Below are 144179 nucleotides of genomic sequence, written 5' to 3' on the forward strand. Positions count from 1 at the left end.
CTCATAATTTAAATGAATTATAGCCAAGTTTTAATTATGGTCCACTTTCGACCGGATGACCACTAGTTTAAAAGTAATGGTGGTCTTACCACTATTTAGCTTAAAGTTTAATATTGTAGGTATTTTGTAAATTTTCGAGAGATTTACGAAATATAGGTATAGTACGAAAGGTCAATTTGTCTTTAATTTAATATTTTTAGTTACTTTAACATTCACTCAATCACAAAAAACAAAATCAAGAAAAAGTGAAAGTTATTGAAACTTCATTCAATCCTTTTCTTCGGATGATGAGCTAAAATCGTCAGTTGAGCTATCGTCATCTTTAAATATAATTATTCCATTTTTAATTATATCGTCAATATTGACGTCTCTGTAATAATCTTTCTTTATTTCGAAGAGTGTTTGAGTCAAATATATCAATCCCATTAAACCAATCAATCGATCAAACAATCAATCAAATGTTTTAATACCTGTTACAGGCACGACTTTATACACAGATCGTGCAACTACAGTAGTAGAGGTACATCGGCTTAATGGTTTACGGCCACCAGAGGTATGCGATGACGATCGATGGATGTGCTGTGCAATGAAGATAGAATAGCATTCTGTCTCTTTTCCTATCACACGTAATGCATTTATGTTTTAAAATTTAACCAATTACAATGAAACGTTACTCAATTTAACCAATATACCGGAGTACCAGTACAGCGGAGTTGACGCGAACGAAAAGCTATGACATTATCGTACTAATCTGTCACCATTGAAATTGGGTTTAGTTTCATGACCTGTATATAAGACCGTGGTTACAGCCTTACTTTTCTTTCTCCTTTTAGGTGTACATAAACATTTTCTTCAGCACCGGAAGCCCGATACTTTTCCTTCAAGATGGTTCGAATATTTTTTTTGTCGATTCCATCCAAGTGCTTCTGCGACGCGATCTTACATTGGCGTTACGGGCAGTTAAGGTAAAAAGTATCGCGTTCGAAGTATATCGGCTAACTTCACAACCGATTCGAGTGGTTAGCTATTGATTGTACGACCTATTATCGATATGTTGAAACAGAGTTCGTACGATGAAACAACAAACACCAAAATCGAGTCCAAATCACTATGTTTGAATCAATGTCCAAAATAGAAGAAGGTCGACGTGATCGTAAAGAAATAGTCCAAAAGCAAAGCCGAGTAGAAAAAAATCAAACATAAACGGGCGCACGGTCAACTTACAAGTTGACGAACGAAACGCAGTACGCACGTGGACTCACGTTTAAACGAGAAAACAAAATGGCGGGTGATGCAAGAAAAAAAATTAAAAAAAAATGTGACCGGTTATTCAAGCCCTGAATATGACTCAGCAGCAATGTAACTCTTTCCGAGTTCAATCTAATCATATGAAACCTAGAAAATCATTGCAATCGATTAAATGCAACATAAATCAACATATTTGTAGCTTGGTTTTAAGCTATTTGAAGTTCGTTTAAAGGAAAGAGTTGAAAGCCGTGAATCTGAAACTAATTACTCATCAAGAATCAATCTCTAAGTAGAAACTAATCTATTTCAAGATAACCTTGCCGCGATATAATGCGCTGTGGGAGCGCCGCCTGAGTTACCTTTGCTGCGGGATTACGACCACGCTAGTGCTCTATTGAGGATACCTATGATGGCGCCCCCTACAGGATCTATAGCTCGAACCGGTGAGTCGATAACGTTTCATTTCGATTCTCTAAGGAGCTAAGAGCGTATCAGTTATCAATTCTAAGCAAAAAAAAATAACACGTTTAAGATTTTGGTAATAACGATATATTTTCTTTGATTATCCAACTGTTTGCTACTTGATGTCTGACGGTAGTTAGAATAACGGTCTTTGCCTTATAAAATAATATAGGAGTATAAACTAATCATAGCAATTGAAAAACTACTATTATTTACTCGTTATTTTTAACACAAACAGCTGAGAAGGTGTACAGAGTAAAATTATTCACATTAAAATTATAATACTAAATATAAAAATACCAATTAAAATTATATCAATAACTGTGTTTGCTCGTAAACGAAAAATAACCGTCTACAATTCACATCTACTAGTGACACAGCGTAATAAGTCGATAAAATACTCAAATACGCGTGTGTCAACTCCGACGCACGACTGGAGTTTACTCCTTCAGATCAACTGTCTAAATAGGCACAAAAAGACTTACGACGAGTCGTTTTATGTGCCTATAAGAAAAAGAATACCATATCAAATGGTAAATAAACTAATCAAATAACGCCATCTATCTATTTAAGATGGCGTTATTAGAAAACATCGTTACGCAATTAATCGGAGCTCTAGTTAGGGTTATATATATGGGTTTTGATAGATGGCGTGACGAGCAACGTAACGAGGTTATTCGTTCAATAAATTTTACTCCTCATATTTTTTTCATCCTTATATGAAAATCGATTATTCGGAGTAAACTCCGAAAAAGAATTATCAAAATCGGAACACTACCCAGTACACATTATTAGATAATATAACTGGGATATACATAACAAAATACACGAAAAAAAAATATACGAACCTACTCTTAGTTATAGTATTAGTATATTATATATAAAAAAAACACGCGAAAATCAAATATTCTTTCCAAGTCCGTCCCCCCGCAGTTTCTATCAAAATCACGAGGTATTATGTTTCGAGCAAATTGCTTACATTTGATACAACGTTGCGATTCGCATTAAATGTACTTTTATTTACTACACACTGTCTGAACGATACGACGGTAAACTTTAATATCTCTTTCGAATTCGGAATTGATTTATTTTGGAATATGTTTAATAGCTTGAAAATGTTCTGACCGCCATTCACCTAATTATTATTGAGAAGTATTCTTCATTTATTGATATATGCACGCTAAAAATACCTCAACCTTACAGATGAGCTAAATAATGCTGTTCATAAATAAGTAGTGTTGTGTTCCTGTGTGAGCACTATTTAACATATTCTGGACCTGAATCCCCTGATGGAACGTTTACGTTAAGTCATGCTCGACAGTGAGTGATCGTGGCAGGCGGCGGTCTCCTTCTGCGAAGAGGTAATGACGCAGAAGGAGACCGCGGAGCGGATCAGGGAGGAAGACGCCTCTGCTGATCCACTCTGGTGCAGACGTACGGGGGCAAGAAGGAGGCGGTTTGCCCACCTCCTTTTCCCCCGTAATAGTGGGGTCGCGTCGTAGCCCGACGACGTGACCCCACACATTTGAGGGGTGACCTCGTCGTGAGCGAGGCCCCCTGACCTTTGTGCCGAGGCCCGAAGGTTTCGTTCGGGCCTACCGCCGGGGCGAGGTAGTGAATACTAGCGCGACCTCATCTCACCCTACCCAGGCGAGTGACTGCTCACACGTAGAGGTTTTTGTTCAGTAAAAGGCTGAAATAACCGCCCCGGTGCCCCCGCGCTGAAGGGATATCCATGAAGATTTATCCCACATAAATTTTAGCAATATATTATTATTTTTTTGTAGCAATGTATGTATTGTTGCTGTGGTCTTTTGTAAGGTTGAGGTACTACCCCAGTTGGGCTAATCCATATAAGGTAGGGCATAGCAAGAATTTTCCTACTATACCCTACCTTAGTTAAGATGTCAGTAAATGCGTTTTGAGAAAATGTCTTCATTGGACGGTTATTATAAATCTTTTAAAATGTTATATTCGTATATCATTAGCGATAAAGTATTAAACAAATAAGGTTTTCCTCTTCATAACATAAATAGAGCTAAGTTTTCATTCCCCTTTGTTTACCGTAGCACTTTATACCGGGTCCAGTTACTCGTTAGAACTTGTCTCCAAATTGATACATGATATTTGTAAATATGCAACGTTAGGGCCGGTGTCACCAGTTGTGGTGAACGCTAAAACGCTAACGCTATTTGACGGATGACGATACAAATAGACTTTGACAGCGGGAAGTAGAATAGACAAGTAGGCCCTGTTTCTCCCCAATTAATGAACTAAAAGTTTAAGATTAATATATGCGAATAGAAATATCTCATAAATATAGTAGAATTCGATGGTAAATAATTGTGTTTGCTCGTAAACGAAAAAAAAAACCGACTTCAATTACATTGACGAGTAATAACAACGTAGATCGACGAAAAAATACTCAAGTAACTGCGCGTTATCAAAGATTACTCAAAAAGTAGTTATCAGATCTCAATAAAATTTATATGTGACCACATGACAAACATCAGCTCTCGATTAAATTAAAAATTATTAAAATCGGTACACCCAGTAAAAAGTTATTGCGGATTTTCAAGAAGTTCCCTCGATTTCGCTGGGATCCCATCGTCAGATCCTGGTTTCCTTATCATGGTACTAAACTAAGGATATCTTCTTTCCAACAAAAAGGAATTATCAAAATCGGTACATCCAGTAGAAATTTATGCGGTATAATACAACGTAGGTCGACGAAAAAAGCGCCAAGTAAAAACGCATTATTAGATATAGCTCGAAAAGTAGTTGTTAGATCTCAAATAAATTTAAATGGGACCAATTGGCACACACCACCCTTTGATCAGTATTTATTTAAAGTTTGCTTGATAGCATTTTTTTCTATTGTATTATCTGTTGCATACTACAAATCAATTATCTAATAACTTTTTTATTTATTTATATATAATAATATTGTAAACATTACAGATCTTAATAATATAATGCGTTTACAAAATTTCGGTTATATCAAATCCCTAGTCTCAATATACTGTTTTACTGCTCTGCGAAACAAAGCAGGCGTTGAAAAAAATAAGTCTAGAATTGGATCCCACGTCAGCGCACCATTAAGCAGAGCCAGTGCTCGAATTAAAGGTAACTCTCGCATTAACCTCGAATTGCATCCCATCATGGCAAAAAGAGTACGCCGCCGAACGTGGTTATACTTTGGTATCATTACATCATTACAGCCTATACAGTCCACTGCTGGACATAGGCCTCCACAAGTTTACGCCAAAAATAACGTGAACTCATGTGTTTTGCCCATACTTTGGTATGCATAGAGGTATTAAAACTTGACACGCTGCTTTGGAAATTTTACCAGTAGTTAAATTATAAAAATATATTGTTAAGAAAAATATCTTCGTCAAGAGAATCATATTCTAGCATCCTCTGCAACAATAAAGAGGAATATACGCAAGGATAGCCTACAAAATGCCCATATTTCTTAAAGTGAATCCAAATCCCAAAAAATTTCTTTTGTAGTTTTTCCAACATATACTTGTTTTGCCTCATGTCGATCCAGATAACTGCGTTGTTTTCTAGATCTCTTCTTACGAAGCTATCGTATAATATTTTCACAGCCGCGGCACTTTCAAGGTCACAAGATTACCTCAAAATAAATCCTAATGATTTGTAGGCTTTTGTAGCAACATTTGTAATAGGATCGGCAAAACCTAGATGCATTAAAATTCCCAAGTCACTTATTTTAATTTTTGTATTTAATGTACACTCGTCTAACCGATAATCGTATACAATCGGGCGGTATGCGCACGTAAATGACATTACAGAACACTTGCTTGTCTTAAATGTTAGTTCATTCCGGGCACACCATTCCATGACGTTTACAATGACCCGCTGAACCAACTCACAATCCAAGAAACTATCAACTGGCAAGAATAATTTCAAATCATCTGAAAATAACGGACAGCGAGCCACGCTGGCTATATCAAGCAAATCATTTATAAATAATAAAAGTGAAGGTGAAAGAAATGAAAGGTCCAAGGTCCGATCCCTGGCTTATACCGGAAAATGCCGGAAATACCGGAAAATAATACGGTCTTAATAGATACTGCACGCACTGCCTCCGATTACGGACCTCCGTACCTTACAGGAAAAGAACTTTAAAAAAGACGGACTTAACCCAACAGTTGCAAACTTTCGGAGAAGCAAATCATTGTTGACTCTATCAACCACTATCCATTGTCTGAGCGGTGTATGTGTAAGAATGTTAACACGTTAGTAGTTGTAGACCGACAAGTCCGAAAGCCGTGCTGAGCATGCGATAGTTGGCTCTCTAACTGAACACTGTCTCAAATAACTTACCAAACGCCGTAATAATATACAGTTGTCTTATAAATAAGACGAAGTAATTGTGTCATTGCGTTCATCCCTACCGTATATTTATAGTTTATCTTCTACCAGTTCTACCTAAGGTTGCCTGGAAGAAATCGCTGTTTCAGTTATAATACCGCCTAAAATAAAAAGTTAGTAGGTTACAAATTACAGGATTAGCTATTAGTGTTTGCGGACTCAACCTACGATGTTTATTTTTAGTACAGGCTATACAGTTTTTTTTATGATTTTTTTTGGTGTTTTTGTGTTTTTTTAGTGCGACAAGAGCTAGTGTCTCAGATATTTCAATAAACACAAATAAATATTTATTTCTGGTCTTGTTCTCTATACCGTGATTTGCATAACTCGTGAAGCCGTCCTTTTGTAATCATGGACGATTCATAGCAAAATTTACTTAGGGTAGAAAAATTTTCTGCCAGCCCGCAAGTGGTGCGAGTGTAGTGGATTAAGCCTTCAAGCTTTTTCGATACGAAATTTGGGGATTATAATAAATATAGTTTTAAAAATACTACAAAAATTATCAATATTTAGTTTAAATTATATATAAGATATTTATTTATTACTAGCTGCCGGACAGACTTCGTTCTGAAAGTTCTTCGTTTGTGAAATCGTTAATAGTGAAAATTATTTTTTTTTAAATTTTTTTTTAGTACATAAATATAAATTAACCGAATTGGTCGACCCATTCTCGAGTTTTATTTTACCGATTTTTATTTATACAAATTTATTTATTTAATTATCCTTGTCCAAAGTTCTGTACTTTGGATTAAAAGATCAATTCTAGAAGGAAAAATAAATATCAAGGGTACCCTCTAATTCTCTTCTATTCTGTTCCCATTTTTTTCCCGATTTCAAAATAAATACAATATATCAGTACTAAGAATCAAAACAGAAGAGTAGACGTTTAAACCAGAACTATAAAGAAGATCATAATGCAAACTAGTACTAAATTCCTCAACAATATTTTCACCCTTTACGAACCTAAAAACCGCCATATTGAACAAAGTTCACTGAACTCGGAACCGGAAAGATAAAAGATGAAAGACGCAACAGATAAGATAGATTCCTGCGACTGACAGCTACACAATGGGATCAGTTCGCTTGGTTATTTTTATTTTATTTGTCTTCTTTAAATTACATTTTTGTGAGTTTTTTGTTTATATTTGTATTGAGATATGTTGGTTTGAGTTAGAGTTATACATACGTGTTTAATCGCTTATATGTATATACTACCCGCCCGGTTTCGCACGGGTGCAATAATGATACTAAATATAAAATATAAAACAAATATTTGCAATGTAAGCGCAAAAAATGTGTTTATTTACGTCATCACATTAGAAACCTCTAAAACTATCGGTGTTTCCCTACTATATTATGCACGTATTATACATATAAACTTTCCTCTGGAATCACTCTATTTACTTAAAAAACCGCATCAAAATCCGTTGTGTAATTTTATAGATCTAAGCGTACAGAAAGCGGGAGACGACTTTGTATTAAACTAGGTAGCAGAGGCGGCTCATTCTAAGGAGCACTGGTGCAGTGCACTCCAACTAAAATTACATAGGTTATATTAAATCTATATTTCTTTATAATACATACTATCCTTACATTAAATTATTACTATTATATTATGCCTATACAATAATCTGTTATATTACCAATACCTACGCGTACATTTGACGTCAAAATGTAACGAATAGAGCGCTAGTGATTGCGCTACTACAAAACGAAGTTTAGTAGGATTCCTAACACTGTATTCAATGAGTGCGAAAGAGAAGTCGATACTCGAGCCGGCGCGTGAAACAAGATTTCGTATGAAAATTAGCCTAATCTGTTAATAATACTATTCATCTTATAAATCAAGATCTAATGCGTATACACAACTGGTCATTGAATCATGGTATAGCTGTCAATGTCGCCAAGTGCCAAGCGTTCGTGCCAATTATTGATAATTCCCTTTCCTGGTCCGATCAAGTGAATGAAGTTTCGCGTAAATTCTACTCAACATTGCATCCCTCACTACACTTTAAGCATTTCTTACCAACTAAGGCCAAGCTCCACTTGGTGAATATCTTACTTTTGCCCATAATCGACTACGGCGATGTGTGTTGTCTGGACCTCAATCAAGTCCATTTGAACAAACTCGATCGATTGCTCAACGCCTGCATTCGTTTCGTTTTCGGCTTGCGGAAGTGTGATCATATTTCCCATTACAGATCTCTCCTTAAATGGCTACCTATCCGTGAGCGTAGGAACTTGAGAATTCTTTGTTTACTCTTCACTATTCTATCCCATCCTACTACCCCTTCTTACCTTAAATGTAAGTTCACTTTCCTTTCCGAATCTCATGAAAGATCTCTCCGCTCTTCAAATAATCTATGTCTTTCTACTCCTATTCATCGGTCTGGGTTTTTGTCTGATTCAATCGCTATTTCTGCTGTTCGTTTCTGGAACATGTTACCTGAGTCCATCCGTAAAGCTCCTTCACGTGACTTATTTAAGAGGCAAGTTAAAAGGTTCTTCTTAGCCAAAATTTAACCGAATTTGGTGAACTCAATAAACACTGTAATTGTGTTTTGATTATTATTGTCGTCAGCTTAATAAGTATTTTGTATGTATGTATGTATGTTTGTGTGTATGTATGTTTGTATTTTTATGGTATTTATATATGAATTATTTGCTCATGTATATACTAAACCACTAACGTTATTCTATGTTTCTTCCCTTTTTTTTTCTTTATTTGAATTTTACTGGTAATCGATTTTGCACACCTACAAACGTCTGCTCTTGTACGTCCTGAGGTTGGCTGGAAGAGAATGCTTTTAGCATTAAGCCCGCCTTTTGTACAATTCTATAGTATATTGTGCAATAAAGTATTAATAAATAAATAAATCTGGAGCGCCGCTCACGCGCGACCTTGCAAAACCGCGATTTCGGCCGCTAAGATCTAACTTTTTCGTTAAGTTTTTTGTGAACTCTATATAATTTTATTTTGAAAGCCAACTCCAAGCCGAGTGATACTTGAAATCTTTTTGGGGCACAACACTTAGCTGCGGGTGAAAATTTTATATAGGTAGGTACATAATTATTGTCATTCTTTTTGTTTATGTGTTTTTCTTTATAGGATTGTGTTTTTTTATCTATATTACGAATTATTAGAAGAACTCCTTATTATTTTTATTATATTTAATTTTATTGACTATTTATCTTTATATTTAAAAACTGTCTGCTATTTTTGTGAAGCACCGAATAAAAGTGTTTCTTTCTTTCTTTCAAATACTAGAAAACACGTGACTTCGTTCGTGTCGATGTTAATGGCTACTTTTTCATTCCTATTTGTCGCAGCGTAATTTTATTTTAGTGTAGGTACTTCTATTAGCTAATTTATTACTGTAATTAGTCAATATGAAGCATTTATATCAGTTGCGGCAGTGGTCGCGGCAGTAGTTGCGACAGTAGTGACGGTAGCGGTAGCAGTAGCGATAGTAATAACGATAATAGGGATGATAGCCGTATTTGTGTTAGTAGCGATAGTAATAAGGCTGGCGATGATGACACCGATATCAGTATCATCGTAATAGCGTTAGTAGTACCAGTAGCGGTAACGTTAGCCACAATAGTAGCCATAGCAATCATAATACTAGTAGTAGACTTGAGAACTTGGAAAATCTACAACTACATACCTACGCCTGACACTCTACAGCCGCGGCCCTAGAGCCTTAGAGATAACACAACTATCATGTGAAGAATAAGTAGTAATTTTTTTATTTATTTATACTTTATTGTACACCACAACTACATTTTACACATTAAACACATTTTAAGACAGTTAGTGACTATAAAGTATAATGGGCGAATTTATGGCTGTTTAGCCATTTCTTCCAGACAATTATAGAATAAATTAGAATCAATAAGGATATCCTTAAAGAAAAACTAGTTTACAAATTACTACTAACATGTAAAATCTCCATATATTGTGGATAATTTCACAAATTCATATCTGTGTAAATACGAAACGTTCGATTTTCAAACTTTAAAAAAAACCCCTCGTGTTGCCAGTTACCAAATCAAATTGATTTAAATGAAGGAAGCGTGTGCCTGACCGCGCCTCGGGCCACGTCAATCTATTCGAAATTCGAATTTCGAAGCTCGCTAATTGTTTCTGTTACGGATGGCGGGAAAATGTTTTGTTTTGTAAATAGTTTGTATACTCCGTACACATGTTGAATGCCTATTATTATGTAGGTTGATTATGAAGGAATTTTTCTATTTATTTTTACTTTTTGATCATAAATTTCAGTTAAGTACCTATGAATATCCACCCCATATTATTAAAAGACGGACCGTTATGAACACAGTTCTTGTGCAGTGATGCGAGAAGTCGCCTTACCACCAACGATTGGGTTAACTTTGGCTTTGATTCCCGCTCGAGGCAGATATAAATAATATAAACACAACAGATGTTTGTGCCAGTTTGTTCTGGTAGTTTGTTTCCGGTCTGGATGTGTGATATTTTTGTCCTTTCCAAAGCTATGGGTTGTTCGCCATCATGCCTCTGAGAGCACGTTAAACGTAATTTTACGTTGTTCAGAGGAATTAATTTTATCACATCTACTGCAGTGCAGTGGACCAGCGTGATAGGTGAAGCCTATGCCCAGCGGTGACACGTTAACATACTAATACATACCTACTATTCTGTAATAAATGTTAGTGTATATATATATTTATAACCACTTTCACGAAAATGATTCTTGTAATTTCAATGAAATTTGTAAAATAGGTACGGGTTTATAAAAACTAAAAATCCCTATTGTTTTTGTATTAAGAAAATAGTGAAACATTGTTGTCACTTAGCTTAGCCACACGCCTTGACCAATTATTACTTTGCAGTCCACTGTTGGCCACAGCCTCCACAAGTTCGCACTAAACATCCCGTTTTCCGCAATGCTCATCCAGCTTCCATCGACAATCTTACGTAGATCGTCGGTCCAGCGGGTCAAAGGGCTCTTACACTGCGTTTGTCAACACACCGTCTCCACTCCAGGACGCGTCTGCGCTACCGGTAATCGATCCTGCGACAAAGGTGGCCAGGCCACTGCCACTTGAACTTGCCTATTCTGTAGGCTATGTCGGTTACTTTCGTTCTCTTGCGAATAGTCTCATTTCTGATCCCACCTTTGAGAGAGACCCCAAGCATAGCCCGTTCCATTTCATTCCAGTACCCTATATCAAAAAAAGGTAGGACGCATTATTTGAAGATTTTTGTCTAAGCATTGCGGAATCTTTGAAGTGAAGACTCGACGAAGCCTGCCAAACACTGCCCAGCACAACCGAATCCTCCTGTCGGGTTCCTTCATGAAGATGTTTCGGCCTAGGTAGGCGAAATTATGCAAAACTTCGAGAAAGTTGTCATCATCGACCGATAACTGTTTCGGTGTGACTTGGTTTTTAACATAACTATCGTTTTGTTCAAATTCATACAGAGACCAACTCATCGAGAGGAATCATTTAGGACGTGAGAAATATCTAGCCGTAATATATTTATTACTAGGAACAAAGGAAACACACGTTAGCACTTGATTGACCGTTTATTGCGACTCCAAAAAGCAAGTTCGACATACCCCCTATTTATACAAATAGAAAATGTGTTTCTACCTGAAATCTACATACATTACACCTCCCCACTTAAACTACAACTATAAATAATTACAAGTACATATTAGACTTAATACCTAAATAATAAAACACAAATACAATCAATGAACAATTCAATCAAAAACACAATCATTGAACTTAAACATCTATTCCGTATCTAATAACAGGTTTTCTTTGGCGCTTAGGACGGTTCAGCGGTGACTGGGGTGAACAACCATTAGATGAACAAGGTTCATTTAGTGCAAGGTCATCTACCTGCTTATCAGCCCTACCGTTATCATCCTCCCCACCGATACAATTTTCTGGTATTCCATTATTTAATTCCAGGTTATCTTTATCATCTGGTTGTGCGACGACCTCCCCCTCACCTGCCGAGCTCAACCTTCCCGAATAACGGGATTTGCGCTTTATTTGATCAATATGTCTATGGAACTTCTGACCGTTACCGCTTTCGACAATGTACCTTTGGGACCCCTCTCTACTTATTATCGTACCGTCTAGCCATTTATCATTACCGCCATAGCCCCTAGCCATAACTTGGTCTCCTACGTGTAAGTTACGTGGCACACCCCCCGCATATTGTACTTGGCGCGCCTGTGCGTCCCGCACGCTGTCCTCACGGGCACGTTTGCCTCTTAGGAGATCCAACCGAGAACGAAGAATACGCTTTTGAAGCAACATGGAAGGGCTTTCACCGGTACTACTATGCACGCTATTTCGATATGACAGCAGAAAGGTTTGAAGAGCAGCGTCTACATCGACTGCCTCCCGCATGGCCTTTTTAATCACCCGCTTGCAAAGCTTCACTGCATTTTCCGCGGCCCCATTGGATGAAGGGTGATAAACCGGTGAAAACGATTGACGGACACCATTTCTTACTAAGAAGTCTCTGAACTCGTGACTCGTAAAAGGTGGCCCACGGTCCGACACGACCTCGGTCGGTAAGCCGAAACGTGCAAACGTTGCCCTTACCATTTTTATAACCGATGTAGCGTTCATTCGAGGCATTTCAAATATTTCCAGCCATTTACTACTGGAATCGATTAATATTAACACGTTGGACGCCATGACGGACACCATATGTCCGACAGCATACTTTCGCCTGGGGCCACACCAATAAATCGAGAATCGTCAAAAAATTGTTAAGGTGTTTTTCTGCAAATATTGTCAGCGAAAACCTCAAAAATAATGGGCGACTGACGGAAACAGTTATTTACCCATTATTTTCCAAGATCTCAAGTGGCAGACACCAGCTATAACATTTTTGGAAACAATTTGTTAAAAAGCCTATAAATTCAAAGTGTTTTCGATTTTTTTTTTTGTGCTATGTGGCCTTATTGCACTGTGAGGCCGCGCGGGTCACTTGCCTTAGTAAAAACAGTCGAAACACTGTCTGTCGGCTCCCTAGAGGCTTCTGAAGTGATCGAGGGCATGCGGACACATGGTGTCCGACACGGCCTCTTGGACCCAATATAATGGCAGTCACATGGTGTCCGTCGCGGCCCACTGGACTAAACATGGTTTTTGGTCTGGCGTTCAACGTGTTAAAAATGTTTTACCCCCTAAAGGGCCTAGGAAATCTAAATGAATTCTACTCCACGGACGCAAATCGTAAGTCCAAGGACTTGGAGGAGCGCGTGGAGGTGCCTGGGCCTCTGCCGCGCACGTTTCGCATTGCCTGCACACGGTTTTCACATCGACATCTATGTTCGGCCACCATACGTAACTCCGCGCTATACCCTTAGTTTTAACTATACCCATGTGACTAGCGTGAAGTTGCTTCAATACTACACTACGTAACGCTGCTGGTACTATAACCCTATAGCCCCACATTAAACATCCTCGATCTATATATATTTCATTACGCTTATTATAATATGGCTTGTATTCTTCACCCTCCGGGCAGGTCCAAGGCCATCCAGAATGAACGTAATAAACTATTTTACTAAGTAATGCGTCCCTGCTAGTAGCCGTTCTTATATCGTCATTAGTCACGGGCAAGAATGTTTCCACAAAATTTAAGTACGTACTTTCTTTGATCTTTTTATCCGTGACACCGCACTGCGGCAGCCTGGACAACGCATCCGCACAGTTTTTTTGTGACGACACGTACTCTATCTCATAATTATATCCCGCCAACAACACCGCCCATCTCTGCAACCGCGAAGCAGCCATGATCGGAATGCCTGTTTTATTACCAAAAATATAAGTAAGTGGCTTATGGTCTGTTCTTGATGTGAAACGCCGACCATACAGATATTGATGAAATTTTCTGATTCCATATACTATTCCTAAAGCTTCCCTATCAATCTGTGAGTACGCCCGTTCGGCTGCCGTTAATGAGCGCGATGCATAAGCTATAGGCCGTTCGCCCTCGGGAGTACTGTGTGAGATGACGGCCCCTACCCCTACACCGCTCGCGTCCGCCGTCAGTATTAGCGGCAAGTCGCTTGAGTAATGCACCAATACTTCGCTAGAACTTAGTTTTTCCTTTATACAATGAAAGGCCCTTTCACATTCCTTAGTCCATATGAATTTGACATTAGCTCGCAGTAAATTGTATAGCGGTGCTAAAATAGTACTAACATTTTTTATAAACTTAGCGTAATACATGACCATACCTATGAAAGACCTAAGCTCAGATACAGTGGTGGGTGCGGGAGTGTTAACAATAGCCTTAACCTTTTCAGGGTTAGTATGTATACCTCGTTTATTAATAACATGTCCCAAGTAACAAATTGACTCTTGGAAGAATTCACATTTATCTTTCTTTACCTTGAGACCGCTAACTTTTAAACGCTCAAATACTTTATGTAAATTCTCAACATGTTCTTGATTATTCCGTCCCGTTATTATAATATCATCTAAAAATACTCCTACGTATGGTAAATCAGAAAATAATTGCTCCAACCGTTTTTGAAAAATGCCTGGGCTAGACGATAACCCGAACACTAAACGATTAAACATAAAAAGTCCCTTGTGCGTATTAATTACTGTATATTTCTTACTATCATCTAATTCAATCTGAGCGTAGGCCTGTGAAAGGTCTATCTTAGTAAACAACTCGCCCCCGTGTAACCGTGCGAGCAAGTCTTCCGTACGAGGTAGCGGGTAACGGTCAATCTCGATTACCTTATTGAGAGTTAATTTGTAATCAGCGCAAATCCGTACATTACCGTCTTTCTTCATAACTGGCACTATCGGCGTGGCCCAGTCCGAGCGCTCGACAGGTGTGAGGATGCCATCGCGCACCATCTGCTCAAGCGCGCGCTCCACCGGCTCGCGCTGCGCGTACGCCAGCGGGCGCGCACGCATGAACACCGGCCGCGCTCCCTCGCGTATGTGAATACTCGCCGCGCCACCGGTGAACCGTCCGAGGCCCTCCGCAAATACTTCACAATATTTGGAACTGAAATCATTCATATTAAAATTATTATTTGTTATATAATTCACTGCATCAATTTTTAGTTTAGGTAATTTTATATTTAATTCTAACAACCATTGCCTCCCCAATAAAGCAGACTTAGCATCACGTACCACATATAGGTCCAAATATTTTTCCTGCTCGCGGTATTTAACCAGAGGTCTAATGACCCCGACCGGGCGCACCGTCTCCCCCGTATAGTATTTTAAAATAAATTTACAATCGTTTAATTTTAAATCATATAAATATTTTTTATAAAATTCACTACTTATACATGACACTGCACTACCCGTATCACATTCCATGGAAATGGCTTTATTTTGAACATTCAAGGTCACCATGAATGGTTTACATTGTTCTAAAGCTAATTGGTTTAGTTCAACTACTATTACCTCATCACTCTCTTCGCTATCTGTAGACGTTGCCGCTTTCATCGTATTTCCCGTCTCGATGTTATAAGCGCCCGTCACATTAGGACAGACCCGCTGCAGGTGCCCTTGCTGCTTGCACGCCCTGCACACATAGCGCGTAAACCTGCACGGTAACCCGCCGTGCCGACCGCCACAGGCGCGACAGCGCGCCCCGGCCGCCGCCTGCCACCGCGACGACTCCGCCACCGCCGCTGTCCGCTCCGCGCGCCGGCCGAGCTCTCCGCTCGTGGCCGACGGTCTCGCCGCCGCTGTCCGCTCCGCGCGCCGGCCGAGCGCACCGCTCGTGGCCGATGGTCTCGCTGCGGCCGCTACTGCCGCCCGACACACTGCCGTCACCGCCGGCACTCCGCCCGACGCCACAGCCTGACTCTCCACTGCCGCTGCATCCTTCTCAGCTGCCTCCATGCTGACGGCCAAACGATACGCTTTCGAAAAATCGAGATGATCCTCTTGAAATAAACGCTGCCGTATCGCTTCACACTGTATACCGCATACAAATTGATCCCTCAGGCTTTCTTCCAACCACGTCCCGAACTCACAGGTTTTAGACAGTTTTTTTAACACAGCTACATATTCCGCTAACGATTCACCGCTCACTTGCTTCCTATGTCGAAACTTAAAACGTTCTGCTAAAACACTCGGCTTGGGTTGCAAGTGTTTTTCTAGAATTTTAGTCAACTGTTCGAAAGTTTTAGATGACGGTTTGTCTGGGGTACACAAATCTACCAATAATTCGTAGCACTCTAATCCGACTACGGTGATTAGCGTTGGTACTTTTAGCTCGCTCGCTATCTTATTAACAATAAAATACTGTTCTAGACGCTCCACATATAACCGCCAATTGTCCGACCGCACATTAAATTCCGCGATTTTACCGATCGACATTTTTATATTATAACACTAATATGTAATAATTTTATAAGATGCGTAAGTCCACTCGTCGCCACTGAGAAATATCTAGCCGTAATATATTTATTACTAGGAACAAAGGAAACACACGTTAGCACTTGATTGACCGTTTATTGCGACTCCAAAAAGCAAGTTCGACATACCCCCTTGTTGCGGACTATCGCAACACCTCGAGCGCGGTGCGCGGCGAGGGACGGAGGGACAGCCCCACCATCGGATCGGAGAGAGGACATCGGCGGCTCGACCTACGACACGGCAGCGACCTTTTGGTTCTACGCCTAAGACTGTCTATATCATATTGTTGCATTCACATTTTGTTCCCGAAACGGCTAATAAACCAGATATATATACAGTCCACTTACTATTAATTTAACGTTCACCAGAACACTAACAATGGTCCTTTAGGATCGCCGTTTCGGACTGTGTGGACTTCAGCAGCGCTTCAAAAAGAACAAAGAAACGATCATCATCGTTACGTTTGGATGGATTAAGCTTGTGAGTTCGTTCCAATTAATCCTTTATCATCCTATATTTTTCCCTTTTTTTTCTTAAAAACTACCTTTACTGAGTGCCAAGTAAGACGAATTATTGAGATTTTTTGTTACATAATTTCAATGGAATAAAATTTAAATTCCTTATTTAATCGATTAAAAAGCAAAATATTACTGCACATTTTATACATTTATAAAGTTTGTGTCGATCGGCTCGCAGTCGTACGCTCACCTATTGTTCGCAGTTCTCTCAGTTACGTAATCGACTCAGTTCATCAGTTTATTATAGTTGAATATTGTTATTTGTTTATTTTTTCAATTTATTAAACTTTACTATTCGATCGCATTTTTAACGCTATGGCCGAAACAAAGATGGAAAAGTTAATTAAAAAGCGTGCTGGTATTAAAGCAAAATTAACCATCTTCTCTAATTTTATTAATAATATACTACCTTCAAAGGAACTAAGCAGTGTACAATTGTTAGATTTAGAAGGAAGACTTAGTAAATTCGATACTTTATATACTGTTTTCGACCAGTTACAGTGTGACATTGAAATGTTATCGGATAATTTGGAGAATGAGTGCCAGGAACGCGAATACTTTGAAAATCAGTATCACGAGCTTATTGCTAAGGCCCGTGGTTTACTTGGTGAGCAGCCCTCTCATCGGCGCGAGCTTCAGGATGGTTCCGTGGCGAGTTTCGAGGATGTAAAGGCAGGTGGTTCCAAATTTAACTGTGTTAGATTACCAAAAATTTCAATACCCACTTTTCATGGTCACTATCAACACTGGCTGGAATATAGGGACACATTTATATCTTTAATCCACTCAAGGTCTGATATAGATGACATTAATAAATTGCATTATCTGCGTGCGTCTTTAAAAGATAGTGCTTTATTGGTTATTGATAGTTTAGATGTAAAAGGCGATAATTATGCGAACGCTTGGAAATTATTATGTAGTAGGTATGACAACAAAAGATTACTTGTAAACAATCATGTACAGGCTTTATTTAACGTAGAACAAATACAAAAAGAATCTTCTCAGTCTATTCGTCACCTCATAGACATCACAAATAAAAATTTACGTGCTCTGTCAACATTAGACCAGCCCACTCAGTATTGGGACACCTTAATCATTCATATGATGGCTGATAAGCTCGATACAACTACTCGTAGGGAATGGGAAACACATAGAAATTCCCTGAATAATCCACCGCCACTTGATATTTTTATGACATTCCTTAGCAATAGAGCAGATTTATTAGAAACATTACAAGAAAGCAAAATTATAAAATCACAAAAATACGATTACAATAAATCTAACACAAATTTCCTTGCAGATATAAAACATAATCAAAATTCAAATTATAATATAAATAAAGCACAAAACGTTTATAAAAAAGTAGTAAATTGTCCTATGTGTAATCAAAGTCATTTCTTATTTAACTGTGAGACATTCAAATCTCTTTCTATTGAAGATCGTATAAAAAAGGCTAAGGATGTTAAGGTATGTCTTAATTGCTTACGGCCAGGGCACATGGAAAACAGATGTAATCTTGTTTCATGTAAATATTGTAAAAAAAGGCATAATACGCTTTTGCACTTACACACAACGGAGCCTACTAAGCCTATTGTTTCAGTAAATAACTTTGCTAATTCGACTAATTTAAAACAGTTAACTACTCCTCCACTCGTCTTGCTTTCCACAGCGCGAGTGAAGGTGGACGACAGCAAGGGCGTCGAGCACTTAGCCAGAGTATTGCTAGATAATGGCAGCACTGCTAACTTCGTTACGACTTCTTTCTGCGGTAAGCTGGGTTTGTCTCGACGTAACGAGAGCGCCACGGTGACAGGTATTAACAATAATATTTCAAAAAGTACACAGTCTTGTAGTCTTACTATAAAGTCTCTCTATAACGACTATAGTGCTACTATCGAGTGTCACATTTTACCTCAAATTACCGAAGCTTTACCATCTTCTTTTATCAATATTAAGGATATTCCAATTCCTTCAGGAATAAATTTAGCTGACTCATCCTTTAATAAGCCTGCAACTATAGATATACTAGTTGGGGCCGACGTTTTCTGGTCAGTCTTAGGAAAAAATTCTATTGATTTAGGTAAACATTTACCTAAACTTTATGAAACGAAACTGGGTTGGTTGGTGTCAGGCTATGTTGCTCGTCCTAAATCACACTCTTCTCCTTTTATTTGTAATTTTTTAAATGAAAGCTTAAATCCAGACTTGTCTCGTTTCTGGGAATTAGATTCGGTAACAACTGTGCACTCCATGTCTCCGGAGGAACGTGCCTGTGAACAGCATTTTTTTGAAAACACTACACGGAAGAATGATGGCCGTTTTGTAGTCTCAATGCCACTGAAAAAACATCCTTCAGTCTTAGGCGAATCTTATCAAAAGGCAAAATATCGTTTCTTATCATTAGAACGTAAGTTTCAAAGAGATCCTATTTTTAAGAATAGATATATTGAGTTCATGAAAGAATATGAACGTCTTGGTCACATGACAGAAAATAAGGAGTCTTTACACAGTTGTCTTCAACCAATTAGTTATTTTTTACCTCACCACGGTGTCATCCGTGAGTCGAGCCTTACTACAAAACTTCGAACAGTTTTCGACGCTTCAGCGGCCACCTCTTCAGGCGTGTCACTTAATGACATCCAGATGGTCGGTCCAACTGTACAAGAAGATCTTTACTCCATTTTGATACGTTTCCGTCAACATAAGTATGTCGTGACTGGAGATATTGAAAAAATGTATAGAGCGATTGAACTCAATCCGTCACAACGCTCTCTTCAACAGATAATTTTTCGTTATAATTCTAATGAACCATTAAAAACTTATACTCTTAATACGGTGACCTATGGCACGGCATCTGCGCCATACTTAGCCACTAAATGTTTGGTTACATTAGCATCTAATGTCCTTGATGATGATGTGAAACAGTCTATACAAAAAGATTTTTATATGGATGACTATATAGGGGGGTCTTCTACTATTGCCAATACCGTAACACTTTGCAAGGGCGTAATATCTACCTTAGAATCAGCTAAATTTAATTTAAGAAAATTAAGGTCTAATAATCTATCAATTTTAAAACAAATATCTCCTTGTTCTGATAAAACGAATAATATTTTAAAATTTTCAGAAACTAATTCTAATGTTGCTTCAAAAACTTTAGGTCTCAGCTGGATATGTGATTCTGATATACTGTCATTTTCAATTAATATTGAACTTCATAAAAAAGTAACTAAACGTCACATTCTTAGTGTCATCAGTCAAATTTATGACCCACTAGGCCTTGTAGGCCTCTGCGTTGTTGAGGCTAAAATTATAATGCAGAGGTTATGGATTGAGCAATATTCATGGGATGATGAAGTGTGTTCTGAAGTTAAAAATCGTTGGTTAGCTTTTGCGAGTCGGTTGTCTTCCCTTAATGAATTAAAAATTCCCCGTTGGGTTCTAAGTGATGCTTTTAATATTTTAGAAATTCATGTTTTTTCAGACGCTTCAGAACGAGCATACGGTGCTTGTTTGTATATTCGTTCTGTGCATAAATCAGGGCTAGTGACTGTGCACCTCTTGACCTCTAAGAATAGAGTAGCGCCGATAAAGCCAACGACAATGCCTCGTCTTGAGCTTTGCGGAGCCTTGCTTGCTGCAAGGTTGTGCGCTAAGGTACTAGCCTCTTTAACTCTAAATATAAGTAAATGTCGGTTTTGGTGTGATTCAACTATCGTCTTAGGATGGTTGAAGACATCACCTCTTCAAATGAAAAGTTTCATACGAAACCGTGTTCATGAAATTCAAGAAATTACCGAGGGTCACACGTGGTGCTACGTACCGTCAACAGACAACCCGGCGGATCTTGTTTCTCGGGGGGTGAAGGCTGATTCCATCAGTAGTTCTTCGTTGTGGTGGCACGGCCCCACGTTCTTATTAAAACATGAAAACGAGTGGCCACAAATGCCTAGATTTAACGAGAAACAGGATCTACCTGAGTTACTTTCTTATTCTCTTTTGGTTAATAATACTCCTAATATAGATCTTATTTCTAGTCTAATTAATAAAACATCAAATTTTACCTATTTACAAAGATCGATAGCTTATTTACAAAGATTTATTTACAACTGTCGAAACAAAACTAAATTGAAAGGATATTTATCGGTAACAGAGCTTCAAAATTCATTAAATTTAATAATACAAAAGGTTCAATTAGAAATGTTTCCCGATGAATATGTTATTTTAAAATCTGCTAAAAAGCTACCTATAAAGAATAGACTTTCTAATTTATCTCCATTCTTGGACACAAATAATATCATTAGAGTTGGTGGCAGGCTTAATAATGCTCCATACAGTTATGATACCAAACATCCTATTTTAATTTGTAGTAAACATCATTTTAGTAAAACTTTATTTAATTATTTTCATTTAAAATATTTACACGCTGGTCCACAATTACTTTTAGCGAATATAAGACAGACTTATTGGCCTTTAGGTGGCAGAAACTTATCAAAAGGGATTGTCAATAAGTGTGTTCGGTGTCGCAGATATAAGGGCGAAACCATTCAGCCTGTAATGGGGCAGTTACCTGCATCACGAACTCAATTAGAATTTCCTTTCTTACACTGTTCCGTGGACTATGCTGGACCGGTGTTGGTAGCAGACCGAAAAGGCAGAGGTTGTAAGCTTATTAAATGTTATTTGGCAATTTTTATTTGTAATTCTGTAAAGGCATGTCATATCGAACTCGTTACGGCACTATCGACAGAAGCATATATTGCCGCGTTAAATCGCTTCGTGTCACGACGCGGTAAACCTTCAAGTATCACTTCTGATAACGGTAAAAACTTTGTGGGTACCTTTAATGAATTATCTAAATTTTTAGCACAGTCAGATCTTGAAGGTCATTTTGCTGGACAAGGTATTGAATTTAAATTTGTGCCTCCATATAGTCCACATTTCAACGGCTTAGCTGAAGCAGCAGTTCGTTGTACTAAACATCACCTTCGTAGGTTACTTCAAATCACTCATTTCACTTATGAAGAGATGTCTACTTGCCTCACTCAAGTAGAGGCAGTTTTGAACTCCCGTCCCCTAACCCCGTTCTCCTCTGATCCTTGTGATTTTTCCGCTTTGACTCCTGCCCATTTTTTAATTGGACGACCATTAATGTTTATTCCACAGCGAGAGGTATCAGCTGTTAACATCAATGCTCTTGAACGCTTTAAAAGGATACAACTTATAAGGCAACATTTTTGGGGTCGTTTCTCATTGGAATACATCTCGTTACTTCAGGCCAAGACAAAGTGGAAGTCCTCAAGATCGGAGCTTAAGCCTGGGTCTCTTGTCCTCATAAAAGAAAAAGCTCTTCCGCCTCTTCTTTGGTGTTTGGGAAGGGTAATCAAGACATATCCGGGCAGCGATGGGATTTCTAGAGTGGCTGAAATCCGGACCAAGGGTGGCACCATTAGAAGGGCATTTAATAATATATGTCCACTTCTAGATCTTGAAGCCTCCAGCTCTCAAGCCGGGGAGCATGTTGCGGACTAACGCAACACCTCGAGCGCGGTGCGCGGCGAGGGACGGAGGGACAGCCCCACCATCGGATCGGAGAGAGGACATCGGCGGCTCGACCTACGACACGGCAGCGACCTTTTGGTTCTACGCCTAAGACTGTCTATATCATATTGTTGCATTCACATTTTGTTCCCGAAACGGCTAATAAACCAGATATATATACAGTCCACTTACTATTAATTTAACGTTCACCAGAACACTAACACCCCTATTTATACAAATAGAAAATGTGTTTCTACCTGAAATCTACATACATTACAGGACGCTCAGCATTTCGCTTACCCCTACGAAACGACCAACGGCCTTGACCAATTTAATCGTAGTAAATTAGAATAACGTATTTAAATCGACCAGTTAAAGAAAGCCATTCAGATAAGAGTGACTTAGCTAAGTACGCGATGACTCACTTTTTTTGTTTGTTTTATTTATTTGTGCCTAAGACAATTCCTTTCCTCTGTTTAACACGAGCAAACCTCAGTATCACAAATTCTTATCATATAATCATATTTGCGCATTAAAAGATCTCACCGTGTAAAATACGTTTCTATGTAACCGTTTGCGGACGTGTTGTGTGGCGCCATCTATTTATACAAGTACTAACTAACTTTTCTCCTTTTAACTTCTAGGGACAATTTCCGAATTAAAAACTATAGTATTAACAATAGTTGACTATTTTTTCACGAACTAAATCAAAAAGAACTGTAACTGTACTAAATATTTTTTTTTTTTATTTACCAATACCTTTTCTAGTATTTTTGTGTTATTACATGGTATAAAACAAAGTCACTGCCGCTGTCTGAATGCTTATGCTTATCTTTAAAACTACGCAACGGACTTTGATGGGGTTTTCTTTAGTAAGAGTGATTCCAGAGGAAGACTTATATGTATAATAAATGCATAATATAATAGAGGAACACTGATAGCTCTTGCATCCGTGCGAAGCCGGGGTGGGTCGCTAGTTTAAATATATCCATTACTTGTGTAATTTTATAACAACTGCCTTATCTATTGTAAGTAGGTAGGCCTGTACCTAATCTCATTGACCATAATACCCTCTGCAGCTCAATTGCCATGTAAGTACCACATAATTGTATTTTTTCTCAAAAAAACCGATTTCAATTCATCATTCACCATGTAGACGGATTGGAGCAAGTTTGCAATATATCCACATACTCTACTATGAGTAACGATAGCTATCAGGTGTAATATGAAGGTATAATATTAAAACAAAAAGAAACACTTTGGTAAGAGGCATTTAATTACAAAAAAGAACAAAAAATTTATTTAACAATACAAATATCACTAAAAATCTTAAATTACACACTTAAATATTACAAAATGTGATGTCTTACATTAGGTACAAAAATCTCGTGGTAACGCTAATCTATTACGGGAATACCATCACAGCCTATAGTCGTTATTATTACAACAACCTCATCGTTTCAGAGAAGTTTTAAAAAATTTATTATATAGTAAAAAAATCGTATTTAATATAATTGTAAAAAAAATTATAATCATTATAAGGGTTTATTATTATTTTTATTTGAGGCGTTTATTTATTTATTTCATAAGTAAATTTTGAGCCTGTCTCCTTTTGAAGATTCAAAACGATATATCATGTGACAATTTTGGTATTCTGCTAATTCGATGGTGTCATAATGTAATCATGGGAAAAAATTGATCTAGATTACCAACACAATTGTAACCTAGTGAACACATAACATCAATTTACGTAAATGTGACATAAATATAGGTACATAAGTACATATTAAAGAAAAAAAAAAAAAAACAAAATCAGCAGCGTAGCGAGAGGCGTAGCCATTGGTCTGTAAAACAAAAAATTGCGGTTTTCGAACGAGGAGGGCGCTAAAAAGGTGTTGTGCCCCGGGCGCGAATTAATCTCGCTACGTCACTGTATAAAATAAAGTTGTGACAGGAGTATTGAGATTATAGATAGTAGAGTAAAAATGAATGACAAAACGAATAGTTTTATGATTATAGGAACTGAGCTTTAATAGATAGAGCACCGCAAAAGTGTTTAATTTTAATTTACTTCTTTGCGCCTAACATTGAAGTGAAGTGTCGTAGCTACATAATTACGAGAATAAATATTGGCTTCAGCCTATTCAAGTCCACTGCTGGACGGAATTAAGCGTCCTCAAGTTCACGCCAAACAATTATGAAAGAAATATTACAATACATTAATTCTGTGATGCTTTGTCGCAGTAGTTGACTTATTCTAGTCTTCACAAACATGATTCTCGGTCATGACAATGTTTCTTTAGGGCTTAAGCATATTTATCAATGTCAATCAATATTTGTTTGTATTGTGTTGATAAACTTGTAGCAGACATTGCCCCACTGGGGGCAAATATGTGAGCAGCGCATGTGATGTTGAACGTGTAGTGTTTTATGACGCAAATATTTGTTTTAATATAAAGTAAGGATGCCTAATACGAATTGAGTTTTTCTAGCACAGATGACTTTAAAGTCTCTTCTGATCATCGTCATTGCTTCTGCTGTGTGGTTACGGCCGTAAAGAATATTATAACCATAGGTGGTAATTCATCTATTGTAGTGGTTTATCGCAGTCCACTGCTGGATATAGGCCTACACAAGTTCACGCCAAAAATATCGTAAACTCACGTGTGTTGCCCATAGTCACTACGCTGGGCAGGCGGGTTGGTTACCGCAGGGCTGGCTTTGTCGCCCCGAAAACGCTGCTGTCCGTCTTCGGCCTGTGTATCTCAAACCCAGCAGTTGGATGGTTATCCCGCTATCGGTCGGCTTTTTAAGTTCCAAGGAGGTAGTGGAACTCTGGTTATCCCTTAGTCGCTTCCTACGGACCACCACGGGACGAGAGGGGGTGGCTATATTCTTTCCTGCCGTAACAACACAACATCACGCATTTATGTTTTAAAATATAACCAATTACAATGAAAGGTCGCTCAATATAACCAACTACAAACAAGCGTCACTCAACCGGCGTGCGCAGTGCGCACCGCGCCTTATGATGACGTGACCGCACACCGATAGCAGTGACGTACAGCGGAGTTGACGCGAACGAAAAGTTATGACATTATCGTACTAATCTCTCACCGTTGAAATTGTGTTTAGTTTCCTGTCATGTATATAAGACCGTGCTGAAAACAATAACAGTTTAGCGAAAAATTCATGTATCATCATCATCTTCTTCTTCTTCTTCAGGTTAAAATGGCTTTCGATAATTCTTCTGACAACTCATAATTAGTGTTAACAGATAAAAAACAATACCAGTAATTAAAAAAAAAAAAAAAAATCTACCGAAATTCTATTAACTTTTTATGTATATATATGTAGCTGTGCCCGCAAGTTCGTCGTGGAATTTAACGAAAAGTTATTGTTCAGTTTGCAGAGTTATAAAATAAATAAATTTCTAAAACAAAAGTAGCCTAAGTTACTCCTTTTACACCAGCTATCTGCCAGTGAAAATCGGTCCAGCCGTTTCAGAGATTAGCCGGATCAAACAAACAGACAGACAGACAGACAGACAGACAAAAATTGTAAAAAAATGTAATTTTGCTATAAGTACAGAGTATACGTTCATATGCATTTAGTAAAACACGGTTTATTTTAATATTACAAACAGACACTTCAATTTTATTTATTTGTATAGGTATATAATATTATGATGTGTAATCTGTTTGTGTGAGTGTTGTAAATGCTCTGATATAAGGTGTCGGATGGTCTCCGGTTGAATGTGGTAGTTGCGGCATCTATAGTTTGATATTTAGGGGTCTTTGCTTATGAAATTTATGTAGTTTTTGGTGTTGACTATTTATTTGGTTCTGTATATATATTATAAATCCTTCGGTCTCTGGGAATAATTTTACTATTTTAAGACATTTGTTTGAGGCGGCGGTGTTTATGTGGGGTTGTCCTACATCATGAGGATGCCGGCCGTGTAATGCTTTTCGCTTCCAGCTATTTAGTTTTTGTATTTGAGGATCATTACTTTAGGTATTTTGATAGCTAATGTCTTCATGTAAATTTAGTGGAGTATAGTTAAGATCATTTTGAACTATGGTTTTATATCTTTCGCTGATCTGTGATTTTAAGTGGAAAAAAGTTTTTAAATTGCGGACTTGTTTTTGACAGAGATGATTCAAATCAATAAGACTTCATACTCTTTTATGATAGTCTTTCTATTGCAGATTTTGGTTGTAGATTATTGTGTTTAGTGAGTGTGGTGCGTATCGTCTGCTTTATTTGTTCTATGTCTGTTTTCGTCAATTTTATTTTAGCAAATGAGAATGTTAGGCTCAAGTTATGATGATGATGAAATGAGGATGTAAGAATTGGATTAGCGTATGTTTTTAAGGACTTAATAAGATGTTTGCCTGTTAATTGAGTTTACTTAAATAATATAGGTATTATTATTAATATTTTGTCATAATAATAATATATTATTATTATCAATACATATAATAAAAAGTAATGGATCCCTGTCTGTACATAGAATCACCTTTATCAATTTTTGTCTGTGCGTTTGTGCACGCTATTCACAGAAACGGGTTATCTGATTAGGATGTGGTTTCAATAATATATCGTCGGTTAATTCGAAAAATGACATGTGTGGAAAGAGTCTGTTAATAACATTATTTTTTTTTTTATATGGACAAAAGACCCTTTATAAAATTACAGGTCAAGCTCACTAGATGACACCAGTGTCATTTCGGTATTCTGCGGTCAACGCCATATTGATTCTAGAAAAACGTCGCTCTGCCATTTTTTATAAATTTTTTTATTTTTTAAAAATAACAACGATATCTTAATTTTAATATAAATACTTTTAAAATTATATATAACACTTACATGTAAATACAAAAATTATAAGGAAAAATTAATTTTAATAAAAGTAAAAACTTTAACAACTTTTTTACAAATTGTCACTTTTCTAATTTAACCGACGATACTGTGGCAAGTTTCACTTAACACTTAATGTTTGTTTCATGTCAATTGGTTCATAAATAATAAGGTTAGACCAATACAAAAAAAAAAAAAAACACGTTGAACGTGTAATTACCCAAAAATCTTCGTAGAGTTAATTAAATATAAATAAATGGCTATAATTTAACAATCTATGTATCGTTTTTTTACTTGCTACTACTTACTAACCTTGCCTTTGATATTTGGTACGTTGATTTTCTTATGAGGCGTGTCAAACACGTATAGTTTAAAATATTGTCCTTAAATTTCCGAAATTTTTAATTTTTTTATTTAAAGTTGCATGAACTTTCTATTAAATATTATATATATTGTTTAAATTGTGGTGTTTTGTGCGTTGCTTGTGGATTGTTTTCAGACACAGCGAACACACAGGACTTTCTACTAATCCTATTGAAGACCGTCAGTTTTGACGTTAGAGTTTAATAAATAGTAAATAGTATCATAATTTGTGGAAATTCTACCCTTAAAGGGACAAAATAGTGACTTTGTTTGAGAATACTAATTAAAAATGAACAAATATGTGTTTCAGCGATATGGAAATCATACACTAAAAGGGGTGCAATAGGGGTTAAAAGTTTGTATGGAAAGTCCGTCACTTTTGACGTTCGACATAAAACTTTGTTTTTGGGGATGTTTGAAAACTAACATAGATCTCATATTGACATCCTTACCCTATCATTTGTGGAATTAGAACTTTGTCAACATCAGCCTCAATATTCTATACTTTTTTAGAAAAACTTGAGCTTATCATATACATCTTACAAAATATTATATTAAGAAAAAGTTAGACCAGATAAGGTAATAATTAGGAGTTAGTCCTCAAAAAAACATTTGAATTATGCATTTTTGATGTCTTAAGGACTTTAAATGTATATATGTATTGATTTGTAAGTTTTTTTTTTTAAATTATTATGCTGCTGTTAAAATTAAACTGTTTTTTTTAATCGTAGTTTTAAAGCACTTTTTGTCGGCACCATTTTAAAAATTAATTTAAAAACAGATTAGAACATTTGACTAGCTAAACATTTCAGACTAAAAATTTCAGTTCCGAATTTTGGTTTGTTTATCTATATATTGAATAGTTATCATATTGCCTAATTTCACAGATTAAATATTTTTGTCATTAGACTACAAAGAAAAAAAATTGTATTCTATGGAATCCTGTTTCCAACAATTCAAACAAACGTGACACAAAGATAATGACTAAATTACACCCAATGAAAAAAAAAAATAAAAAGAGAGCATTAAAAATAAGTACAAAGACACATTCACACTGTCGTCAAAATTCATTAATCTACATAGCAAAAATAAAAATTTGCATCATTCTGTACTTACACGGAACCACTTATACCCTCACAATAATCACATTAATGTTATGTCTGCGACGGTAACGTTTCCAACACTTTATCTGGTAACGTTTCCAATACTTTATCCGTTACAAAATCGGGCTTTTTAACACTTAAGTTTTGTATACTATCACTTTCTTTCATTAAATTCAAACTGCCGGCGTTATCACTTTTTAAATCACCATGTTTAAATTGCAAATGCTTTTCTAAACTTGATTTTTGCACACATCGATAGGAACAATGCTCACACTTTATCGATCTCTGTCTAGGTTTATATGGCTTAACTTGAGAAGTAGTTCCTGGATCATGTACGAATTTATCACCGTCTTTTTCATTTATATGCCTTTGTTTGTGCTTAATTAGATTCGTCTTTTGAACGCATCTATAATTGCACAGGTCACAGCTAAACGGCTTTTGATCAGTGTGAAGGTACATATGCTTCACTAGGTTCGGTTTCTGGACTGTTCGATATTCACAGTACGGGCAAGCAAAGGGTTTGAAACCCGTGTGGGTTCTTTCATGTACTACTAAGTTATTTTTTTGAGCGCAACGGTAATCACAGTACTGGCATTCGAAAGGCTTTTGCTTCATATGGACTAGCATATGTTTGGCTACGTTATTCTTTTGTCCAGACTTATAATCACAGAACGAACAAGCGTACGGCTTTTCACCGGTATGGGTGCGTTCGTGTATCTTCAAAATCGCTGGCGACTGACATCTATAAGAACATTGACTACAGCAGAATTTGCCTAACTTCTCCAACTCAGTATTTTCTCCGTTTTCACATGTCCTTGCATGCTGTTTCAACAAACGTTTCGAAGGAAACGCCTCATTGCACTTGTAGCAACTGTACTCGCCTTTTATATTCAAAACAGGATCATCTACGGCCTTAGTATTACTATTCGAATCGTTTTCATTCTTTTCAGGAACATTAAATTCATTGTATTCATAAAAGTTTTTATTCTGATTCGGCGGTTTCATGTTTTCTTTTGGATCCTCATTTTTTAAATCTTTTTTTACGTCGCCATCTTGTCTTAACTTTTTATAATGTTCATTATAGGGACTATGATGCTCATATTGTCTTTGTACAACTAAATTTTGTGGATTTTCTCGTGCCATGTCTGTCATGTAGTTTTGTATGTAGGACTGTTGTCTGGAGTACAAATCTATAGTATTTAAAGCTGGTATTGGAATCTGATTGTTATATAATGAGTATATTTGGTCCTGATGTATATTCGTCGTCTGACTGCTCTCCGTGTGTTGAGGAATCTCACCTGAAATTAGCGAAAAGATTTATTTATTAATTTTTGAATGCAAATAAACAGATAACTCAACACGAAATTGCTGGTAGCAAGAGAAATAACAATTATATTGTATTTTATTATTAAATTTATCAAAATTGGTGAGGCAAATTTGTGAATCGGAGACGCTCCAAAGCCTATTTAACTAAATATTATATGCATTATATTTATCATTTAATACAACAAAAATAATAGTTATGTCACTTAAGGTAAAGAGCTCCATATCTATGTTTTACATAATATACCTACTTTTTATTGACACTGACATAAAAATAATTACACATTACAAAAATTGCCTCAAAAGTCGTGTCAAGACATCATACAATTAAAATGTCTTTAATTCAATCTTCGAACTTAGGACTTAGGTAGAGGTATACCGTCATTTACTGCTTATACTGCATTTACTTTTTATCAAATTTTGATGACATTACATTTCTTTCGTGATTACGAATAGGTATAAAATATATAATTAAAACTATGTTATTGTCATAGCATCATTACAGCCTATACAGTCCACTGCTGGACATAGGCCTCCACAAGTTTACGCAAAAAATAACGTGAACTCATGTGTTTTGCCCATAGTCACCACGCTGGGCAGGCGGGTTGGTGACCGCAGTATTGGCTTTGTCGCACCGAAGACGCTGCTGCCCGTCTTCGGCCTGTGTATTTCAAAGCCAGCAGTTGTATGGTTATCCCGCCATCGGTCGGCTTCTTAAGTTCCAAGATGGTTGTGGAACCTTGTTATCCCTTAGTCGCCTCTTAAGACACCCACAGGAAGAGAGGGGGTGACTAAATTCTTTAGTGCCGTAGCCACACAGCACTATTGTCATATAAAACCATTTATTTACTTCAAATAAATACAAAACTGATTAAATCTCGGAATACGATATTTATACTTGACTGCCTTTTCTGCCACAGCAGTAACATATAAAATAAAATAAAAATAACTAAAAGTCATTTATTTATAGTTACACAAAAATAAATAAGACCAGAGACATATTGAAATGTTATATACTTCTTTTTATTTCCATTTACAAGCAATACTTATATTATTTATATTTCACAAAGGTCAAGTCTGTCTTTTAATGTCACGTTTAATTGGAGATTATTGTTTATTTTTCATTTTGTATGTTTATTATTTACATACATATGTGAATATAAGCGAGGGGCATTGTTAGCTATAAATTAATAATTATTTAATAAACGTATTTATTTAAATATATAAACGTTATATTTAATAACCCCCAGTAGGATTTTCTCCAGTGTTGGAGGTACGGAAACACATACAATACACAAATACAACGCCCAGACCACGACTAACATCTATATGGTCGATACAAATGTCTGTCGTGAGCGGGAATCGAACCCGCGACCGCCAGCGCAACAGCCAGTGCTATTACCGCTGCGCTAACGCGTCGTCAATATATAATAATATTATAATTGTGTTTGCTCGCAAACGAAAAAAAACCGACTTCAATTACATCGACGAGTAATACAACGTAGATCGACGAAAAAATAGTCAAGTAACAACGCTTTATCAAAGATTACTCAAAAAGTTGTGCTGTGTGGCTACGGCACTCAAGAATTTAGCCACCCCCTCTCTTCCCGTGAGTGTCGTAAGAGGCGACTAAGGGATAACAAGGTTCCACAACCACCTTGGAACTTAAGAAGCCGACCGATGGCGGAATAACCATCCAACTGCTGGCTTTGAAATACTCAGGCCGAAGACGGGCAGCAGCGTCTTCGGTGCGATAAAGCCAGTACTGCGGTCACCAACCCGCCTGCCCAGCGTGGTGAGTATGGGCAAAACACATGAGTTCACGTTATTTTTGGCGTTAACTTGTGGAGGCCTATGTCCAGCAGTGGACTGTATAGGCTGTAATAATAAAAAATAAAAAAAAAAACTCAAAAAGTAGTTATCAGATCTCAATAAAATTTATATGAGACCACATGACAAACATCAGCTTTCGATTAAATTAAAAATTATTAAAATCGGTACACCTAATAAAAAGTTATTGCGGATTTTCAAGAAGTTCCCTCGATTTCTCCGGGATCCCATCATCAGATCCTGGTTTCCTTATCATGGTACTAAACTTGGGATATCTCCTTTCCAACAAAAAAAGAATTATCAAAATCGGTACATCCAGTAGAAATTTATGCGGTATAATACAACGTAGGTCGACGAAAAAAGCGTCAAGTAAAAACGCATTATTAGATATAGCTCAAAAAGTTGTTGTTAGATCTCAAATAAATTTAAATGGGACCAATTGGCACACCCCGCCATCCGATTAAAAGAAAATTTGTCGAAATCGCTCCACCCAGTCAAAAGTTCTGATGTAACATACATATATAAAAAAAAAATACAGTCGAATTGAGAACCTCCTCCTTTTTTGGAAGTCGGTTAATAAAGAGGAAAGATTTTATTGTTTGTTTTCATAGAATAGGCTCCGAAACTACTGAACAGATTTGAAAAATTCTTTCACTGTTCGGGAGCTACACTATCCGCGGGTGACATAGTTCATATTATATTTTCAAAAAAATTAGGGTTTTTTTTAAATATTGTTAAATACCCGTACGAATTGAATGCTGTGTGGCTACGGCACTAAAGAATTTAGCCACCCCCTCTCTTCCCGTGGGTGTCGTAAGAGGCGACAACACCAACAACAAACAACAAGGAACAAGGTTCCACAACCACCTTGGAACTTAAGAAGCCGACCGATGGCGGGATAACCATCCAACTGCTGGCTTTGAAATACACAGGCCGAAGACGGGCAGCAGCGTCTTCGGTGCGACAAAGCCAGTACTGCGGTCACCAACCCGCCTGCCCAGCGTGGTGACTATGGGCAAAACACACGAGTTCACGTTATTTTTGGCGTAAACTTGTGGAGGCCTATGTCCAGCAGTGGACTGTATAGGCTGTAATGATGACCCGTACGAAGCCGGGGCGGGATTCTAGTAAGCTATATACAAAATACCTGTCAAATAGAAGGTGTAGTTTAAGTTCAGTTAGAAACATATCTTTTTGTGTATATTTTTTCAACATGAAAATCCAATCTAGCACTTTATTTAAGGCTATAATAGCACTTTTAAATCATTGTACGACAATACTTAATAGCAATTGCACTTAATGATGTTTACATCTTATGTTTTATAGTGTAACAAGTCCTTTGGCTTTTATATTACAGATGTTTTTTTTTTATTCTCTTTAGCTTTTTTTTTTTTTTTTTTTTTTTTCTTTAAATGTAACTAACTTTTTTAATCATATTTTTCGCCGTTCAATGTTTTCTGTGTAAATATTTTGAAATAAATAATATAAGGTTGTAAATAAATCATGTGTCTGAACTAGTATAATAGTTAATTTGTGGGTACTAAAATTACTATTGACGCCCTATATAATGTATCTATGTCGATTGATATAATTAGTTTGTAGGTTGTGTTGTCTGTGCCTTTGTTGTACTCTGTGTAAATAAAAATTAATTTTAAAAAATCACTTCCGTGTGTCAGCTCATGTGAAGCACGTTTATTTCAAACCTTTTTTCTAACAGGTTATGGGCTCAGGTACCCAGGTAGTTCCTGGCTGTACAACTAGTTCTTTCGACAGTGTATTATCTGGACATTGATAATTCACTTCAGCCTGTAATATCCCACTACTGGGCATAGGCCTCTTTCCCCATGTAGGAGAAGGATCAGAGCTTAATCCACCACGCTGCTCCAATGCGGGTTGGCGGATATATTCCCTGACATTGATAATAGTTGCAGTAAGAGGACAGAGTTGTGTTTGGGGGAGTAGATTATTTGTGCTGAAAAAAGAATCGATTTTTAATATGATATTAAAAAATGTTTAAAATTTCCTAATGTGTGGGTACCATCATCATCATCATCATCATCATTGGCCTTAGTCCGTCTATTGCAGACGATTTAGACAGTGTCAGACAAACACTGTGTCGCCTAGGATACTCTTCAGGAAAACGCAGAGTTGCCTAAGTTCGCGCCACCCTCTCGACCTCACTGGCTAGGCCCACAGGAACGACGAGTCGATACGTGAGGAGCCAGTTCGGCTGCAGGAGTCTTCTATCGCATTTTAGAGCTATGCCATGAATACTTGACGGAGACCCCATTCCGAGTTTCAAATGAAGTTTTCCTTCTCCAGCACCCTGATGATTTTGAGGCAGGTTTATCCCTCGGTCGCCTTTTACGACCCCCACGGGAACATAGGGGGTGGTGCTATTCTACTCGGCCGACACGACACGGCAAATTTATGTGGGTAACACAAAAATAAAATCGTACAAAATTAAAAAAAAAAAATTATGGCGTCGTCGGTGAACGTACCTAAACTCAAAGGACGAGAAAATTATAATGAGTGGTGCCTTGCAGCCGAGTCCCCTCTAACACGTCTTAGTGTTAGAGGGGACGCTAAAATGCATCAAGCCCGAGCAGGGACAAGAGCCAATTGGAGCAGTGAATGACGCTTAAATTGATTGCCAAAATTAAGCCAAATTGATTGTAACAATAGATCCCTCACTTTATGTTCATATCAAAGAGGTGAAATCTCCGAAACAACTATGGAATAAATTGAGGTCGCTTTATGATGATTCTAGTTTAACTAGAAGAATAGGCTTATTGAGAAATTTAATATCAATACGGCTACAAGATAGTGATTCTATGAATTCGTACGTGACTCAATTAGTGGAAACGAGATAGAAATTGACTGGAACTGGTTTTAATATAAACGACGAATGAATTCGCTCATTCCTGTTGGCAGGATTGCCTGATAAATTTTCGCCGACGATAATGGCGATCGAGGACTCCGGAATTAATATCACAACGGCTTCGATCAAATCAAAATTATTGGATATGGAGTCGGTATTTCGAGTAATCAACGGTGCCTTTGCTACATTTCATAGTAAAAATCAATGGAACCAACATAAGAAAAAAGTTAAACCAATAGACAAAGACAGAAGCGGCGGCAAAGATGACGATCAGTTGTCGAAATCGAAAGTGAAATATTTCCGATGTAAGCAAATAGGACATTATCAGAATCAGTGTCCAAATGCAAGTAATTCCAAAGAAATGGAGCGGAAATAAACGAACGCATTGAGTGCCGTGTTTATATTGGTGGATTTTATAGCAAATCTGATTTGTACGTAGACTCTGGTCGAGTGTACATTTAACAACAAACGAACATTGAATTATAAATCCGTCTTACGAACAATGTATGAAGAAAATCGTTGTTGGGTACAAAAATAAAGTTACAGTTAAATGTTCCGGCAATGTACAAATAACTACTTGTATTTTTTTTTTTATGTCACTAGGTCGGCATACAAGCGTACGGCTCACCTGATGGTAAGCGATTACCGTAGCTTATAGATGCCTGCAACACCAGAAGCATCGCAAGCGCGTTGCCGACCCAATCCCCAATCCCCCCAGGAGATCTGGTCACCTTACTCACCCAACAGGAACACAATACTGCTTGAAAACAGTATTATTTTGCTGTGATCTTCTGTAAGGTCGAGGGATAGTAACCCCAGTCGGGCTGCTCGATATTTTGAGCAGGAAATTCCTGCTGTGCCCTACCTCAGTTAAATTATACTGATGAATGTAACTTTTAGACAGTATTAGAAGTTATGTATGTTCCAAGTCTCACAACAAACCGCCTGTCAGAGAATCAACTTATAAAAAAATGGCAATAAAGTGAACTTTAGAGCTGGTGGTTATGATATTTATGACAGCAAGGGAGTTTTGGTTGGGGTAGCTACTTTAGTCAACGGTGTATACAGACCCAATATGCCCGTGCATCTGCCAATTGCAGCGGTGGTGTCCAGTGAAATGTGGTATCGCAGGCAGGCAGGGACATATGTCAATAGTTCCTGCCTAAATTAACTGCAGGATGCTATGGAAGGTTCAAAAACGGAGCAGAAGACGGTGACAAGTAAAAGTTGCTTTTCCAAGCAGTGGCAATAGAAGCACTCAGTTGCTAGAGATTATCCATACTGATGTGTGTGAAATCATCTCTCTAGGAGAATCAAAGTATTTTATTATCTTTGTTGATGATTATAGTTGCATACTCACATTTACTTCATGAAAAACAAGATTATTTAGCCAATGCAGAGAATGCACAGAGTAAAAAGATTAAAATCCTCTCAATCCTCCGCAGTGACAATGGTCGAGAACTGGCTTAAGTGAGCGCATGAATAGAACCATTGTTGAAAAGGCTCAGGTTTATTGTTTGATGCTGGTTTGAAGAAAAAGTTCTGGGCAGAGGCTGTGTTTTTGCAAAACCAGACAGTATCAGTGGCTTAAAAAATAAAACTCTATGAATCGTGGACTAATAAGAAACCTGATATTAGTTACCTTAGAGTGTGTGTGATTACTGTTATGGTGCATGTTCAGAAAAAAAAAATTACATAACAGCAATGTGACAGCTACTGTAGAAAACTTAAACTTGAACACACCTCACTTAGATGAGAAAAAAAACTTCAGATTCAGTGGGGACAGTTGTCAGTAAAATGAATCATTTGTCTCATTTGCAGTTAGAGTAATGTTCTACTAACATTTGTTGTTTTGTGCACTAACATTTGCTGTTTAGGTGGAGCAACAGTTCCTCTCAATATTGGTAAAAAAAAAAACTTTTCTTTTTATTTAGCTTGTACTTCCACAAATCTTGATAAATAACAAAGTCAGTGTTGTCAATTTCTTAACTGAACTACAGACACTCACCGAACATTGAAGCATCTACTCTGATACTGGAAATTCCACAAGGGTGCTAAAGCCAAAGAAGAAGAAGAATTTGCAGATAACCCAAAAGATCCTTCTTTTGTGCAGAGTGAGACTGAAGAGTCAGACAGTTCTGCAGGGAGTACTGCAAGTGCATGTAATACGGGTATTACCTACTAGACAAAGGAGTAAACCAGATAGGTAGGAATTCTCAAATATGTGTACAGACAGTTCCAGTGCAGTAGATGTGTGTGCGTGTTAACTTTGGAGGAATCTCTGCTAGGTCCGGAGAGGGAAAATTGGTTACATGCTGTTAAAGAAGAGTTACAGTGTTTCTATGATAATAGTGCGTGGGATGCTTGTAGATGCTCGAAAAGTTGAGACTATTGTGACGTGCAAATAGGTGCTCAAGGAAAAACGTGAAAAAAAGACGTTATCGTGCTAGACTAGTTAGCAAGATTAGTCATTTAGATTTAGGTTAAGACTTGGTTAGAATTGGAGGAGGCTATATATATGGAAAAACCAGATAGTTTTGAATGTTCTAATGTTGATAAAAATAAAGTCCGAAAACTAAATCAAGCTATATATGGTCTCAAACAATCCTCACATGCTTGGCATAAAAAAAGTTGATAATGTAAAATCAAAGGTAGGGCCATGTTTATATACCAAGATTGTTAATGAGCTCAGAGCAGTAGTAACTTTGTATGTTGATGATTTTTTTTTTTACTCAAATGATCCTTTTCATCATAAAAAGATATTGTTAAAGAAATGATATTTTTAAAAGAAACTAAGTAGAAAATTTAAAATTAAAGATTTAGGTGAAATTAAACAATGTCTAGGTATGACTGTGAACCATGATAAAATAAGTAACGTCATTACATTGAGTCAAGCAGACTATGTAGATCAGCTGTTGCATTTACATGATTGATCGTAAGGCTAGTGATACCCACATGGAGGCCAAATTAAATATTATTAAAAATGAGTGTCAGAAAAGTGATAATCCTTGTCAGCAGCTTATAGGTAGCTTCGTGTATATTGTTGTTCTTACTAGGCCAGATATTGCCTATTCTATTGGATACTCGAGTCAATTTAATAATTGTCAGAGTAGTGAACATTGGTATTATCCTAAAAGAGTTTTGAAATATTTAAATGGGTCTAAAAATATGGATTTAAAATACTGTAAAGATGGAAATGTTGATATTCAGGGCTATGTTGATAACGATTGGGGAAATCATTTTATGTATAGAAAATCTTATTCAGGCTTCTGTTTCATGTTGTCGGGCTCTGTCATTTCATGGGATTGTCCAAAACAAAAAACAGTAGCGCTCTCAAGTACTGAGGCAGAGTACACGGCACTCGCAGAAGGTAGGGAAGCAGTGTCTTCAAAATTTACAAAATGAGATAACTAAGCGATTTTCTGTTGTATTGTATAGTGATAAACAAAGTGCTAAAATGTTATCTGAAAATCGTGTGTTTCATAACAGAACCAAGAACATTGATATCCATTAGACTATTGCAGAGAAGTTATTTCTAAGAAGATAGTTAAAGTTAATTATTTAAGATAGTTAAAGTTGATAATTTACCTACCGGCAATATGCCAGCAGACATGTTTACAAAAAGTTTGGTTTTAGTTATGCACTGTGCTTAGTTATGAATATGTTGTGTATTCATCATTATCATCATCATTACAGCCTATACAGTCCACTGCTGGACATAGGCCTCCACAAGTTTACGCCAAAAATAGGGTTAACTCATGTGTATTGTAAATGTTTTATAAGTTATGTATTGTAATTTGAGAATTTGTTGCAATTTGAGAGTGGGGTTGTTAATTAGTGAGTACTCAAATTACTACTGACGCCAATTGTTGGAAACTTTGTTGAATTGTTTAATTTGCTGTATTATTGTACTCTATATGTCTTTCTTAATAAAATAAATAAATCTATACTGTATCTATGTCGATTGATATCATTATTCTGTAGGTTTTGTTTAGTCTGTGCCTTCGTTGTACTCTGTATGTAACTAAAAATTTATTTTAAAAAATCACTTTGATTTATGTCAGCACAAGTGAAGCACGTGTATTTTCAATCTTTTTTCTAACAAATTAGTTTGTAATAATATAGTTACTAACAGCTGTAGTCTTAATTTAACATTAAATGTTTGTGTTGTTTTAGGGTAAGGTGTAATATTGATAATCTGACTAATTTGCACTGTTTTTAAAATTAAATTGAGACTATTATCTCAACTGTACCGACAAAAAACAGAACAATCTCCTTCGTGTGTTCTATACTCTACGTGACATTGACAGAATCAACCTTAGAGAGAGAGAGAGAGAAAGACAGAGAGAGAAAAACAGAGAGAGGGGAGAGAGGGGGGAGGAGGGGGAGGAGAGAGAGGAGAGATAGGAGAGAGAGGAGAGAGAGGAGAGAGAGGAGAAAGAGGAGAGAGAGGAGAAAGATGGGAGGGGAGAGAGGGGAAAGAGGAGAGAGTGAGAGAGAGAGAGAGAGATTAGCTGGATTGGAGCTGGAGAGGATTTTCATAATCGTCGGTACCTACTGTATTACAATTTACAAAAGTATGTCCATATATACATTATTCGTTTATTCCTAATTTTTACTCGTATATTCCTTATTTTTAATCCACCACACTGCTACAATGCTGGTTGGCAGATATATTCCCTACTATGAGTAACGATCGATATCAGGTGTCTATGATAACAGCCGGACCGACGAATTAATGTGCTCTCTGAGGTACGGTGGGGAGACGCACAAGGACGGTCAGCAATTATGTACATAAAACTAATATAATTAGAATAAGTAAAATAACATTTCAAAAATGGCTTTTAAGCTACAAATAGGCTTATTTGACTTTTTTCCCATGTATATGTCAACTGCTACCTAAATCAAATGACTGTGTGTAAGTTTTAAAATAAACAGACCATACAAATAAAAATAGATATAATGATGGATGTTTCTTACCTTTTCTCACAAAAACCATTGAACCGAATGAAATAAAACTAGGTATGTAGATAACTAAAGATCTACTTCTTTACTGAAATTGCTATGGGATCGGTAGTTACTAGGGATGAAAACGGCGCGAAAAATGTCGACTTTTGACTTTAGAATTGACTTGGAATTTTTCGATTTTTAAAGTCGATTAATCATTGCTAAAATTCGTCGATTTAAAAGTTTTAATGATACTTTTCGACTCTCACGTCGACGTTTAACAATAACTATGTACACAATGGTTAAAACATATCTTTAGTCCCCACACTAATGCTGCAGCTTCTTTATCTAACTGGCTGTAACCTTTCGCTGCCTTTGTAAGAGATCTTGAGGCGAAAGCTTCTGACTTATCTGGCATAATATGTGACAACACAGCTCCATATACCGTTGGTGATGCATCGGTGGCTACTACGACAGATAAGTTTTCATGGAATGGTGTAAGCACTTTACACAATGCTTGTCCACACGATGTCGAACAAGTAAATTTTGTATCTTTTTGTAATAATTTGTATAAAAGATTTAGTTTTGTGTGCATAAATATTTGCCCCCACTCAGTTTTGAAATATTTTTTCAACATGAGGTGTAGGGTGGTTGTCATTATCCAGATTTCTATTTAACTAATTCGTTAGTCAGCACATAAGTGTAATTTTCCATTTTGCTTCAAGACAGGAACAATATTGGTGTACCGTATGTAACCTTTTCTAATATTCCTTCTTTTTCTAATCTGTCAATTTCTGCTTCCACTTGATCCTTCAAAGCGAATGGTACTGGACATGGCTTTCAGACTGAAGACTGGAACTGCACATTCTATCAATTGAAATACTGCTTGATAATCTTTTATTTCTCCTATTTCTTCAGAAACAAAATCTGATATACAAAATACACATACTTTGCACTCTAATTGTAGCATTTGCGACACCTTTCAAAGTAATATAATTCTTTGTAAATACGATGAAAATGATTCGTTGTTTTCATCATAAGGTTGCAATGTGATACCACTAACCGTTTTATCACTGGTTTGTAAGGTTTGTTGCAATTGTACTTGCTGTATTTGCTTTCCTCGCATGGTTTCTATCATTTGAGACAAAACTTGCCCTAGTTGTTGTTCCATTGTAGCGTATTATGTGCATACGTATGTTAGGGAAAAAGGAATGTGTGAAGCGGGTTATCATCACAGGACTTGAAACCCTTGGAACAAGGAAAACGTGTGTAAAGGAGCACGTGGTATTGTCCGCTGCTTGCGAGGTTATTCTTTCACTTCTCTTCTCTTCACTTTTAGCAATCTTCGTCGTCAATCTGTTATCCTTGTCGCCAATCTGTTATGTATCTAACGTATAAATAATAGATAATCCAATGTACTAATATTTTATTATCAAGCACGGTCTTATACACAGGTCGGGCAACTACAGTGGTGGGGGTACGTCGGCTTAATGGTTTACAGCCATCAGAGGCATGACGATCGCTGGATGTGCTGCGCGACAAAGACAGAATAGCATTCTTTTTTTTTTTTCTATCACACGTCACGCATATATGTTTTAAAATATAACCAATTAGAATGAAACGTCGCTCAATATAACCAATTACAATGAAGCGTCACTCCGGCTCCGTCAACCGGCGTGCACATTGCCATCCGCACCACGCGACCGCACACACCGATAGCAGTGACGTACAGCGGCGTTGACGCGAACGAAAAGTTATGACATAAACGTATTAATCTCTCACCATTAAAATTGGGCTTAGTGTTCTGACCTGTATATAAGACCGAGATAGCATATCATTTGACGTAAGCAAGCAACGTCTATATCCGTTGCCCTAAGTTTGGAAAATCGTACTGAAAAGTGATGCCTAACAATGGTGTGGTATTATGATTTATATAGATATTAAATTAAAATAGATATTTTTGAAGCTAGAAATAGTAATTTTTTTAGTTTATTGGTTTATTTTTTAAGGAATAATCACATTTTATGCCGATTGTAGCCATGTATGCGTGTCATACTTAGAGAGATATAATGTTTTTAAGCAAATTGCAACAGACGTTTTCATGTGTTTTACTAAAAACTATAATTTAGCTTTTTACCGCTCTTGGACAGAATTTTAGTTTACAAAGATTTATTCTATCAAATCAAATGCGTTTGTTTGTTGAAGTACAGTAATACATAGACTACTTTTGCAGATATTTATGTAAAATCGGAAATTACGCAAGTAAAACTGTGAGATGGGGCTAGTCATATGTATATATATTATAGTGTAGAGTTTTTTCACACATTTTTTCTTTATGCACTTTCATTTAAACTAACAATATAAAACTATAACGGGATGACGGATTCTCTGTAATCTTGTAATCGGCTGTCCCGACCGTTTTTTTCAAAAAGTAATTTAATTATTTAAAAAAAAATCACTCCTAATGAAACTTTAGCCTCGAAACTTTACGAGCCCATTGTTTTTAGAACCATAACTATTTTAATTTTTTTTCTAGACGTGATAGCAGATCTAAAAATACAGTCCCCAGGCTGTCCCCATCCGTGTATTTCCGCCTAGAAACGAGATTTACGAAAAAGTTATTGAAACTACGTACATTTGGCAGTTAATATGATAAGAAGAATAACAAAATTAATATTATTTTCTTAAAACAAGGTCTCGTTACGCATTTTATTATATTAGTAAACACCTGTAAACTTTGTCCCCAGAATTTTCAAACAGTCCCCTGCCAAAAATTTAAATCCATAATTAAAAAAAACATCAATATTTACAAACGTTTTTTAGAGATAAACGAAAGGCAATTATTGTTAAGTTGGACGCCTTGCCGAATGCGGCGACAAAACGTCATTTCGTTTAGCGTCAGAGCGGCATTTGTGGTATGAACTTGCGTTTGATCCGCTACCGCACACAGTCCTCTGGTAAGTAATAATATTTGTATGTTAATTACTTTAATTATTGCTTTATCGTTCATTGTTTTATTATCTATGTCTAAATTGATCAGTAGATTCTTAGAAAACTATTTTACATCAGTTTTGTAAATATTGTCAAATTTAACCTTAATTCACAGTCCCCTGGCAACAGTCCTCTGTCTGAAGATGCAGCAGGGGACTTTTTACACAACAGGGAACTGTGTATTTTGCGTATTGGTTATTATTTTTATGTATTGTTTGTGTTTTATTATCCACTAGTATATTTTATTAATGTGAGAATCATCAAAGTATCATTGCTTCGCATTATTTTCCTTTATAAACTTATATTATTTTACACAGGTCTATCGAAAACACATACACTATGGTTCCTAAAAAGAAAAAGTTATCCCGAGAGGAATTACTACAGAAAAAGAGATAAGCAGAGAGACTACGATACGAAATAAAAAAATACCCTGAAAAGAGAGAACAAATGAGAAAAAAAGGAGAAGTTGAAGGAGCAAAAGAAGAAAGAAAAAGGGTTGCGAAAATTAGTAAAGGACATAACACCTCGTGACCACAGAGCTGCCTTAAAGAAGTGGAAAGAACATTGTACTGTATACCGAGCCAAAAGACTAAGACTGAAAAGCGTCACTAATAACTTTATACGAGAAAAAACGCCGATCCTGAAGCAGATACTCTTCTACAAGACCATCTACTCCAGTTCAAGATCAAATATCTCCAGCTCAAAGCCCAGTAGTCTCCAGTGCTGTTTAAATCAAAGAAAAAAAGTATCCACAAAGCGACGAATGAAGTTTAACAGAAAAAGAAATGAAAATATCGCAAGCTTAGAGAAAAAACTTGAGAAGTACAAAAGAAGATTAGCGATTATTGAAAATTTTAGAGGAGCGTGATCAAAGAAAAGAAGTAGTCAAGAAAGCATTGTTGGCGACGTCATTAGTAAGCAGTTGAAAGAAAATTATTCCACATTGAAACGTACAAAAGAGAGACAATTTTTTAAGAAAGTTGTTACTGGCTTGTGTAGAAGTACAGTCACTCGATACCTAAAGAAATGAAGTTGATGTCTAGACCTGGAAAAAATCTAATCTCAATGGTTTAGATGTACCTGTAGCTAAACGATGTAAAATACCTCATAGTCTTATAAAAGGATTCGGAATTTATGTAACAGTACTGGAGATTACGCCGTTGTAAAATATCCAGCTAAAAATGTAGAATATCGTTATGCTGCCGTAATTAATGAGATTAATGACGATGAAGTACGTAGTTACGTGTTACTTTCCTCAAGATTTGTAACCAAAAAGTGCAGATCTATAGAATCAATGATAATCCTAACTTGATTTTGAAGGGAAATAGAATATTTTATCAGTTTCCTACTCAAATAAACGTTTTCGAGCGCTAACTTTTTTAAATGTTAAGTTCATTTTGATTAAACTTTTTATGTGCCATATTTGATTTCGAAAAATCCTTAGGATTTGATTGGAGGTCTCAGTTAAAATATCATATATTTGAGAGAAAAGACTCTTCTAATCATTATATTAATAATAGTAAATATTTTAATGAATATTGCATAAAGCATTTAATGATTGATATTATTAAGACTCTGTTGATCTCAGTGAATGAATGTTTAGATTTAAATAATTACATTAATAATAGTAAGTATTTCATTTAATAAATAGTATTATTAAATGAAATACTTACTATTATTAATGTAATTATTTAATATGTATTTTTGTATACTTAGGTCTAAATTTTTGATATAAATGTTTAAAGAAAGTTATATTTTGTATTTTTTTATTATAAAAAAAACTTTTTTGATTATTGATGCGAAAATATGTCATACAAACAATAAATATTTGACTAATGGTAAATTATTTTTTTAAGTACGACAATCCTCTCTCACTTAACAGCCCCTTATCACGTTCAAAACAGTCCCCTGATGCCTCAAACAGTCCCCTGTAATGATTTTTTGGAAAATTGCTAATTAACTAACTAAAATAACTAACTAAAATAATAGTTAATTTTCTTCGAAATGTGACACGGTTTTTTATCAAATAGCAAAAAAAATTGCCAGGACAACATTTGTATGGGAGCTGTACGAGCTTACAGAGAAATGCCCTTATATAGCTTTGTGTTTTTGTCTTAGGCAAGTTAACTTTTCTTTCAGGCAAACTTGTGTGAGAATTGGCACCGAACTTGTACTCCCACTATAACTCCAAATAAAGCAAAGTTTAAATACTCTGATATTGGCAAATCCGCAAGGGAGCCATTTCAAGAATAAGAATTTCACACAATTTTAAAGTATTCAGTATAGTATAAACAAGCTTACAAATATATATATAACTATAGAAAAAAAGTCTTACCAGTTAAGCCAACACCGCCGATCCCTTGATTCATACTCTTATAGAAATAACCATCGTCTTCTTGCTCAGCTTTTATCTGACAAGACACGGAAAACATTTGGTTGTGCTCCAATTTTTGCTCATGTAACGTCCCTGGATTAAACGTCCTCTGAGGCAAAATTTGATCCAACCTGTGAGCCAATGACTGGTCCAATCTCTGTGACAAATTATGATCCATCCTTTGAGTCAATGTTTGATCAATCCTCTGAGACAATTGATCAAGAGACTGGTCTATCCTTAATGGCATATTTTGTTCTAATTTTAGTAACATTTGCTGCTCTAATAAATGATTATCGATGGACGTTTGGATGCTAGAATTTTTCCTTGTATCCTCTTGATTTAACACATCTGTTGCTAAGTTTGTTCGATTTAAATGCGATAAGTCCAATTCATTACCTAATTCATGTTGTATATCACGATTTACATTTTGCGACAGATCATTGACCGTTGTCATGTTTCTCGCTAATTCGTGATCTTGAATGATCTGTAGGTTATTTTGTAACTCTACTTCGCTCATGATATTTCTCGCTAAAGTTATATCAAGATTCGGAGCAAGAAAGTCATTGTGTCGTAGTAAACTCTGAGGCATGTCACTCGGCACGGATATATGTTCCATTTCCATTGAAAGGTTTTTAGGTAAATGTGATGGTAGTTCATAGTTTAACGGACGTGTTTTTTGATTTGATTTAAGTCGGAGCGTTGATAGTTGCCGTGGTGATAGCGGTATTTGGAAGTTATGGACGAGAGAACGGGTGTCTAGAGATGAATGCATGGCTTGATGTAGCTGTTCCATAGATAACGGGGTATGTTGGTGGTCAATTGTATCAAGTACGAAGGTTTTATTTAACTGTAACAACAATAGTATTATGATTACATGTTTTGCGTTATTTGTTTTAGTCGAAATATGCTTTTTTTATTTTATCGTAATTTAATTAATGGTTGTTTTAATATATAAGCTTGATATAGAAAATTTGAGGACCACATTTCGTGATGGATTTAAAATGTGGAAAATCACAGATGTTATACAAAAATGCGAAATTTAACTAAGTTCTAGACACAAAATAACATTATTGGTGGTTTATTGTTACAAAAAAATTATAGGGGCACATGTATATTCTTTACTTTTTCGATTACTCCAGTAAAAAAAAAAGTTCGTCAAGTACGCAAGTTTAAGTTTTGAAATAAAGTTTTTAAAACGATTTCAACACTCACAGTATCTATGTACATCTTATAGGTTTCTTCATCGATTACACTATTATCTTCGCGCTTCACGTGATCCATGTTAACTTTATTATATTTTAAACTTTACAAACGAAATTTTTTTCCCTAACGTTCAATTCCTAACCTATCAATGTTATTTATATTAAATTAGTAACTTAAAACAAATATTAAAAAAAAAATATGGGAATAATCCAAATATTATCTTCCTTGAGAAATTACATGATTCACATATAAAGGTCAAGTTTATTCGTAAAAGTAATAAAAACAAAATAAAAAGAACATTATTTGTTCGCTTGACGTTATAGAGCCAAAGAAAGGAAGCTAGTCCAATTAGAAATATTCGATATCCATATCGATATGCATCGAAAACATCGATGTTTACAATGCGATACATCGAATTTGAATAGATCTCGATATACTTATAATATGATGATAACCAGTTCATTTCACAAAAACTTTACCTAAAATCGTCCTTTCTATTCGTTTTTCGCGACGTTGCGGTGGGTAGCCGTGATTACCTCATTCGGCAAAAAACGTTCATAACCTTAAATAAAAAATGTAAAATTCTTATGTATAGTCATTTATGAAGGCTAAACAGTGTTTGATGTATAGTCTTGTGATAACTGTTATTATTATTACAGTTTTCTATTATTATAATTTCATTCGATAGTTATTATATATTTTACAAATCATTGTAAATAAAAGAAGGTGTTAAGATAATTTTGTAAAGTATTTATCATAATATAATTAAAATAAAAATCATAACAAAAAATGTATACCCGAATAATTATTTTCTTAATACCTCAAATAGAACTTGAAATTAATATATTATAATAAGGCACTTCGTTCCTATCTAGTATCCCACGACACCAAACGGTTTTTTTGCAATGGTAAACAAAATAATACTGCCGTCGTGGCTAACTTGTACAAAGCCCTTATGTGGGCAGCCGAATACGGATTCTCAGAAATTATGTTGGCAGCACTACGCAAGGAGCAGTTACTAAAAGAACTGATGTTTTTTAATTGTTCTTTTATAAGTCATTTATAGTAAAGATTTTCTCATACATAGTTTTTACTTTTTTTAATAAACAATGTTTGAAGTAGCGATGGTTTGCATGAAAAGTTGTATAGAAGTAACATATCTTATCTATGTCCTGTGAAAAGTAATAGGTACATCTCGAAATAGGTCATCTTTTCGTAATGAATGTTTTCTTATGTACTTACAGATTATGAAAGGATTAGTAAGATCTGTAGTGTGAAGAAAAGGGAGAATCCACCGATCAGACGGGTGTTGTGTCTGACGGGCTACTGCGCCCCGACGGTTGTTGTCGGGTTCTTGTATATATACTTAATTACTTTGAAAACTCTGATAGCGCGATGTAGCATACGTCAGTTTTTCTCTAATTACGTAGTTTCGTAGTCTTTCGTATTTCGCGTGATAGATGTCGCCACAGATCTATTATTCTATGAGTGATTAAAATCTAAACTTTAATAAAATAATGGATTTAGCTCTTTTCATAACCGTCTTATAAAAAAAATATAATACAAATATACAATACAAATATACTTTATTGTACAACTAAAAACAATACAAATAACATAAAAGAAAAAGCGAGAAATAATAATAATAATAATAATAATAATAATACCCCTTCCTACGCCTAGGGTGTCGTAAAAGGCGACTAAGGGCAACAAAAGCTGCATAACACCCGCGCAGCCTCCTTGGAGAGCGTGAGTGCCTCTCCAAGTGAGTATATTAGCACTCAAAAAATACTATGATGGAGGATGATTTACAAAGGCGCATAGGGCCGCTGCCTGGGGGACGCCAGGGCGCGTCTGGAGCTGGCGCTGGACGTGGCAGCATGCGGGCCGCCAGCCAACCCCGCCGACCGGCACCACCACCTGACCGGTCGGGTTATCCACCATCCCCGCCAGTTGGCTTGGCGACGACAGAGTCCCAAGGGACTCAGCATTCGTTGCCCGCCGCTGGTGGAGTACGTCGCATGAGATGGACACCGAAAATGAATGAGAGTGTCATGCGTGCGTACTATAGGGCTGTAGGACGTGAAACCGGGCGGACTGGCTACCGGGCAGTAATGCACCGCGAGTTCCTACTGCTTGAGCCTACGCTAACTGTTACGGAACAGAACCTGGCAGATCGAGCTCGGTACATCCAACGAAAGGGCATATTTGACGCCGCCGAGCTCGAACGATTTCGACGTGAGGCTGCTCCTGAAGTCGAACCCGTGTCCACGGTGCGCAACGAAGTGTCAACGCAACAGGAAGGCGTTCGTAGCGAAGCGCCTGTGGAGGTGATCACTGAGGGAGCAGTCGCCCAAAAAGTAGAACAGATGAGAGGGATCTTGCAAGAGGCGATTTCCGAGACTCGAGGCGCTCCTCTGGAAATGAGACCGCGACTCTCTCGCCTCCCCCCAATGCCGCGACGCGGAATGCCATTGAGGCAGCCAACAGACTGTTGCCGCCCTATTTGGAAGGCAGCCTCAGCTTGGAGGATACGGGTTCTATTCTCTTCGGCGCCGCTCTAGCGGTGCACCACCTTGTCGGAGCCAAGACCCAGGAGTCTGGACGCGCTACTCATAAGAATAGCGACGTACCAGCCTGGAAGAGGAGAATAGAACGCCGTATCAACCTGGCCAGGGCCCTCATTGGTAGGCTGCTAGCTTTCAGGTCGGGCAACACAAGGCCAAGGATTGTGCGCTCTGTTAGAATGGCCTTCAACGGGCTAGGCATCAGCCTCGATCAGCCTGACATAGCCGATAAGCTAACGGAGCGCATCGACGGCCTGAAGCAGAGAATCGCGGCATGGGGAAAGCGCATTCGCAGGTACTCTGAGAGAGTTGAGCGCTTTCGACAAAATCGCCTCTTCGTGAGTGATCAGAAAAGGTTCTATAGAAAGCTGGAGAACCCGATATCGAGCTCTGCTTCCCTAAAACCGAGTACGGTTGACCTCGTCGCCTTCTGGCGCAACATATGGTCAGGGGAGGTGGAGCACGAGGAGGGCCCTTGGATTGCGGCGGTTCAGGACGCATGTGCTAAAATCGAACCGATGAACCCAATCGCCATCTCTACGGAGGACGTCAGTGGTGCGGTCCGGCGGGCTCCGAACTGGAAAAGTCCGGGGGCCGACGGTCTGCATCACTACTGGCTGAAAGGGCTCTCGGTCTGCCATGCGACCTTGGCCCGACAATACCAAGAGGCAATAGATCGGAAGACACTCCCGAACCTTTTCACTACCGGGATCACTCACTTAGCTCCTAAGTCCACCAACACCGCAGATCCCACCAACTACCGCCCCATAACGTGTCTGACCTCCATCTACAAGATACTGACGTCCGTTCTGAGCTGTAAGATCTCACGACATATTGGTGAGTTTAATATCTTGTCTGCAGCTCAGAACGGATGTCGTGGAGGCGGTCGCGGTACAAAGGAGCTCCTTCTCATCGACTCTGTGGCGGGCCAGCTTGTCAGACGCAACCATCGGAACTTTTCGGCCGCCTGGATCGACTACAAAAAGGCTTTCGACTCGGTACCTCATTCATGGCTCCTGAGGGTCCTCGAGCTGTACAAGGTTGACCAGGCAGTTCGAGACTTCCTCGGAGTATGTTTGGGGCAATGGAGCACGATCCTATGTCTCCAGGGCGAGCGACTGACGGGTGCGGATGACCCAATCAGGATACGGAGGGGTATTTTCCAGAGTGATTGCCTGAGTCCACTATGGTTCTGCTTGTCCTTGAACCCTCTAAGCACCCTGCTGGAGCGTTCGGGGACAGGCTTTCAGTTTCGGAGAGGAGGTACTAAAGTCTCCCACCTTCTCTACATGGACGACCTCAAATTGCTGGCACCTAACGCTGCACGCCTGCAGGAACTGCTGAAAATCACTACGGAGTTCAGCAGTTCCATCAGGATGCAGCTTGGAGTGGATAAGTGTGTGGTCGTGCATGTGGACAGGGGTCAGGTGACTCAATCGTCGCAGCTTAGCCTCGAATTAACATCATTCAAGACCCTTTCCGAAGCTGAATCTTACCGGTATCTGGGTATGTCACAATGCATAGGGGTGAAGGAAGTGGACGTGAAACAGGCAGTTTGTGAAATCTTTTTTGGACGGCTGACAAAAGTTCTTCGGAGCTACTTGTCTGGAGCCAACAAGGTCCGAGCCTATAACGCTTGGGTCATGCCCACTCTCTTGTACACCTTTGGCATACTCAGATGGACTCAGACCGAACTTGACGCCCTGGACAGAAGAGTCCGCACAACTATGACGTACCATCGCGTGCATCACCCTAAGTCGTCGGTCATGAGACTGTACATCCCGCGGAAGTGTGGTGGTTGAGGCATGTTAAGCGCTAAGACCATGCATAACCACGATGTGTGCAGCCTCAGGGCCTACTTTGAAACGAGACGGGACAGCGCTTTGCATGGTAACGTTTCAATGTGTGACAAAGGACTAACCCCCCTAGCCTTGGCCAAAGAGAACTGGCAGAAACCGGTCGTACTGAGCACCTCTGACCGGGAGACCGTATGGATGGAGAGGAACTGCATGGACGGTTCTACAAGGCGCATCACGCGCCTCACGTGGACAGTAAGGCCTCCGTGCAGTGGCTGCGATTCGGCGACCTCTTTGGAGAAACCGAAGGTTTTGTCTGTGCAATACAAGATCAGGTGATCAAGACGAACAACTACCGAAAGCACGTCCTGAAGGATGGCACTCCCGACTTCTGTCGAGCCTGTCGTCATCCCGGTGAGTCACTCAGGCGTGTGCTTTCGGGTTGTTCCGCGCTTGCTAATACTGAGTACTTGCACAGACACAACCAAGTGGCCAAGATTCTCCACCAAGAGCTTGCTCTTATGTACGGTCTCCTGGAACAGAGGATGCCGTATTACCAATACTTACCGGTGCCAGTACTCGAACGCGACGGAGTCCGGCTCTACTGGGACCTGCCTATCGCCACAGACAGGACGATACTGGCGAACAAGCCTGATATCGTGGTGATGGACAGGGCACGGTCGAGGGTATTTTTAGTGGACATCACCGTCCCGCATGACAAGAACCTCGTGAAAGCCGAGACTGAGAAAAAACGTAAATATCTGGATCTGGCGCACGAGATTGTCGACATGTGGGGTGTGGGGTCCGCTGAAATAATCCCTATCGTAATATCTGCCAATGGTTTGATCCCGGTTAGCCTCGCTCACCATCTGAGGCAACTGGGGATCCGGGACGGTTCGCCCGCAGCCAGGATGCAGAAGGCGGTGTTACTTGACTCGGCTAGGATTGTCCGCTGGTTTCTCAGCCTGCAGCCCTAACCCCCGGCCGTTTGATCTCCCTGCCGGGGCGTATTCCTCCACCCGCTTATATTTATATATGTAAGTATAAGTAAATTTACTATATAATTATATAAGTAGTTATTATAATATATGTATCTATTATGTATTGGGCGGGCGGAGTGACATTCAGTAGAATAATAATAATAACAAAAAAGGAAAAAAAATCGAAATGACTACAGCTTTGTAATATGAATTATGATGTTAGAAAAAGTACTCGATGTTTACAAAACATCGATGTTTTCATCCAATACATCGAAAAACATCGATGTACAGTTCCGATTTATCGAATCGAAAAACACATCTATGTTTTCTTCAAAGTGGACACCCTACGTCAAAGACATAGTAGCAGGGCTGCCAGATGTACGATTTTAATCGTACTCATACGATTTTGTTGTATTTTTAATCATGTACGATCGCTAGACCAAGATCGTACGCAAATTGTACGATTTTTATATTCCTATTACCTGGAAACATTTCATAATTAAAGAAACGTTATCTACCGACAAGCATGAATTGCCTTAACTACCTAACGCGTGCCTAGATGTTTTACATATGATGACTCTTTAAAATATAATATAAAGGCTGTATTTGTTTGCTTTCTAATGAAATTTCTCTTTCGGAAATAATTGTGACTTGCAAAAAACATACATTTTGAAATAAAAAAAACAATTTGAAAATTATAAAACAATGGCTCAATTTGCTTTAAATTTGTTATGTTTTCCCCATTACAGTACAAATTGTGAACGAGCATTCAACGAAGTTAATTTGATTAGAACAAAAATTAGAAACAGTTTATCCAATGATACTTAAGGGCACATTATTAGGCAAGCAATTATAATAAGTAGAAACGAAAATTATACGAAGCTTAAGTCAACAAATGTTTTTGTTAAAAAATATGACCACAGAAAATTTTGTATGAGTGTAACAAATAGTTTTATTGTATTTATTTTCTAAAACTAAGTGAATTTTGGTAATTTATATTAAAAAATTAGTACTTAGTCTTAAAAGGCTGTACGATCTTTTCATTTCAAAATTTCCTTGGCATACTATTTTTTTTGTAGTTGGCGTACGATCACACTTTTTTTGCACCTGACAGCCCTGCGTAGTAGCATGGAGCATAGAGCGAGTAGTAGAGTGGCCGTCATCTATGCTCCACGGTTGCCGTCAACCAAGAAGCTTATACGGTTTTATATAAGCTTCTTGCCGTCAACGAACATCTCATGAACATCTGTCGCCAAGTTCCATTTTTTTTTTCAATTTATTGAAAGCTGGATTCGAGTCTTTCGCTCTAAACTGTACAAATTTTTACACACACAAAATCTTCGACATTTTATATTTTTCCTTTACTATATCTTCTCTATTGATGAACATATAAACTTGAATAAGGGTTTAAAAAAATCTTGGATTGCCTAATTTTTCTTTTGGGCAGCGAATAATAATTATTTTATTTCCTAAGCAAATGTTATTTATATCCGAAGTCAGGATTGATTAATATAGCTTCAATGACTCGCGTTTAAAAATAATATGGTTTAAGTCAGCGTATGGCTCATTACATTTAATGCACTTAGAATCTTGAATAGTTTTTAATTTGAAAAGATGAGAGAAAAACTGAAGTATTCTACATCGCGCTATCAAAGTTATCAGAGTGATTGAGTATATAGATCCAAGATCCCGACAACAACCGTTGGGGCGTTAACCCACCAGATACAACACCCGTCTGGTCGAAGGATTCTCCCTTTGCATTGGTTTATGAGCAATTCAATCACCGTGTTCCTCACACCCCCAAACTGGTGACCCCGACGTGATTCCTCACATCTCTAAAACGGAATAGAATATAAAAGTCTTTTTATATATTTTAATCGCTTATCGCAATCGCGTTCGCTTCTCCAAGTTGAATGTGTTGACCCTCCTCTTCATCTTCTAAGACAATACCTATCGGATAGATTCCTTTTTAAAGTCTTTCAATATTGCTATCACCCACTTATTAGTAAACTCCTTTCTCTTTCCTAACTCTTCTCTTCTTATTATTATTGGTTGCACAAAGATACTCCATGCCTCTTAATTAGCTACCAAAAACTGACTAGTCTCCCTTGTCTTATCTTCCAATGCCGACTGAATCCTTTTTGAGACTTCTTTTGAATCTCTTATATTCCCACCTCACATTGTCCTTAACTTTTCTATTGCAAAAGGCTCACCTATTGCTAACATTCAATTTAATCAAATAATAAATGAACAGTTTAAGGACTGGTTACTTATTTTTACGGATGCATCAAAATTTTCTGTTCATTGCTGTGTTGGTGTGTCCGTCTGGATCCCTAAAGTAAATGTGATTTTAAACTTTAAATTACCTGCTATATCTTCAGTTTTTACACGGGAATCAATAGCTATTTTAGAAGCACTTTATTTTATATTATCACATTATTTAGATAAGTCCATTATGAAGTCAGACTCTAGAAGTGTTTTTGAAGCTATTACGTCCAACTCATTTCGGTCAAGAAACAAATTTTCTTATATCCTGAAAATAAGACAGTTACTTTTTAAATGAAGACAGAATATTCGGGTTGTGTTTGGATGGATTCCTGGACATAGTGAAATATCAGGTAGTGAAAGTGAAGATGCTTATGCTAAAGAAGCCACAATATCTGGTATTTTTAGTCAATTTAAATTGATTGTCAGGATCTTATCCCATTTGCAAAGTCTCACATGATGACTAAATGGAATAACCTTTGGTCTCAGTCAAGCAGATCCTGTGGCAGACATTACGCTGAAATTCAAGACTCTCAAGAACTTCGTTTTTCTAAAACCGTCAAGCTTGCAAGGTTGTCTGCTCAACAATATGTCGCCTTAGACTTGGACACTCATGTACTCCTGTATTTCTTGCGAGGATCAAGATCAGGGAGAACTCTCTCTTTGTGAATGTGGGTTTGACGAAGGTACCCCAGAGCATATCTTTTATTCATTGAATATATATTTATTAATGAGAATAATTGAATTATTCTCTTAATAACTTATATTTTATTATAATTTTATATTGAAGTAATTCATTATGATTCGATCTACTACTACTGTAATATAAACTCTTTGTAATTAAAAATTATTTTCTACTTTTTAGTTCGATTAGCTAAAAAAGGTGGTTTTCTAGTTTTTTAAACTATAATTTATTAGTATTCTAGCTACATTTAATGGACAATCTTTTGAAATAGCTAGTGGTTTCCAGAGCAATTTATATACTTTAACGTTTCAGAAATACAATCTTTATATAAATAATTTTCAAAGCATTTAGAACAAATCTGTTCACTACGGCATATTTTAGCCAAATGACTGAATTTTAAGCATTTAAAACATTGTTGCATCGGAGGAATATAACTGTGTACTTCATACCTCTTTCCATCTAATATAATAATGAAAATTTTATTTTTAAAGATGTATGTTATGTAATATGCACAATAAAGTATATTTCTTCTTCTTCTTCTTCTTCTTCTTGTTCTTCTAATATAATATATTCAGGTGGAGAAGTATCCGAAAATGTTATGGATATGGTTGTAAATGGGTTTAAACTGTCTTTTTCGCGTCTTATAAATCTACATATTCTAATAACGTCTCTATCACAGCAGATTTCTTCAAACAATTCTGTGTTTCCTATTTCTTTAGGAATGCATACCTAATAACGCGTACCCTTTCCACAGAGGATGCAGGTATATATGCTCTTAAATTATGTTCTAATTAGCATCGGGATTTCAGGAAGTCTTTGGCTGAAGTTGTCTGTTTAAAAGATATTTTAATTTTATTTGCATTAATTCTTGCTCGCTCATGAACCCCCTTGATATTTCTGAAATATTTGGAGAGGTTCAAGGGATTCATATTACCAAGTTTGATTTCCTTATGTATATGTTCTACATAAATTAAAAAGTCCCCATTTGAACTATTGTCGGTATATTGTCTTGTGTATCCGTTATTAATTCTTCTTTTTTTAATGCATATGGACTTCAGCAATCTCTCCTCCGCATTTTCATCACTTTCTCTCTGTATTTTTACTATTAAATTTACTAAGGAATACTATTAAAATAAATTTTATTTAAAAGACAATTTTAAAAAAGGCGCGTTTCTCTTCCCGCCAAAAAAGAGAATCCGGCCATAGACGTTGGTGCTTAATGCTGCCATATAAAAAAAATGAAACTTTTATTTCTTATTGTAATTTTCCAATTGTATGCCTTCAAAACTTTTTATAACTTGTATAATACTTTATATAAGATATATCTTATATTTTTTTTTTAATTACGTACTATTCAGAAAATTTACTGTGATATGAAAAAATAAAATATATTTTTTATTGTAATTTCCTATTTTATGCGTTAATTTTTAAATACTATACAATATGTGTAATAAAATTTTTTAATACAAATATTTAAAAAAAAATATACATTTGCTATTGTAAATAAGTAACTTTTTAATATTACATAATACCATAATAGAAAATTCTCGATAATGTAATTTTAATAAAATTGTTTGACCTTGGAACTGTCAAATTTTGACTATTAATGTTTGTGTTTCCATTGAGACGAATTTGTCTGAAAAATCCAAAATCCTTATTACAAACAATAGTTACACGTTATAGCACAAGTTTCTTTCAGCTACAAACTAAGTGAGTGTTAATACATAAAACATTTTTATCTACTGAAAGTATAATTAGAATGTATGTAACCTCATTAGTCGGCTTTTTTTTCACTGCTAAAACTAGAGTGAGCAAAGAGACTATTAAAATATTATAAATTCCAAATATTACATTTTATTTGATCGGTGTTATCTCATTCTCAATTTATCTGATATGCACGTTCAGTAATTTTAATACTTTGTCACTAATAAACCTCTTCCTTTCCATATGATTTGATAATTGATTAATTTGTATAAAAACAGCTCATTTTCATCATCGATCATGTCCAAGTCGGCGCTGATGATCCTCGCCCAAGGTGCTGAAGAAATGGAGACGGTCATTACTGTTGATATGCTGAGGAGAGGAGGTGTAAGTAGCTTCAAAATAAGTGCACTCTAACTTTGTAACCAAGGCTTCTTGATATTATGTAAACATTTTTGATTGGCGAAAAATTATTGTGACGATTGGCTGTGTGATTACGGCAGCAAAGGATATAGCCACTTCCTCTCTTCCCGTGGGTATCGTAAGAGGTGACTAAGGGATAACACAGTTCCACTACTACCTTGGAACTTATAAAGCCAACCGATGGCGGGATAACTATTCTACTGCTGGCTTTCAAATACACAGGCCGAAGACGGGCAGCAGTGTCTTCGGTGCGACAAAGCCAGCCCTGCAGTCACCAACCCGTCTGCACAGTGTTGTGACTATGGGCAAAACACATGAGTTTACACCATTTTTGGCGCGAACTTGTGGAGGCCTATATCCAGTAGTGGACAGCGATTGGCTGATGTGTGTGTTCGTGTGTATTGTAACAATGCGTTGGCACAGCGGTCACAGCAATGGTTTTCTACTGACAATAGTTTAATTAAGTCTTTTTTTATACCACTATACTTTTTTTTTTTATATCGCAGGGTAACCCATTTACGGGTGATATCCAGGATCCCGGGTAGGCATTCCTAGACCGTATGTTGGCTTCAGCACTTGGGGGTGCATTACCGACCAAAACCCCTGCGGGAGCCTTCAGCCGCTTTAATTGGAGGGTCCCGGATCTGCAGGCAACAGATCCCTCCAGCGACAGGCTGGCCTCGGCGAAAAGACCAGACTTCTCCTCCATGGGGACTTTCCGGCTCACCTCTGAACAATCCCGACGACGCCATGTCTAGCAGGACCAGGTTCCCATCCCGGCCCGACATGGACACAGTGGCGTTACTGGAAACGCATTAAGTAGCGCCTCCTACGCACCCCCGTTCGTCGCCTGCGGACGGAGGCTTCGTCGGTGGCCCCCTCTCTCATCCGCTCGTCGTTCTCCTTCTGGGACATTACTGTCTCGCAGAAGGAGACCATCGCCTTCCAGAACTCGTCGTCACCGAGCATCGCGGTGATAACGCTCGGCAGTGACAAGTCCCCTCCGAGGACTCTCGTCAGATCGCGACGTAGCGCCGCCCATCTCGGGCACACCTCGAGGGTGTGCTGGGCAGAGTCCACCGCCGCGCCACAATCGTGACATCCAGTCGTCGGCTCCCTTTGGGCCGTCCGACACAAGTATTCACCAAAGCAGCATGAGATACTTCTCTTAAGTCTGTCTTATGGCTTTGAATAAATTATTCTAAAACATTGCTTCGGAAGGCAGTGGCAACTAAGTCACGGGTTTTTCTAGTTTACGTGCCAGAATTCTAATGAAACATTAAGTTCTACAAATGAAGATTTCCTATTTCTATTTCTTAATATTTCAGGTAACAGTAACTCTTGCTGGTCTAGATGGCGACGCCCCGGTGCTCTGCTCCAGACAAGTAACTCTAGTACCCGACAAGTCTCTGGCCGACGCATTGGCTGAAAAGCCCCAATATGATGCTGTGAGTATTGAAGAAACTTGGTTTGGGCATAGTTGGGCACCTAAGGGTCACGACGACAAAGAAAATCATAGTGGTGGTCACGAGTCTGAGGCACATTTTTATTTGAGGAGTTAAGGAAAAAATCACTAAAAGTGATGGAGAGACTAATCAGATTGTTTCTTCAATGCATGATTCCTATACCAAACAAACACACCGGAATCTTTAATGTCGATATTATTATCATGATGTTTAATTTTCCAAAAATTTTGTAATTTCTGTAAATTTTAAAAAAACTTTGAATAAAAAAAGTACTTCTGATTTTTGGCTATGGGGACCTTCCCTCATTATTATTCGTTAGTCTAAAACCTCACCACATATCGTCAAGGAGGGAAAGGGGGTCGAAAGTTGTGAAAAATATCACGTGTTTAATAGACTACCCCTTAGATTTAAAATTATTGTATTGCCATATATGTTATTAACCTCCCTTAATCCCCCCCCCTCCTATACCTTAGGAGTATCAAAAATAGATGTTTTCCAATTCTTAGTCCTACCCGATATGCACGAAAAATTTCCTAAAAATGGGTCCAGCCATTTCGGAGGAGTATTGTAACTAACATTGTGATACGAGAATTTTATATTTAAGATACAAATAATAATATATGCTGCCAAATAATCTTTAATAATATTGTCAAATTAATTTTAGTATATATGATTTGTTTAAGAGTTCTTTTCAAATGTGGCTCTATTAGACTTTTAACAGGTTTTTAATATGAATATACCTACTTAATTTCTTTTATGAAGTTTAGTCAATATGTTTTTATTACTAAAATTTTTGAAAAACGGGATATTTACCATGTTTTTTAACAGACTTCAATGCCGATTTTGATAATTCTTTTTTTGTTAGAAATGAGATATCCCTGGTGTGGTACCATGATAAGGAAATCAGGATCTGATGATGGGATCTCAGAGACATCTAGGCAAATTCGAAAATCCGCATAACTTTTTACTGGGTTTACCGATTTTGATGATTTTTCATTTAATCGAAAGCCGATGTTTATCATGTGGTCACATTTAAATTTCATCAAGATCTAATTACAACTTTTGGAGTAATCTTTGATAATGCGTATTTACTTGACTATTTTTTCGTCTACCTACGTTGTATTACTTGTCGATGTAATTGAAGTCTGTTTTTTTTCGTTTGCCTGCAAACAATTATTTATTTTCATTTTGTGGCGCTCTATATTTCGACACTATCTACGAATGTCTTGTTCACGAATTAAAATAACCATGTTAATTTAAAATCTAATATGTTTTTATGGTTACAGGTAATTCTTCCAGGGGGTCTAGAAGGTTCCGAGCGTCTCTCAAAGTCAAGCGTGGTGGGTACTCTTTTGAAGGAACATGAGAAATCTGGTAAAATTGTCGCTGCCATATGTGCTGGTGAGTAGACACTAATTACAAGATGACTATAAAATAACTAATAATTTACCGTTATTTAACAAAAAGAAAAAAATCTAGTTTTTGTGATGTTCACATTTCTTTAATTACTATGTTTATATCAGCATAATTACGGCTTTTTCACCTTTTCATAATATATATTATTTTCATAATATAATTATAGGCTGTATAATAACACTGCGTTGATTATTGAAGAACAAATTACGATAGGTTGGTTAGTATTTGAAATATTTAATTTAATTTTTCAGCTCCAACAGCGTTTGTAGCTCATGGAGTTGGAAAAGGAAAGCGTGTCACATCCTACCCTTCTACAAAGGATAAAATATCAACCGATTACACCTATGTCGAAGGAGAAAGGGTTGTCGTTGATGGCAACATCGTCACTAGCAGGGTGAGTGTTGCCAGTGATAAAAAAATTAAAATTGAGTGAAAAAAAAATACAAATGTAATAGGTCAGTAATAATAATCATCTCTGTTTAAAATAAGTTCAATTTAACTGTTTATTATATGGTTTACATAAAATATGAAGCAGCCTGAAGTCTTCAACCTTACAGTAGATCACAGCTAAATAACAGCATTGTGTATCTGTGGTGAGTAAGGTGACCAGAGCTCCTGGACAGAGACCCTCGAGTAGGGTCGACAATGCGTTTGGGATGCTTCTTATGTTTATATGTAGCGTAACATTTTTTTGTATTTTTTTTCAGCGTAAGTTTAATATATTGTTTTTTCTTCCAGGGTCCTGGCACAGCATACTGGTTCGGACTAACTTTGATTGAAATGTTGACCGGCAAGGAAAAAGCTCAACAAGTTGAGAAGGGAATGCTTATCTCTGGATACTAGTTGTATCAGAATCATACAGTAATGTGATTATTGTAAGACGTAAATGTATATTGGCTGTTGTAATAAAATAGATTATCATTTTCATTAATATATTAAGAAAGCTATGATTGTTTTATTTTCATACTTTGGTGAAGGTTAGTAATTTAGTATTGGTGTTGGTATGGATATTTACAGTAATCGTTTTTTTTTTTAGAGATTTTTATACATAATATCTACATGTCTTATATGTCAACACTAACAATTTTAACATTTTTATGCGTTTGTTTGTTTTAACTGAGGTAGGGCCAGCAGGAAGTTTCCTGATCCAAATATGGAGCAGCCTGACTGGGGTAGTACCTCGACCTTACAAAAGATCACAGCTAAATAACACTGTTTTCAAGCAGTGTTGTGTTCCTGTTGGTGAGTAAGGTGACCAGAGCTCCTAGGGGGGATTGGTGAGAGTTGGCAACACACTTGTGATGCTTCTGGTGTTGCAGACGTTTATATGCTACTTTAATTGCTTACCATCAGGTGAGCCGTGCGCGTGTTTGCCGACTTAGTTATACAAAATAAAAAATACTAAAAATAGTTTGTAAAAGCCATAAGTGCACACCCTCCAGAGTTAACCACTCATAAAATTACAATTTATAACTTAATTTTCGTATAGTTAACGATTGAGTAACTAGCTCAAGTATAATTTAAAAAAAATATAATGACAAAGAAAACAACATTTCTATTTGTATAATATTTATATAGTACCACGTTTCATATAAAAAAAAAAATTAAAAATAAATGCAAGGACAATTGAGAGCTAAGAACATTTACATAAATCTTAAATTCAGACTTATAATAGGATTTATTTTACATTCGCTTCGAATCAGCCTGTAACATCACACAGGGCATAGGCCTCTTTCTCCATGTGGGAGAAGGATCTCTATCTCGCATAATACCTTCCTTATCAATCCAAAATATATAAAACAAATCTAAACTATAAGAGCCTGTTTAACTAGTTACTGATACTTTATTTTGCACATAAGTTATTTATAGGCTTTATCAGCAGGATGCAAAATAAATATTACTTATTTCATCTCAATTAGTAACCTACAACTTCTGAAGTTACGGATTACGAATATTTGACTGATATAGTAGTTTGATGGTAAAAAAGACGTCAAACTTAACTGTTAGATACCGTTATACGTAAAATAGCTATATCAGAAACCGATAAAACAAGCTCTGAACGAATAAGCACCACTTTGATCGACTATTAAAAACACGTTTTTTTTTTTAGTAAAAATAATAATCTTGACTATTATAGTTGCTTTGCATCTTTTGGATCGTTTGTATAAAATCAACGTAAACTAGAAATAAAAGTATAGTACATTGCTAAATGACAAATATATAGTTATAGTTAGGGTAAAAAAAAAAAACAGTCTTTAGATGATTGATAAAACCCAAATATAGCAACACATTGGTAAAGGGATACCCACTAAAAATATTGACGTTAAACAACAAATTTTTGATAACTTTTTTTTGTATTATTTTGACACTACATTATAGTACATTTATAACCAGAATAACAATACAGATTGAAATGGGTCAAAATGACATGTCAAAGAAAAGCTTTTAAACAACAATTTTCTCTTTCTAATCAATGTGTTGTAATGAGTATTTAATATTACAAAATTTAGAAATAAATAATCGCTAATGTGACTCGAATTTACATTAATGATATAACTTTACATAATTATTGTATAAGTTTACCTTAATTACGTAATACTGGTGACATATAATGACATTGTTTACATTGGTACAAAAAATATCATGTAATAGTCTAAGATCCCAAATCATTCCGTTCATCACGTTGATAATCAAACTAATTGCACCTCTCCTTTTTATTTCTTGGAAAATTAATTAAAAGTATTTGCGAGCACTTTTTGACTGACACTGTTATCAATGTATTTACCTTTTCATAAAGGTTTGTAGAATCTATGTGATGAACGTAATGATTTTGTAGCTAGATCTTAGGCTATAAGGAGTATTGAACGATATTAAAAAAAATCTACATAAAGTCAATTAAATTTTACAAAATAAAATGAAAATGTTTCTGTAATATTTTGAAGTATATTCATTTATTTGTTTGTAATTTTTACTTCTATAAATTAATTTGATTTTTATAACATAGTTTTTTCTTGTACAATACATAATGCATAGCGCGTAATATCAACGAATACATTAATTTAATTATCTCGAAATGTATGTAATTAATAAATCTACATTTATTTGAATTATATAATTTTATTCGGTACTCGTAACGTTTCATCTCAATTACATATTAAAATGATGTAAATCAAACATAATATACATCACAATAATATAAATTAACTTTTATATTTATAACATAGGATAAAAAAACCTAAACTAAATATGAGATTAATATGAGAATTAATTCCTGATATTACTACCTTTGTAGTAAAAACTAGGCTAGCTAAACCGGGCTTTAAAACAGCCTTTATATGCTTATATACGGTGTTGATAGAAGCAAAAGACATTAAGGCTAGTTTCAACATTATCTATCTCCGAATTTGCTTATTAAATACAGAAATTTTGACATAAACTCCATACAAATTGTATCAAAAACCTATCGGTAGTTGGCAAAACCAGAGATAGATGATTGAAAACGGCCGTCAATTAAACTACGTATAGTACATACCATTTTAGGCTTTATACAAAGCACCAATCAAGTCGAAAACAGTCCTTTCAATTGAGTTGTAAAGTGTAGTATACACAAGCCAGGTTCACAATACAAATATTCTTCATTGTAGATAAAAAAAATATGTAATCCACTTAATGATTTATTAATTCAACCAGTAATGTCCTACTTCTGGACAAAGACCTATTTACGTTTAGGAGAATAATTTAAGTTTAATAATTTAAAAATTAAAATCAAGCTAGTAAGTAGTTAGTAATAAAACTACAGTTTATAGGTATATTTTGACTAGCCCGTTGGCGCAGTTTGTAGTGAGCCTGCTTTCTGCTCCGGGGGTTGTGGGTTCGATACCCACCCTGAGTCTGGGTGTAATATATATATTTATTTATAATTATGTATTATTTATATGTATGTATATTGAAAAAAAAATATATGTAGCTATACCAGTCGGTTGTAACCTATAACACAAGCATTAAGTTGCTTACTTTAGGAACAGACGACCTTGTGTGTATGTTGTATTTGTTTATTTATTTGTTATTATTTATTTTTTAGAAAGTAACCGCGGAGTTTCTTTCCGATTCTTCTCTGGAGAATCTGAATTACGAACCGGTGGCAGCGTCACTTAAAAATTAAAATTTAAAGGTACTTTTGAAGCCTATTCGAATCAAGATGTTTTTGATTTTGAAGAGTATGTAGTATACGTGATTTGATTTAATGCCTCTGGCTTTTCTACAACTTATTTATGTAGTTTAGTATTGGTATGTATACACGTAAGCGTCTGCTATAAATATATTACCAGTTGTCTAAGAAATCGTACCCAGTCTTTGGTAAAGTGCTAGTTTCTGTCAAAGTTTCTGTCGACTGAAAGTCAGTACCTGATGACGCTTGACTTGATGACAGCAAGCCTCGGTTCTCTTCTGAGAGATCTGGAAAAGATAATGTGTAATATTAAGATGATTTTAAAATGAAATTGTCTGTTTAAACATATTTGATTTTAGCAATCAATAATGGAGGCAATGTTTTGTAATGCTTTGAATATTTTTTTCACAGAGATCTTTAGCATATATGCCTAACTAGCAAACGAAAAAAACCGACTTCAAATACATCGACAAGTAATACAACGCAAGTAGACGAAAAAAATTAACAAACGCACTAGTCTTCACTACGATTTTCGAAGGTTCCCTTCGATTTCTCTGAGATGCCATAACCAGATCCTGGTTTCCTTATCATGGTATCAAACTAGAGATATCCCCTTTCTAACAAAAAAAATAATTATCAAAATCGGTACATCCAGTAGAAAGTTATGCGGTATAATAGAACGTAGGTCGACGAAAAAAGCGTCAAGTAAAAACGCATTATTAGATATAACTCGAAAAGTAGTAGTTAGATCTCAAATAAATTTAAATGGGACCAAATGACACACACCACCTTTCGATTAAAAGAAAATTTGTCGAAATTGCTCTACCCAGTCAAAAGTTCTGATTGTTCTTAGGATATCTATTTTCCAACAAAAAAAGAATCAGCAAAATCGGTTCATAAACCACGAAGTTATTCGCGAACACACATAGACATAACAAAAAAAAAAAAAAAAATGCGATCGAATTGAGAAACCCCTTCTTTTTTTGAAATCGATTGTAAATTCTATCATAAACACTGATAATTAAGGAATTTTTCAGCAACGGACTTTAAATTTCTAATGGACAATTAATAAAATGTAACAAATTACCTATTTAAAAACCCCAATGAAATTGTTAATTTGACTTTTAATATACTGTTACACGTAATAATAACATTGTACTATCTGTTTTTTATAACTTTTACTGGATGTATCGATTTTAATGACGTTTTTTACATTCGAAAGCTGGTGCTTGTCATGTGGTCCCATTTAATTTTACGCGAGATCTGACGAGTAGTTTTAGAGTTATCCCTAATAATATACATTTAATTGACTTCAACTATGTTTATGTGTTAAAAAAAAGCCGACCGATGGCGGGATAACCATCCAATGCTGGCTTTGAAATACAACAGGCCGAAGACGGGCAGCAGCGTCTTCGGTGCGACAAAGCCAGCCCTGCGGTCACCAACCCGCCTAGCCAACGTGGTGACTATGGGCAACACACATGAGCTCATGCCATTTTTGGCGTGAACGTGTGGAGGCCTATGTCCAGCTGTGGACTGTGGTAGGCTGAAATGATGATGTTTAAGATGTTCTCATTTTATATTATTTTCTATTTATATTTGAAATCGAGTTTTACTGGGAGAACAAACGTAATGTTAAATTATTTATTCTTCATAAATTCCGCTTTAGCCTGTAATATCCTACTGCTGGGCATAGGACTTAATCCAATGCGGGTCGGCGGTTTTATAAATTATAATTATTCTAAGAATTTTAAATAATTATAGCACAATAACAACCTTACAATTATTCAACTATTAAAACATTATTAAGTTATGAAAAAAATTGCCTAGCCTGTTTTTTAATACAGGCACTAAGTTACCTTTCTTAGGTAAAGACGATCAAACGACGATGACGAACGAGTGTATGTAAAAAAGAAATCTGATATTGAAAAAAAAAATAAGTTACAAAAAAAAAAACAAGGGATAACATTTAGAGTTATAAAACGTTAGAGAATTACTAATTGGGTCATTTTATCACGGTATGAGTAATTCTTAACAATGCCATTAATAAAACAGTGATAAGGCATGCACGGCCGTCCGTCGACTAACTAATTCAACAAAGACGCTTAACGGGATAGGTACAATTGTGAAGATTGTGCTTCACTAACAACTACTATTCAATGTTAAATTTAAGAGATAGTTTTCGAAATTGCTATTAGTGCATAGTATAAAATAATTACATAGTAAAAATATGTATTACTATTTGATTAAGTAAAAATATGTATTGCATTTAGGATCTTGGAGCTCGAGTCTCCCTACGGATGTTTTCCAAAAGGTGGATATATTAACGATCGCGTCGCAGTATATTTATAACAATATTATGTATATCCACCAAAATATTCATTGTTTTGAAATAAATATTAATAATCGCATTGTAAACACGAGAAGGAATAACAAAATTGTAACTCCAAGTTTCCGACTGCGCAAAGTAAACGTTTCCTTTCTGGGTTCATGGTATTCGCATATATAATAAAATACCACAAACGATTTTGGAATTGTCTCAACATAAATTTAAAGTTTTTATTTAAAAAATAATAATAGATAAAGCTTATTACTCGGTGCAGGATTACATAGTTGATAAAGATGTGTGGACTTGGTGACGCTGTATTTCATACAACATGTTTCTAATTTTGTACTAAAACACAGTTTATATATTATTTTCAAAAGAGTAACTGCGGAGTTTCTTGCCGATTCTTCTCTGCAGAATCTACATTCCGAATCGGTGGTAGCTTCACTTTTACAAAAATAATAATTTATTTTTAAAGTTTTAATAAGTAAAATGACGATTCGAAAGTGCTCTTGGAGCCTATTTGAATAAAGCTATTTTTGATTTTGATTAATTATTCGACCGTCATTATTGAAATTTTTTTTTTGTTTTTTATTACCTATATGCCGTGCCCATCTGTAATTGCGGGTACACGAACATTTTAACAAAATATACGTATGTAGATAGTTTGCAGTGTACCTTGCGTTGATGAGCCTTGAATAAATAAATAAATAAAGTCGCTTCCCGCTGTCTGTATGCTTGAATTTTTAAACTACGCAACGGATTTTGATGCAATTTTTCTTTAGTAAATAGTGATTCCAGAGGATGGTTTATATATATAATACATGCATAATATAGTAGAGGAACATTGATAGTTTTTGCAACCGTGCGAGGCTGGGGCGGGTCACTAGTAATGTATAAATTAGTCGAAATTTTACAATATTTAGACATTCAAAACATATTTCACACAATTTTAATATTCATGATCATTTTACTTAAAGTAGATCAGAGTTGGGCAAAATTGCATAAATACTAATAAATTATTATAATTATGGCATTGATATTGAGCGCTGACCTTCAACTTTGCTTCAACGTTTATGAATAACTATCTATACCCTGCGAACACTCAGAAATCTTTGTGGGCTCTTGCAGAACAATGCTGAAGATCACGACATGATCAAATGCATATGTGGCGACATCTATCGCGCGAAATACGAACGACTACAAACTAAGTAATTAAAGAAAGACTGACGTATCCTACATCGCGCTATCAGAGTTTTCAAACTGATTAAGTATATATACAAGATTAGGATACGTCAGTTTTTCTCTAATTACGTAGTTTGTAGTCGTTCGTATTTCACGCGATAGATGTCGCCACACATAGTTTACGATTCTATAAAGGACATACAGACAAACATTGAATTATTTTTTTTATACGACTAGGTCGTCACATAAGCTTACGGTTCTGCCTGATGGTAAGGGCTTACACTATGTATCTTATGACGATATACGAGGCCAACAACACCAAAAGCATTGGAAGCACATTGTTCATCCTAATCCCTGATCCTCCCCAGGAGCTCTGGCTACCTTAATCACCGCAGGAACACAACATTACTTGAGAGCAGTATTATTTAGCTGTGATCTTCTGTAAGGTCGAGGTACTTGCCCTGTCGGGCTGCTCCGGATTTGAGCAAGATATTTCCCTACCTCAGTTATTTTTTTTTTCTATATACTAACTGACCCTGCGAATTCCGTACTGCTTTGTTTTTTTCAATTATACATTTTAAAAACACTTTTATTCAAACCTTGTCGTGACAATAATGAACACAAAAAAAGAATTATCCAATGTGGTCCAGTCGATCGGAAATTATGCCTGTACATACATTTCAGCTGATCCTTCTCCTACATGGGGTAAGAGGCCTATGCCCAGCAGTAGGATATTATAGGCTGAAGCGTAAGCGTATACATTTCAGCGCTTTATTTATAGCTAGATTAATTAACCCGACTTTGTCCTCTCTAGATAACTGTGAAACATGTGAAGTTCAAAAAATCGTTACATTTTCTGCAATTTTCCAATTTTTTGCCGATTTTTCTAACATATGTTTTTTTCAAACAAATCGTTTTCTAAATTGTACGTTTCGTAAGCATAACGAATCATTTTGTAAATATAAAAACGGAGACAATGATAAACTAATACTTAGTGTAATTTCTTCATTTGCATAATTTTAGTACAACGGTCAAACCCGCTTCCGTTAATGTGCCGTCGCAATAGAAACAACACATATTTTAAAATAAATTAACATTTTAAAATACATCAGGGTCTATTGTGTAATCATAACGGCATTTTTGCTAAATCAACAACTCCAAGTTATGCTGGATCTAATGAACTTTTGAATATTTATGAGGAACTCACTTATAAATGTCCTAATCATCATCATCATTACAGCCTATACAGGCCACTGCTGGACATGGGCCTCCACAAGTTTACGCTAAAAATAACGTGAACTCATGTCTTTTGCCCATAGTCACCACGCTGGGCAGGCGGGTTGGTACCGCAGTACTGGCTTTGTCGCACCGAAGACGCTGCTGCCCGTCTTCGGCTTGTGTATTTCAAAGCCAGCAGTTGGATGGATATCCTGCCATCGGTCGGCTTTTTAAGTTCCAAGGTGGTAGCGGAACCGTGTTATCCCTTGGTCGCCTCTTACGACACCCATGGGAAGAGAGGGGGTGGCTATATTCTTTAGTACCGTAGCCACACAGTAATAATGTAAAATGTAAGTAAATGTCCTAATATTTCTTTTTAATAGAGGTATGAGGTAGGTATAAGTCAAAATAATCATGTAGAGACCAAAAAAAAAATTCATTTTTGAAGTAAAACTTTTTACGCACGCTTGACTTGGAGAGTAAGCTGGTGAATGCGTAACGAGAGCATTGCGACAAGTGTGATCGGGCGAGACGACCTGAGCAACAGAGAGGTGGGAGCACACATTTTCTTTCTCTCATTCTCTCATAGCCAGTAACGTTTCGTATATCTAAGACACAGTGCAGGCCTATTGCTAAAGAAGTCTTACTTCAGTCGTTTGGTCTAAAGTACTCGTTTTTTTTTTTTTTTATATCACTTGGCAAGCAGCCGAACGATCTGTGTGATGGAAAGCGATGTCCATAGCTTATGGACGCCTTAACCTCAGGAGCAGCATTAAAGCTCTTAAAGCTCAATAATTATAAATTTAGTCATAACTTGCATGAAATACAGCGCCACTAAATCCACATCTTTATTATTTTAATATATATAAATCTCGTGTCACAATGTTTGTCCTCAATGGACTCCTAAACTACTTAACCGATTATAATAAAATTCGCACACCATGTGCAGTTCGATCCAACTTAAAAGATAGGCTATATTTTATTTTGATATATTATGTTATTATTATATTTCAGAAAAAAATAAGGTGATACGAAGTTCGCCAGGTCAGCTAGTTTTAATATAATCTTAAACCGAATTTCACGCTTCGACTATTTAAACTTTAAATTATTTTGTCAGACGGATATCAACAGAGTTAATATTTGCTGAAATCTGTTTACTTTCTCACTAAAAGGGTTGTGCGAAGAATGACTAACTGTTAACTATTAAATATTTTACTGTTAAGCTTGAGTCATCGTCTAACATGATCTTAACTCATTAAGTAAATATTTTCAAAAAGTATAAGTTAATTTGGGATAGCTCCAAAAATATAAATATACCCGCAACTGGCTGCGACAGAGTCTATTAACATTCTTGATTTCTTATTGAAGTAGGCTACAGTATGGAATATTTTACTCAGAACCAGGATCAGTGCGCAGTGCGAATGGACAAGTACCTCAAACTCACAGAAGATCACCGCTAAATAGTACCGCTCTTAAGCAGTTTTATGTTCCAGCGGTGAGTGAGGTGGCTAGGGCTCCTGGGTCACGGGTAAGACACCGGGGCGAGGTGGCGAATGCTAGCGCGACCCCATCTCGCCCCACCCAGGCGTAGGACTGCTCATGAGTGGTGATTTTTGGTCAGTAAAGTCTGATATAACTTTTCCTGTGCCCCCGCGCTGGAGGGGTATTCATGAGGATTTTTTCCCACGTAAAAAGAATAAAGGAGTAGGGTCGGCAACGCGCTTGCGATGCTTCTGGGTTTATAGGCGTCTATAGACAACGGTAACCGCTTACCATCAGGTGAGCCGTACACATGTTTGCCGACCTAGTTGTATAAGAAAAAATTAACTAACAAATATAATCACCATTTAGTCTGAAGGCTCTAGCTACTATTCGACACGTTAGCACTCTTTAAATACAGAACAACTTGTAATTATTTATATAAAACATACCTATTTGATTGATTGATTGGTTTGGCTTTCAGTTGAGCCAGTTGAGTACGGTTGATGAAAATACACTAATACTAAATGAAATGAAATGAAATCATTTATTCCGCTATAAGGTGATACACACGCTTAACGAAAGTCAAAATGATATCATTAATAATTATGTTTGCTAACAAACGAAAAAAACCGATTTCAATTACATCGACAAGTAATACAACGTAAGTAGACGAAAAAATAGTTAATTAAATACGTGTTATCAAAGATTATTCAAAAAGTTGTAATCAGATCTCGATGAAATTTAAATGTGACTACATGATAAACACCAGCTTTCAATTAAATTAAAAATAATCAAACTCGGTACATCCAGTAAAAAGTTATGCGGTATAATACAACGTAGGTCGACGAAAAAAGAGTCAAGTAAAAACGCATTATTAGATATAACTCGAAAAGTAGTTGTTAGATCTCAAATAAATTTAAATGGGAACAAATGACACGCACCACCTTTCGATTAAATTTTTTTTATCGAAATCGGTCAAAAGTTCTGAAGTAACATGCAAAAAAAAAAAATACAATCGAATTGAAAACCTTCTCCTTTTTTGGAAGTGGGTTAAAAACGAAGGATACAAAAATAATAATTTTTCAATTCGATCCCTTACTAAGAATAGCGACCTTTGAGGTCAACAAACTTTTCAGATTTATAATATTAACTAGCGACCTACCCCGGCTTCGCGCGGTTGCAAAAACTATCAATGTTCCTCTACTATATTATGCATTTATTATACATATAAACCTTCTTCTGGAATCATTCTATTTACCAAAAACCATATCAAAATTCGTTGCGTAATTTTAAAAATCTAAGCATTCAGACAGCGCGAAGCGACTTTGTTTTATACAATGTGATACTATATAAGTATAGATGACATATATTTTTTTTTCATATAACACACTAGCCGACCCGTGCCCGCTTCGTTAGGCGTTAATTATTATTTTTGTGATGCAAATAGGTATTATATATAATAAATTTTTTATCTCGCTCGCATTTTTCCGACTTGATTTATACATAATATTATTTTTAAAAATAAAATATAGCCTATATCACTCCTGAATAGCGTAGCTTTCTGTTAGTGAAAGAATTTTTATGATTCTGATCAGTATTTGCGAAGATTACCCCCTACATACAAACAAAGTTAGTAACTTTACCTCTTTATAATATTAGAATAAATAAACGCCCTAACTATATTACATTTATTTATTCATTTACTATAACTACGCCAATGTATTGCAAATTGTAAGAAATCACCGCCAAGTGCACCAATCACTCATGATTATAATAATTATTATTCTGACCACACTCTGTGTATGTTATGCGTATTAATAAATTATTAAGAACAATCCTGTTTGTTATGTGTGTGCATGTCTGAATACTTTATTCGTTTTATTTACATTCAATATATTAGTAAATTTGGATTTTAATGTAGTACTGTTGAGTTTCTTGGTGATTATTTTCAACAGAATCTAAATTCCAAATAGATGGTAGCTTCACATTAACGAACTACAATTAATATATCAAAATATACTAGTAAAATGACTACTCTAAAGTGATTTTTATCAATTCTTTGATAACGATTAAACATTGTATTATCAGTTTTAAAACATCATCATTTCAGCCTATCGCAGTCCACTGCTGGACATAGGCCTGCCAAAGTTCTCGCCAAAAATGGCGTGAACTCATGTATTTTGGCATGCTGGTTGGTGACCGGAGGGCTGGCTTTATCGCACTGAAGACGCTGCTGCCCATCTTCAGCCTGTGTATTTTAATAGTTATCCCACCACCGGTCAGATTTTTAAGTTCCAAGGTGGTACTGCAACTATGTTATCCCTTAGTTGCTTCTTACGACACCCACGGGAAGAGAGGGGGTGGCTGTATTCTGTACTACCATAACCAGCAGAGAAAATTTAAAACGTCAATTGTTGAGTTTCTTGCCAATGTTTCTCAGTAGAATCTTAAGTCTAGATTGATGATAGCTTCACAATCACAATATTATGTATAATATCAATAATCACAATTATAATATTATCAGTAAGATGATGATTCAAAATTTGATAAATATTTGTATTCCATTTTTGAATCAATTTAATAAAAGATTATAAAGATAATTACATTCTAAACATAATGTCTAAATGATATTACAAGGCCTAAAGGTCTTCCCTAACCTTGTTATAAATGGCTTCATTTAACATTGTGCTATGACCCTTGACCTTAGTAATGTAAGGCTATTTAACATTACATGCCGAGAAGATTAGCAATGCTATTATGTGTTCGAGTCATTAAAAGTTTTTATTTATTATTTGTTCTTATAAAAATAAAGATCTTCAAAACTAAAATCTAGTTGATAAAGAAAAAAATTGGAACCAAAAATTTTTTGATGTTCTTTTTTTCTTAATAAAATGAAAAATAAAAAACATAATTGTGTTACAGATATACGTAATTTAAGAGGAGATATTATCTATTAATAAATTTCACATTTTTTTTTCATTTTGACCCTATTTTGTTATATTGTAATAAGAAAATTTAATAAAGTTGTTATTTTTACTTTCTAAGAAATTTTGTGCCATCTGTTAAATCACATTTAAATATATGATACATTTATTTTGTAAAATATCTTATATTTCATCTTTTAGTTAGCTTTATAAAATAGAAGATCAGAGCTTCAGAGCTAAACAGTACTGTTCTTAAATATTGTTGTTTCTGTGGTAAGGTAGCTAGAGCTATTAGGGACGGTCAGCAACACACTTTTGATGCTTTTGGTGTTACTGGCGTCTATAGGCTACACCAACTACTCACCGTCAGATGTGCCGTTTTGTTTACCGCCCTTTACATATACAAATTAAAATAAAATAAACGTAGGCAACGATGAAAGAATATTTCTTACCACTATGGGACTTGATGACGCTACTTCTATAATCCTTTTCAAATTTACATTCATTTTGTGGACTCTTGAAGTTCGTCCTGAAGAAGTTCTCCGATGACGCCACAATCTGTGTCTGAGGTAACGATGGCATCAGGCACTCTCGCTCCTCATCTTTACTCTTAAAATTACCCATAAATTTACTTATAAACCCTGTTGGTGATATAACATCTCGATCTGTTCGATCGTGAGTTTCTTTTTCCTTGAACGTACTTTTTAGTACATCATGGGACTTTAATGCATTTTTAAGTTCGTTGACAACTTTCGAGTGAGATAACGCTAGTTCTGTCATTATCGGTGGAGGTGAAGTGCATTTAACGTCTTTGGGTACTCGATGCTCGCTGAGAACACACAAGTTAAGCTGACTCTTTGTTTGATAGAGGAAAGGTGCCGAGTGTTCGTCTCGGTATGATGTGTTCTCATCTTGAATCATCCGTAAGCCATGTTCACGGCCAAAGAATGACATTAAATTGTCTTTTCGTACCGGTGGCTCGTTGATATCAAAATCTAAATTGTCAAGTAGAGCATATTTAAGGACTATATCGGGTTTTATTATGGATTCATTTATTATTTCAGCCTGTAACAAAAGAAAAATTGTCAATTATTTTTAATTCTAAATATACATTTTTTTTCATTAAACTACTTTATATGATTGAATATGTATGTAATAATTACCTGTTCCTTTTCCGTGAGCGTATCCCATATATTTTCATAGGAATTTTTGGCTTCGACAATATCTTCGTGAATTTTAGAGGCTATGGGATTCATAGAACGAAAATAATCTTCTGCTATAGCGCTCAACGCCATGATTGTAAGATATTTTCACTATTTCATAAATGTTATTTAATTTTTAATACATTAGTCACGTAATTGCATAAAACATAATTTGCTAAAACAAATAGGAAATGCACGACCGATTATACTCACGTCAATGAAACGAATGAAATAGAAATTGTTCATGAACGATTAATATTACACATCGGGGATACGTAAATTCTCAATCTCAACTCATAACTTTACATCCGTTATGATATATTTTGTAATTGGTATGTTAAAAATAAACTCCTTACTTTCTTTAAAATTTTGAGTACAGAAATAAAAAAAATATGAAAGGTATTGAGGGTATTTAGTACTTTTATTTTTTAAGAATTTATATTATCATTAAAATGAAAAAAAGAGTAGGTAATTGAAAATAAAAAAATACGAACAACATTTTATTGTTTATTGTAAATATTTATTATACTCTTATAGATCTCCATCGTAGCCTTTAGTGTAATCTTATTTAATATTTAATATTGTATAAAGTAATACATTAACGCAATTAATGAACGAAATACAAATGATATATCCATATTATGAATATGTAGTTATAGCCTGTGCAATTGTAAATAACGTGTCACAATGTCAATTTTTGCCGTACTCGCTTGCACTATTATCGAAACAGTCAGACAACGACAAAAATACGATTCCTATAGTGTTAAAAAGTGATAGCAATTATTTACATCTCTGTTAGAAAGAGTAAGGAATATACACGTTAACGCAAAGCGGACTTCTTTTATTACCCGGGTAAACCTATACCGTAGTTCAGGCGTTCCCATATCAAAAATAATTTTTGTAGTATTGAGTGTACAAGAAAATGTCAAAATGGATATCGAACATGGCGTTTATTTAGTGTTTTCGTGTGTTTCTAAATACTTTAAACTTTAATAAGTAGATTAAGTGAGTGTACAACAATGTTGCATAATACGGGACAGTTTGGAAGCGATGTTCCTATGAATGTAAACGCTCAAAATATGACATCGATAAATGAAAGAATGAACATTGATAATAATTTAGCTAAAATATCCCATCCAGTGCCGCAGTCATCACCACATTTTAATATACCAGATTACGGAACCTATGGACTTAACATGAACGCTAATTTGAGTCACTATCAGAACTTTCATCCTATTGGATTCCAGCCCAGCAACGTACCCAATCCTATGCACAATAGTTGGCCAAGTAACATGTTACCGATGAACTTGAATATGCACAGCGATCAGCACATGCTTGGTTACCAGTACGGTAAGCCCGAAACCCTTAGCGATCATAAAGATCTTAATTTGAACAAAAATTTGTCCATACCACAGGTGCAAACGAAAGCTTTTCATAAACAAATGGGCATGGATGGGAATTATCCGAGCTTCAAGCCTCATTTTAGACAATACGCTGATTACAACTTACATTTAAATGCAAAAACAAAGCCAGAGGTACATAAAATGGATGTCACACCGGAATTAGATAAAGATATAGTGTCACCACATCCTTATTATGAACAAAATTTAGATTTAAGTAATAAATCTCAGAAAATATATTCCAGTCCATATCAGAGCACAGTCAGTACGGAGTTCAATTTGTCAAGTGATAAGAATGAAAATGGAAGGAATGCGGGTAGTCAGGATTTAAGCACAAAAATACAAAAATATAACACAGTCCTTCAAAAACCACCTACTACGTACCAAGAACAGAGAGACCCTACACCTCCAAAGAGCACTGAACGTAACTATCCTGACAATCTCAGTGTTTCCAAACCTCAAAATGTAGAACAGAATTTGACCACCAATTACCATTTTCCAAGTTCAGATATCGGTAACCGATTTTTAAAAGATCAAGATTCAAGACGACGAAGCCTGGAAAATACAGTTAAAATGATAGAAAACATACTATCTCATTCGTCAAATGCAAGAAAAACTGACTATTATAGCCAAGACGATTCAATGGACACTGATGCTTCTAACAAAAATAAATCAAACTCAAAAGAACCGGAAATCGTTTCAAATAGTAATCAAATGGACAGCAAACCAAACACACCGTCACCTTCAGAATGCTCTAACAATGAAACAAGTCAAGAAAGTACCAATATAAGTGATGATGTAGATGATGATGTTCCCAAAAACGATGATGAGAATAAGGATAACAGAACATCAGAAACTAATGAAATTACGAACAACGATAACGCTTCCCAGAGCAATAGTGAAGATTCATCAGACTGTGATATAAAGCCTCCAATAAAAGAAATAACTTTGAAACCAGAAAATGACGTTCAAATAGATAACTCGGTCGTTATCAAAGTAGAAATCTTTCCGAGTATAGTCGATATGGAATATCTAAATCCGTTTCACAGAGACATATTCGGTGTTCAGAATGAGGACGTAGCAAATAATGATGTTATCGACTCGGAAAATAGTATAAATGTCGCCAAAGAAGTTATTAGAAATGGTAAGATATGCTTAAAATATGATTCATTTAAATTAAAACTTATATAATCTATACTAAGTTTTCTTATTGATAGTATAACAGTAACTTTATACCAGCTGTGCTCGTGACTTCGTCCGCGTGGAATAGTGACTTCACATGTTCAATGTGATTCTTTAAATTGGCATAACTTTTTTATTTATGAACTGATTGACATGAAACAAACACTAAATGTTCTAGGCTTGCCATAATATATTAGTAAAAACCACATTTAAATCGGATAAGCCATTTCTGAGATTGGAGGGCACAAACACACAGACAAAAATTCTTCTAATCATTGTTTTGGGTGCCATTTGCGTTGATAACGGTCCAAATAATATTTTTTTCTCATATGTCTTCCATGTACAAACAGTGTGGTGACTATGGGCAACACTCATGAGTTCACACGTTATTTTTGGCGCGAACTTGTGGCCTATGTTCAGCTGTGGACTGCAATAGGCTGAAGTGATGATGGTGGTGAATTTGAATAAAAAAAGAAAAAAAATGTACATGCCAAATACAACATATTACTAATTTTCTTTATTTATTAACCAACTTCAAAATAATAAGAGGTTCTCAATTCAAATCTATTCTTTTATGTGTGTCACCTCATAACTTTTTACTGGCTGCACCGATTTTGGTGACCCTTTTTGTAATCGAAAGCAGTTACTTGTCATGTGGTCCCATTTAAATTTGATCGGGATCTGACAAGTAGTTTTTGAGTTATGTCTTGTTAGACATAACTCAAAAACTACTGTGTATTTAATTGATTTAGACTATGTTTAGAATGTTCTCATTTTATTAGTTGTCAAAGTAAATTCAAGCTGGTTTTTCGTTTCATAAGTGTTAGCGGGTCCAATCCCTGCACATGGAAAACTTTTGTATTAGCCATACAGATGTTTGCCTTGGTTTGGATGTTTGATGCTTGTGTATTGTGTGTTTCCGGACCCCCCACATTGAATTTAATCCTAGCGGGGGCCGTTGTGTGTGAGTGGTTAATAATAATTTAATTTAAATACAATTATATTTCAGGAGCGTCAGTGGAAGGAGCATATTTCGAATGCCCGCACTGCAATCTATATTTTAATCACCCAAAACGATTCTTAATACACGCAAAGTGGCACTCATTCGGTCTGACGAATGAAAAGAGACTGGAGTTACAAAAGGAGAAAGAGATGAGGAAGAGTATGAAGAAGGAAGCAAGAGTCGTGGAGCGTATGAACCAGAGTGAGGTGACGGAGGATACTCCGGGGAGGAAGTTCAGTTGTAAAGAGTGCGATAAGGTGTTCAACTCTAAGGCTAGTCTGAAGAACCACAGACAAAGGTAGGTTGTTTTGTTTGACGAACTCAATAAATAGATATTGTCATACGAACTGTTGAAAAAATAAAACCCGTAAATTTAAATCTTAATATATATAAATCTCGTGTCACAACGTTTGTCCTCAATGGACTCCTAAACCACTTAACCGATTATAATAAAATTCGCACACTATGTGCAGTTCGATCCAACTTGAAAGATAGGCTATATTTTATTTTGATATATTAATTATTATATTTAAGAAAAAAATAAAGAAGGCGGTACAAAGTTCGCCAGGTCAGCTAGTATATTTATATGTTATTAAGGTTCTTACGAAAGAAAGAGTTAAGAAAATTTACCAGAACATTTGTATAATTTCTGTAAACACAACAATTAGGTAATTAAACTTTACAGTTTGACAGTTTGCAAGATAATGTCGGGTCGTCTAGTCCATACAAATAAATAAAATTGGAGTGTCAGTTTGTAATAATAAAATAACAGCTTTTTACTAAATGCATATGGATCTATACATGATACATATACCAAAATAACATTTTTTACAATTTTTTTCTGACCGTCTGTCTGTTTGTTCCGGCTAATTTCTGAAACGGCTGGACCGATTTTCACGGGACTTTCGTTGGCAGATAGCTGATATAATAAGGACTAACTTAAGCTATTCTTATTTTAGAAATTTATTTATAACTCTGTGAACTGAAAAATAACTTTTGTTAAATTCCACGCGAACGAAGTCGCGGGCACAGCTAGTGTTGAATAAAAATGTATCATCTCGAATTACTAATAATAAGTTTTTATATATAACTACACATACATACACATAAAACACTTGAATACAAAATCAATAAAATTTCACACACAATTGTCCGCCTTAATTATATAACTGTAAGGTGTTATATCCATAAAAGACCCCCAAGGATATAGTACATACAAACTAATTTGATCCTTACGTTAAATGAAATAGGATTTCAAATCCTACAATGTTTGTCTAAAGCCCCGTTGTTGAGCGGACAAACATCCTAAACAAATATACAAAATAAACAAGCACTGTAGCGTTTTTAAGAACGAACTAATGTTATAGTGTCGTCTGCATTGATTTCCTCTTGAAAACGATGGTTACTTTTTGATTCTACATACTGCAGCGGAAGTATCAATATTATGTATAAAAAAAATCTCGTGTCACAATGTTAGTTATCATATTTCTCCGAAACGGCTGGACCGATTTTTATGAAATTTTGTGTGCATATCGGGTAGGTAGGTCTGAGAATCGGCCAACATCTATTTTTCATACCCCTAAGTTATAATAGAGGGGGAAATAAACAAATATGGCCAAACAACGTTTGCGGGGTTAGCTAGTTTCTTTGTAATTAAATAACTTTTTCGGATTTTATCGTGGATATCGAAACAACTATATATATATAAAATATAATAATAAGTTTTTAAATAGTATAAGTTTTTTATTATAGTGAGTGAAATTCTGTGTGGCTACGGTAGTAAAGAATATAGCCACCCCCTCTCTTCCCGTGGGTGTCGTATGAGGCGACTAAGGGATAACACAGTTCCGCTACCACCTTGGAACTTAAAAAGCCGACCGGTGGCGGGATAACCATCCAACTGCTGGCTTTGTAATACACAGGCCGAAGACGGGCAGCAGCGTCTTCGGTGCGACAAAGCCAGCCCTGCGGTCACCGACCCGCCTGCCCAGCGTGGTGACTATGGGCAAAACACATGAGTTATATACGTTATACGTTATTTTTGGCGTAAACTCGTGGAGGCCTATGTCCAGCAGTGGACTGTATGGGCTGTAATGATGAGTGAAATTCGCGTAGAGTATCATTTTATATTTTGTCGAAGTGACATTTAGATCTAAATAATTAAAAGTAAATTGCGGATTCCTCCCTGTAGAATATACATTCCAAATGGTAGTTTCGCTTTTAAATATATTTGTAAAATAACTATTCAAAATTGTTTTTAAAGCTGAATTAAGTCATTTTCGACCTTTATTTTGATTTTGATTTTACGGTAAGCGCATAATTCGAGAACGATACAACCAAATTATATTTTTTTTTAAAGTTTTCTAAATGCTTTGTAGAAGGTTCTTATGGACTGAAAAATTAAGAAAGTTTCGCATAAATTGGAAGATGATAGAAAACGTAAGGATTATTTAAACTTACGCGTTCACGTTAAAGTTACGATGTGTGTGGTTCGCTTAAACCGAATATAAAAATCATCATATCAAAAATTTCGATCTAGCGGGTACATCGTTCCATAGCTTAATTGGCTAGAGCGCCGACACGGTCAGTCAGAGACGCGGGTTCGAACCCCGCTGGAGCGGTCAATTTTTGATACGATATTCAAAAATCTTTAGAATTCCTAATGTCCCACACATTAGCACAAAAATAAAATCGTACATATCTCGCAGCTATGTTCACTTTTCTCAAAGCTCCAAAATTTATGAATATCGCCGAAAACTTAACTGAGGTAGGGCATAGCAGCAAATTTCCTGCTCAAAATATGGAGCAGCCCGACTGGGGTAGTACCTCGGCCTTACAGAAGATCACAGCTGAATAATACAGCTTTCAAGCAGTGTCGTGTTCCTGTTGGTGAGTAAGGTGTCCAGAGCTCCTGGGGAAATTGAGGATATGAGGATTGAGGTCGGCAACGCGCTTGCGATGTTTCTGGTGTTGCAGTGTCTATAGGCTACGGTAATCGCTTACCATCAGGTGAGCCGTACGCTTGTTTGCCGACCTAGTTATGTAGAAAAAAATGAAGATAGGCTAAGAAGCCCATCCTCCGTAGTATAAAAGATATCAAGCTGCTAGCAAAACATTTTCTAATCGTAATTTATTAATATTTTTTCCAGGTATCACCCGACACGCGCCAGAGAGTGTAAGATATGTGGCAAGACTGTACTAGGCTGGATGGCTCTGAGAGCTCACCTAGCCACACATACAAGCGAATCCGGTTACCAGTGCAGCGATTGCCCTAAGAGATTCAAGCATCCACATTCGCTTGCTAAGCATAGGGATACTCATTTGGTAAGTATGTTTTTTTTTTATATCACTAGGTCGGCAAACAAGCGCACGGCTCACCTGATGGTAAGAGATTACCGTAGCTTATAGACGCCTGCAACACCAGAAGCATCGCAAGCGCGTTGCCGACCCAATCCCCAATCCTCCCCCCAGGAGCTCTGGTCACCTTACTCACCAACAGGAACACAATACTGTTTGAAAACAGTATTATTTAGCTGTGATCTTCTGTAAGGTCGTGGTACTACCCCAGTCGGGCTGCTCCATATTTGGAGCAGGGAATTCCTGCTGTGCCCTACCTCAGTTAATTAGTTTATTATTATTTATTCATTTTTAAAGAGTGATTGCGCAGTTTCTTGGAGATTCTTCTCTGCAGAATCTACATTCCGAATTGGTGGTAGCTTCAATCTCTAACTCTCGTTTATTGGCAAGAAACTCCTCAGTTACTGTTTGAAAAGAAAGACTCTGTTTTAAAATAAAATTGGCAATATCTTGCATAAAATACAGCATCACTAAACTAATTAATTAATAAAAAATAATAAATAAACACTTGACACTTAACGGCCCCCAGTTGGATTTTCTTATCTCCTGTGTCGGGGGTCTGGAAACACAAAACACAAGCACATGCCCAGACCAAGACAAAGATCCTTATGGCCAGTACATATGTTTGTCATGTGCGGGGATCGAACCGGCGACCACTAGCGCGACATACAGTGCTGTGACCGCTGCGCCAACGCGTTGTCACATTGTCACAAATTGATGTAATAATAGCTGATATAATAATTTCCAGGAGAAAACCCACGCGTGCGCCCAATGCCCCAAGAAGTTTGGTTCGGCTGCCTTACTGAATGTTCACATGAAGACCCACGAACGTGTGCTGAGGGGGGCCACATTCAGGTGTACCTACTGCGCGAAGGGATTCTTCGAGTCCTACAGCTTACAGGTATAATGTGATAATTTTTATAATACTACTTGGTATTATTATTTTTCACGAGGGTATAAGAGACAGGGTCGGATTTTATGATCGTTTTCTTATATATATATATTTATGGACAATATAATCATGTTTGTAAAAAGTACTAAAACAAAAAACTTACTCTTCGGAATTTGAACGATTTTTTTTCCGAAGTCTCTGTTGTGGGGAAACCCCTAAATTCGTCCCTGAACAGGAAATATTGTACTGACAATTTTGAAAAGACTAGGAAACCTTAAACTTGAAAAATTTCACTGCTTGCAAGTAGAAATCGCGATCGAAGTGACAGAGACACAACTTCTAATAACTGGAACTAATAGCTAATTCTAATAGCTGGAACGGTCGATTTTTGATATGATATTAAAAAATGTTTAGAATGTGTGGGAAACACAAAAATAAAGTCGTACAAATTAAAAATAGCATGGTGTCGTCTCCTGCCAAAGGTTTTCATTGTAATATGAAACTTTAAACTGAATCGTTATGGGTTTCTGCAAAGAACTCACTATAGACGGCGCTACGGTCGCTTAGACCGAATATAAAATCATCATATCAAAAATTTCGATCTAGCGGCTACATCGTTCCATAGCTTAATTGGCTAGAGCACCGACACGGTCAGTCGGAGATGCAGGTTCGATCCAGTAACACAAAAATAAAATCGTACAAATTTCTAATAACTTATCTTTTCCGTGTCTTAAGGTTCACGAGCGCACTCACCGCAACGAGAGACCGTACCATTGTGAGATATGCAACACTAGCTTTGGTACAAACTCAAGTCTAAAGAGACATGTGAAAGTGGTAAGTAGACACTGGAAGTTAATAAAGCCTATGTTAACAGCCTGCCACTAGACTCCAACCGTACTCTTCGTAATATTTAAAGTTATTACTGACTATATGTATCCCATTCGCTGTGATTTTTACTGTTAGATTGGTAATCCGCAATCTCGCCGTGAATAAAGCTCTGAAACATATATGCAGACGAGGCCTCTGAGCAGTGTGGCGTTTATGTGATGATTAAGTTTATTTTATGTTACTAATATTTTTTCCATAGACAAGGGCTCTGTGAAAAGGCTTATGCTATAATGAGTAACAATTGCTATCATGTGTACATGATAACTACCGGATCTGACGGCTCAAAGTACTCTCTGAGGCACGGTGGGGAGACCCACAAGAACAAACGTCTATACCAGAAAGAAATATTTCTACAAATACAAATTTAATTTCTTTCCAGTCACACAACAATTCCAAGCCCTTCGAATGCTCGACCTGTCACCGTTGCTTTATATCCGAAGCCATCAGAGACAGACACGAAATAAGAAACCACGGTAACCCCGAGGACTTCAAGTTTCTCTGCAAGCAGTGTCCGTGTAAATATCTTAAATTGAAAGATTTAAGGAAGCACATGTACAAGTCACATCCGAAAGGCAAGAGGAAGAAAAAAGTTGAATCTGACAGCGAGTGAGTAGATATCTATCTATATATATAGTGAATATCCACTTGAAAAATTCTTTGGACAACCCTATACCATTTGTAAGTTACATACAAAACTTCAGTCAAATAGAATCAGTAGCTTACACGAGATAGCTTTACAACAGAACTTAAAAATATTTGGCGGTTTCAGTTCTCAATTCGATTGTATTTCTTTGTGTATGTGTATAACTTTTTACTGAGTGTACCGATTTTGATAATTCTTTTTGTATTCATAAGTTGTAATGTTATGTTATTCTTGAAATGGCTCCCTTGCGGATTTGACAATATCAGAGTATTTAAACTTTGCTTTATTTGGAGTTATAGTGGGAGTACAAGTTCGGTTCCAATTTCCGCACAAGTTTGTGAGGGTACCATTTAAATTTGAGCAAAATCTGTATTTTATATTATATTGTTATTGAACAAAAAATTCGGTAAAAAATAATAGTATATGTAAATCAACTCGGAGAAATACGAGCGAGACGAAAACTTTACTGTATATTTGTCACAAAAATAATTAAAAATGGGCAAGGGTCGGCTAGTAACGTAATAGTTTTAGAAGTCGGTTTTTTTTTGTCAATGAGAACGAGGACAATATTTGTGTATATCTTACAAATGGTATTTAGTGTATGTGGTTTATTTTGACGCCTCTCGTTTGTATATTACACTGTATATGTTTTGATCGTCTAAGAGAATTATGTTATTTTATGTTATAGTTTCAATGTAAAATTTGTATTTTTAAAGTTTTGTTATTATCGATTTAGTTATTAGAATACAACTATCTTACAAGATACAAAGAGTTATATATAAATGAATCACCAAAATGTATGTACGCGCATAACTTCAGAACGTCTGCACCTAATGGGACAATTTTTTTTTTTTGGGTTCCTTATTGTCTTGACAAGGTTTGTATGTTTGTAAGAAATTAAAATGTACAAATACAAAATTTTTCCTATTATCTAGAATGGCGATCTCTTGCAGATAACCTTTGTACATAAGACATGATATAGTAAAACACTAGTAACAGTGTTATAAGTATTAAAAATCTATATAAATAAAAATGAAGCCCCAAATCCTGGAATAATTTGGCTAATTTTATTTTATATGTTATGAATTTTTGGAGTTAACTCCTTAACAAAAATATAAGGCTCGTCGTATAAAAAAATGAGTGAAATCGTGTGAAAAAGTAATGCTGAAACGCTCTGAGAGCAATGTTTTTTACCACGCAACGTCTCTGACGCGAAAGAGATGAGTATATTTTTAAATATCACGGCGTTTCGTCTTTGGGAGTTAACTCTAGTCGAGTGTCGGATCACACGCATTTTTTCGAGTTCACTCCTTAAAAAACGGTATAAGGCACATGACAGTTCTCTGTATAGAGTACGTCGTATGTAATACATGTTATCAAAAAAGTTCTATTAAAGGCATAAAAATATTTTTGGGTTCCTTTTTTATTTATTCACTTCAAATTGGCAAAAATGTCAACACAGTTTAGTACCGAAAGTGGCGCGTGGTTTTTATACATAGTATTAATAAATAAATAAAGTATATAATTATATAGACGACGCGTTAGCGCAGCGGTATTTTGTATTGTATTGGGCTCGGTTTTCCGCATTTAGACGCAAAGGTGGTCCACTATGCGTGAAAAGAGGGCTGACTAGTTCAGCCAGCCCAGCTCCTTCCAGAAGCTCAGAAGCCTCCTGGGGCGTTCACACGCTTCTCGGAGCGGTAATAGCACTGGCTGTTGCGCTGGCGGTCGCGGGTTCGATCCCCGCTCACGACAGACATTTGTATCGACCATATAGATGTTAGTCGTAGTCTGGGCGTTATGTTTGTGTATTCCCAACACTGGAGGAAATCCTACTGGGGGATCCGTTGAGTGTGAAGCGTTTATTTATACATATAATCACTCATCACTTCAGCCTAATACAGTCCACTGCTGGGCATAGGCCTCAACAAGTTAGCGCCAAAAATGGCGTGAACTTGTGTGTTTTGCCCATAGTCACCACGCTGGGCAGGCGGGTCGGTGACCGTAAGTGTAAAAATATAAATAAATTCTTGTGATTACTGCACAATTAATTATTTTGTTTTGCGTTCTCTTTAGCGGGTTCATTGTAGTCTATGAAGCGAATCTGCAAATTTCTATTAGATATTCGAGATGTAATTTACTTAGACACTTTCAGTAGAGCTCCCAAAAAATATGTTAATTTAGATTTGCAATGCTATGTCAAATGTGTCTCCACGTTAGTTTATCATCAGTAAACAGTCCCACGTCTTCGTATTATGTTTATTTATTTATTTATTTATTTATTTTTGTTTTATATTATCATTTTTTAAAATTGGTTTTACGTTATTTACGTAGATAAGAAACAAAAGTGGATCAAGAAAAGAGCCCTGGTGCATTCCTTACTGAATACTTCGAAAAAAACTACTAATATTATCAATCTTAAGAACTTGGCGTTAGTTTTGAATATTGTATATAAGATATTGTCAAATCAGTCAGTGATACAAATTTTTTGATGACTCACTGTATCGAAAGCCTTTTTTTCCAAATCGATAAAAATGCCCAATCATGTTTCACTGGTCAATATTGGTTTTAATTTTGGTAATTAAATCAAGGACAGCCATAATAAGTCTGGACCATAGAGCAACACGGAGGGGAGTAACCCTGGCGTTTTTTACCGATACGAAACTGTCTGGCATTTTTTGCGGGGGGAAGTTACACACATGCTTACTTTATCTAATTCCCAACAAAAATAATCGTCTATCACTACGAAACTCACACATACTAAATTAAAAACACACATTTGTCACACACATATATACATTCTATGTCATTACAGTATAATGACACGCCGCAACTACACCGACAAGTTGCTTACAGCCGTGGTTGTAACAACTGTCGATATGCATTATCGATAAATTTAAGTACTCGGTTAGGGAAATAAGGTTTTTAAAGTGATACAAAGGTAAGATGTTAGTATAAAAATAGACTTAATTTATTATATACTACAAATCAAACATCATCATTTAAAACAAACGATTATAAAGAGTAAAGATTTGATTGTTTGTTTGTTAGCATTGAATAGGCTCCGAAACTACTGGACCGATTCAAAAATTATTTACCGTTGAGAAGCTACACTATCCCTGAGCGACATAGTTTATACTATATTTTCAAAAATATTTCACTAAATATGAGTAAGCAGTTTGGTACAAAGCCTTTTTCACTTCCAGCATGTACAATGGTGTTTCTTTTTCCCTTGGAGACATTTTCCTGGACCCGAGTGATATTGTCTGCCAGCATTTTTTCACTTTGTATGAGTCATGAATATAACTCTCCTCAATATAAATAATATTTTTTTGCAATTCTTCTGGTAAATTTCTGTTGTTCATGATAATATTTAGGTAATCCTTTCTTTTTGCTGCAATGTGTACTTTTTCAATTAAAGCAGATCTATTGACTGACATTTCTTGTATGAAAAGCCAATACTTGTAATAATTTTTCTCAAATGTTCAAGACTGCAATCAAAATCAAGTTATGTTTTAGCTACAGTTAACAATTTACGTAGTGTTGGTACCTCTTTACGTACAGTATAAAAAAACTGTATTTTCTGTCGGAGTGCACAGATGGTAAAGTCATCCATTTCCTTCTTTGGTCGACCACTTCTATGTTTACCAGGAGAACGGAAAGTGCCATTATTTTTATATCACTCATCCACAATTCGTCTGATGGTACTATCGGATTTACCTAGAATTAAATAAAAAATGTATTGAGATGTGGCTTGCATTTTCAGCTTGACCTGAACAAACACATAATTATATGTTTATACATAATTAAAATAAAAGCTTGTCAAAATATACTCTTACACCTACACACTACAAAGCTTCATTTTATACCAAAACTTTATGTTAATAAAAATGCTACCTGTGTAGGCAGTGTAGTGGCAAAAAGTATCAAAAAATATTGGTCGCTCTTATCTTTGTTTGTCAAATCAGATTTAGATCCAAATTTCTAGATGTAAACAAATCTTTTAATAGGCTTTAATATGATGAATCGTAAAGAATATTATAATATTAACTGATTAAATAGAAATTTTAACGTCATTACATACCAGTCATAGCCGCAGTTCGAGCGTAAACATCGTCTAATTCAATTAAAATACGTCCGGCTTGATATTTAGCAAAACATTGTTGAAATACGCTAAATATAACTTGTCGAGCACCACTGCGCATTGTTTTTCGTATGACTTCGTTTTTCTTTTCAGTTTCTTGTGAAGAACTAGCCATTTTAATACAAAAATCTAAAGAATTAAACTAATAAAGAAAATCTATGATGACGTTTGTGTTATAACAAATGTTTAACATTGTTGCCAAGAACATACAAGACTTTAGTTCCGCAAACATTCTTTTCAAGACTTTATTGACAGATTATATCTATGCCCTTTTGCCATTTTATAGCTAGTTCATTGATACCTTTACTAAAAAAACCATTCGGACGGGAATCAATAAAATGTTTGAAGGCGGTTTGGACTTCCCCATTGGAGTTGCATTTTTTCCATTGCAAGAAGTTATCCAAATTTTGAAAATAATGGTAATCTGTTCGAGTATGGTCCGGGGAGTGCGGTGGATATCTTAGGCATACCAATAGAAGTTGTGCAGTGAATGGTCTAGCGTTGTCCTGAATCTACAGTGGCCTAGAGCGATTGACTGGGTTGGTTGGACCCTGGGTTGCTTAGCAGCTACTTTTTCCATCATAGTTTGCAGTTGCTGACAATAGATATCTTCCGTAATCGTCTGGCCAGATTTAAGAAAGCTGTAGTGAACGATACCGGACACTTTTTTGAGACAATTTTCGCTTGAGGAATTTGGCTAGCTTGCCAGGTTTGAGACTTTGCGTTGAGCGCTTCCAAATTATCGTACATGATCCACTTTTCATCACATGTAATGATTCGATTTAAAATTCCTTAATTATTGTGCCGATCGAGTAATGTAACGCAGCAGTATAAGCGCGTTAGTCAGTTTGCTTCACTCAATTCATGAGGTACCCACCTTTTAAGCTTTTTTACCTTCCCAGTTTGCCTCAAGTGGATTAAAACAATTTTATCACTAACACTGCAGCCTGAAGCTAACTCGGACGTGGTTTGTGATGGATCCACTTCCACAATAGCCTTCAATTCTTCAATATCATATTAATCAAATTTTAAGTTGATAAAATTTTATTAAAGTTAAATACAAATTTAACAAGAAATTATTTTTCCCAGTATTTTAAGTCGAGAGACTTTAAAAAAATTAATAATTCTTCCTTCAGTTGGCATTCCAAATTATTTTCTGGATCTTAATTATTTAATTAATTCTCCAATTGTTTTCGATAGCTCTGGAGCATGTTATTCTGTCAGAAAAATAAATTTTCTTGAATCTTGGATCTAGTAGTGTGATAATAGCTAACACGTATACTTGTTCCACTGTACCAAATCTCTTCTTTAATTCTTCCAATATTAAATTTTTGATTGCAGCACCGACAACTGTTTCCGTCTTAATTGTACCATATGTTTTCAAAAGACAGGAAACTATCGATATAATTTTGCTTGACGTAACAAGGTTCTCTACGGATACTTCTTATGTCACAGCTTCCATAGGTTTTTATAATGAAACGACCGTGTTGAGAGACAAAAGAGAACTATATTCTATAGACCACAGATAATTAGCATTACACAGATAATGCAACATATTTATGAGAGACTGACATTGACACCAGAGGTCACTACTTTGTATAATTAACATTATTTTAGATTTATTTTAACAGTTTTAAAAAATGTATAAGATCTTTGATACTATCTAGTTGACTGGCTGTTAACATAGGTGGAGCTTTCGGGTAATTGAGTAATATCGGGGCAAGTAACTCTGATAATCCTACAAACCAAACTAGCTGATAGTAAATTGAATTCCATCGAGTCGAAACCCGTCTATTAAAGATATAAAATTGTCACAAACGTAAAGTAGCACAACCATTAAAACTTCTTAATAAGCTTATTGTAATCTCTAATTAATAACGAATACTTAAGCTTACAACGAAAATTATACTAACGTAAACCGTATCGTGATTTTTTTTTACCCTGCAAACGTAAGTACCCAGAATGTGACGCCACACTGGCAAACGTGTCGAGATTTGTGGAACGTGTACCCCCTAACCCTCCCCTTTTACCCTTGGCAGCAAATTGTACAGAATGGACGACGCTTAAATACGAATCCTACGTAAAAGTTGGGGGAGTGATATATACCGAGGTATACAGCGATGCCGCATAGGAGTAGATTATAAATGTGGGTCCAAATGACTGTGTTTATTGATGATAATATTATATACGAATATAAAGCAATATACGCAAAGATATGAAGATAAAAACTATTGGAACACATGGACGCGAAACTGATGTAAATGAGGAAGACACTCAATGGAAACTGGGATGCAAATATATCCTGAATTTGAAAATTTCTTTCGCAGTTATGATACCAGACCGCCACCAAGACGAGCGCCGAAATCTCACGCAGAGCGGCAACGCCGGTATATACTTCGAAAAAAACAAAAAAGACTTGAAGAATATCTGAAAGAAATAAAAAACGCTAGTAGTGATAAAATTGAGCCCGCAGAGTTGTCAGCAGTTGCTCGGTAAGTTACCGTGTTTTTATATAATACAGATTGATAATAACATTTATAATACAAATAAGAGGGTAGATTGAAAAGTTCACAGCCTCAAGAAGGAAACAAAATTAATTACATAATTTTTTTTTCTCAACATAATCTATACCAAACTAAATGCATTTCTTTTATACGTTTTGAAAAACTTCTGTACAGATAAAAAAAATATTCTTGAAGGTTTACAAAATACTGCTTTACTGCGGAATTAACCTTTTCATTTAACGAAAACTTTATGCTACCAAGGTAAATTTTAAGTTAGGAAACAGGCGGATAAGACACATCACTTGTGTAGCAGTTGGAAATCATAATCAACAATTTGAGCCATATTATCATATATTATTATCCTGTTGAAATAACACTTTCTTTCTCAGTAATCATGTACGTTTTTCTTTAATTTCTTCACGCAAATGACTAGTAAATTGCAGTAATATATGGAGTTTATTGTTTGGCCTTTCAAAAGATATTCCAAAATTATGATTCCACAAGTATCCCAAAAAAACTGATGCGGTAACCTACTATCTGATGAGATTGCCTTTGTGTTCTTTGGGGTCATCAGATTTTCCATTGTTTAAACTGTTGTTTGGACTCTGCCGTCTATATTAATCTAGATTTCGTCAATAGTAAAATAACGGATCAAATATTCCTGCTGGTTAGGTTCAAAATAGTCGCGAAAATTTGTATGTCAGGAATTAGGATATACTTATAAAAAACTTATACATTATAAATACCGATGAGCCTTTTTAAAAACAATTTTATTTAAATTTACAGTTATAAGCCGAGAACTTTTCGATCTACTTTCGTAGCTTTTTGTAATTCGATAATTGGACTTCTAACTTTAAAAATGTTTGGATTTGTCTATCCGCAGTTTTTTAACTAACCCGCCACCAAGACCACCTCCAAAAACTCACGCAGAGCGGCAGCGCCTATATATACTTCGAAAAAAACAAAAAAGACTTGAGGAATATTTGAAACAAACTCAAAACGCTAATGGTGATAATGCCGAGGCCGGAGAGCTATCAGCAATTACTAGGTAAGTTGCCATGGTTTTATATTTTATAGATTGTGCATATAAACATATTTTTATGTCCTTAATCTATAATGCACATAGATAATGTTTTTTAAAGCCTGATAGAATTATAAATTGTAAAAATAACGCAAAAATGTTGGTTTTACATCATTAAGAGATTATCTGATATGAAACCTATCCAAGTTCGATGGATGGTTTGCTCATATAGACGATTATGTGCGCCGGAAAATCACGAAGTCGTCTGAATTGTGCAAATTGATGACTAATTTCCAAAGTTAATCTGGATAACTTGATAACTATGTCTAGTCGTCCATTCTATCATAATGATTTGACAGATACTGATCATAATGCTGTGTGGCTACGGTATTAAAGAATATAGCCACCCCCTCTCTTCCCGTGGGTGTCGTAAGAGGCGACTAAGGGATAACACAGTTCCATTACCACCTTGGAACTTAAAAAGCCGATGGCGGGATAACCATCCTACCGCTGGTTTTGAAATACACAGGCCGAAGACGGGCAGCAGCGTCTTCGGTGCGACAAAGCCAGCCCTGCGGTCACTAACCCGCCTGCCCAGCGTGGTGACTATGGGCAACACACATGAGTTCACACCATTTTTGGCGTGAACTTGTGGAGGCCTATGTCCAGCAGTGGGCTGTGATAGGCTGAAATGATTCCAAAGTTAATCTGGATAACTTGATAACGATGTCTAGTCGTCCATTCTATCATAATGATTTGAATTGATTGAATTTGACCTTTAATTTCGATCGAGCTTAAAAAAAGTTCCATTAGGTTCGTTGGTCGATAAATTGAATTCTTAATTTTAATGTGTTTGATTTTGTTCTCAGTAATTTAGCCAATCTGCAACCAAGACAACCTCCAAAAAGTCACGCAGAGCGGCAGCGGCGATATATGATTAGAAAGAAACAAAAAATGCTTGAGGAAAAACTGAAAAAGGCACAAAATGCTAACGATGACAGTTGTGAGAACGCCGATTTGTCAGCAGATACTAGGCATGCTATATACCATGTTTTGCAAGATATATTGTGCATATAAATACTTGTAATCCTTATGTCGGTAATTAGCATCTTCAATTTAATTATATTTGAATTTTTCTATTCGCAGTTCAACTAGCTTGCCATCAAGAAAAGCCCCAAAAACTAATGCAGAGCGTCAGCGCGATTTTAGACTTCGGCAAAAGGAAAGAAAATGTGAAGAAAATGGTAATAAACCACCCAAAAAGTCCAGAGCCGCATATCTACGTCAATACAGGGCTAAAAGAAAACTGGCAGCGATGATGAAATCTGATTTCGTTGAAGTTGTCTTAAGAGAAGAAACGGAAGGTTCCAATCTAGAAAATGTCGCTACAGACTTTTTGACGCAATTAAGTCCTGATACCGCATGACCATCAGTAAGAAAAAAAAAAAAAGAAAATTCCAATAGCAATTTGAAGATTAAAACCAAGTTCGGATATTTGAGTACAAACCCAAGGGTAAAAAAAAAATCGCGGTCAAAATAGCCAGTTCTCGAGTCAGATACAGATTTCAAATATGACGGATAATGAAGGATAAATATCAACACAGCACATAGAATAGTTGAAAATTGATGTCATGAGATTGGCGTCATGTGATATCATTTATGACATACTTTTTGGAGTTTAGGAGTTTACTCCTATAGAAACCATGTAAGGCAAGTGTAATGAAAATGAATTGGGAGTGAAGTCGTGTGAAACAACGCTAAGACATACGAGAAAGAAAGAGACTTCTTACCGCGCACTATTTACTTTGTAATAATCTATGTGTATAATAATATAAATAATAAATTTTAAAGTATGAATAAAATTAAAATAACTCTTTTTATTTCACATAGAATGTGTACTCATTTACTACCCTTGCGTTTTAAATATATTTTAAATAATACGGCTTTAATCGTGCCTAAAGAGTTAACTCCAGTAGCGTGTCGAAGCTGACACAAACTTTCTCTTTATTTTTTAATTTGTTTCATATTCTTGGATGACGCTTCTAAGATATAGTAGCGAGATTTTAGCGTATTATAAAAAAATGTTCGTTAAAATCTAGCTAGATAAAACAAAAAGTGTTTCAGCTCCGATACGCGACTGTTAACTCCTTAAAAAAAATTACCGCGATATTTAAAAATATATCAACCTTTTTTCGCGCGTTCCGCGGCATAACGTCACTTTCAGGGCAGCTCTACGCGTCACTGCTCGGCATTATATCACACGATGTCACATTCCATATTTTTTGCTTACCACGGGCCTTATATCGTTTTATTAGGAGTAAACTACAAAAATTCGTTTGTTTTTACTTTGATAATATTAATTTGATGTTTTCAATTGAAAGACTTTTTCGATAAAGGGTTTTTTTTTGAACTCGGGACTTATATTTTAGGTCATTCCAGCTTTAAAATTAAAAAAAAAAATGTCACAAGACTACATTTCAAAAATTATTTTTTCACATTTTGGAATGATATGCATCAAGATCTACGCTAATACAGCCAAATTCTTAATGCTTTGATAATTTTTTTTCATACAAATTTATATTAAAATTTAGTAAAAAAAAATTCCAGTACTTATACTTTGAAAATCACGTATTTAGGTATTAATGTAAAATATCTGCACATATTTCGAATTTATTTATAAAATAAAAATAGTTTGTGTAAAGAGTATGTAAATATTTAAATAATTCTTTATTAGTGATAATATTTTCAATTTAATATATATTAAAGTAAAATAGGATAGCGAAAATTCTAATTATGTACGTAGTTAGTAAAACATTTTTAACCGATTCCAATAAAAGGAGGAGGTTCTCAATTCGACTGTACTTTTTTTCTATTTTAAAATTTAAGTATACAATACATGTTTTATTTATCTTTTATTTTGATACTTATGATTATAACTTTTACCCGATTACGAAGATGAAAATGGTAATTGGTTGTATTGTTACCTGAGTCTAGATTAAGATGAATGAGATTGTTTCAAAATGTCTCGAGTATTATGACGACGTCATAAAATATTCAATATGGCGGAAAATTGTCGTCATATTTGAAAACTGAAAAATAAATAAAACTCAAATTATTAGTTATGTATAAAGATGGAACGTGTCGATAACATTAAAGTAGGTAATGTTAAACACAAAAACATTAAAGCCGCCATCTTAACTAACATCTATAGACATTATAGCTTGTTAAATAATCACAAAAATAGTGTAACAGACATTTGTGAATAAACGCTTTACAAGAAAAATCTTCGTTATAAAAATGCGGACGAAATAAAACAAATTTTACTTTGATATTGATAACTTTTTTTTACTTTTGATATTGATAAGAAAATAGTTACTTTTTTTTAATTAATTTCATATGTTAAAAAAGTTTATCATTGATTATATTAAAAAAAAAAAAAATAATTTTGTGATCAGACTAACAGTATTACAATTTCTTAAAATTGAAATAAAGAAATTCACAAAATTATTTATAATTTAGACTGTAGGTTAGGTTGACAAAACTGGTCATTGAAATTTTAACTTCACAATATATCAAGATGTTTTTACAGATGATTGAAACCAATTATTACACAAAAGTAAAATAATGCAAATTTCTGAAAAATTAAGTAAGGCCGAAAGATCTAATTTAAGGACCATTTTAAAATCATTTAGAAAAATTATAAAATGACGGCCCACTGACCTTAAAATTAAGATACAAGATGTATTTTTTTTTTTGAATTAAAAGAATTTGAATAACTCGCATCAATATTATTATCAACCTTGAACACATCTTTAACTTTGCATATGTCAGTTGGTCATAATCAAACTAAAAATCGGTGGGTTCACAGTGGCAGGGGACCGTGAAAGTGAGACTGGTCTTGGGCCGCAACTATTAAGTATAATTTTAGAACGTTGGACCTTAATTAAGAACCTAAGTTAACCCCGTTAAAATATAGCATATTACAAACAAGTTTATTTTCAAATACTGCAGGTGAATAGTAACAAATGGCATTGACCAGTTCTGTAAATTACCTCGTGATTGAAAAGGTTTAAGTCTTGAAAAGGAAATAATCTTTTATAAGACAATTCTAAGATTACGTCGTGTATTTTTTTAAATCTTTCTTAGATCTGTATTTACGTTTTAGTTAGTATTATGGTGAAAATTATTATTGTTTTTGTAATATATTTTATTTGACAGATTAGCTAGGTTTTTTTTTATAATAGATATATGACTATAAAATATTCTGTATATATTTCTGCTAGCAACACTGTACAATATTTTTACAGTTTTATTAGAATTTGTACGATATTGACAAAATGTAATAAAAATGTAAATGTACTGATGATAAATCACCAGTCTCTCTATAATCAAGAAACGAATGATTTTATTTACGAACATCGGTTCGTAAGCTGAGCGACTCGTTTTTCGAATATAGGTACCTTTTTTTGTTATTATATTACATTGTTTTGTAAACTTAGGGGCCGTTTATATTTGTGCTTGATTGTTTTTATCTGTCCGAATTCTATTAAAACAGTAAATACATACAACTAACGTTTTAATTTAAAGTTTAAAGTATAGCAGAAGGATAAAAAAATTACATGTACCAAATTTAAGTCATATTATTTAGCTTAGTCTGATAATAACTAGAATCCTTTTTTAACTATAGATAAAGCACTTATTTTTAAGATTTTTATATAGGATGTTATTTAATAGTTTATTGTAAAGTTAGTTCATAGATAATAAGATTTTACCAAAATTGTAAAATGTTGTCTCTGTCACAGAAATAAATATTTAAAATTTAATATTTTTATTCTATTTTTTTTTTGCAATCATCATCATTGGCCTTAGTCCGTCTATTGCAGACGATTAAGACAGTATCAGACAGACACTGTGTCACCTAGGACACTTTTCAGGAAAACGCAGAGTTGCCTAAGCTCTACGCCACCCTCTCGACCTCACTGGCTAGGCCCAGAGGAACGACGAGTCGATACACGTGGAGCCAGTACGGCTGCAGGAGTCTTTCGCATTTTAGAGCTATGCCACGAATGCTTGACGGAGACCCCATTCCAGGTTTCCAATGAAGTTTTCCTTCTCCAGGACCCTGATGATTTTAAGCCAGGCTTATCCCTCGGTCGCCATTATACGACCCCCACGGGAAGAAAGGGGGTGGTGCTATTCTACTCGGCCGACACCACACGTTGGCAATCAATCACTTGGATTAAATTATGAAATACAAAACTTACGTCACTAGTAAAAAATGTGTTTCTTTATATATCACTATAGTGGCGAACAGTAATACGATTTGCCTATAGTAAGCGATTACCGTAGTTTAAAGACGCCTGCAACAGCAGAAGCAACGCAAGTGCGTTGCCGACCCTACCCACGACCGGAGGTCTGACCTTACTCAACACAGGAGTCAGGAACGCAACATTAGTTGAGAGTAGTAATATTCAGTTGTGATTTTCTGTAAGGTTGAGATACTTACCAATTAAGGTTGCTCCAAATTTAGCGCAAGATACTTCTTGCTGTGCCCTTTTTTTTATATCACTACGAGTAGGTCGGCAAACAAGCGTACGGATCACCTGATAGTAAGAGATTACACAATCCCCCCAGGAGCTCTGGTCATCTTACTCACCAACAGGAACACAATACTGCTTGAAAACAGTATTATTTAGCTGTGATCTTCTGAAAGGTCGACGTACTACACCAGTCGGGCTGCTCCATATTTTGAGCAGAAAATTCCTGCTGTGCCCTACCTCAGTCAACCCTATCTCAATGATATACATATATAAAATATTGATACGAAATATATGAAAATTTTCGTATTACAAATTTTAGCAGTATCGATTCGAATTTTGCTGTCGTTACGGCAGTAAAGAATATAGTCTCTTTCCGTGGGTGTCTTGAGAGGCGACTACCCTTAGACATTATAACACAGTTCCACTACCACCTTGGAATTTAAAAAGGCGACTGATAGCGGGATAACCATCAAACCCCTGGCTTTCAAATACACAGGTTGAAGACGGGCAGCAGCGTCTTCGGTGCGACAAAGCCAGCCCTGCTGTCACGCCTGTACAGCGTGGAAACTATGGGAAACACACATGAGTTCGCGCCATCTTTGGCGCGAGCTTAGAAAGGCCTATGTCCAGCCGTGGACTACGATAGGCTGAAGTGATGATTTGGAAAAGGTTTATACACTTGAGTATATTAAATTTGTTGCTTTTAATTGAAATAAAAACACAAAAATGTAATTTTTCAAGAAATTTATTACTTAATCATAACTTAAGACTAAGATTAACAAACTCAAATTCTTAACACGAAATCACACTTATGATACTTCTATAAAAAAAAAAAGTTACACAAAGTAGCTTTAAACAAAACTTTAGTATTCACTTTATTTATAAAATAAAGATTTAATCATTTAAGAAAATATAAATGAAAAAGTCAAACCCAACAACATTGCTCAGTTTTGTATCAACCCACAACAGTGAACAGTTTTATGTGTCAAATCACAACAGTGCACAGTTTTGTGTGTCAACCCACAACAGTGCACGGTAATATGAACCCACAATAGTGAACATTTATTCATCAAACCCCTACAATTGACAAAGACAAAAATATCATACATATAATATTATGAACATTTGAACATAAACATTTCAACATGAATTGAAGTACATGTTATTTTTTTGGTATTTGGAGATGCTTAACACAATTAACAAAATCTATGAGTCTCCAAATTAACTTATAAGATTCAATTTGCAATCCCTCAAAAAATATAAAATGCGAAAGTTTATGACGATGGAAACTTGATGCGTTGAAATCCAGAACAGTTTTAACCCGACTCTCCCACAGGATTGGAAATTAAAACAGTAAAATCGCGAGGCACAGATTGTATTACTATATTTTAATCAAATGTTAATGAGTAGGCACATACATGCGGAATTATGCGTTAATTTTAGCTTGTCTTTTCTCGTTGAGGGAACCAGTCAAATTATAGCAAATTAGAATGATGTGTTCAAATCGACCAGTTGAAATTACCCCTTAATAATTGTATGTATTAATTATTCATAAGAACTTAACTAGTTTCCTGTTAAGAAAAGACTACATATATCCAAATATGATTATAATTTCAATTAAATTGTTACGGATCAAAATTTTTCAGAAACTTAATACATATTTGTGTTTTTTAGTAAATAATATATTACAATTAAAGATTCATTGTTATTCAGAAAAACAAAACGAGGGGGATCAGTGCTAAATTTATATATTTTTATTTTAATATAAGCATGATACATGTCGGATATCTTTGTTGGCAACTAGTGGAACAGGTTACTAAATACACTTCAGCCTGTAATATCCCACTACTGGGCATAAGCCTCTTTCCCCGTGTAGGAGAAGGATCAGAGCTTAATCCACCACGCTGCTCCAATGCTACTAAATATTTATTAAGAAATCCAATTAATATAGTTTTATAGTGGTACGTTTGACTTTTACAATGATTTTCTTTCATACAATAGTTAACGTTTTTCATTATTTTATTAAAGCACATTAAACAAAAAAAAATTGTTAGCAAATATAACATATAATTTTAATAATATTTATTGAGATATGTAACATGAAAATTAAATGTTTCAATACATATATCAATAGATGCTAGGTATGTGGTCGAAATTATGATTTTACACATTAATTTTGTGGTGTATTTTGGTAGGTTGTCCTGTATGCCGTTATAATCCTATATTGATTTTAATCTTAAAAAATATTGGTTATATGTATTACTAAGAGCAATACCTGAGAAAGGATCAATTTTTGTACTTATTTTAGTTAAGTTTTTTAATACTTCCTGGATAGTTATAACGGAATAAAAGATTAAGAATATAGATTACAAATGTTTTGAAAACTCCAGAGACTGCGAGAAGACAATGTCTGCCAGGTTAGTCTATACACATAAACAAAATTTTAGTGTCTGTTTGTAATAATAAAATAACCGCTTTTTACTTCATGCATATAAATGTTTACACGGTACATATACCAAAATAACATATCTTTTTTAAATTTGTTTTTTCCGGCTAATCTCTGAAACGGCTAGACCGATTTTGATGGAACTTCCACTAGCAGATAGCTAATATAATAAATAAGGAGTAACTTAAGCTCTGCGAACTGAATAATAATCTTTTGTCAATTTCCACGTGGATGAGCTTAACTGAATAATAATTTTTGTCAATTTTCACGTGGATGAAGCCATGGGCACAGTTAGTCATAAATAAATTTTGCTTAGTATATTTACCCCATCATATTATTAAAATACTAGTCGGCATTACCAAGTTTTTAAACATATTTTATATTGTGAATTTTTTTTTATTATTAATAAATGTTAATAACTTCCAAAAATTCTGCTTACATAATACTTAAATGACCCCTTATTATTTTAGTTATATATTCTTCTTCTTGTATAATGGCTTCCGTGAGGATTTGCCAATGTCAGAGAGAGTCTATGGTTTTCGTTTAGAGTAAATGCTTGGCTAAGAATATTGGTGTCATGAGAGTACAAGAATTAAATATTTATACAATATTAATAATGGCAGGATTTCACTGTTGAATTTTTAGTTGTATAACAAAGCGGCATATGTTATGACCAACTGACATGTCTGAACAACTCACTGATCAAATAAATACTGACATACCAAATTATTATAAATTATTTTACAAACAATTATCTGACATGATTAACATTACAAGTCAACTTTATATCTCATATTTTACTTTATCGACAATTACCTGAGTGTTTCTGTGCATATTACAGCAGCCAATACATAGCACCTATTGATAAACATATGTTTTATAGGTATTTTTACGTATTATTACCAATTTCTAAGTACATATATACTTAAACTGGCTTCTGACATGTCCGGCGTACAATTTTTTTCACAAAACCGTCAACTAATTGTCCAATGTGCTCAAATACATTTTATATACAAATTTATCACACCAAATGTGTATTTTAATCGCTCTGACCGGCCGCTTGGCGTAGGAGGACGTAGATTTTCTCTTTTATCCAGTCTTTGTTGTACGGCGCGTATGTGTTTGTTGATTTTTGGTAAACCAAGCAACTAAGATCTGCAAGCTGAAAATACAACACAGAATATTTATTTGTGCAAAACCATAGTTACAAGCAGCAAACAATAACTACTAATAATTATACAATGTTACGAGATATTTGTAAAGTTGATTCAGCTGTGATCTTCTGTAAGGTCAGTACTACCCCAGTCACACTGCTCCTCAGTTAAATTTTGATGACATTACATTTCTTTAATGACCTTAATATTATACTAAACATTTTGTTCAAGAAAACACAACTTAAAAAATACTGAAGTTAATGCCTGCCATTGCCTACCTAAACATGGCTGTACTGGCACAACCGAGAGACATTAAGCCCAATAATAAATTAATTTACAAGTTTTATTTTGTTGTTAGATTAGTCCTTACCTGATCAACGAAATCAAACAGTTGCGATATATCGTACGTTATCGTAGGCGTATTCGGATTCCTCCTCTTTAAATGTTCTTCGTAAATCTTACAAACGCCTTCCATACAGTCGTTGACGCTTTCGTAGTCCGAATACGTCCTCGTTTCGGGCCTCGGACCGGGTTGTACCAATAAAATTGTATGAGACTGAAATCATAACCTCAGTTAGCGCCATTTTTACTTAACAAAAATTAACACGATTTTAAGTCATATACTCACCATGTTTAAGTTTAATTATCTTTTAAATTGCAAAATTTACAAAACACTTTACGAATTTGTAAATGATACTTGTTATAAACACAGTATTTCGAGAATAATCTATTTTCGACTCTCAATTCACTATCCGAATCAAAGACAAATGACAAAATGAATGATGCGCTGTGCAGTGTTGCAAAAGTGTAAAATAAAAAATCGGTATATTTGGCTCCGAAAAATCGGTAGAAATCGGTAGATTTTTACTCGGAGTAAAACAAAAGTATTTTAAGTCAATAATGCGTTCATTCATTTAAATTTGTTCCGTTAAATTAAATCAAATTCGTTATTTGCATGAATATAGTTAATACATAAGGTGTTATTAGTTACAATGTTTCATATAATCTACCTTAAGCGGCGTGCAAATTTTTGTTCCATTTATAATTATTTTACATTACAGAAAAAGAAAGAAGTCAAAAGCAATACGTTTTATCACTAAGAAACATTAATTATAGAAGTAGTCCATACAAGCATCATTTTTTTTTTTTTTTTTTTTATTATTACAGCCTATACAGTCCACTGCTGGACATAGGCCTCCACAAGTTTACGCCAAAAATAACGTGAACTCGTGTGTTTTGCCCATAGTCACCACGCTGGGCAGGCGGGTTGGTGACCGCAGTACTGGCTTTGTCGCACCGAAGACGCTGCCGCCCGTCGTCGGCCCGTGTATTTCAAAGCCAGCAGTTGGATGGTTATCCCGCCATCGGTCGGCTTCTTAAGTTCCAAGGTGGTTGTGGAACCTTGTTATCCCTTAGTCGCCTCTTACGACACCCACGGGAAGAGAGGGGGTGGCTAAATTCTTTAGTGCCGTAGCCACACAGCACATAAACACAACAAGCATCATAAATACAAACAAATCAAAGATAATAATTGCATAATTTCATTCTTCGCAGTAACTGCTAAATTGCTAATAATGAAACAGATTATTAGTATTCCCGACTTCCCGTGGGTGCGATAGAATAGCACGTTGCCGCGAAAGAAGTATAAATTAGCGATGAATTCGCTTAACACTTCACAATATATAAAAAATTTCGCAACTACATTTAATTTGTTAAATGCGAATTGAATATTCCCATGTCAATAATGAATCCGAATACTAATCCTAATCCATCGATATAATCCATCACTAGTCCTATACCTAATTCAAGAAACAAACCCGAAGAAAGTTATCTTCAGGGATTTTCCCTTGTAAACTCACCAGACAATAATAAACACTATTATATGACGTGTTAGTACAATTTGTTTTAACACACCGCGGATTTGAACGGTCTTATTCGACGTGGTGGGAAGAATTTCGGGAAGTCCCCATGCATTGATTTTGTGTTACCGTTTTCTTTTAGTGTTACCGTATTAAGAATATTATTTTACCTTTTTTTTAGAAAATTATTTTACATTAGTTGAAAATTCAAAAATTCGGTAGATAGCACTACTAAATCGGTATATCGGTAGACAAGGGCCAAAATCGGTAGATCTACCGATAAATCGGTAGCTTTTGCAACGCTGCCGCTGTGCCAGGAAGGGGCTACAAAAAGTTAACGTTCAAAAATTAATGAGCATAGATTAAAAAGAAATCACTTTAACATAACTATATTTTTATAATATAAGAATTACGATAAAATCATCAAAAGTAAAAATAAGTGATAGTTCTCATTTTTTTAAGATACAGAAATTATACAGAAAATGTCGAAATTAGAACTGTGAATATTTTGCTTTTGAATTTTCTGAACGAAGCAAAATTCAAATTACTCTTGTATCATAATTATAAAATATAAGAAATAAGCAATTAAGCATATATTTTTTATTAATTTATATCAAAATATGTACTAAACCTAAAAGTGACCTCAAGAACCTTCAAAATTAGTTAAAAACATATTTGAATCTTTACAATATTTCTTTTTTTAAGATACAAAACACTATCATGTAAAGTTTATAGGAAAAATACAACAAACGTAAAATGACACGTATTATTTTCCAATATTATTATTCATCTGTTTACAATTTACATTAATGTCATTAATAAAATGTCAGATATTACTTTGAAATATTGCTTTTAATTTACTTTTGCGGTTATTATTTCATATTGTATATAATGGATAATGAAGCTGAAATTTTCGCAAATACTTTAAAAAAATTAAACGTACAAAAACCAGTTGCCTTATACAGTGAAAACGAAAAAGTTTGTCTTAAAAATTTACAGGAATACAGTGTTCAAAGTGCCTTAGTGAATATTTCGAAGCAAATTAAAGCTTTTCAGAGTGCAGATAATGTTGTTAAAGGAAATAGCAGTCGAAGGAGTTTGAATACGCTTAAAACAAATGATTTTCTTCCTTTAACTGCGATGTCAAGAAATACAGTAAGTAGGTTTTATTTTCAAGGCTAAGTAAAAAGTTTATATTGCTTAAATATTATTATTCTGTAGTTCCCTTCCTCATTTCTAGTCATCATTTCATCTGTTTAACGTTTAATTGTTCAAAACAAAATATTAAGAAATGATACATCATTCCTTAATTTTCATTTCATTTTCGTTCATTCTTTATTACAACAAACAAAATTACATACACAATATATATAAACTATGCACTAAAGTATAGTAGTACCGATATATATTTTTTAAATTTATATTCTGCATAATAAATTTTATGGACAAAAATTTCAAAGGACCAAGCTTATTTCTCATCTGTGTCATTTAAATTTTGAAATAAATTTTAACACCAACAAACAATGCAATACAAATTATGTTTTTGTAATATTCAAAACAATTAATTAATTAATCAATTAACAATAAAGTTGTTGAGTTTACTGGTGATATTTATTTTGTTCCTTAAAAATTATTTATTACTGATTAATTATACATCTATACTTATAATTTATACAAATGTAGAATCGATGGTATAGTCATTCTAATTCTTTTGACTCACATGTTGAATAGATAAATCTTACTTAGAATTGAGTGCTGTTTCATTCCAAATATTTTTATTTTTCATTCCATATTGATATAGGGTTGTCTGCAAAAACTGTTTTGCGGTTGTTGGCAAATTTTTAAAATTTTAACTAAGAATTTCCCAGCCAATCCGCTTGTAATTTATTTTTCAATGTATTTAAGTAAACATTAAATAGTTCATTCATTAAACAGAAGGGCTGTAAATCGTTTGTAGTTTAATTCTCATACCAAAAATAGTTAGAAAAAATAATAATACTATGTAGTTAAATTTATTAATTTTTTTTAATGAAATACCTATATAATTTTTCTTTTCAGCAATCAGATCAAATACCATCAAATAAGTTTGAAACGCAATGTGTCCTAGATACACAGCTGATCAATATTATAGAAAATGCAGAAGCTTTAATTGACAAACCTAATAATATGACCCAAGAATTTGATAATACTTTTAATAATTTAGATATTTGTAACATACAGAATGTTGAATTAGATAATGTAAGACATAGTATAGACTCCAAAGATATAAATATACCAGAAATTGCAAATATAGCTACTATTACATGTGATAAAAATGTCGATACTATATATATTAATGAACCATTTTTAAGAATAATGAATTTAAAAGATTTAGAAGCAGAAAGAATTACAGACAAAGAAATGTGTGATTTAGATTATAATAATGATATAGATGTAGGTCCTAAAAGTCCTATTCTTAATACATCGCCAAAGACTCCTTTAGTTTTTAAATTAGAAACATTTGAAAATTTCGAAAAAATTGCCTTATCTGTTATAAAAGATAATCCAGACTTTGAAGCAGCAAAGAGATTAATAAATTCACAAGTAGTCAATAATGACTTGTTCATACAATCTCATGCTGAACTAGTTTTATGTGACAGAGATAAATCGATGAGTCCTGTTTTAAGTGTACCAAAAGTTAATAGGAAAGGCGGAGAACAGAGAGAAAATAAAGAAAAAGATTTGATTGTTGATGATGAAATATTATTCAGTGACGATGAGGTTGAATTTAATAATGATTTCAAAGATCTACCGCCAACATGTGCTTTAGAAAAATCATTTTATAATCAAAATGATGTCTTAGATAAGACGATGTATGTAGGCTTTCAAACAGCTAGTAATAAGTCCATACAAGTACACACAGACACATACAGCAAAGCTAAAAGCATATTAGATAACATTAAAACTCCTGTTGGGTACATTTCTCTTACAGAACTTGTGGAGGTTATCGATAAACACTCGAAATCAAATAATACATTTGAGCGTAAACAAAATAATAAAAAAGAATTTGAATGTGGAGATAATTGCCAAGATGTCGATTTTGGAATTGAATTTGATGAAGATATGAATACACCTGAAGTTATTACAAAAAGCAAAAGAAATTTTATAGATATGCTACATCGTGATGATGAAAACAATTCAACTGATAATATCGAAAACCTTAACGCTGATATGTGCAACAATAAAAAATTAAAACTTGCACAAAATCCAGTCATAAATGCAGAACCTAATACACAAGTAAATCTTAGTAAAAATTTAAATAAATTTGCATTTAATAGAAATCGGATTTCTCCTACTTGTCATGATTTATTTGAAATCACACCTCTCAACGACCATTTCAATATTGATGAACATATAATGAAAGAATTTGAAAGTAATTTTATTTCTGAAGACATTTGTAGTGGTAACAGTTTAAACACTAATATTAAGAAGTCATTCGATAGTAAAACTTGTGAGAATAATGATATAAATAAAGGTATAAGTGAAATGCCTTTCATGGGCTTTAAAACTGCTAATAATCAAGAAATAAATATATCAGAACATGCATTAGCTAAAACAAAAAGAATTTTTGAAGATATAAAGTTAGATATCTTAGAAGGAACAGAAAATAATTTTAAAGATAATGAAAAGAACGATGATGCCTATACTATACCTTCAACAAGTAACAGTTTTATCGGTTTTCGAACTGCTAACAATAAAGAAATAAAGATATCTGATATAGCTCTTGCTAAAACTAAGAATATTTTTGATAATATTGATAATGATGTTATAATTGATAAAGCAGCTACTGATTATTCTGTAAATACTAAGGAAAATAAGACAAAAAAAGCTAATACTAAAATAAATGTTAAAAAAATGAACAACAAAGGTGATTTTGTTAATCCTTTTCCTTCGATTAAGAATTCTAATGATATTATTTTGAATCGTGATAATAAGAAAACAATTCCAACATTGATTGGATTTAAAACAGCCAGTAATAAAAAGGTAGAAATATCGAAAGAGGCTCTAGCTAAAACAAAAAATATATTTAAAGAAATAATGAGTGAAGAAATTCACAGGGATCCTTACAAAGAAGAAACCGATTTAGTTAAAGATCCAATTTTAATGAAAGAATTTGAAACCTCTGATGCTGAATCAAAAATTTTAGTGATGCCTGAAGACAATTTTAGTGATAATCGTAAAGATAGTATTAAAGAAATAGTATTTGAAGACAAGAGCACTTTTAAAAATATAGGATTTAAAACAGCCAGTAATAAACCAGTTAAAATATCGAATGAAGCATTAGAAAGAAGTAAAAATATATTTCAAGACCTGACTCTTGATAATGACATAAAAATCGGAATTGATAGCAATGATCATCATAAAAATGTGATACCAGACATCATGCAAGGATTTAAGACTGCAAGTAATAAGCCTGTTCCAATTTCTGAAGAAGCGTTGGCTAAAACAAAGCACCTATTTCAAGATATTGACAATTTATATAGTAAAGATGGTGAAGCCTATGACAAAGGTGTAAATAACGTAACTGTTGAAGCTAATCATGCCTTTCAAGGCTTTAAAACAGCAAGCAATAAACAAGTTACAGTTACAAAAGAGGCTATAGCTAAGAGTAAAGAAATGTTCAAAGAATTTGAAGTTTGTGAAGGAATAAAAACTGATGTTTTTGAAGATACCGGTAAATTAGCATTCGAAGAATTTCAAAGAGCAACAGCGAAAAAAAAATCTCAAGATTTGAATATAGACATAAGTGATATTCAAGAAGAGAAACAAAATAAATTCTTTGAATTTCAAACTGCTAGTAATAAATCTGTCAAGATTTCTGAAGATGCACTCGCTCAACCGAGAAAACTTTTTCTAGATTTGGATATAGAAATAAGTGGTAGTAAAGGTAATAATCAAGAAAAACAAAGTAAATTCTTTGGATTTCAAACCGCTAGTAATAAACCAGTTAAGATTTCTGATGATGCTCTTGCAAAGTCAAAAAAAGTTTTTCAAGATTTGGATATAGTTCTTAATAAAGTGGAAGAAAAGAAATTCTCTGGTTTTCAAACAGCTAGTAATAAAACCGTCGGTGTATCAAAAGAAGCATTATTGAAAAGTAAACAAATATTTGAAGATATTGACTTAAATTCAAATTTTGGTGATAATGAAAATAATATAGATAGAAACAAAGACAAAATTGCATTTGGTTTCAAAACAGCAAATAACAATTACGTTAGTGTATCAGAATCTTCATTAAAAAACGTAAAGAAAATCTTTGATGATGTGACTAATACTGAAGTTGAAACTGAAGTCAAAAATGTCGATAATGATTGTCAATTAAATATAGAAGAATTAATGAATACAGAAGTGATAAAGAATTTAGAAGAGTCATTACACACAGAAGATTTTGCAAAAGATACTTCACCGATAAGCAAAAGATCTGGTAGTCCGATTTTATCTTGTCCTAAAGCAAAGAAGAGAAAAGTGTTTAAAACGCCCCAAGTGATAAATAAAAGCCTGATCATTAATGACGTAAAACCGGCGCTATCAACCAATGTTTTTGTATTTACTGAAAAGTACAAAACAAATAAAATATATACCCTTAAACAATTAAAAGAAATCGAATCAAACAATTCCAATAAAAACGTCGATCCATACATTTTAAATTTCAAATTTGATAATTTACTTGACATCGAATTTGACGGGAAACGAAATGACGTTGACAGTGACATTTGGTCCACAGATAGAATAGTAAAACGTTTCAAAGAATCCGTAAATACGAAGATCGTCCCTGAAGGCTGGATAGCGAATCATTTGAAATTGATTATATGGAAATTATTGTCATATGAAGTTTATTTTCCAACTTGTATGGAAAATGTTTGTACAGTTAGAAATGTTTTGAATCAATTGAAGTATAGGTATGATAGGGAGTTGTATAATGTTGAAAGACCTGCTTTGAGAAAAGTTTTGGAAAAGGATGAAGTAGCTTCTAAATTTATGGTCCTGTGTGTTGCTGGGTTATATGTTGATGGTGTGTATGTGAGTAGGTATGTATACTTCTAAGACCATTAAATACTATAGTTTAAAAAACTTTAATCGTTTGAAACAACAAAAAAGCAGTGACCATGAGATTGACGCTATGAGTGACGCTTTTGAGTGTCAATTTATGTTTTGATTAGAGTTTTATTGTTTTAATTTATTATAATTAGTAACAAATAGAACATTTATCCGCCAACCCGCATTGGAGCAGCGTGGTTGATTAAGCTCTGATCCTTCTCCTACATGGGGAAAGAGGCCTATGCCCAGCAGTAGGATATTACAGGCTGAAGCGAGCGAGCGAGAACATTTTAATTTATAAAAAATCACGGTAATTGTTCATAAGAATTAAATTCCAGTCGCATGTCGGATTAATTGTAATTTTTTTTTAAATGTCATCAACTAAATTTTTTTTAATATCAATATTTCAGTGTTACCAACTCAAATCAAAACATAGAATTGTCTTTGACTGATGGTTGGTACTGCATAAAGGCGTGTACAGACAGAATGATAGACAGTTTAATATGTAATGGAAAAATAAGTGTGGGAACAAAGTTAGCCATACATGGAGCTGAGCTGATGAACTGTGAGCAGGGAATTGCACCTTGGGAGGTAATTATTACTTTTGTATATGACTGGCTTGGCAAACAAGTGTAGGTTGCGTCTAATAGTGAGTGGTCACCGTAGCCTATAGACGTCTGCAACACCAGAACAAGTGTGTTCTTTACTACAGACTAAGGCTAAAGTTGTTATAGCATATTTAGAATCAGAATATACTGACTAGCTTCTGCCCGTGACATCGTCCGTGTGGACTCTGCTCATATTGGTCTTAACATGATGATGTAGCCTATAACCTTTCTCGATAAATGGGTTATCTAACACTGAAAGACTTTTTCCAATCGAACCAGTACTCTCTGAGATTAGCGTGCTTAAGCAAACAAACAAAATCAATTAATATTATACAAATAATGTTATATTAGTATAAATGTATAATTAGCTTAGCCAACAGACATTCATCTGCATTGAGCTTTTTCCAAAGCCGACCAATGGCGGAATAATCATCCAACTGCTGGCTTTGAAATACACAGACCGAAGACGGGCAGCAGCGTCTTCGGTGCGACAAAGCCAGCCCTGCGGTCACCAACCCGCCTGCCCAGCGTGGTGACTATGGGCAACACACATGAGCTCACGCCATTTTTGGCGTGAACTTGTGGAGGCCTATGTCCAGCGGTGGACTGTGATAGACTGATGTGATGTGATGTGATGAGCTTTGTTTTGTCAAACGCATTTCTAATATTTTTTTTAGTTCTTTTATTGCCTTTAGGGACTTTTGTCCTACAAGGACACGCCAGTCCCAATTTCTAAAATTTTATCTACTATTTTTAATTTCGTATGAACCTCCTACAAAATGTTAGTAGATTTATTAGTTCGAGAAAACTTTACTGGCCACTAATTATATTGATGTGTTCTAAAATTATTGTGTTGTAAATACTGTTTGTTTAACGAATACAAACAAAAATAAATTACGGCTACATCCTTTATCAAGTTTAACTCCTAAATACATTTAACTATTAATTTTTATTTATACAAGTGATCGCCCAGTGGTCGAGATTCGAACATAATTAATTTAAATTATAAGTTTGAACATTATTAAAGTTCTGTTGTCAAGACTATGCTTCTATAATAATAAACAAAAAAGTATACCTATATGCGTGTGCATGTCAAATACATGGTGTGTGTAATGTTTTCTTTATCAATTTAATGTATTTTATATGCATAATTAAAAAAAAAATATTTGCCCTTTGCACTCCTTCTCTATATAAACTATAAGTGTGCGAAATTTTATACTCCTCCGTCCGCATAATTTTCGTAAAAAGGGACACAAAGTTTTTGCTTCACGTATTAATATATAGATATAGTAAAATTAGTATTTTCTGATATCTAAATTATTCTAAATTACATTATTGAAGTAGGCCGCAAAATCACTTTCGACTAGTCACTTTACAAATTAAAGTTATATTCGTTTTAATTTATTAATTATAGTAAAAGTGAAGCTACCACTGATTCGGAATGTAGAAGAATCGGCAAGAAACTCCGCAGTTACATTTTTTTCTTTAGTTCCAAATTTCCAGGACATATCCTCAATCCGTCTGAAAATATCCGGTAATTCGACACGCCGTGTCAAATGGGATACAAGACTCGGTTTCCATGGCAGCGGCGCCATCTTATCTCACCTGTCATCCGTCAGACCAGAAGGCGGGAAAATTTCGCGCCTTCGTATATTCGTGACTAGAGTTTATCCCATGCTTTACGTTGAGAAATTTGAAGATGGCAGTACTTGTAAGTATGATTTTTAAAACAGTTAAAGTAAATACGCGACTAGAGGACTTCCTTAACGGTTAATGTGACATTTAAAAATATACCCACAATCGCAAGAGATTTTGCGTGGTAAAACGTTACTCTCTCTCTTTCTGACGCTAGGTCTCAGCGTTGCTGCTCAGAGCTATTGTTTCATGATTTAACTCGCCAATTATTTTTTGTACCACCGGTATAGCTTAGTCTTTTTCATACGACTGGTGTGGCAATCAAGCGTTACGATATCAAGAGCATCGCAAGCGCGTTGTCGACCCCCCTCCCAGGAGCTCTCTACCTTACTGACACAGGAACACAACACTGCTTGAAAGCAGTGTTAGCTGTGATCTTCTCTCAAGATATTTTCCTTATCAGGCTGCTTCTGATTTTGAGCAGGATATGCCCGTGCTGTGCCCTATTTCAATTACAAGTTTACCCAATTTTTTTTTATATAATTTCAGTAACTCGCTCAGAACGCTTGGAACAAATACAGCAGATGAAACACGAAGCGGACAGACAGAATAAAATCGAAAAGTTGTATGACGAACTTGAGAAAATGAAGGATCAGGTATGAGTTTTAATTAAACTAACTGACGTTTGTATCGCCATATATTTTATAATTTTGTTCGTGAATATCGCTTTATTTTTTTTAATTTTTTTTTTTTGAAAAACAATACAGTTAAATTCTTTGTATAACACGTTTATCAATCCACTAATAATATTACACAGACATCTCATTTGAAAAGTCGAAAATTTAGATGACTTAGCAGAATACAAATTGAATTAATTTATCAGAGAAATAAGAAGTGATAAAATATAAAATTATGTTAAATGAAAAATTAAATATATATATATATATATATATATATATATATTTAACTTTATTATATATATTTGTATTTTTTAAACATATAGGAATCCCAAGATTCAGAAGGGCTGGGATCAGACAAGGGCTTCGATACTGGATCTCAAATATACAGACATTTTAAGAAATGTAAGGATACGTCTGAATTTAGGGTGAGTAATTACTTATCTAAGCTATACTGTATTTTCGCTCGCTAGCTTCATCCTATCGCAGTCCACTGCTGGATATAGTCTTCCAAGTTCGCGCTAAGCATCCCGCTTCTCTAGAATCCTAACAGAGGATCTAAGGAATTACTGTAATGTATTAGTCTCTTGATATTCCTTATATGGGCAAAGGTCTCTTTTTCAAATATGAACGAGTTTGTAGTTTAATCGATTACGTCTACTTATTGGATGATACGTTAAGGCATGCGGGGAGACCATCAAAGACTCGTTCAAACCAGAATAAGATATTGTGCGAATAAAAATATCCGCCCCTAGTGAGAATTAAACACACGACCACTGCGTTACGTGATTTTTCAGCCACTACACTAGTACTGTTGTCGTATCATAATAGTTTCTTAATATCCTATTGTTGGCCAAATTTCTCTAACATTATTTTTAATTAAACATTATTTTATGTTACTTATTACTGAGGCCAGTCATTTCAAATATAATTAATTGGAGATAAAACGATATAGTATGTGTGTAGACGAAGACGCACAAAATATAAGCATAGAGGGCGCTGGGTGTCAGATTATCCAGAGACCAAAAAGATGGCGCTCTATATAGAGTCTATATAGACATTATAAATTTTATAAAAAAACTGTTATTTTTTTAAGAGTTACTGTGGCGTTTCTTGCCGATTTTTCTGTTCAAAATTAACATTCATAATTTTTCGGTAGTTTTATTATATATTATATAAATTGATATTATTTCAATTTTAATAATGACAGTGATTTCGCAAAGTAATTTTGGATTTCGATATTGATTTTTTTTAATTTAAATACTAAACGTTGAGAAACGGGTCAGTATCTATTTCAATAACTAATTATCAAATATTAAAATAGTAATTTCTTTTAGGTAAACCTCACAGAATCCCAAACAGATTTGTTACAAGAGTATGCAGTAAAAAAACATGATAAATTAATAGGCAACCTCCAGAAGAAAGTTCAGGATTTGATCAAGAAGCGTGGTTTGGACGTAACCAGAAATGTGGTACCATTACTAAAGATCAGGGTAGCCGATGTGCATAACGATTGTGTATCTAGAGGTATGTTATTTTGTATGTTTCATTATGTAGGACACAGCAGAAAATATCCTGGTCAAAATTTGGAGCAGCCCGACTGGGGAAGTACCTCGGCCTTACAGAATATAACAGCAATAATACTGTTTTCAAGCAGTGTTGTGTTCCTGTTGTGAGTAAGGTGACCAGAGCATCTGGACAGAATCGGGGGTGAGGTCCGGTTTTACAGGGGTCTGTAGGCTACGGCAACCGCTTACCATCAGTCGGATTGTACACATGTTTGCTGACCTAGTTGTATAAAAAAGTATATTATTTAGCTGTCATCTTCTGTAAGGTCAAGGTACTTCCCGAGACGGGCTGCTCCAGAATTTCTAGCAAGACATATCTACTGTTCACTGACTCTAAAGACTTATCCGTAAGGTTGAATCGGATCGTCGTAATAATACGAGTGTTTGTGTGTGTGTATTTATAATTATGTAATATACAATATGTACTGTGCTAATTTTAATTATAATTTTTAGCTATGATAACAATATGGAGGCCAAATGAGTGTTTGCTGGATCTGATAACAGAGGGCGCTTGGTTAGATGTGTACAATGTTGTTCCCACGGCCGTAAGGTAATTATGGATTGTAATATAGAGCCCCCTGACATATTTTTTTATGATTGATTAATCCAGCCTACTGACTCCCTCCTCACATCCTATTACTAGTCATAGATCTCTTCCTCCATGTTAATCAATGGTTAATCCACCACGCTGCTCCACTGCGATTAGCCAGATATATTCCCTACTAAAAGTAACGATCGCTATCAGGTGTATATGATAACATCCGGGATCGTCAGCTTACGTAGTACGTAGCTACGTGTTCTGCGAGGCACGGTGGGAGACCCACGTAAACAGACACCCAGCCAGAAAACAATTACTTTATTAATAAAGTAGCTGATCCATCCACGCGTTGCTGTGGCTCAGTAATTATCATTTATTAAAATATATGTAAATTTTATATTCAAACATGCCATCTTTAATCTAGAAATTAAAATACTACTCGAGAATTTTAATGTTTAGTAGTACCATACAATTCGCAATAATGGATAGTTAGACAGGCGGAATAAAAAAAAAAAAAAATTAACAAATGCTAAATTAATTAAAACTAAAGTCTTATATATCTGTTTATTAATATTATTATTTTCATAAAATTATTATTTCTTATAGTATCTATATTTTTTACAGATACTCAGAGATACAAATATCAGCTGGACGCCAATCAATCTTGCAACCATCCAAACTAAACAAAAGCAACAAATTCAAAAAACACACAAACACACTTAAAAGAAAATGCTACACAATAAAAGACCTACAAAGCACAAGCACAGAGAACGAAATAGACACAATCGGCATAGTTTTCTTAATCGAACCATTAACAAACCAATCACAATATATATATTTGGCTGATGAAAATAAATATATAATTTCTATAAATTTCTGGGGAGGCATCAAAAAATTTGGTTTCGAGAATATTCTAGATACAGGACAAGTTGTCGCTTGTCTAAATTTACAGAAACGAACTGGTAACAGCAGGAAACAAATACAACAATACCGTGTAACAGAATTCACACATTTTACTAGAACATGTAAAATTGATTACATCAGAAAAATGACAGAAGAACTCTCAAATAAATTCTCATCTTTAAACAAGAAAGATTTTATAAACGACTGTGTTGCTATCAAGAATAATTACAACAATTTTAAACATGGTAATACCGAAAATGTCACTCCATACAGATTAAATAATAGCGATTATAATATATCGAAAAATAAAATGTTTATTGAATCGCCATTAGCTGGGAAGTTAGATACTAACATAAACCTTAGTGGTTTAGACTTTGAGTCGACATTTAAACAAACGGACACGCAAGATATATCCCCCGAACGCTTATTACGAAAAAGGAAAGTGAATGAAAGGATCGCAAAACTGAAAATGTATGGAGAACCTCCCCCATTAGCAATAATACATATTAAAAACAAATCGAACGCAATAAAACCTTACAAAAGTCCGTTAATACCCAAAAGTGATATTTCAAATGTTACCAGTGCTAAAAATATTCCCACAAACAGTGCTAATTCTAGTCCAGTGAATAGAACTTATGTTAAAAGTATTAATCCGGTTAAGTTAAATTTTGTAGATGATGATGGTAACACTACAGATCCTTTCGCTGAAGAGTTTGATTGCAGTCCGCCTTTAAGCTTAGAGTGAAATATTTAATACGAAAGAATCTCTCTGCAAATCTAAAATATCGTGAGAAAAAATTGGCTTTAAACTTATTATGGGTGTATTTAAAAAAAAAAAAAAAAAAAAAAAAACAAGTTTAAGTGTTCTAATATATATAAGAAACACCTTTTAAATTTGTTTTAGGGGTCAGGTAATTTTATGAATAAATCTGTGATAGTCCAAAAACATATCCAACTTTCAAAGCACTAATAGTTGGGTTATCATTTTAATAACGTTTCCGTAGCTTTCTCAATCGAAATAACAACAAATATATACTTAACCTTAGATTTATTTCAAAAAGGTTGTCGGCGTATTATGTATCCAGTACTATTTGTTTTACGTTATTTACGTAGATTTGAAACAAAAGTGAACCAAGAACAGAGTCCTGTGGTATGCCGTACTGAATACTTCTGAGTGAGAAAAAAAACTTAATAGAAAAAATCTATAAAAATAAAACTCTATTTCCCGTAGCCACGACATAACTTAAGAACGACTTTACCGATTGAATTATTTTTTTAAGTCTCCTAATAGTTTGTAGAAGGATTTGATGGAATGAAATATATAAAAAACTTTTCAAGGAAGATTTTAGAACTTCAGAATTTAGAAAAACATTTTAAACTTTCAGAATCTTTCTCAAGCGACCGAGCTTTAGCCCTTTACCCACACGACTGAAGTTAAACTTCTGCACAATAGGCCTGCACTGTCTTAGTTATACGAAACTTAACCGGCTATAAGAGAAAGAGAGAAAGAAAATATATGCTTGCACCTTAATCTTGCTCCTATCGCCTCGCTCGATTACATTTTTTGGTAACGCTCTCGTTACGCGTTCACCAGCTTACTTCCCAAGTCAAGCGTACGTAATGAAGTTTTACTTCAAAACCGTAAAGATTATTTAAATACTTCGTCCCCCTTGAATAGTTACTTGAAAAAAAAACCCAATTTTGAAACATTCTTCATTAGTGTTCTGCTCCTATTGATATTAGCGTGCTGATATATAGCCTATACCCTACCTCGATAAATGGGCTATCTAACACTAAAATAATTTTTCAAATCGGACCAGTAGTTCCTGAGATTAGCGCGTTCAAACAAACAAACTCTTCAGCTTTATTATATTAGTGTAGATTGCGCGTTTACAACACAGTATCACGTCTATCCAGTTAGCGAGTATTATAAAAATACCCTCAAAATACAATCAAATCTTTGTAACGTTACTAAATGAAAGAGCTTTACAAATTAGTTTTTAAGATTTGTTATATATTTTTGATTACCTGTTATAAGTTAAATTTTGTATTATAAGAATTAATCGTTTTTTGATGTACAATATAAATATGTAAACTGTTAATAAAATGATATGTTATTTTTAATAGTTTTATTACATGCTGTGTGTGTGTGTGTGTGTTTTTTTTATATAACTAGGTCGGCAAACAAGCCTATGGCTCACCTGATGGTAAGAGTTTACCATAGCCTATAGACGCCAGCAACACCAGAGGCATCGCAAGCGCGTTGCCGACTTAATCCCCAATCCCCCCAGGAGCTCTGGTCACCTTACTCACCAACAGGAACACAATACTGCTTGAAAACAGTATTATTTAGCTGTGATCTTCTGAAAGGTCGAGGTACTACCCCAGTCGGGCTGCTCCAGATTTTGAGCAGAAAATTCCTGCTCTGCCCTACGTTCCTGCTGTGGTTACGGTATCAAAGAATATAGCCACCCCCTCTCTTCCCGTGGGTGTCGTAAGAGGCGACTAAGGGATAACACAGTTCCACTACTACCTTGGAACTTAAAAAGCCGACCGATGGCGTTATAACCATCCAACTGCTGGCTTTGAAATACACAGGTCGAAGACGGGCAGCAGCGTCTTCGGTGCGACAAAGCCTGCGGTCACCAACCCGCCTGCCCAGCGTGGTGACTATGGGCAACACACATGAGTTTATGCCATTTTTGGCGTGAACTTGTGGAGGCCTTTGTCCGTAGTGGACTGCGCAAGGCTGCTGTGATGATGATGATGTGATAATATTACACGCCAAAACCAAATTCAGTTTTCAGTGATTAAGAAAAGACTGAATCTTCATCAGCAGTTTTGGTTCGAAGGGACGCCCAATTTTTTCCCGTGTGAAAATTCTCGCTACGGGTAGCTATTGTATATTGTAGTATTGTACAGTCTGTAAGCTTGTACCGTCGGCCAAGTGGTGTACCACCCTAAGGTTGAATGTCGCTTGCAGATTCATAGGCAATAAAGATTAGTTTCGCTTGCAGATCGATCTAACAACTTCTATGAAACAACTTCTTCTATCTATTATTGATTGATGATATTATGTATACCTAATAGAGTTTAAAATGTCATGTATAATAATGACGTATGAATATTTATCAATTAGGTTTACGTCATTATTATACGAGTATGTCTCTTTCAGTAATATCTTTCAATAACGAATCTTGTAATTTTCGATGACCAGGAAACTAAATCAAAACTGGTACACCACTTTCTTGGTCGAACCAAGCATGTACTTTTGAGTTTATTCATTTCTTCGAAACACGTTTTAGAAATCTGAAATCTTAACCGTATCTATTTCGTCAATCGGGCCTGGACCGCAATTGGACGGTTAGCGATGAGTAAGCAATAAACTAACAATTTACACAATAGAAAGGAAATATTGTACCAATGCAATATTTTTGTTTGATAATTTTGGTTTTAGAATCTAATAATGTAAAATTAATAGTAGAATCTAATTACAATACTCGAGTCTAGTTAACAATAGTGAGGTATTGTTGAGCTTATAGAACATGATATTATTCAATCAAAACAGTATATTACGCTGATTAAGTGCAGAAAAAAACCAATACACCTAATAGGTCATTTAAAGATTTTCTCAAAGAGTACGCGATCGACTGGGTACTTATAAAGAAATTGTTGATTCGAATCTAAAATAGAAATAAATTAGGTTTAGAGTAAACAAGATTACTCAAACCTGGCACCTATGGGTAGGTTAGTAAGCATTGTAGTGAAAATTTATGCTAGGTCCCCGGCAAATATCTTACCGCCATATTTTTTTTAAAAAATTAGATAGATTTTTAAAATTTTATTTTATACGAACCATATTCTGACACCTAACAAGTACAAAAAGTAATTATTATACACTACAATTACAATTTAGTGCAGTGGTTCGCACGAACTGAAATGTATGCATATAAGCATACATTTCAGTAATTCAATTTTATTTATTTGATACTCAAAATCAATGATATAATTAAAAATATAAACCACAATAATAATGACATTTAGGTGATTTAGGTTTCAAAATGTCATCATCTTATAATGAATATGATACAAAATCAGCAACACCGTAATCCGTCATCTCAAGGTGACCTTCAAATATAGTGAAATTGACGTTAGTTAACCTACAAAAAACTTATTTTCGTTTGAATTTCCTACCCGCGTAGACATGTTATGTGTATTAAAAGAACCGTAAATCGTATAAATATAATAAAAGGTGGGTTAAAACTGTCCGTGCCACGTGAATTTGTGATATTTTAAGTGATTTTCAAGTTTTGCCGGTTCGGGACAATACTTTTTGCTTTCTTTTTTAAAATCGGTGAGTTCGATTTTACTTTTTTTTTTCTACTTTTCATTCAGTCGGCGTGGTTTAAAAATAGTTTTACTATAATGAGCTTTATGAACATTACAAAAAGTTTCTTTTAATTTTTTTATTTGCTCAACTGTAATTATTTTACCATTTTTTATAATAAATGAAATTGTTTAAAGGAATTGTTTTTTTTTGCGAAACTTTTTAATAAAGTTGGCTGATTTTAAATTATTACATAAACAAATATGTATATTGCGTTAATACATCAGTATTTACTGTTACTTTTAAATAATTAATTGTATCTAGTCAGTGAAATAAATTTTTGTTCCTTATAACATATTAAATTTTTTCCTCCTTACTATCTACCTACAAGAACAAATTATCAACGTAATTTTATGCAAATTTATCAATAACTACAAAATAAATGGCAATAAAGAATACATTTTTCATTGAGAGAAATATAAAAGTAAAAAAAAAAACATTATATCCTCTAAAGTTATTTTCTTTATTTCTAGTTAAAAAAGTATAAATTACTTAAACCCAACTATTAGAGATCCCAATTCTTATCACTCACCCATACTTAATTCATGGCCATGTCAAGAAAAAAACATAAATGTGTAATGTTTATTGCAACAATTGCCTGAATAAAAAAAAAAAAAAAAAAAAAAATAATTTTAATTGTTGTCATAAAAGTAAATTTATTAATTTTTATTATAAAATTATTTTTAGACCATTGTCTGTATCAAATTCCATAAATAATAAACAGAAAGAAATTTAGATGTTATATATATTTTTTTTAAATAATTAAATTTCTTTAACTGTAAAATGTAGACTATGGCCTGTATCAAATATTTTACCTTAAAAAATCAGTAGTAGTAGTAATTACATAACTTATCAGTTGTATTCAATAATAATATAAATCATTATCTCTTATATCACAAATATTTTGTTTGATTAAAGTTATATTGGCCTTTTATGTGTGGTCAATGAGAAAAACACAATTATCTACAACTATCTTTCCGCTTGCAACTCTGCCAAATATAGAATGAATGGTAATACAATTTTGGCTCTTCCATTAAACGGCATTTCAAGTTATCTATTGCCGTTTGTTTCCAAAATAAAATGAAATAAATTTATTACAAAGAAACAAATTATCAAAAAAATCTGATCTCTCTCTTAATAATTTTAGTATATATTAACAGACTAACTAACGGTAATTTCTTAAATTTTCTTTACGTGACAACATTCTACAATATATTGGAAAATGAATAATAAAAGATTAACTCAAATGGCTGCAGCCCTTTTCGAGCTTTGAGCTTAGTTTATTTAGTTAAATTAACTGGAATGTCTTGGTTTTTCATTGAACATTGTTATAAGCTTTGATATGAAATAAAACTTTTAACTGAGGTAGGGCACAGCAGGAATTTCCTGCTCAAAATATGGAGCAGCCCGACTGGGGTAGTACCTCGACCTTACAGAAGATCACAGCTAAATAATACTGTTTTCAAGCAGTATTGTGTTCCTGTTGGTGAGTAAGGTGACCAGAGCTATTGGGGATTGGGTCGGCAACGCGCTTGAGATGCTTCTGGTGTTGCAGGTGTCTATAAGCTACGGTAATCGCTTATCATGAGGTGAGCCGTACGCTTGTTTGCCGACCTAGTGACATAAAAAAAACAAACAATATTAAGATAACATGTTTTAAAATTAATTTATACTATATCCATAATTAAATTTACATAATCAATTTAAAAAAAGCTATCAAAATCAAGCATTATATACTACAACTTAAAAAAATTGTATTTGAAATTTTAAACTTGAGTGGATGTATAAAATTATATTATTGAAAACTAACATCCCGCCCCGGCTTCGCACGGGTATTTAACAAAAATTTCAATATAATTAAAAAAAATGTAGCCACATAGGCACCTGCGGACAGTATAGCTTCCCACCAGTGCAAGAATTATTCAAATCGGTTCAGTCGTTTCAGAGCCTATTCAATGCAAACCAACAATCAAATCTTACCTCTTTATAATATTAGTATAGATTGAAAATTTGAAAAAGAAATATCAATATATATTGCTTGATTTATTTTATTATTTTTGACATTGTTATAATACTCGTGTACTGTGTGTACTGTGTGGCTACGGTACTAAAGATTATAGCCACCGCCTCTCTTCCCGTGGGTGTCGTAAGAGGCATCTAAGGGATAACACGGTTCCACTACCATCTTGGAACTTAAAAAGCCGACCGGTGGCGGGATAACCATCCAACTGCTGGCTTTGAAATACACAGGCCGAAGACGGGCAGCAGCGTCTTCGGTGCGACAAAGCCAGCCCTGCGGTCACCAACCCGCCTGCCCAGCGTGGTGACTATGGGCAAAACACATGAGTTCACGTTGTTTTTGGCGTGAACTTGTGGAGGCCTATGTCCAGCAGTGGACTGTATAGGCTGTAATGATAATACTCGTATTATAATAGCTGAGCCGATAGGCATCTTCCTATCTTGCGAACTGTCAAACGCGTAATATTGTAAATTTTTTCGTAGGGCCGGTTTCACTGTATATGTACAAAGCTTATCCTGCACATAAGTAACGAATAGACTTTAACAGCAGGCATTAGAATAAGCTCTACCGACATGTTTTTTTTTGTATCACTAGGTCGGCAAACAAGCGTACGGCTTACCTGATGGTAAGCGATTACCGTAGCTTATAGACGTCTGTAACTGCAGAAGCATTGCAAGCGCGTTGCCGACCCTATTACCAATTTTCTTCACCTTACCAACATGTACACAACAATGCTTGAAAGCAGTATTACTTAGCTGTATAACTTGACCAGAAAACTTCCTGCTCTGTCCTACCTCAGTTACATGTTTCTCCTTAATTAATAAACTAAAACTTTTACTCACACATTCGCGACTAGAAATATCTCATAAACATAGTGAAATTTATTTATTTAGTTATTTATTTTACAGGAAAACTTACAGCTAAATAACATGGATTTAAATATACACGTAGGTACATAAAGGCCAATTAAACGTTTCCACATATAGGAAAATAAATACAATGGTTAAAAAGAATATTGTATAAAAAAAAAAAAAAAAAACTGTTATCGGTCGGTTACCGCCATCCGTTAAATAGCGTTATCTAAAACAGGTGAAACGGGCCCTTTGAAGAACAATATACCGACGGTTCTTATTTAGATTATCGCGAACTAAGTCACGCGCGACAGCTAAATTATCTATACTAATATTGTAAAGCTGAAGAGTTTTGTTTGTTTGTTTGAACGCGCTTATCTCAGGAACTACCGGTCCGATTTGGAAAATTCTTTCATTGTTAGATAGACCTAAATATCATCAGGCTAAGACCAATAGGATCGAAGCACCAATGAAGAATGTTTCAAAATCGGTTTTTTCCTTTTGAGAGCTTCCCCAGTTAGCCCAAAGAAACTGTTCTACGCGGACGAAGTCGTGGGCAGAAGCTAGTACTAATATAAAGCTGAAGAGATTATTTGGTTGAACGCGCTGATCTCAGGAACTACTGTTTTGAATTGATATGCTCTTTTAGTGTCGAATAGCCTGTTATAGAAGAAGGCTAAAAGCTATATAACAACACGCTACAATCAATAGGCGTGGAGCACAAATGAAAAAAAGTTGAACGAAAGCAAGGCTGTACACGATACAGTCTGTAACATCACACAATCCACCACGCTGCTCCGCTGCGGGTCGGAGGATATATTCCCTACTATGAGTAACGATCGCTATCAGGTGTATATGATAACAACCTGGACAGATATACATGCTCTCCGAGGCTAACAAGGACAGGCTCATACCGGGGAGCAATAATTGTACAATACAAATATATCTGGTCATCATCTGTCAAGGTTAAATATATAATTTTTATAATTGTATAATAATTATATATAATAGTACAGCTTATCGCTTATGTTGATATTATTCTCACTGACATAATAATTGTCGTACAATTGAACTGATAAATATTCTGACTGTACGCGTTTGTTCCAATGTTTAAAACTAGCTGTCGGCCGTGTCGTGGTTGATTACACGATTTTTGCTTTTCCGTTTTCTCTCATTAAACGTATTGTTACTTAGTGATATCATAGCATTCTTATGGTGAAAGAATTTTTAAAATCAGTTCAGTGGTTTTTAACCGACTTCCAAAAAGAAGGAGGTTCTCAATTCGATTGTATTTTTTTATGTATGTTACCTCAGAACTATCGACTTGGTAGACGGATTTTGATGATTGTTATTTTAATCGAAAGGTGGTGCGTCTCATGTGTTTCCATTTAAATTTAATTGAGATGTAACTAGTACTTTTCTAGCTATATCTAATAATGCGTATTTACTTGACTTGTGTTTTATTCGAAAGCTGATACTTATCTTGTATTCCAATTGAAATTTGATTGAGATCTGATCTCTACTTTTTGAGTAATCTTTGACAATGCGTATTTACTTGACTATTTTTTTCGTGTACCTACGTTGTATTACTTGTCGATGTAATTCAAGGCGTTTTTTTTTTCATTTTCAAACAAACAATAATTGTCCTTGTTCTCAAATAAATATATACAAACGACTTTAAACACGCATTATTAGAATAACCCAAAAAGTACTCATTTTAAATGAGACCACATGACAAGCGCAATCTTTCGAATATTTACCAAATGGATCATATAAATCTCTAGACCCTTTAAAATATTATGCGGTAACACACACAAGAAAATTACAGTTCAGCTGAGAATCTCCTCCATTCTTGAGCTCAGATAAAAATCAAATATTTTCTCTTTATAATAATAATAATAAATAATAAATACTGTTTATTGTACACCACAAAGAAACATTACAAAAAACATACAATAGATAGGTAAACAAGAGAGATTAATGACAATTAGCAATTGCTTTACAAAGCTTTCAAAATCAAAATCAAAAACTTTATGCAAACAGGCCACAAAAGCACTTTCGAATCTTCATTTTAAAAATTAAAAATTTAAAGTGATTATTATTTTTAAAAGTGAAACTACCACAGATTCCGAATTTAGATTATGAAAGAAGAATCGACAAGAAACTCCGCAGTTATACTTTCTTGAAAATAATATAGGTATAAATTGTTTTTTACACACGAGACGGTCTTACGGCTAGTTAACTATTTCTTCCAGACAACATTACATAGGCATTTAATTATATTATTGCGTTAAAATTGAAAAGTTTTTAATATCTACAGATAAAATATGTTATTCGCATTTATCTGGATCACAAAGCTAATCTAGTTTAATAAGAATATGATATGACTTTTTCATGAGAATGTTATCGCCTCTAACCTAATCTCATACCATATTATAGGTATTATGTAAATAAGAAAACTGTGTGGCTACGGTACTAAAGAATTTAGCCACCCCCTCTTTTCCCGTGGGTGTCGTAAGAGGCGACTAAGGGATAACAAGGTTCCACAACCACCTTGAAACTTAAGAAGCCGACCGATGGCAGGATAACCATCCAACTGCTGGCTTTGAAATACACAGGCCGAAGACGGGCAGCAGCGTCTTCGGTGCGACAAAGCCAGTACTGCGGTCACCAATCCGCCTGCCCAGCGTGGTGACTACGGGCAAAACACATGAGTTCACGTTATTTTTGGCGTAAACTTGTGGAGGCCTATGTCCAGCAGTGGACTGTATAGGCTGTAATGATATACAATACTTAGAGCCAATTTCACCAGTTATAGGTAAAGATTGTCCTTCACATAAGTTACGGACAGAGTAAAAGCAAGAAGTAATTTTTTCATTCAGAAGAATTCATTTTTTTATTTTATTTTTGTAAATATCTTTATAATTTAGTGTTAGGATCGAATATTGTTGTATTTTATCTTATGTAAGCAGTGTTTGTTGCCAATAAAATTACACACATACAACTTTTTTTTTTATTAAAAAAGTACAGTCGAATTGAGAACCTCTTTTTTTGAATTCGGTTATGTTACCCCATAAACTTAAAACTGGATGGACAGATATCGATAATTCTTTCTTTTTATTAATAGAATATATATTATAATATAATTAATATTATCATTACTGTACGTACATTTAAAAATCATCTAGTTGATGGCCAAGGACGTTACGTAAAAGTCTTATGATGTCACTTCTTTGCATAATCTTGAACGCGTCTTGTTTAGTTTGGATAAACGCCAATGACGCTTATGTGCAATGTTTACAATCTAAATTTATCATTAAATCTGTTATGCATTAGATAACTGTTATTACGTTAATTACACTCCCCTTCCGGTTAATGATGAAAACATTAATAAATAACTGCCTCACAATACGGCCTCCAGTAGGGTTTTCTCCTGTGTCGGGGGTCCGGAAACATACACAACATACAAGTACAAACACCCAGACCTTGACAAAAATCTGTATGACCATTTCAAAGATTTTTTCATGTGAGGGGATTGAACCCGCGACCCTTAGCGCAACAGTCGGTGCTGTGACCGGCCAGAGGTCGCTAAGCTTGGGTTTTGGGTCGCTAAATTTAGGGTTGTATGTATAATGTAAAATATAAATTTTTAACGCCAAAACATAATAAAAAAAATAAATAATTTATCTAAAAATTAAAAAAAAAAATTGGGTTGGAATACCCTTAACATTTAGGGGTATGAAAAATAGATGTTGTTTGATTCTCAGACCTACCCGATATGCACACAAAGTTTTATGAGAATCGGTCAAGCCGTTCGGAGGAGTTTAACTACAAACACCGCGACACGAGAATTTTATGTATTAGATATTATATGCCTCTGTCCTTCCATATTTTTTTTCACACGATAAGTAATCACCACCATATCATACACTAAAACCTTCTCCGAAACACACTGCATCTTATGGTTTAAGTATTATTCCGATCGGTTTAGTAGTTTTCGCAGTAACAAAAAAATCAACTCAACATTTATTAATTTAGATATAAACAAATACACGTATAAAAGGCCGTCTACAACTTCATTGATGTATCTCATTATGCTGAGCAAAGCCCCCTTTTCCCTTATTTGCGAACATGTCATGGGCGACCCATTACACGTAGACTGGGGGTGAGAAAGTAATCCAAAACTTCCCAAGCAGAAAGTACGATCACTGCACACAGCGCCAACGGCTTTGTCAAAAATATATTATCTCTTTTAGGTTTAAATAATAAATAGCACTATCACCATTTATACAAAATAATTAAAATTTTTTAATTATATTTGCAGGTAACAATGTCCCGAGACCGCTCGTCGAGGCGGTTCTACCGCGCCGAGTCGACTCACGACCTCCTGTCCTACATGGACAAGGGTCAAGCTGCTTGCGAGGAGAACAGGTGGACCTTTGAGACGGCATGGGAAGCTGCTAATAAAGGTAAAATATTATTCATCATCATCACATCAGCCTTTCGCAGTCCAGTAATGGACATAGGCCTCCACAAGTTCACGCCAAAAATAGCGTGAATTTATGCATTTTACCCATAGTCACCACGCTGGGCAGGCGGGTTGATGACCGCAGATTTGACTTTGTCGCACCGAAGACGCTGCTGCCCGTCCTCGGTCTGTGCATTTAAAAAGCCAGCTGTAGGATGACTATCCCGCCAAAATATTATTACAATCTGTAAAATCGCTGTTATGCCCTGCTAGTTATAGGCCTCTTTCTACAAGTAGGCGAAGGGTCAGAGCTAAATCAACTACGCTACTCCACTGTGGATATAATCCCTACTATGAGTAACGATGAGCTGTAGAGCTTAACGTGGTCTCCGAGGCACGGCGGGGAGACCCAAAATAATAGATACCAGGACTGGAAAAAATATTTTTACATTTACAACAGGAACCGAACCAGTTTTTTGAGTTAGGTCACAGCAGGGTATATACATCCTGGTCAAAACTTACAGAACATCGCAGTTAAGTAACATTGCTTTCAAGAAGGTAGTGTCCTTGTGGTAAGACAGTCAGAACATCTGAAGGTTGTGGGTAGGGTCGGTCGTGCGTCCTTTTGGGTCGATGGTTGATAATTAGTAATTAAATATATGTATTGTTTAATTAACGATGTAAATTAAATCACCAATCTTTGATCAAGTGGTTTTAATAACAGCAGTATTGCCATCTTAAAAAATATTAAATTTTCTTAGTCAAACTAATATGGAAATACAAGAAAAAAGTCAATAAAAAGTTCGCATGTTCATAGCTTTCACGCTTGGCATGTTTTAACAATCTGGGGGGAAAAGAAAATTGATAACAATGATCATAATCTAGATGTTATAGATTCATGACAAAATCCGGTTGTTGTACCCGACTGCAAATAAGGGTTATTAAATAATAACCTCCCGGCCGATTACGGCCACGGCGACTGCATTCAGCTCCAATTTTGTCTTTGGTGTGCTCGCGCGTGGCGTATGTAGCCAATTTTTTGTGTAAAAAATCCTTGCACATTAGCACACCGTTAACATAATTATACCTAAAGGCTGGTGGTCGATCCTTTAGTTCATCTCGCTTGGCGTCCAGCTCATAGAGCCGCTTATCCTCAACGTTTTGAACGCTAGTCTTAACTAGCGCCCTCCACTCAGGTCGTCCGACTGCCTGCTGCTTCCATAGCGGGTCGATGCTGCACCTCTTCATGGGCCGTCTAAGCATTTTTTTATGTATGTTACTTCAGAACTTTTGACTGGGTGGAACGATTTCGACAATTTTTTTTTTTATCGAAAGGTGGTGTGTGTCATTTGCTCCCATTTAAATTTATTTGTTATCTAACAACTACTTTTCGAGTTATATCTAATAATGCGTTTTTACTTGACAATTTTTTTCGTCGACCCACGTTGTATTATACCGCATAACATTTTACTGGGTGTACCGATTTTGATGATTTATAATTTAATCGAAAGCTGATGTTTATCACGTGGTCATATTTAAATTTCATCGAGATTTGATTACAACTTTTTGAGTAATCTTTGATAACGCATATTTACTTCACTATTTTGTCGTCTACATACGTTGTATTTACTTGTCGATGTAATTGAAGTCGATTTTTTTCGTTTGCAAGCAAATACAATTATGTTTTTGCGCGTATCTTGTATGTATGCATGTAATATTCTTGATTATCTCATATATTCCAATTTTCCAAACCGCTGAACGGATTTATAACGCAGTAATGAATCCGTTAATAGTCTTGATAACCCAAGTGTTATAAATACGTGACGTTAAAAAAAGGCCAGACGATTTTGAAATACTTCTGTTTAAAGTAAAATAATTATCGAATGATATATAATAATAATAGCAAACTGCAATAATAATAACAGTCATCACGTAGACTATACATTAGACACTGTACATATAGTCATCATATATGACTGTGCATAAAAATCTTACGCTTTTTTTCAATTTACGGACATTTTATGCCGGCTAGGGTACCCCTCCGCAACGCCTCATAAGGAACTTCTTAAAAAAAAAATTTTTTTGCCTTTTTCTGAAAATTACAAAAGTGTTGACCACTGTTTGGGTCACGGTTTTAATTAACCGCTCACGGCAAACGTTTAGGCTAAACGAAAATTAATTTTGGTCACCTAGATCAGTTGATGTCAATTGTGTATCTGGATTTCTCGACTTAAGATTCCATACTGGAGGCCGTAGAAAGAAAAGAAAAAATAGTGTAGTATTACCAATTAACGATAATAATTAGTAAATTAGTAGATCCAAATTATCTACTAAGGCCTATTTACCTAAAACTGTGTTTATCGCAATATAGAATTACTCTAACTAATAATCAATTGTACTGTGTGGCTACGGTACTAAAGAATAGCCACCCCCTCTCTTTCCGTGGGTGTCGTAAGAGGCGACTAAGGGATAACACAGTTCCGCTAACACCTTGGAACTTAAAAAGCCGACCGATGGCGGGATAACCATCCAACTGCTGGCTTTGAAATACACAGGCCGAAGACGGGCAGCAGCGTCTTCGCTGCGACAAAGCCAGTACTGCGGTCACCAACCCGCCTGCCCAGCGTGGTGACTATGGGCAAAACACATGAATTCACGTTATTTTTGGCGTAAACTTGTGGAGGCCTATGTCCAGCAGTGGACTGTATAGGTTGTAATGATGAATAATCAAATACGATATCAATTGCTTGTCGTTTGCAAATTGTCAAATCACTCTTTTCATAGAAATTGTCTATACTGAACATGAATGATTATCAGTTCTGTATCATATACTGAATAATATACTGTTACCATTAAAGTTATTTAATATAAAGTTTAAATTTTTTTTTAATAATAATTTTATATAGATCGGCAAAAAGCGTACGGCTCACCTGATGGTAAGCGATTACCGCAGCTTATAGACACCTGCAACACCAGAAGCATTGCAAGCGCGTTGCCGACCCTATCTTCAACTTCCCTCAAGAGCTCTGGTCCTTACCCACGAACAGAAACACAACACTACTGCTGAAAGCAGTATTTATCTGTGATCTTCTTTAATGTCGAGGCACTATCCCAGTCTGGCTGCTCCATATTTTGAGCAGGAAATTTCCTGCTGTGTCCTACCTCAGTTGAATTATTATTTCGATTTCTTATTATTAATGGATACGCTTTAGCCCTTTGCACCAATATAAATATACTAACTAACCTGGCGAAATTTATGTAATCATAATGTTTTTTGTGATTCGATTTTTTAAATTTTCTTTTATACAAACATTAAAGTCTCAATTCAGTCTCATTCGGACAGCTGACCAACACGTACGTCGTTTTCTGAGAATCTCAGGGATCGCAAACCTTTTTCTCACCTCAACCAGTGATATTAATATTTGCACAGTTCACTATGGGCAGATGTACAATTTGTAACAACCAATTCTCCGACGGCGTTCAATGCTCCGCGTGTGGGAAACAGTTGGACTTCGGTTGTGCGGGCTTGACTGAGGCTGGCTGGAGAAGATTGGGCACGGACCGCCGATCAGCTTGGAGATGTCCGTCCTGCAAAACCGCTAGTTCAGCTCCTCTTAGTCCTATTGAACCAGCTTCATCAGCCACTATTTTGCATGAGATTCGGGAGATCAAGCTACAGATGGCGGAATTCCATGAAATCAAGGACAAATTGGATTGTCTTCCGAACTTGGTGGAAGAAATCAAATCCATGAAAGCAGACATTGCCGATTTAAAAAAGTCGTGCAACTTTTCGGCTGGATTAATTGATGACCTTAAAGTGAAGTCTGCTGATATAGACAAGAAAGTCGTAGATTTGGAGGGTAGATTGTTTGCTGCTGAAGATAAAATTAACAATCTAAATTCTCAGCTGTCAAATTCTGAGCATAGATCACGACTGAATAATGTGGAGATTAAGGGCGTGCCATCAAGGAAAGATGAAAATTTATTCCAAATTGCTGAAGCCATCTGTAGGGAGATCGGATATAGCTTTCCAAAAACTCAGATAAATTATATCTCAAGAGTGCCTACGTACAACTCAAAGGAGAAGGCAATAGTGATATGCTTTTTAAATCGATACATCAAGGAGGATTTTATATCGGCAGCGCGCAATCATAAACTGTTGAAGGCTGAAGATTTGGGTTTTCATGGATCACAGCAACGCGTATTTGTGAATGATCATTTGAATTCTGAGTCCAAACAATTGTTAAATAAGGTCAAACAAACTGCAAAAGAGAAGAAATATGCTTACGTGTGGGTTAAATTCGGCAAAATTCATGTAAGAAAAAATGATAACTCTGGAGTGTTTATAGTTAATAAGTTGAGTGATTTAAACAAGTTTGTTTAGCCTGTTACACTTTACCCGCTTCATTGCTTATAATGTTGGTGCGATTTAATTTTTTGATTATGATTGGCTTTAATACTTTTGCTTTCAAACTCGTCCGTAGTTTTGAAATTATTAATTTAAGTAAGTTTTATAAAATGTTTGTAACGTCTGGATTGCCACTTCCACCCGAATCGCTTTGCTATTGTTTACTTTGCGATACCATTCAACTACGCACAGCAAATAACAAAATTGTATCGCTCTCGCTTTGCCTCCATAGGATTGTATTGTACGCGTTGTCTAATAGCTTATTCTTTCCTTGTTGCACCCGTACGACTAGTTCTCATTATTATTTTTACAACCTGTCGTGTGCTTCGCTCGTTCGCAGTCCTTTGAATGTTTTGACGGTATTATTAATCAATTATAGCTATAACTTAATGTTATTCTGGATTTATACTTTTGATTATTATTTTTACTTTGTAGTTATTTTAAAAATTAATTTGAAACTTAGCAATGGATTCTTATAGTAGAAATTTTGTAAGTAAATATAATGTGAACATTTACTATCAGAACGTCAGGGGACTGCGATCCAAGACTTCAATTTTCTATAGAAATGTATGCCTTAATTCATATGACGTAATCATTTTGACGGAGACATGGTTATTGGATGGTGTGTGTGACTCAGAATTGTTTGATGCTAGATATATTGTATGGCGGCGAGATAGGAATTACGACTTCACTAAACAAAGTCGCGGTGGCGGTGTGTTAATTGCCGTAAAGAAGAATTTTCATGCTACCTCGCAGTTTCAATTTAATTCTACCGCAGAAGACATGTGGTTATCTTTACCAATTAAATGTAATAATAGTAATAGGTCTGTAAAACTAAACTTATGCGTTATTTATTTGTGTCAACAGAAAATGGGGTTGTCTTTTTCAGATCAACTACAGAATCATTTAAGTATGCTCGGTAGATGTATATTGAATCGACCTAATGACATTTTTTTGATCGTCGGAGATTATAATTTGAGTGGTATAACTTGGGTATATAGCAATGACGGTTCATTTACGGCGAGCAATGTGACTAGCCCTGATGAAATTGATGAACTTTGTACATTTGACTTAAGCCAGTTTAATGGTGTGTTGAACAGTCACGGTAAAATTTTAGACCTAGTATTATCTAATACCACCGTTGATGTTACTGAATGTTTTGATCCATTGGTTCCTCTCGATCCGCATCACAAAGCCCTTATTATTAGTTTAAAATCCCATCTTAATGTATGCCTAAAGCCAGAATCAAGGTTGAAACGTATTTTTCACAAGGGGAATTACGAATCAATAAACCGTCAAATAGATACTATTAATTGGCATGAAGAATTTTTAAACAGAGATATTGAATCTGCTGTCGATATTTTTTACTCACTCATAAATGAAATAATAGATTTATATATACCCTCTAAAACTTGTCGAAAAAATAAATATCCTGTTTGGTATTCACCGTCCTTAAAAAAATGTATAAAAGAAAAGTATAAATATTATAAAAAGTTTAAAAACTATGGTAACCTTTCGGACTTTCTCACTTATAAGCTACTCAAAAAAAGAGTTAATCGCCTTGAATCCGAGTGTTATCTTAACTATATATCATGTGTTGAAAAATCAATTAAAGACAACCCTAAATATTTTTGGACGTTTGTAAAATCACGATATAAATCACATAACATGCCGAATACCATGAAATACGGCAGCATGGTTGCAACAGATGGGACTTCTATTGCTAATCTTTTTTCAGAGTTTTTTTATTCAACTTTTATTCAACCTTCTTCCTCATCGGGATATACAAATCAAGCCCTAGACAGTAATATCCCGGCATTAACTAACGTTTCAAGTGTTTATATTAACATAAATGAAGTTTCTAAGCTTCTTTTATCATTGGACATTAATAAGTCAGCTGGTCCCGACTATTTGCCTCCTATTTTCTTTGTTAAATGCGCCGGATCTATCTCTAAGCCTATTCATTTATTATTCGTAAAATCTATGTCAGAAAATAATATTCCATCCATATGGAAGTCAGCTTTTATAACACCAATACACAAAAAAGGATCAAAATCCGATGTTTCAAATTATAGACCAGTCTCAAAATTATGCGTTGTAGCTAAAGTATTCGAAAAAATAGTATATAAACAATTATATTCTTCACTTAAAAACTCTTTTTCCGATTCCCAACATGGTTTTCTGAAAGAACGGTCAACTGTATCTAACCTTATCTTGTTAAACGAATTTATAATTAGTGGTATGGTGAGGGGAGGGCAAGTGGATGTTATTTATACGGATTACAGCAAATGTTTTGATAGAATACATCATCCTATCCTCATCCGTAAGCTCGAAAATATTGGAATTTGTGGTGACTTACTTAGGTGGTTTGAGTCCTATATTTCTAACAGATCCCAGGCTGTAGTTATCAACAACTACATATCTAGTTGGGTTGTTGTTCCTAGTGGTGTGCCCCAGGGTTCCCTCTTAGGTCCACTGCTGTTTCTGATCTTTGTAAATGATATTGGATCATGCTTCCGACACTCTAAATTGCTATGTTTTGCTGACGACATGAAGATTTACAAGACAATCGCAACCAGATCCGACGTGGTTGACCTTCAGTCGGATTTATTACGTCTGAGCAATTATTGCGAATTAAATAAATTGGACCTTAATCCATCTAAGTGTTCACATTTGTCATTCTGTCGTCAGTCAGCCCACATTCCATCAGAATATCGACTAAAGGGTCAGAATTTACAGAGACTTACGAAAGTGCGGGATCTTGGGGTGATTCACGATTCGAAGCTTCTCTTCGATGAGCATATTGATGAAATTATTAAGAAAGCCTCGAAAGCACTGGGATTCATCATGCGAACTTCAGAAAATTTTAAGGACATTAAAACTATTAAGATTTTGTACAGCACGTTTGTTAGGAGTATCTTAGAATATGGATCAGAGATCTGGAATCCCCGCTATAAAAAGTACATAAATAGAATCGAGCAACTACAAATGAAATTTGTTAAGTTTTTGTGTTATCGTCTAAAGCTACCGTACTCCTCTACTATTTACCTTAATCAATGTGCACGATTCCACTTGCTTCCTTTATACAAACGTCGTGAAATTGCTGACATTATTTTTTTAATAAAACTTATTACTAATAAAATTAACTCTCCGGAACTACTTTCTAAAATTAATTTCATTGTACCATTGAAATCAGTACGGCATTATACACCTATTCAACTACCTCTGGTATCCACAAATTACTGTCAAAATGCTTTCCTGTAGCGCGCGAGTAAAGGCTTAAATAATCTGTGTAGACAGAGCGATTTTGATGTATTCAGTTCGGGTGTGGTGGTGGCGAGGCGATTATTGAACCAGAATTTCTTTGCATTGTTTAGTTGATATATGTATATGTAATGTTTAAAAAAGGTTATGTAATAATATCTTGACGTGCAACTCTGTCCGCATGATATGTTTATTTATGTACTAGTTCTTATACGTGAAGACCTTTCATTAGCCAAATGTTGTTTAGTTCAATTTGCTATGTATTGTTATTTGTGCTGTTGGTTTTCCGAATATTAAATAAATAAATAAATAAATAAATAAATTAAAATAACGTTGATTTTTCCTCCTTAATTTGTGCACACTTCTAACCGCTGCTACTGTATCGTGTCCAGTACCCAAAGGTTATCTGGAAGAAATCGCTATTTAGCGATAAGATCGCCTATGTACATCTTGTATTGTATCTTTTTTTTTTTTTTTTTCATGTCATACAACAATTTATGTACGTACCTACGTCAACAAACGACTGATAACATCAGAATTAATATACCAAATTGGATAAAAAAATTGTTGTCTTTACTTTCAGGACAAGGTTTCTATAAAAGAAAATTTGAAAAGAAAAGTTGGCATGCAAAAAAAAATGGTAGTACGTAATTCGCCGGGTCGGGTAGTTTTCAAATAAAAAACTGCACATTAAAATAACAATATTTTTAGTAATACAGTCCTTATTTTCAAAGATATAAGGATTAATTTCATGTATGTGTGTATGTTAATGCTTGTAACCAGAATAGTCACAGACAAAAGCCCATTGTATTTATTCAGAGCATGCACAATAGAAGTGTCAACGGGATAAACTCGTTCGGATACATAAAGATGTTTTCTCTGTAAATGTAAATTAAATCTACTGGAAAAGATTTTGCAGTTGTTTTTTCTGTATTCAAAAGATACCAAAGGACTTGTTACCAAGAACCTGCAGATTTTTTGTTTCAGAATTATCTGTTTTTGGACCACTAAAATTAAGCTACTGGATACGGATTTTTGTATTGGCATGTGTAATAAAATCTCACAAAAGATTATACGCTTTAGCCTGTAATATCCCATTGTTGGGCATAGGCCTTTTTCTCATGTAGGAAAAGGATCAGAGCTTAATCCACCACGCTGCTCCAATGCGGATTGGATTAACGATCGCTATCAGATGTACATGATAACAACCAGGACCGACGGCTTAACGGGCTCTCTGAGGCACGAAAGAGATTACACAATTACCAATAAATAAATTTAAAGTTTCCTTTAAAAATACTTTAAAAGCTAAAGTATATTATTTGGTACAAGATTTATGTCCGTGATATATGTAAGTGTTTTGATTTAGTGGCGCTGGTTTCGTTCAGGATTTACTTAATTTATACGTAGTGACGGTATTTGAAATAGAAGCTTGTTAGTTTTTTGCAGAATATATATTTCGAATCGGTTGTAGCTTCATATTAATTGGCACAGTTTCATGTTAACTGAAGCAGCTTCATGTTAACTGAGATTTAACTGAGGTTAAAAAATGGACATGTGAGCTTGTTTGCCGATCTAGTTGCATAAAAAAAAAAAAATATATATATAATAAAATTTTTCAAAAATGTACATTTTGTTAAATGATGATTTAAAATGATTTTGAAAGTAGTATTATGAAAACTAAGCGTCTCATATAAGAAATATTAATGTATAGCCCAAGAGTTAGTCGAGGGTGCTAGTACGTAGCAATTTTGTACGATTTTGCACATTTGGTCATTGCTTCTACCGGTGTCGGGAGCAACGTTGAGAAATTTTCAGCTTTTACGAAGTGGCGAAAGTCTGGGTCCTCGCGGGTTTTTGATCTAATATCATAAGAAGAATTATTAGGATTAGAAATATTAGTCTTTTTATATATAAGTTACGTTCGCGTCTGTATTATGACGATTTAAGAAGTGGATAAGAAGAATGATTTAAGAACTGCTGGCTTTGAAATACACAGGCCGAAGACGGGCAGCAGCGTCTTCGGTGCGACAAAGCCCGCCCTGCGGTCACCAACCCGCCTGCCCAGCGTGGTGACTATGAGCAAAACACATGAGTTCACGCTATTTTTGGCGTAAACTTGTGGAGGCCTATGTCCAGCAGTGGAATGTATAGACTGTAATGATGAAGAAGTGAATAGTAATTAGTAATCAATGTTTTACAGTGGTACGGAACATCTAGGTTGTTTGGGGATGCGCTATGCAATTATTAATATGTGTATTTTTATTTTTCAGTTGGCGGTATTTACACAGTAATTCGGTCAAAGGCGTATGTGTCGACAGAAGAAATGGGTGAAAATTATTGTTTATTAGGTGAGTTTAGTTCTAACGACACATTCTATGTTATATAAGTATTTTTTGCTAACAGGGTTGTGGAGGCTTAGAACAGGTTGCCACCAGACATTGCGAAAGAGCTTTGTGTCCTCGCGATCTCGCCACAAGCGCATAGGCGGAACACACGTGTGGTTTTTATTCAGTAAGAGTCTGGCTCCGAGTCCCACCAACCAGAGGGTGTCCATGATGGATTTTCCTCACGTTAAAAAAAAAAAAGTTGCCACCAGATGTGATATCTGCACAATCCACCAACCAGTTCAAGAATAGATCGGATGCATATATGCTACAAAAATAATTTGTCGCTTGCAGTCGGATACAGGCTTTATCAGTTGTCTCAACTGTCTGCCTGTTATAAAATAATAATAATATATATTTGCATTCAAAATATTATTAAATAAGGGCCTTATTGCGCCGGATGATAGAATAAATTGAGTCTTTTTAAAATAACCAATAAAATACAAAAAATAATTATTTAAACTACATATTATATACGGCTCAGCCTGTAATATCTCACTGCGTGGCATAGGCCTCTTTCCTAATGTAGGAGAAGAATAAGAGATTAATTCTCCACGCTGCTCCAATGTGGATTGGCGGATATATTCCCTTGTATTAGTAACGATCGCTATCAGGTTTACATGACAACAATCGAGACCGACGGCTTAACGTGCTCTCCGAGGCACGGTGGGGAGACCCACAAGGACTGTACAAAAACTCAGATCACGGCAAACATCTGTATGGCCAATACAAATGTTTATGTAAATTCAATATTGTGTTTTGACACGTCATTTAAAAATGAATAATAATTTGTATTTTAAAAGTAATTTAATATAATTTATTCTTTCTGTAGGTCCGTATAAAGAGCACTGTGCTAGACAAGAAGTCGAGGAAGCGGACTTCCCCCCCAATTCCCCCCTTACAACAGCTGTCAACGCTATGAGAAGTCAAGGTTATAAGGTAATTATTCCATCGTAGAAGTAACTTATTCTATCTATATTAATAAAGCTGAACAGTTTTTTTGATTGTTTGTTTGAACCCGCTAATCTCAGGAATTTACTAGTTCAAAGTGAAAAATCCGTTTTGCATTGCATTGGATTGTCCATTTTGCCAAAAAAATATTTTGTTTTTCTTTCTATTTTTTTCCAGCTCCACACAGGCACATGGCTAGTAGATGGTAATCCTCAAATCATTCTCTTCGATATCGGTTCAGCGGCTTGGCAAATGGACGGCTTCAAGCAGGAACTATGGGACACTTGCTCTATTGGTATTCCGCATCTTGATGTTGAGGCGAACGATGCTGTTATACTTGGGTTTATGGTGGCACAGTTCATTACTGAGGTGAGTTGGGGAATCCTATTATTATGGTATATATATTTAGTATGTATATATCGGCCTAAATCTTTAGATGATACCACAAAGTTTGAGATGACAGTCAATTCATATTTTGTGATATTAAAGGAGTATACAGTTAGAAATAGTTCAAGGGAACCCAAGGATGGGCATAGCGAGCTTAACTCGCGCCTGGGTCACCTTATATATTATATCTTGTCAGCGCCCCTCCCCATTCGAAAAGCATATAATATGTCCAGTAATATGGGCTTTATATTTAGGAGATAAAATGGATTATGGGAAGACAGTCAATTTAAGGAGTATTTTAGGTCGTTAAAAAAAATTGATGACTATAATGATGGCTGGAAATGGATTCAATGAGATATTGAGTTTCAATGAACTTTTTTTTTGTACATCCAATTTATGGTCACGCGTACACTCCGTAGTGTACTGATTATATTATATAGTAAACGGCTTTTATACTTGTTAATATTGCTATTCAAAAAATCTATAACAAATTACTATTATGTTTATTACTGTTTAAAAAATTATGATATAGATTCAGTATATAGTATAGTCTACGGAATCGACCAGAAATTCTGAAGTTACTCTTTTAAAATGTAATTATTATGAATCTAGTCAAGTCTTAGATGAAATATATAACATGTTTTTTTCAGTTCCGTAAAGCAGCTGAAAGCTACAGCGATACCCCACCGCGGGTAGTCGCACATTTTCACGAGTGGCAGGCTGGTATTGGACTCATTGTTTTAAGGTTAGTTATATTTTTTGTATTGTATATTTACTATTCGATAATGAATATCATTCCATTGTTCTTCATCTTCTAATAATTGTAGCGACATCTATCTCGCAACGTACGAACTAAGAACTGACGTATCCTACATCGCGATATCAAAACCATCCGAGCGATTGAACATATTTACAAGGACCCGACAAATACTGTTTGGAGGGGCTTTACCCCACCAGACTCAACATCTGTCTAGTCGTAGGATAATCAAAGATCTCAAAATCGGTAAACCAAGTAAAAGTTACGAGGTATAATAAAAAAATATAGTCGAATCGAGATCCTCCTCCTTTTTTGAAGTCGGTTAAAAAGTTTGTGAGGATTGAAGGATAGGTAAACTCTTATGAAAAACTACTGAACTGATTGTAGTGAAACTCGTCACGTATATACCGGAGATCCAGAAAAACACAGGGTAATTTTTATCCTACTATTACGTCAGGATCGGAACTTACGCGGACGAAATCGCGAGTCGTGGCTAGTATTGATACGACTATTAATATGTAAACGTATGCTTGTTATAGAGTTCGTCACGTGGACGTCGCGACAGTGTTCACGACGCACGCGACTTTGCTTGGGCGGTATTTATGTGCTGGCAACACCGACTTCTATAATAACTTGGATAAGGTTAGTCATAATTAAATGTAAAACAAAATAATTACAAAAGTAACGTAACTGTTTCATTTGCAACGCTGAAATAACGTGTTACGTGATTTTAAATATTTTTTTTTTGGGTGTACGATAATCGTTCCGAAAGTACGATGATTTCACGGCACTCTGTCGATGCGATGGACAAAAAGTTCTGGTAACATTGAATACACCAGAGCGGTCGTTTAATAAAATGTATATATACAAAACATTAGTTACACAAAAGCGGTAGTTCAGTAATTTAATATAACATTTCTGGCTCGTATCCAGCCAGTATAATTATGTATTTTAAATGTGAATAATTATTTGCTAAGACCAAGGTCTTATGTTAATCATTACATAGTATAAAACAAAGTCGCTACCCGCTGTTTGTATGCTTAGATCTTTAAAACTATTCAACGAATTTTGATGCGGTTTTCTTTAGTAAATAGAGTGATTCCAGAGGAAGGTTTATATATATGCGTAATATAGTAGAGGAATACTGATAGTTTTTGCAACCGTGTGAAGCCGGGCGGCTCGCTAGTACATATATAATTTACACATGTATTATTCATACGAAGTAATAAAATATTAATATGTTTTAAATTATCATTAAATTTCGTTTAAATTTTTTACGTATTGGTAAAATTATATTTGATTTTGTTAAAGATCAGTATTTTATAATAACTACTAGCTGACTCGTCAAACGTTGTCTTGCCGCTAGACGCTATTTAAAAATAGGGGTTGATCGTAGAGGGTTGAAAATTTAATATTGTATCATAAAAAAATAAAAAATAATAATTAATCTAATAATTAAAAAAAAAAACAAATTTAGGGGTGGACTACCCTTAACATTTAGGGGTATGAAAAATAGATGTTGTTCGATTCTCAGACCTACCCGATATGCACACAAAATTTCATGAGAACTGATCAAGCTGTTTCGGAGGAGCTTAACTACAAACACCGCGACACGAGAATTTTTTATATTAGATAATAAGAAATATAGCAAATTTTTTTCTTCAGAAATGTAAATGTGAAAAGTTGTTTGGACTATTTTGTCAAGTTTTTTTTTCTACTTTATTTAACTTCTTTCTACTTATAAATTAATCAGTTATCAGCACTAAACCTTATTCTTTTCCAGTAGCCATAACTGTTTTTTTTTTACAATGTCCGCAATGTGTTCGTAAAAATGTATAAAATATTTTAAATTTAATAATAGCTAATATTTTATCTTACTTAAAGTTCAATTTCTTATTTTTTTTTTAATTTTGTACTAAAACAATGACTTTATTTAAACAAAATATTATACATATTTACAATTCACAACTTAAGAACTAAATATTTACAATAAAAAAAAAAAAAAAAATTCTTATTAATGTATAGTGTTAGAACGAAATCCTCATTTGGACAAACTTGGTATGCGCGATTATGCACACAGAAGGAAAAGACGTTCCCCTTCATTTTTCATATCCAATGTAATGGTGCGTTTGTCCTGGTGGCGGCGCCTAAACACTGACGTTTGCGGGTTCTATTTCCGACGAGTAAATATTTGTGTTTATACAAATATTTATTTTTTATTTGGTTGTTAGTCCTTTTGGGTCTCCCCACCGTGCCTCGGAGAGCAAGTTAAGCTGTCGGTTCCGGTTGTTATCAGGTACACCTGATAGCGATCGTTACTCATAGTAGGGAATGTATCCGCCAACTTGCATTGGAGAAGCGCGGTGGATTAAGCTCTGATCCTTCTCCTATATGGGGAAGCAGTGGGATTTTACAGTATGTATATTGTTATTTATGACATAGTTTTCGGTGGACGAAGAAGCTGGCAAGCGTCAGATCTACCACCGCTACTGTATGGAGCGCGCCGCTGCACACATGACCCACGTGTTCACCACCGTCTCCGACATCACGGGTGAGGCTCTGATCCTTTTTTTAAATTAGTTGACCCGACAGACGTTACTCTGTATATAACTGTCAAACGATTCAAGTTTAAAACGTTTTCTAACCATTTTGATAACTTCTGCGCAATTTTCTTAATTCCATAACGACGATCTACAAAGTAAAGAAAAAAAAAAGCCGAATTGGGCTAACCGTTAACTAGTCGCTTCATTTCAGCCTATCACAGTCCACTGCTGGACATAGGCCTCCACAACTTCAAGCCAAAAATGGCTTGAACTCATGTGTTTTGCCCATAGTCACCACGCTGGGTTGGTGACCGCAGGGCTGGCTTTGTCGTACCGAAGACGCTGCTGCTCGTCTTTGGCCCGGGTATTTCAAAGCCAGCAGTTGGATGGTTATCCCGCCATCGGTCGGCTTTGTAAGTTCCAAGGTGGTAGTGGAACTGTGTTATCCCTTAATCGCCTCTTACGAAACCCACAGGAAGAGAGGTGGTGGCTATATTCTTTACTACCGTAGCCACACGGCAGTCACAAGTCGCTTAACAACACAATAAACGATTCGATGTTATGTATATAATCATTGAGATGGGACGCAGCAGGAAATATCCTGCTCAAAATCTACAACAGCCGACGAAGTACCTCGACCTTACAGAAGACCACAGCTAAATAATACTGCTTTCAAGTAGTGTTGTGTTCCTGGGCAGGGTGGGGGGAAGGTCGGCAATTTGATTGTGAAACTCCAGGTGTTACAAGCAGCCAGCACTAAACGATTTGCTTCCTCGTTCCTAATACGCACCGCAAAAATTTGGAATGCCCTTCCGGCTTCCGTTTTTCCAACGAACTATAACTTGGGTATCTTTAAATCAAGAGTGAATAGGCATCTTCTAGGCAAGCGCGCACCACCTTAGGCTGCATCTTCACTTGACTTCAGGTGAGATCGCAGTCAAGCGCTAGTCTATATATTAAAAAAAAAAGCCATAGGTTATGGTATCCACTTACCATCAGGTGAACTATACGCTTGTTTGCTACCATGACGGTAAATAAAGTAACACACATACTTTCTTACTAATATAATTCTCAAAAGTTTAAAAACTAAAAACATTTCATATCCAGGTTACGAAGCACAACATCTCCTCAATAGGAAGCCAGACTTCATTACACCAAACGGTTTAAACGTCAAGAAGTTCTCGGCGATTCACGAGTTTCAGAACCTGCACGCGTTAGCCAAGGAAAAGATTAATGAGTTCGCTAGGGGACATTTTTATGGGTAAGTCTTTATGGTTACAAGTTCCTGTGTTAAAAAAAGGTTACGTTTTGGCTCACGAATGGTTAAGTTCCGGACATGATATCTTCGATTTTTAAAGGCATTTTTTTTAAGAAATATAGAATATGATAATAAAATTAAATAATGTGATAAGAAAAATAAATTGAACGGTTCCTGAGCAAAAAGTAACTTTTTCTTTCATATTTCTTTTTTCTTATAAAATAAATATAACTTTGGCAACTAGTCGCTTTAGCCTGTAACATCCCACTGCTGGGCATAAGCCTCTATCTCCTCGTAGAAGAAAGATTGGAGTATAATCAACCACGCTGATTTAATGCGGGTTGGCGGATATATTCCCTACTATGAGTAACGATCGCTATCAGGTGTACGTACATCAGGTGTGTAACAACCGGGACCGAGGCACGGTGGGTAGACCCACAAGGACTGCACAAACACCCAGACCACGGCAAACACCTGTATGGCCAATACAAATTTTCATGTGCGGGGATCGAACCCGCAACCGCCAGCGCAACAGCCACAAACCAGTGCTGTGACCGTGGCAACTAGTGTCCATGATGAATTGATGATGATGAATGATGTTTACTGAGATATACATCAGGAAATATCCTCCTCAAATCTGGAGTACCCTAACTGGGATTTTTTTTACTTTTAATGAAATGAATAATACTTATATTTATTATATTCCAGGCATTTCAACTTCGATTTAGACAAAACGCTGTATTTCTTCATCGCTGGTCGATACGAGTTCGGTAACAAGGGAGCGGACATTTTTATTGAAGCGTTGGCGAGGTTGAATCATTATTTGAAGGTACGTTTATATTCGCAACACAATATGATGATTGTACTTGCTCGCAAATGGAAAAAAATCATCAATTTAGACGTTTTATAACGAATTGGAGAAAATTGGATTATAATTAGACAACATGACACGAGTTTAATTATCAGTTTTCGATTAAAAAAGAATCATCCAAATCGGTACATCCAGTAAAGTTATGAAGTTATAAGTACATTAAAAATCCTGTTTTTTTTTATTTATAAAAATACAACTTACCTTTTTTGAAGTCGTTTAAAAATGACTCTTTTCTATTAATTCTTTTTCAGTCGTCTGGTTCAGAAATGACGGTAGTTGCGTTTTTAATATTTCCCACTAAAACGAATAATTTCAACGTCGAGAGTCTTAGAGGTCACGCTGTCACAAAAGCTCTGCGTGACACAATAAACGACATACAACAGAAGATTGGCAAGCGAATGTACGACATATGTCTAAGGTAAGAAGGTTGTCCTCTTTGTTTCTACTGTGTCGCTGAGGACGTTTTAGCTTGTAGTTCCCAATTCAGGAAGATCGGTAAGCGAATGTATGACATATACTGAATGTGAAAAGGTTTAATTTTCTTGGTTTTTACTGTGTCGCTTAGGACGTTTAAGCTTATAGTTCTGAATTCAAACAAGAAACAGCAAAAGATTAGCAAGCGAATGTATAACATATGTATAAGTAGAAAAGGTTTAATTTTCTTTGTATTAACTATGTGAGCAGATTCTTTTAAAAGAGTAACTGCGGAGTCTCTTGCCGGCTTTCATTTTAGCACAATGTAGAATTTTTCTGCAAAAAAGATGGTTTTTTTTTTTAAATTTTGGTGTTAACAGAGGCCACTTGCCCGACGCTTCAGACCTTTTACATAAAGACGACACTGTCCGCCTAAAGAGGTGCATCTACGCGCTACAGCGGGATGGATTACCGCCTATCACCACACACAATGTTGTAAGTAGGCCTGGTCCCTTGTCCGTCTGCAACTAATTATCGAGTTTCATATTATTAATAGAGTAAACGTATTTCTTGCGAGACAGAACTAAATTTGTAATGATTGACATTTTTTTAAAGTGAGGTAGGGCACAGCAGGAAATTTCTTGCTCAAAATAGGGAGCAGCCGACTGGGGTAGTACCTCGACCTTACAGAAGATTACTGCTAAATGATACTGCTTTAAGCAGGGTTGTGTTCCTGTTGGTGAGTAAGGTGATCAGAGTTCTCGGGGAGAGTTGATGATGAGGTCGGAACCCCCAACGCAAAAAAGAGGGGTGTTCCGTCCGTCCGTCCGTCCGTCCGTCCGTCCGTCCGTCCGTCCGTCCGTCCGTCCGTCCGTCCGTCCGTCTGTCTGTCAGTCAAGTAA

General features: G+C 35.3%; 11 protein-coding genes across 14 annotated transcripts in view; 7 read left to right on the forward strand and 4 right to left on the reverse strand.

Annotated features, from left to right (window-relative positions):
• Positions 1–11892: 11892 nt before the first annotated feature.
• Positions 11893–16494, reverse strand: LOC123668063 (uncharacterized protein K02A2.6-like). The gene is made up of 3 exons (XM_045601857.1): positions 15458–16494; positions 13421–15163; positions 11893–12856 (listed from the first exon to the last, which is right to left on the reverse strand). The coding sequence occupies exons 1-3, from the start codon at positions 16492–16494 to the stop codon at positions 11893–11895; spliced, it is 3744 nt and encodes a 1247-aa protein (XP_045457813.1).
• An 872-nt stretch (positions 16495–17366) lies between these two features.
• LOC123668065 lies at positions 17367–18781 on the forward strand. The gene is made up of 2 exons (XM_045601858.1): positions 17367–18291; positions 18687–18781. Exons 1-2 carry the CDS (start codon positions 17367–17369, stop codon positions 18779–18781), a joined length of 1020 nt encoding a protein of 339 aa, XP_045457814.1.
• A 595-nt stretch (positions 18782–19376) lies between these two features.
• LOC123668205 lies at positions 19377–22775 on the forward strand. 2 transcript variants are annotated; one of them, XM_045601993.1, is made up of 3 exons: positions 19377–19458; positions 20536–20708; positions 22537–22775. In XM_045601993.1, exons 1-3 carry the CDS (start codon positions 19383–19385, stop codon positions 22702–22704), a joined length of 417 nt encoding a protein of 138 aa, XP_045457949.1. In that variant the 5' UTR covers positions 19377–19382; the 3' UTR covers positions 22705–22775. The 2 variants fall into 2 exon arrangements, 1 of the variants encoding a protein (XP_045457949.1); XR_006745522.1 differs by lacking the exons at positions 19377–19458; positions 20536–20708 and adding an exon at positions 21780–21873.
• A 5740-nt stretch (positions 22776–28515) lies between these two features.
• LOC123668066 (zinc finger protein 468-like) lies at positions 28516–46548 on the reverse strand. Its single transcript, XM_045601859.1, has 3 exons — positions 46480–46548; positions 45229–46114; positions 28516–30219 (listed from the first exon to the last, which is right to left on the reverse strand). The coding sequence occupies exons 1-3, from the start codon at positions 46546–46548 to the stop codon at positions 28973–28975; spliced, it is 2202 nt and encodes a 733-aa protein (XP_045457815.1). The 3' UTR covers positions 28516–28972.
• Positions 46549–56316: 9768 nt separating this feature from the next.
• Positions 56317–60716, forward strand: LOC123668306 (protein dj-1beta-like). Of its 3 annotated transcripts, none has more exons than XM_045602064.1 (6): positions 56317–56473; positions 56746–56851; positions 58216–58335; positions 59640–59754; positions 60021–60163; positions 60508–60716. In XM_045602064.1, the coding sequence occupies exons 1-6, from the start codon at positions 56370–56372 to the stop codon at positions 60610–60612; spliced, it is 693 nt and encodes a 230-aa protein (XP_045458020.1). In that variant the 5' UTR covers positions 56317–56369; the 3' UTR covers positions 60613–60716. The 3 variants fall into 3 exon arrangements, with proteins under 3 accessions (XP_045458020.1, XP_045458022.1, XP_045458021.1); XM_045602066.1 differs by lacking the exon at positions 56317–56473 and adding an exon at positions 56523–56570; XM_045602065.1 differs by lacking the exon at positions 56317–56473 and adding an exon at positions 56594–56658 and having other exon boundaries at positions 56745–56851.
• Positions 60717–63957: 3241 nt separating this feature from the next.
• LOC123668283 (uncharacterized protein C1orf198 homolog) lies at positions 63958–74370 on the reverse strand. The gene is made up of 3 exons (XM_045602046.1): positions 74236–74370; positions 73525–74137; positions 63958–64224 (listed from the first exon to the last, which is right to left on the reverse strand). The coding sequence occupies exons 1-3, from the start codon at positions 74365–74367 to the stop codon at positions 64091–64093; spliced, it is 879 nt and encodes a 292-aa protein (XP_045458002.1). The 5' UTR covers positions 74368–74370; the 3' UTR covers positions 63958–64090.
• Positions 74371–75116: 746 nt separating this feature from the next.
• Positions 75117–83606, forward strand: LOC123668067 (zinc finger and BTB domain-containing protein 41-like). The gene is made up of 6 exons (XM_045601860.1): positions 75117–76818; positions 77866–78157; positions 81009–81183; positions 81965–82117; positions 82844–82942; positions 83376–83606. Exons 1-6 carry the CDS (start codon positions 75294–75296, stop codon positions 83604–83606), a joined length of 2475 nt encoding a protein of 824 aa, XP_045457816.1. The 5' UTR covers positions 75117–75293.
• Positions 83607–89661: 6055 nt separating this feature from the next.
• Positions 89662–93176, forward strand: LOC123668284. The gene is made up of 4 exons (XM_045602047.1): positions 89662–90275; positions 91171–91335; positions 92178–92342; positions 92455–93176. Exons 1-4 carry the CDS (start codon positions 90061–90063, stop codon positions 92732–92734), a joined length of 825 nt encoding a protein of 274 aa, XP_045458003.1. The 5' UTR covers positions 89662–90060; the 3' UTR covers positions 92735–93176.
• Positions 93177–100044: 6868 nt separating this feature from the next.
• On the reverse strand, positions 100045–102233 carry LOC123668068 (enhancer of rudimentary homolog). Its single transcript, XM_045601862.1, has 3 exons — positions 102207–102233; positions 100819–101004; positions 100045–100456 (listed from the first exon to the last, which is right to left on the reverse strand). Exons 1-3 carry the CDS (start codon positions 102231–102233, stop codon positions 100334–100336), a joined length of 336 nt encoding a protein of 111 aa, XP_045457818.1. The 3' UTR covers positions 100045–100333.
• A 965-nt stretch (positions 102234–103198) lies between these two features.
• LOC123668069 (breast cancer type 2 susceptibility protein-like) lies at positions 103199–115135 on the forward strand. Its single transcript, XM_045601863.1, has 9 exons — positions 103199–103462; positions 104366–108375; positions 108796–108976; positions 110497–110704; positions 111178–111284; positions 111632–111733; positions 112643–112832; positions 113327–113423; positions 114036–115135. The coding sequence occupies exons 1-9, from the start codon at positions 103199–103201 to the stop codon at positions 115057–115059; spliced, it is 6183 nt and encodes a 2060-aa protein (XP_045457819.1). The 3' UTR covers positions 115060–115135.
• Positions 115136–125902: 10767 nt separating this feature from the next.
• Positions 125903–144179, forward strand: part of LOC123668322 (glycogen [starch] synthase) — a 27043-nt gene continuing 8766 nt past the window's right edge. The window contains exons 1-11 of the mRNA XM_045602081.1: positions 125903–126041; positions 135983–136060; positions 136929–137035; positions 137225–137416; positions 138085–138179; positions 138731–138833; positions 140634–140742; positions 141842–141995; positions 142701–142821; positions 143115–143281; positions 143658–143772. Of these exons, the coding sequence (XP_045458037.1) occupies positions 125903–126041; positions 135983–136060; positions 136929–137035; positions 137225–137416; positions 138085–138179; positions 138731–138833; positions 140634–140742; positions 141842–141995; positions 142701–142821; positions 143115–143281; positions 143658–143772 (1380 nt within the window). The remainder of the gene's footprint in view (positions 126042–135982; positions 136061–136928; positions 137036–137224; positions 137417–138084; positions 138180–138730; positions 138834–140633; positions 140743–141841; positions 141996–142700; positions 142822–143114; positions 143282–143657; positions 143773–144179) is intronic.

The sequence above is a fragment of the Melitaea cinxia genome, chromosome 30 (genome assembly GCF_905220565.1).
Source record: "Melitaea cinxia chromosome 30, ilMelCinx1.1, whole genome shotgun sequence".
Classification (NCBI taxonomy): Eukaryota; Metazoa; Arthropoda; class Insecta; order Lepidoptera; family Nymphalidae; genus Melitaea; species Melitaea cinxia.

Bases quoted from the DNA above. Each gene is read 5' to 3' on its own strand.
- LOC123668063 (XM_045601857.1), bottom strand. From the start codon at position 16,494: ATGTCGATCGGTAAAATCGCGGAATTTAATGTGCGGTCGGACAATTGG. The intron at 15,164-15,457 runs GTCATGTATAAG...GAATGATTTCAG, and splicing joins TGTGATACGGGTAGTGCAGT to TTCCAAATATTGTGAAGTAT. The intron at 12,857-13,420 runs GTGCGCGGCAGA...GTGTGGCCCCAG, and splicing joins GTGTGCAGGCAATGCGAAAC to GCGAAAGTATGCTGTCGGAC.
- LOC123668065 (XM_045601858.1), top strand. From the start codon at position 17,367: ATGGCCGAAACAAAGATGGAAAAGTTAATTAAAAAGCGTGCTGGTATT. The intron at 18,292-18,686 runs GCAAAATTATAA...AATTTAAAACAG, and splicing joins ATTAGAAACATTACAAGAAA to TTAACTACTCCTCCACTCGT.
- LOC123668205 (XM_045601993.1), top strand. From the start codon at position 19,383: ATGCCACTGAAAAAACATCCTTCAGTCTTAGGCGAATCTTATCAAAAG. The intron at 19,459-20,535 runs GTAAGTTTCAAA...ATGTTTTTTCAG, and splicing joins TCGTTTCTTATCATTAGAAC to ACGCTTCAGAACGAGCATAC. The intron at 20,709-22,536 runs GTACTAGCCTCT...GTCCACTTCTAG, and splicing joins CTGCAAGGTTGTGCGCTAAG to ATCTTGAAGCCTCCAGCTCT.
- LOC123668066 (XM_045601859.1), bottom strand. From the start codon at position 46,548: ATGGATCACGTGAAGCGCGAAGATAATAGTGTAATCGATGAAGAAACC. The intron at 46,115-46,479 runs GTGAGTGTTGAA...TTGTTGTTACAG, and splicing joins ATAAGATGTACATAGATACT to TTAAATAAAACCTTCGTACT. The intron at 30,220-45,228 runs GTAAGACTTTTT...CGCTAATTTCAG, and splicing joins CGGCGGTGTTGGCTTAACTG to GTGAGATTCCTCAACACACG.
- LOC123668306 (XM_045602064.1), top strand. From the start codon at position 56,370: ATGTTTGTGTTTCCATTGAGACGAATTTGTCTGAAAAATCCAAAATCC. The intron at 56,474-56,745 runs GTGAGTGTTAAT...GTATAAAAACAG, and splicing joins TTCTTTCAGCTACAAACTAA to CTCATTTTCATCATCGATCA. The intron at 59,755-60,020 runs GTGAGTAGACAC...TTAATTTTTCAG, and splicing joins TGTCGCTGCCATATGTGCTG to CTCCAACAGCGTTTGTAGCT.
- LOC123668283 (XM_045602046.1), bottom strand. From the start codon at position 74,367: ATGGCGTTGAGCGCTATAGCAGAAGATTATTTTCGTTCTATGAATCCC. The intron at 74,138-74,235 runs GTAATTATTACA...CTTTTGTTACAG, and splicing joins CGCTCACGGAAAAGGAACAG to GCTGAAATAATAAATGAATC. The intron at 64,225-73,524 runs GTAAGAAATATT...TATCTTTTCCAG, and splicing joins CGTCATCAAGTCCCATAGTG to ATCTCTCAGAAGAGAACCGA.
- LOC123668067 (XM_045601860.1), top strand. From the start codon at position 75,294: ATGTTGCATAATACGGGACAGTTTGGAAGCGATGTTCCTATGAATGTA. The intron at 76,819-77,865 runs GTAAGATATGCT...ATTATATTTCAG, and splicing joins CAAAGAAGTTATTAGAAATG to GAGCGTCAGTGGAAGGAGCA. The intron at 81,184-81,964 runs GTAAGTATGTTT...AATAATTTCCAG, and splicing joins AGCATAGGGATACTCATTTG to GAGAAAACCCACGCGTGCGC.
- LOC123668284 (XM_045602047.1), top strand. From the start codon at position 90,061: ATGGAAACTGGGATGCAAATATATCCTGAATTTGAAAATTTCTTTCGC. The intron at 90,276-91,170 runs GTAAGTTACCGT...GTCTATCCGCAG, and splicing joins GAGTTGTCAGCAGTTGCTCG to TTTTTTAACTAACCCGCCAC. The intron at 91,336-92,177 runs GTAAGTTGCCAT...TTTTGTTCTCAG, and splicing joins GAGCTATCAGCAATTACTAG to TAATTTAGCCAATCTGCAAC.
- LOC123668068 (XM_045601862.1), bottom strand. From the start codon at position 102,233: ATGGATTATATCGATGGATTAGGATTA. The intron at 101,005-102,206 runs GTATTCGGATTC...TTATGATTTCAG, and splicing joins ATATCGATGGATTAGGATTA to TCTCATACAATTTTATTGGT. The intron at 100,457-100,818 runs GTAAGGACTAAT...TTGTATTTTCAG, and splicing joins TGTTTGATTTCGTTGATCAG to CTTGCAGATCTTAGTTGCTT.
- LOC123668069 (XM_045601863.1), top strand. From the start codon at position 103,199: ATGGATAATGAAGCTGAAATTTTCGCAAATACTTTAAAAAAATTAAAC. The intron at 103,463-104,365 runs GTAAGTAGGTTT...TTTTCTTTTCAG, and splicing joins CTGCGATGTCAAGAAATACA to CAATCAGATCAAATACCATC. The intron at 111,285-111,631 runs GTATGAGTTTTA...TTAAACATATAG, and splicing joins TTGAGAAAATGAAGGATCAG to GAATCCCAAGATTCAGAAGG.